The 107,787-nt window shown below is 48.5% G+C and overlaps 3 protein-coding genes across 4 annotated transcripts; all 3 read right to left on the bottom strand.

Moving 5' to 3' along the window:
- Positions 1-10,933: 10,933 nt before the first annotated feature.
- DPYSL5 (dihydropyrimidinase like 5) lies at positions 10,934-69,374 on the bottom strand. Of its 2 annotated transcripts, XM_087823412.1 has the most exons (13): positions 69,276-69,374; positions 46,528-46,792; positions 26,526-26,684; positions 25,356-25,535; positions 24,653-24,721; positions 22,755-22,799; positions 21,806-21,881; positions 20,597-20,753; positions 17,577-17,718; positions 16,239-16,381; positions 15,433-15,640; positions 11,965-12,133; positions 10,934-11,310 (listed from the first exon to the last, which is right to left on the bottom strand). In XM_087823412.1, the coding sequence occupies exons 2-13, from the start codon at positions 46,786-46,788 to the stop codon at positions 11,225-11,227; spliced, it is 1,695 nt and encodes a 564-aa protein (XP_087679538.1). In that variant the 5' UTR covers positions 46,789-46,792; positions 69,276-69,374; the 3' UTR covers positions 10,934-11,224. The 2 variants fall into 2 exon arrangements, with proteins under 2 accessions (XP_087679538.1, XP_087679539.1); XM_087823413.1 differs by lacking the exon at positions 24,653-24,721.
- Positions 69,375-71,619: 2,245 nt separating this feature from the next.
- CENPA (centromere protein A) lies at positions 71,620-74,323 on the bottom strand. The gene is made up of 4 exons (XM_016210042.2): positions 74,246-74,323; positions 73,658-73,735; positions 73,204-73,354; positions 71,620-72,827 (listed from the first exon to the last, which is right to left on the bottom strand). Exons 1-3 carry the CDS (start codon positions 74,261-74,263, stop codon positions 73,220-73,222), a joined length of 231 nt encoding a protein of 76 aa, XP_016065528.2. The 5' UTR covers positions 74,264-74,323; the 3' UTR covers positions 71,620-72,827; positions 73,204-73,219.
- A 6,881-nt stretch (positions 74,324-81,204) lies between these two features.
- Positions 81,205-95,905, bottom strand: SLC35F6 (solute carrier family 35 member F6). The gene is made up of 6 exons (XM_087823824.1): positions 95,723-95,905; positions 86,988-87,060; positions 86,074-86,245; positions 85,637-85,849; positions 84,793-84,903; positions 81,205-84,144 (listed from the first exon to the last, which is right to left on the bottom strand). Exons 1-6 carry the CDS (start codon positions 95,797-95,799, stop codon positions 83,675-83,677), a joined length of 1,116 nt encoding a protein of 371 aa, XP_087679950.1. The 5' UTR covers positions 95,800-95,905; the 3' UTR covers positions 81,205-83,674.
- Between the last annotated feature and the right edge of the window lie 11,882 nt (positions 95,906-107,787).

Genomic DNA, 107,787 nt, shown 5'->3' with positions numbered 1-107,787 from the left:
GTTTGTGCAATTGAATCAAGTGAAGACAACGATTTTCTTCAAAGATTCTTCAAAGATTTTCTTTAGCCCCAAAGAAATGGGTGAAGAGGGTCAAAAGGTAAAAAGAAAAAAAAGATTTCCATTCTTCCTCACTTTCTCTGACCTAACTGCCCCAGAGTCTCAATAAACATTTTCTTTATGATCTTTACATGTATTTAATCTTTAAGTACTACTACTATTATAGCTCTCTCACTCCCTTAGCGCTCCATCTTGGTGCTCAAACTCTAGTCATCTATTAATTGAGACTCTGGCATCCTGTTTCCTGAATCCTCACCTCTAGCTAGTCTCCCTTCTACACTTCCCCAAATGTTTCCACTAAAGTAAATTTCCTCACTGGGTACTGATCTCTTCCATGACCCCTGCCACCCTCTCTAATCAGTAAGCTCTTCACACCTCACCATTCTGTCGTCCCCTAACCCAGCCCTCTTGGTGAACCTCACTGGGTTTTGCTGGGCTTGTTGAAATGCCGGAGATGCTGCATTCTCTTTGAATGACTCAGAAGTAAAAATTCATAGGATAGCTTTCTTTTCCATGTCTCCCTGCCTAGCTCCCAGAGATTCCATCCCAGGGCTATTGGTGTCAATGGGCTCTGACTGAGCCCATTTTCTCAGGGGAGAAGAAGAAGGCAACTGATTACAAATAGAGTAAAAAAAGAGGGACACAGCATATGCTGACCCAAGACCCTCTCCTCCATCCAAGGCAACTCTCAGAAAGGAGAGAGGGTTCCTTGTAGAGAACAATTCCCAGGACAAATCAAGGGGTTAGGAGAGTGAAAACCCAGGCTACACTTCTTCTTAGCCACAGAGCTGGAGAGCTGAAGGTGTTCCTAACAGTATCTACAGGTTGTCTGGGTGCTACAAAGACATGGGAAAATTTCAGACTCAGTTTACTTTGTCCATTCTGAAGTTCCAGCTCAGCTCCATGGTTGTAGGTATAGACTTGGCATAAACTACCGTGAGGAATCCCAAGAAGAGACTACGATTCTCAGAGCCCCACCCAGTCATCACACAAATGGGATAGAGGACCATTCCATCACCTAGGTTCTCCACGTGTTAACATTTTGCCATGTGCAGGTTATCTATTGCTACAAAATAAATCACTCCAACTTAGTGGTTTATAAACAACAACCATTTCATTACCTCCGTTTCAGTGGGATGGGAATTTAGGAAAAGCTCAGCTGGGTGGTTCTGCCATCCCTTTTTATATCTTAGCTTCAGACATCCATTCTGCCATATCCTGTCAGTTGAGAAAAATCACAAAATCTGCTTAATATCAAGGGGAGGGAACATAGATCCCACCTCTCAATGGGAGGAATGTCCAGGTCACTTAATAAGAAGAGCATGTGGGTGAGAGATATTGTTGACATCATCTTTGGAAAATACGATCTGCCACATCCTACCCTCTGATGACATCAGTTCACACCCCACTCAATGTAAAATACACTCATTTCCTCCCTCAAGTCTTGTCCCATAATAACACCAACTTGAAGTCCAGGATTTCATCATCTCACTCAGGTCCCAGGGTGGATAGGGCTCCTCAGGTCCAGTTCCTTGAACTCCTTGAGTACCAGTCCTCTTGATCTGAAGACCTGTGGAGTAAAGAGACACATCATTTGTCCCATACAAACCTCACGTGTACTAGTGGCACAGACATAGGATAATTGCTACAGACATCTTCATTTCAAAAAGGAGACAAACAGAAGGCACACACAGCAGTTACTGGTTCGCAGCAATTGTAAAACCCAGCCAGACACATTGCTGCCAGGTCCTGGTTTAGAGCTTGGACTCATGGCCATTTATTTATTACAGTGTTGTTATAATCCTTCCCTATGATTATTTCGATGCTCAATTTGTCATAGATTTGGCCAGTGAAAGAGACTTCAAGCTCCTGTGACCTTTGGATTTGTCCCCATCATTCTGTAAACATTTCCGGTTTCCTGGCACAAAATGTTCCAGGCTCATCTTGTCCCTTCCCTGCCCCAGCCCTGGAATTGGCCATTCGCCAGGGAGCCACGGGTGCCCTGACCTTTCCCATTCTGTGTTCCAGTCTCCCTGGCTCCCTAAGTCTGCCCTTAGTGATGATTCCCTCTCTTTGGTCTCTACCTCTATTCATACTCCACGACTGTTCCCACGACTTCTGGATCTGGCTCTCCATCCCAATCAGTTCTTCCAACCGTCAGACCTGTACATGTAATTGCCTTCTAGATTTCTCCAACCCTATGTCCCACGGGTACTTCAAACTCAGTGAGCTAAAACTTACTTACCCTTCCCCCCCAAACCTACCTTTCCCAGATTCCTTATTGTTGTTAATGGCGTCACTATCCAAGAAAAACCCGACTGTGATCCTAACCCTTGTCTTCTCACCAACTCCATGTACCAGAACAGTTTCCCGATGTTTCAGCTTCACTTCAGTGTCTCAGGTCATTTCCCCTTTTTTATCTCCATCACCGTTACCATCTCTTGTCTGGATTACGGCAGAGCCTCCCACCCGGTCTGTCTGCCTCAAGTCTCTCCCACGTTTGGCCTATCCTCAACAGTTTTTCTAGAAGGCCCTTCCTAGAAGATAAATCTTATCACATAACTCCCCTGCTTGAATTCCGTGGCCATCCTTCTCAAAGTGGCTGAAGTGACTTCCAGGCATGGGGACGTCCATGTAAGGAAACAGAGTGGAGGAGCCATGAAATAGTTACATCTTCCTCAAGTTTAATTTTATGTAGAGATCAAAAGAACATTTTCAACATATTAATGCAGACATATGATGAAAAGCAGAATGCAAGAATCACTTGACTTCAAAGACAAGACTTTTAAACGGGATTTGAACTCAAGAACCTCCACGCCTGTACTATTTACTGCTTATTGGGGTACTTTAGGGGGAAGTTTGAGAAACACTGACTTAAAGGATAGGACTCCTTCACATGGTGGGCAAGCTCTGCTATCATCTGGCCCTTACCAACCGTTTCCACTTTGCCTTCTGTTCCTCTCGGCCCAGCCTCGTTGCCTCGGGCAGTGTGTGTCAGCCACAAAGAGCGAGCCCCTGCAGCTGGCCAGCAAGCGTGGCTTCGTGGCTGAGCCTGCCTGACGGGGCTCGCCCTGCTTGCAGTCTCTCCTTTCCCTTCATGGGCAAACTCCTACTCCTTCCCCAAAGCAGCTTTAGTGTCATCTCCTCTGTGTCACTGTCATGGACCTCCCCCAGAGAGTTGACACTCTTTACTGTGGTCCCCCTTCGCCTGTTGTTCACATCTCTGCCCACCAGAGGCCCTCACACTCAAAGACTAGAGCTCACTTACCCAAAAACAGCCAGGCAAGTTAAAAACATGGCCTCTGCACTTTTCCCAGGGTGACAGGTGAAGCTGGGTGGGGAGGGAATATAAAAAAGTGGGTGAATTCTGGCTGGTGGGGCTTTAGATTTGACATTGAGGCTCGCAGGCGGTCCTGCCTGGGTGTGAAGTGGGGCAGGGAGGAGCTGTGATGCTGGTAACTGCTACCCACAGTGTCCATTATTCATTTGAAAGCAGCTGAAAGTGGGACAGGGCACTCGAATAGGACTGATTCCCACGTATAGGAACCCTTGACATGATTTTAAAGTTTACAAGGACTCGGGTAAGCAATATGTAATTTTGCTGAGGAATGAATTTTAATCCCACGTCTTGCAGCAGACGAGTCCTTATCTAGGGAGTGACTCCAACCCTCCACCTTGCTGGAGCCACACTAGCATTGGGCCCAATACTTCCTGGCCCTGTGACCTTGGGCCTTGGTTTTCCTCATATGTTGTAATGGTTAAATGAGATAATATATGAAAGATGCCTAGCAGTGCCTGATACACAGCAAATATCCAATAAATGGTAACTGCCAATAATAACTAAAACTCTCATTAGGATCAAGAGGTTGTTTGATTTTCCTTCTCAGTTATACCCTGTTACATTATAAAGGAGCAAATATGCAAATTTAGAGTTTGGGAAGGTCTTAAGACAAGCCTGTGAAATTTCACGACCTCCTGTATCCAGGATGAGCAGCAACTCTAGACCAGTGGCTTAGATGGCAAGACGTTACCCTGCTTTTTGTGGAAGACGCCCACCATGACGAGGAGGTGGGCGGCAAAGGCTTGGATTAATTTGGATGAGTTTGAGGTGGCTTCAGGGTCCCGGGACTGTTCTCTTTCACCCCTCCCAGCTTTCGCATCAGCACCAGCTGTTCCTGCTGCTCAGTGGGCACAAATCACGCCTCTCTTCCTAGTGATCACCAGCTCAAGCGCCGAGGCGAATTCATGCAGAAGCAGCAACAGGCAGAGGTTAGGAGCATGGGCTAGGGAGCTGCAGAGACTTGAGTTGAAATGCTAAGCCTGCCACTCATTAGCTCTGTGGCATGCTATTCAACTCGGCTTCTTCACCTGTAAAATGAGGATAATAATATGAAAAACCTCATAGGTTAATATAAGGATTAAACAGAATCATTTATCAGGTGCTTAGGACAACACTTGGCATGTTGTGGGCATTCAATGAACAGTATCAGCTAGTATTTTTATTTAAAAAGTGAGGCATTACATTCTGCACATAGACCTTTCCAAAGCGGGTAAAGTTCATTGGTCCCGTGGTACTTTCAGTTGTCTCTCTCACAGTTCTCATTTATAAAGGGGAAACTAGCATTTACTCAGCTCCTACCATGGCCAGGCATGAAATGCGTACCATTTCCTATAGCCTTCCCGGTCATCTCTTGAGGCTGGAATCATTTCCATTTTCACAATAAAAAGCAGAGGCCCGAGAAGTTAATTCACTTGCCTAAGATTACACAGCTGGTGAACATCAGAAGCAGGGTTTGAACCTAAAGCCAACACCAAAATCCAAACTTCTTCCATTATCCAAAGCTTCCTACACTTTTTGTACTATAATTATTTGTCAATATGTCTTTTCCCTGAACTAATCTCTATATGCAGGAGCTGCACTTGATTCATTTTTGTGCTATCCAACACATGCCCGGCTGATATTCCACCAGCATACATTAAATGAGAGGTGACAAAATTCATACAAATAAACCTAAATTAGAGTTTCCAGATAAATACAAGATGCTGAATTAACTTTAAATTTCAGATAATCAACAAATAATTTTTTAGTATAAGTACAACACAGACACTGTTTGAGACACATGTACACTAAAAATTATGTTATATAAAATTCAAATTTAATAGAGCATCTTGTATTTTTATTTGACAAATCTGACAACCTTAACCTAAACCCTGAAATTGGCCACACCAGGGACAACTTCCCAGGGGTTTCCTGGTAGGAGAAAGGCTGCTATGGCCCCTCATTCATGCTCAAGGCTGACCCGATCTTGAGCTGCTCTTGGGGGCTGGGATTGAGGCCATGGTAACCTAGGCAGCCTGACTTTTTGGGGCCTTACCAGTTCACCTAAATTAGGTCAGCTTTGGCATCTTTAAACCAAAGAAGTAGCCACTGAGGGTTTAAAGCGCCATCTGGAGGCCTTTATGGGTAGTACTTTGGCCAGGAGCCTTCTCAGGGACCCATCATAGCTATGAATTCATTGCCAAACCCAAGGTCATGAAGATTTACCCCTATGCTTTCTTCTAAGAATTTTATAGTTTTAGCTCTTACATGTTAATCTTTGATTACTTTTGAGTTAATTTTATGGATGGTGTGGAATAAAGTTCCAATTTCACTCTTTTTAAAAAATTTTTATGTCTTTATTGATTTCAGAGAGAGGAAGAGAGAGATAAGAAACATCAATGATGAGAGAGTCATTGATCGGCTGCCTCCTGCACACCCTCCACGAGGGGTCAAGCTTACAACCCGGGCATGTGCCCTGACTGGGAATCGAACCACGATCTCTTGGATCCTAAGTTGATGCTCAACTGCTGAGCCATGCAGGCCAGGCTCCAATTTCATTCTTTTGTGTATAGATATCTAGTTGTTGAAACACTATTTATTGAAAACATTATTTTTTACCCATTAACTTATCTTTGGCTCTTGTTCAAAAATGAGTGGACCATAGACACTTCATTTTTTTTAATGGACTTTCAATCTATTCAACTGATCTGTATGTCTACCCTTATGCCAGTACTACATGGTACTGTCTTGATTACCCCTTTGTGGCAGCTTTTAAAGCCAGGAAGTGTGATCCCTCCAACTTTATCTCCCTCAACCTTGGGGGCAGTGGTGTACCATGTCTTTCCCTCTCTTGTGGATCCAAGAGTCAGTGCTGATTCTTCAGTCTGCTCAGTTTTCGCCTGTTGTTAGGATGGAGTAGAGACTTTCAAACTCCTTACATGCAGAACGGACACTGCTGTGTGCATTTTATGATCTACCTGTTACACTCAAAGGAAAGCGTTTGAATTGAGAAAAAAGATACATCTTTAGTTTTTAAAAAAATATATTTTTAATGATTTCAGAGAGAGGGGGGGAGAGAGAGAGAGAGAAACATCAATGATGAGAGTCATTGATTGACTGCCTCTGGCACAACTCCCCACTGAATATATAGATGCATATAAGGTGACCACATAATTTATTATCCAAACCAGGACGTATTTGAAAGTGAAAGGCAGCACTATTAATAATAATTCTGGCTCAACAGATTAAAACCAGGATTGTCCTGGGCAAACCAGGACAAGATTCTTCTAGGTATAAATGGGTGGTTTGTAAATACACCAGGGGAAGAAAGTGAAGGCTCAACTTCCATCATAAGACAGTAGCAAGTGTTAACAAAATGTTCGCTCTTTTGACGTTTTACTGTAAAGATACTAAGAGCTCCTCAAATGTGTGATCAGCAACACTGTCAAGTAGCCTTTTTTAAAAAAATCCTCACCCGAGGATATTTTTTTTGATTATTTTTTAGAGAGACAGGAAGAGAAACAGAGAGAGAGGGAGAGAAACATTGATCGGCTGCCTCCCGTGTGTACAGAAAGATGCTCCAGCCCATTGAGCCACACCCGCCAGGGCTCAAGTAACTTCCATTCACCTAGGACTATAAGGCCTACCCTCCCGGTGTATCATGAAGGTTCTTCTCCTGGGGTGTCAGGAGACTCTGCTTCCTTCACTAAATACAAGGCACTTCTGTTAGGTTGGGCCTGTACATAAGTCAACCTGCAGTTCTGAGTGAAGAAATTGAGAGTGATGGTTGCTTAGCTGCTGGCTGGTTCAGGTTTCCCCAAATGCAGATTCTTATCATTGATCCAGCCTTATTTCACTGTCTGTGGTCTTTTATTTCTCCACGACTACATACATGCAGAGGCATCGAGTATCTTCCTGGGTACCTTTTATTTTTCTCTATAAACCACCTGAGACCACGCACATGGCCTGCCAAATGTGTGGTCATGTCATTTTCATCCAAACACAATGGATTTTTGGCAGTTAACCAAACTCTGTTGTGCTCCCACATTATGGGAACACAGACACTTTGGCCCAGGACCATCCCAGGGACTCAGCATCCTGCAGACCAGGTAATGGTGTTTCCATCTGGCTCAGAAACCCCACAGCACTGTCACACAGCTCATTTCATTATAACTAAGTGCTTTGCCCTAACTGCAGCGCTCCGGGTAGTGCTTTTGGCCGCAGCCTGCTTTATTTGCAGGGGGGCTGCTTATTTGGCAAGAGCTGGGAAAGATCCCCTGCTGCCAACATTTCCCCACACGACCTAAAATTCCCTCATTAGAGTTTTGTCTTTGGGGGCTAAGAAATAAGTACAAATGACTCCACAGTACTGGAAGCGACATTTCACTCACTCTTTAGTGTGAAATTGAGCAGATCATTCCTCACAACATCTGGCTGAGATCTGGAGAGTAGGCAGGGAGTCTTGATGCAGGCGGATGGGGTTTGTGGGGACAGCGGGCCAATCCAGGGAGGAGGTTCTGGGAGCCTGAGGATCCTTCAGACACACTGGTCTCGGGACAGCCTTTTGTCATGTGATTTTTACGAGGCCATAGTCCCATCAGTTAGGGGTTCCACTGTGTGAAGATGGTTTCCCCATTGGTGACAGAGAATAGGTGACAAAAGGGAGGTCGGGGAAGCCTGTTTTCCCCTTCATATCTAATGATCCCCCCGATGGTCCCTGTTTCAGATAACTCAGCAACCTGCCCTGGGAACAAGACCTCGAACTTTGGTCTTGTTCCCACCAGGAGACAGACCTATTGCTAGTGTTGGGCCACTGAGGCTCCCATCTTTCTCAACTTTTTTTTTACCTGCAGGCCCTGCTCAGGCCTCCCAGTAAGTGGCCACCTGCCAATAGGAGTGAAAAACCAAAGCTGAGTCTTCTTAGCAACTTCAGCTCCACCCCCGGCTACTGTAGGAGAGGTGCTCTGCCAAACCCCCTCTCCTCTGAAGAAACACAACCGAGACCAAGTGAGAAGTAGCTACAGTTTAATACAAACCTGCACCAGAACACAAGGTGTCGGGCTGTTTTGTTTTTGCCTCAGATGGGTGGCCAAAGCACAGGACCATGTGTTGTCTTAGGGTTGACACAATCTTAGCACCATGACTTTTACAGAGGAGGGAGGAAGTCACTTGGGTGCTGGAGGCTCCATCCCGACCCCAGGCTGTGCCTGCCGCCTGGGTAGCTGGAGGGGGTTTGGGTTTCTGTGTGGTTCTGTGGTTTCTGGGTCAGTATTGGAAAAGCCCTCATCAAGGCATTGGCTTGACAGAGACCTAATGTGGACTCCTAGCACTACATACACACACACGCGCACACACAGTAGCACGATTTTCTGTAACTTAACCCCACAAACCTAGAGAGCAGCTAAGGCAAGAACAACAGTATTTATTCAGCAAGTACAAGACCAGTTTGAGAGCTGCATTCAGTGCAACCAGGAGCCAGTGGGGTTGGTGGTGGAGCTGGCTGGAGCTCTGCACACGGGCCAGGAGCAGATGGTGGGGGCTGACCATTCATTTGGTTCCTTGAACCTCCTTCTGATTTTCATCTAGAAGCTCCTGGGCAAGGGTGGGGTCTGGGTAAGGATCAGGGGGGATGAAGTGGGAGGCCGACGGTGGACCACTCAGAGATGTGGTCTCCCAGAGCCCAGGCCATGCATCTCTCAGGCGGAGGCACTCAGAGAAGGTAAAGCTTTCCTAGCCCGAGCAGGGATGCTCTGCCCACGGGCCACCACTGCTCGGCTCTTTGGCATCTGCCCAAGGCCCATGACCCAGCAAGGGCTGAAAGAGACAAAGATGATGGGCACTGCACCAAGGGGTCAGTGTCACGGTTTCCCAGGCCCAGGTCCCTACTCCTGTCCCCATGGCTGCCACTCTCTACGAGTGCCATTGCTGCCTCTGTTCCCTGGGTTACAGTCTCTGTCATCTCAGCCCCTAAGTGAGGAAGATGAGCATGAAGGGACAAGCGACGATGTGGAGGCAGCTCAAACCACATGGCAACCCCCCAGCATGTAACTAATTCTGGCTCCAACAGTGAATATGCATTAGTTTGTTTATGACAAAAATCTACCTACCTGTGCAAAACAAAGCAAAATCCCTACTAGGGGAGTAAGTCTTCTAACTGGTTAAACTCAGTGGGATCTACAAGGGACATCACCCCACTCTTCCTTTCCACAGCTAGGGTAGACAGCCAAGCTCTTAAGGGTGGTCATGGACACTTCTGGGGTCAGAGGCCTAAGCTTTCTGGGCCTCACCTTTGAAATGGAGAGAATGACACATGCTCTGTCGTAAGAAGCAGTTGAGGACTCGGTTATGGAAGTGGTTTGGAAACATGGAAAGCACGATAGAAATGTACAGGGTGTGACCACTAGCCCAAGAGTCCAGGAGCCACGCGCAGCCTGGGTGCTCAAACCGAATGTGCAATGTGAGATCACTTCCCCGAGGAGACGACAAGGCTTAACCAGGGCAGGCAGCTGGGAGGTCACCCAGCCTCTCGAGTTTCCATGGAAACCTCCTGGAGCTTTGGAGGCAGGGAGGGCCCAACTGGACGTGGAGGAAATGGAGGCCACAGCAGGTGAGGGCACAGTGCTGTCCACAGGAGACTAGAGCAACTGCGCAGCAATGCAGGCTCTATAGTCAGGTCCTGCTGGCCTGGTTTCCTTCCCTGGCACCTAGCTAGCCCTCTCCCCCTCTCTCGGCAAACATCAGGCCCCTCACCAGTCACACAGGAGGAGCAGCCAGGCCTCTGTCCAGCAGGGGGAGTTTATAGGAACCTGGGTGTTTGGGGGTGTTACTGCTGGGAGTGATCAGGGCCAGAGACTGGAAAAGGCCTTCTTGCTCCCCAAAGATCTCCAGGGCCAGCATCCTGGGCACCCTCTCAGAATGTAGGGAACTAGACCAGGAGGGGAAGGGATGGGAATAGGGCCTGGGACAGGGTGTGTGGGTGGCAGCCTGGAAGACTCCATGTGGGGAGAGGGGCCTGTGAGTCTAGCACACCCTCCCCCGCCCGCCCGTGCCCTAGGCTGTCTGGTTGGTGTCGAGTGCAGCATCTCCTAAGGTCCACATCTATTCCTGTTTCTATGCTATGCTATGACACAAAGCACCGTTAATTGTCACAGGATGCACAAACAAGTCAAACCAAACCACTGCGCAAACCAAACGTGCAAAACAAAATCATGTACACGCGCCTGGCATCAGCCTTGCGCCCAGCCCAGCTAGCCTTCTGGGCGTGACTCCCAGAGGGCAGGGTGGGGAGAAGAAGCTGGTAAAGGGCGCAGAGTGTCCCAACCACATCCACACAGGGCCGGAGCTGAGTCAGGAAAATGGGACATTCTGGGCTTGGCCGGGCAGCTAACACCTGTCTAACTTGAGAAAGGTGACCACGGAGCCTAAGGGGATGGGGAGGGGGGTCCTTTTAAAACATATCTGCTAAAGTGCTCTGGACGACTGGCGGGGCCAGGGGCAGGGCACTAAAGTCTGGGCTTTCCTGAAGCCAGCACGTGGAGGTGTGAGAGGAGGGGCTGGGCCGGGCTCTGCGTGTTGGGCTCTGTGCATAGTGTGGGCTTCCTGGGCCCCACGAGGCCAGGGCAGGAGAGGACTGCAGCAGGAGGAACGCATCTCAAAGTGCCTGTTAGGGTTGGCTCGAAGCACAGTGAATCACGTGTCAGACATGAGGAGGGCTCCCGGGACCTGGCCCCTCGCTCAGGTGGTGAGCTGCCCAGCCCAGCCTCTCCTGCCCCTGCAGCTGCGACTGGAGGGTGTGCGGGCTGGTGGCAGCGATGCATCCTCACTTGGGGGGGGTGCTGGTCGGCGCCTTTACCAAATGCCGCTTGACCTGCCTCCGGGGGGAGCGAGGATCCGAGCCGAAGCTCGCTTTGGAACATGGTCATCGATCTGAGAACCTGAAGGGAAGGAAGCAGGGGGTTAGCTGGGCTGCTCTTGTCTGGGTCACAAAGGCAGGGCCACCTCTGCCCTCACCCCATTTTACAGATAAAGAAACAGGCTCAGGGAAGTTAAGTAACTTGCCCAGTGTTACACAGTATGTAAGTGGCAGGGTCTGGATTTGAACCCAGCTCTTCCTGATTCAGAACCTCCATGATTAGCTGCCCCACTCTGCCACCCTCACTGTTCCCAGTCCTGGACATATGGTCTCTTGCCAGGAACCCGGACTATGGATTGGCCTGTTAGCAAGTGGGCCTTTGTCCATATGCCTCAGTGAGTAAGAGAGAAAGAAGGGAAGGGGCTTCATTGTTTTGGAAAAACAAAGAACACACTCTGAAGGTGCCCACATCTTGAAATCTCAAGACTTAGTTAGAAAAGGAGGCCTGGTGCTCCAGGGAGTGCACTGGGACAGTCTTCAGCCTGTCCCATCTAGAACAGACAAGGTTTGGGGCAGAGGGAAGGCTGCTTAATGTTGGCTGAGTCTGAGAGTTCTGCCCAGACTTGGCTCTGCCCTGAGACGTGGGTGGTAGTAGACGAAGCAATGGCTAGCCCTCCTCCTGCCACCCCGCTGAGGTGGAGATGCAAGTGCCAGTCCGAGTGGCCCTTGCTCTTACCAGAGAGGCTGAAGCTGGATTCATGAAGGTCCCTCATGCCCCCATGTCGGGTAACGGGCCGGGTAGGAGTGTCTGCGAGCGGTGTTCCCATCTCTTTTTTCCCAGGATGTACTACGACAGCTACATCCCCCAGGTAGGGAGTGCGATCCACTCCCTTAACTTTTAAGGTCTAGTGAAGAGCGGAGGGGGGAAAGGAAAGACACCATTAGAGCCGAGACCATCACCACCAGAGCCACCTCAGTGGCTGACAGGACTCCAGATGCTGCCGTTCTGCTCAGGACCCAAATTACAGTGACAAAGACTTCCTCTACCTTGAGCACGGGGTGGAGAATTATTTTCTCGTACCTCCTAAATAGTGCATGTGTGTGTGCGTCTGTGCACATGTATGTATACGTGCATGTGTGCTTCCGCAGAGGAAACGCCCACTGGCTCCCCTAAGTATTGGTGGAATCCTTTCCAAGGGAGGAGGTAGACTTCAGAAATATTGAACCTTATAGAGCACCCCTCCCATGGAGCAATGTTATTCCCCCCACTTGCTCGGCTACCAAGAGGCCATGCCTTTTACTGTGATCTGACAACTTCGTGGGGATAGAGGCTAAATACAGTTAATTTGTAGATGAGAGAGCCCCAGCAGCAATACTGTTTAATTTTGTACTAACAAAGGCCATAGAATTAAGAGCCTATATTCTGCAAACAGATTGCCTAGGTTCCAATCTCAGCTCTGTTACTTACAAGCTGTATGACCTTGTGCATGTTACCCAACCTCTCTGTGTCTGTTTGTAAAATTAGGCTGATAATAATACCTATTAGTACTACATATAGAGTTGTTATGAGAGCAAATGAAATAGTGTATGCAAAGCTCTTAGAACTGCTAAGGACCAGCAGCTGTTATTATGGCAGAGGCCATTTAAGGGTGCTCAATCATACGGGAAAGTGCTGTTACAGAGAGGAGGAAGTGCGTTGGAGTGTGTGCATAATCCGAAGGAGCAGCACAGGTGACTTCCACCCCAGGCACTCGTCAGGGACAGAACCTCAGTCTCCATGCTGCTCGATGCTTACTGCAAATCTTGTTGAGAGAAACAATAGATCTAGGTGATCTCCTGAAGGCCCTCTAGTCTACACATTCCTTTATATTCTCCAACAACAGACCTGTAGTTTGGCTCAGCCCCCAGGATGTCAAACTTGGCCTGAACTATTCCGGCCTTTGCCAGGCTGCAGTCTGGCTTCCACATTAGAGGCCAGGGTCGCAGTGGGGAAGGGCAGGAGCAGAGGCCCTGGGAGAATCCCAGTGAGCGCCAACAGAGTTGATCTTTTGGTGTTAATATACCTTTATGGTTTAGATGGTTGTTTTTCAAATGTCAGGTTTTTTTTTAATCAAGCGTGGAGGGAACCAAGCAATGGCAGTACCTCAAGACCCCTGCCTCCCACCCCCCACAACGAGCCTGCGAATCGCGAGCTCAGTGGTCACAGACACGCTCACGGTTCCCTCGTGTGCCTTCAGGAACTCAGGGCTCCCCGTTGCCTGCTCATTTAGAATGCTATCTGGTAATCAAAGATGGGTAATGGAGACCAGCAGTATCCGACGTGAACATTCCCCTCGCTCCACCACACACGCCCTCTCAGCCCAGGGAGCGGGACCAATCTGTGAAATCAAGTTGTGGTTCTTGTGAATGAAGCTGTGGCAGAGGGGCTCCACTGAGGGCCAGGCTCAGGCTGAAATGGAGTCCTGGTTAGGGGGCCTACACAGAGCATGAAGGCCAACCTGCCACCATCCCAGCTGATGGAAATTTCCTTCCTTCTGGCCCTTGGGTCATCCCAGGGCTGGGGCTCACAGCTAGTAGGTGCAGAGGGTGTTCAGAAAACAGGGAGGGCAAAGTCTGAGGAGCTGCCCCTGAGAGCCTTGGCTGGTTCAGGGAGAAAAGGGTGGCACAAATTGGAAAGGACCCAGGAACCGAGTACAGGGGCTTAGCTTTTTCAGAGGATCAGAGAACTAGGGTAATAAGTCTGGGTGAAGAGAGGTCGTGTGGCCACTTGATGGCAAGCATATCGAGCCAGAGACAGCTCTTAAAGGGCCTGTTCCTTAGACACTATTAGGCAGATTGCTAGAGCTCAGCAACATGGCAGATGAGTCTATTTTCAGCCAAGGTCCTTTAAATCCCTGGTCCCTTGCTGGAAGTCAGAGCCGGTCATGAGTGGAGAGCTCAGGGCCTGGGAATGGGAAGCTGATGCTGATCTGGGAGAGTGATCAGAATGTGGGGGTCAAAGGGGGTGGAGATCACCCGGGAGGGGCCCAGAAACTGTACTCCCTGAGCTGCTCCTTAGGGTCTCTGGCTAAAACACACAATTTTCCTGGGCCTCCCTCCCTGGACAGTGAAGTGGCTGACAAACGAGGCCAGACCGCACAGTTTTCCTAACTCATCCAGAAACCCTCACAGCTGCTGCCTCCAAGAGATAAACACTTGTGGTGAACAGAGGACTGGGATGTAGTGGGCAAAAGGAACAAACAAATGGGACACAGGAGAAGCTGGGTGAGAAAATTTTCAAAAATTAAAAAAAATGACTGAAATCTCTTAAGTGTGCCATGACTACACCAGTGGCATCCCAGAGCCTGGGCAGGAAAGAGCTGCTGCACCCAGTGAGACTGGGACACCTAGGCCCTCGGCCGTGATATATCTAAGAACACCCACCCTTTTAGACGACATCTGGAAATAGCTAGGCAGGGGCATTTTGAAGACAAAGTAAAATTGCTTTAGGCCAGAGAAAGGGGAGGGGAAAAGAGCAGGATGCTTCTGCTGTCAGTTCATCAGATTTGTTCTTTTCTGATGACGTGGGACCTCTACCCAGAAGCCAGGACGGTAGGTTCCAGTGCCTGGAGCTGTCAGTAAGGATTCAGGCCAGACTCTCCAGGATGTGGCTGGACATCAATCCCCAAGCAATGAGGGAACAGCCAGCCTTCTTTTTGGGGGAAGTGTCCACCCAGAGCACGGGATACACCCAGAGTGCTTATGGAATCCAAGGAATGGGTGCAACCCTTGAGAAATGAACTACTCCAGACCTGGCCTGACCACTTAAGTGTTGGGGGCCCAGACTCAGCAAAGCCCACCCAGCCTACTGCAATCACAAGGGAGGGAGAGGTTTCAGAGAAAGAGCAACTCCAGGCTAAGACAGGGATCGCTTGCCCTGTGGACGGCAAGAATCCTCCCAGACACCAGATGTCAGCACAGTCGTGAGCAGCTCACAGTATTCCCTCAGATCCAGGGGAAAGGGGGGGCCCTTCCCAATACATTTTACTTTGTTACACATGCTTCTTTCCTACTATATCTTGTTCCCAAAGTGACCACCAGGCAATAGGATTCGGTGGGAAAATAGAGTGAGAACATCTTTGAGATTTAAAACAGTCATGTGAGATGCTCCTAACAGGGGCTTCAATCTCTTCCCACACATCTTCCTCCCCCTCCTCAACCTTACCTTTTCTCTCTGGACCAGCTTCTTGTAGACAGTGTCTGGGAAGGACCTCAGGGGACAGAACTTGCCAGTGCCCTCAGCGCACATGAAGACACCGTTCTCATACACGACCCGGCCCCGGCTGATGGTGACCAGCGGCACGCCATGGCAGCGCATGTTCTCGTACAGGTTGAAGTCTCCTCCCTGCACCTGGGTGCTGGCCGAGATGGTCCTGGTGGGGGCGGAGTGGGGGGAGAGAATGCTCTGAGGAGAGGTAAAGACGCCACATCTTGGTGGGAATGGAAGATGCTCAGTGGGAAGGGGCGATGCTCAGTGGGAAGGGGTGATGCTCAGTGGGAAGGGGTGATGCTCAGTGGGAAGGGGTGATGCTCAGTGAGAAGGGGCAATGCTCAGAGGGAAGGGGCGATGCTCAGTGGGAAGGGGCGATGCTCAGAGGGAAGGGGTGATGCTCAGTGAGAAGGGGCGATGCTCAGTGGGAAGGGGCGATGCTCAGAGGGAAGGGGCGATGCTCAGTGAGAAGGGGTGATGCTCAGAGGGAAGTGGTGATGCTCAGTGGGAAGAGGTGATGCTCAGAGAGAAGGGGTGATGCTCAGTGGGAAGGGGTGATGCTCAGAGGGAAGTGGTGATGCTCAGTGGGAAGGGGTGGTGCTCAGAGGGAAGGGGTGACGCTCAGAGGGAAGGGAAGATGCTCAGGGTCACACTTCTCTATGCTAGAAGGAGTGCAAAGGTGGTATGCTTTTGGAGCTCTGTAATACAAGCTCCTTAACATCCCAAGCCCCCTCTCTCTGGAGACCAGCAGCAGGCTTTACTTTGTGGCTTCTGGGTCCCACACCACCACGTCGGCATCGGCTCCCGGGATGATGCGGCCCTTGCGGGGATACAGGTTGAGGATCTTCGCTGCATTGGAACTGGTGACGGCCACAAAACGGTTCTCATCCATCTTCCCTCCAACCTGAAACATTGCAGAATTGTAGAAGTGTCAGGTCATCCAGCCCCATGTGCCTCCAGCCCCTCGTCATCCTCGGCTCTGGCCTCTGGCCTTTAGTTGGTCAGAACCACCATTGTGCTGAGGTGGACACACCATGGGCACCATTTTAGATGAGCCAACCTGCGTGGCTTGGTAGCAGGCACTCACTTCTTTCTTCTTCATCCAGCAACAGTGAGTGGGCCCTTGTTCTGAAGAGCTGCCCACCTGGTGGGAATCTACCTGCTGATTGTAGACCCAGCTCCGCTCATGTGCCCACTGTGCATGAGTCAGGAGCCTCCCTCACCCACAGAGGGACATATATTCTGTGATCTAGAAAAGCATCTTATCACCCTACCCACCCACCCATGACAGCACCATGTACTCTCTTCAAAGAGGATTCTGAGGCACCTCGTGGGTCCTCCCTGAGCTGGTGGCTTGGTCTTGAAGACATCACACCTCCTTGGACTCATACTGTACACTGCTTCTAGCCTGTGACAGGTCAAGACCAGCAATACAAATTCTCCCCGGGCAGAACAGGTGGTATGCTAACGAATCCCAGTCCCTGTCTTTATTGAAAAGTAACCGAACAAAAGATATCAAAAGCCTTACAAATGTTCACACCCCTTGGCCCAGAAATCCACTTCTAGGAATCTGTCCCCAGGAAAAAATCAGAAATGCTGACACATACTCATGAACGAAGAGGTTCTCTGCAGTATCATTTTTAAGTGCAAGAATTTGAAACAGCCGAAAGCTCCAAACATCAGGGAAGGATTAACTGAAGTATGGTACTTCCATTGGAGAAAACATTATTTAGCCATTACAAAAGATGTTTTTAAAGAATTTTTACTGATAGAGGAAGACACTCAAGATACGTTGTATGAAAAACAAGGGATGAATCCAGTTATTAAAATAATGAATAGTACATCACAGAATTAGGAAGAAACATACTAAAATAGTAAATTTAATTTCTCGGTATGGAATTAGGAAAAAATTTTTTTGTGATACTTTTTTGTATTTTTCAAATTTCTATACTAGGCCTTATTACCTTTCTGATTGGGGAGGAAAAAAAGATCTTTTTGGTTCTGTTTTTGAGTGAAACAAGGAGTTGTGGTTGACCCAGCCCTCCTAAGGGTGAAACTCTTACTTGGACCAGGATGGGGAGGGGCTCCCAAGAACATACCACGCCTCTCTCCCAGATGACGCTCATGCGGTCCTGCACGCCACTCACTCCATGCGGGATCTTGGTGAAGTCCTCCTTGCCCATGGCCTTCTGCTTTGTGGTGAAAGGCCGATGATCTGATGCCACAATGTTCAGAGTATCACTGGGGAGAGAGAAGGACGGATGTGACCAATAAAGGGAAGGAGGCCAGGGTCCCAGAGGGTGGTGACATGCACAGGAAAAAAGTCTTTGCTTAATAACCAGGCAAAGCTGATTTCAACCTCGGCTCTGCTAGTTAGTAGCTGTATGACCTTTAATGGGTTACTTAGACTGTGAGAACCTCAGTTTGCTCATCTGCAGAATGGGAATAGGTGCTGAGTGTGGCAGACCATCAGTGCCACAGCAGACACAGAGAGTCATCGGGATGTTGACTTCAAAGAATTAAGATAGCAGGTAGAGAAAAACAGAACTTTAGAGTTTAGCTAAAGTAGAGCGTGGAGGTAGTTTCACTACCATGGAACCATATGCAAACTCCCTCTCATCTCCTTCGTCGACCCCCACCAGTCTCTGCTGGCAAGAAGAATGTGCTTTTAAAACACACAAGTTCAACGTTAAGCTTTGCAAATAACTCGAAGCCATAACCTCCCTTGGATGTGGGGGCTCTAATGGCCCAGAAGGGGAAAGGAGGAACAAGACAGAAGAAAAGTTTGCCTTAATGAGCCAGCAATGGTAGCAAGTCAACTGGCTCATGGTTACTACCATCCATGTTCATCATCCTCAGACACAAGGTGGCAGGTGGCTAAGGCATGGCCGGGCACTTGAGGGGCTCTTGAGCCAGCTAAGAACTCGGGACCCTCTGCCTAATGAGGGAGGCAGCCAGCCAGCCCACATTCAGAGGTCTCTGTAGGCCTAAGGGATGGTGAGGGGCAGAGGAGAGAGAATGCTTATGTCACCCAGGCCAGGCCAACCTCAGGAGGATGGGGAGGGGCTTGAAGGGGGCACGAGGGTCATGGGGAGAAGGGGGACAACTGCAGGGACCACACACTGGGGACCTGAGAGTCTAATTTTACTTGTAGGAGACACCACAGCTTTGTGCACATGGGCCATCTAAGACGCCTGCTTAAGAAGGGGACCCTGGAAGCAGAGGCATTATTTCCCTGGTGAAGAGGCATATTCTTAAGGCTCTCAGCCGTTCTGGGTCTGCATAGAGGGCTTTCTCCACCGGGAGCCTGGCGGGCTCATCAGCAACAGCTCTTGACAAATGACTGATATCCTTGGCCAAATCCGCAGGGAGATGACTTAGCCCTTCCTGTGGCATGGGCTGGTATCTCCCCGCACCAAAGACGCTGCTCTGGGCCCTCTCAGAGCCTGTGGGAGGGGCTCTTCCACCGAGCAGAGGGTTTTTCCTAGGGTCCTTGAGGACTCCCCACATTCCCCAGGCCTGCGAAACCCACTAGAGATGAGCAGAATCTTTGCATAACATCAGTTATCACCAAAAATGTGTCATAAAAACAATTACGGCAATCGTAAATTCCTATAAATAACTAAAATGTTAAAACTATGCTCCAAATTCTAGAAAACTGCACACATTTCCCATATGCACTGATTACAAAAGGGATTCAAATAGTTCATGTTGGGGCTGGTCACTTCCCTCAGCTCCCCCACCACCAGCCTCGCAGAGGTGTGTCATCCCCCCTCCCCAGGTCTGTAAAAGCAGAAGACAGGGAGGGAGGCTGAGGTGTTGGCAGAATGGCAAGGCCCTTCCTCTTTTCAGGGGTTGAGTGGTGTTTCCCTCCCCTCCCTTCCCCCCCACCAGTCTACCCCAAAGTCAAGGAGGGTCTATTTTTAAGAGGTTCACTGTGGAGCACAGAGGTGACAGGAGTGGGCACCGGCCTGGGAGGTGGATGGTGGGCCTGCCTCTGAGCTCCCGGGTGAGGAGATCAGTGGGGTGGGGACAGCCTGCCTCCCACCATAGGGAGTGGCAAAGGTGTGTGAGCTTCCTCTGAGCCTCAGACACTAGAAGGTGGCCAAGCCTAAACTGCAATGCCAGGGTCCTTGTTCACAGGGACACTGCTGGTTCTGGAGCTGGGAAGGTGCAGATAGAAGAGGTCAAGCTGCAATCTACCTCCTTTATCAGGGGACTGTGTGAGGGTGGCACAAGAGAGCCCACACTGGGCATGCACCCTGCACAAGGAGGGCCCCAAAGGCTGGACACTTTTAGCTTGAGGAGCAGCGACAGCTAGTGCAGGTGTGTGCTTGGGTGTGCAGAAGAATCACCCCACCCCATTTATTCCTACTCCCCCCCCATTCCTGGGCTGGCACTGGGGAGGGGAAGACACTGACTTTTAAACTGAACTAGAATTCAGTGACCAAAAGGGAAGAGAAAGCAATGGCCTCTACCCAAAATGTCACTAGAGCAAAGGAAGAAGTTTCGAGCAGTTATTGGGACAAAACAAAATCTTTTCATGTTTGGGTCCTGCCAAATTCAGACTGTTTATTAAACCATTTCCTTTAGATTAGGATCAAAGGGGAAAAAGCGGTGTTAGAAAGAGAGAAGAGAGGGAGAAAAAGCAGAGGAGAAAGGGAAAGGAGAAAGAAAGAGCGAGAAACAGGAGAGAAAACCACACAAGGAACAATGAGAAGGGGCGAGGTAAGGACAGCAGGAGAGAAAGGCCCGCATATGCTCCGGACAGGCCGGAGCCACATCCTACAGCTCCCCGCAGGCTTAGTGTAAGACATCAGCGCCCTTGGAAACTGCAAAACCACATTCGCAGTTTGATATACGCCTTTACTCTTACACCTTCGAAGCTGAGCTCTCCCTCCAAATCAGGTGGTCACAGGGGCCCAATGGGATGGCAATTACCCGACGGCTCTGGAGAAGGTCAGAAAAGCAAAATCATCCTTTGAGCTCAATGAAATCAAACTGAGTCAGACGTGGGGCCTCTACGCCATCACCTTAAGGCTCTATAGATCCCGGGAATGGCCTGCCCTGAGGCAATGACACGGTCTGGGGCTCCGACGGTCCTGCTAAGATGTCTTACTTGGCCAGCAGGCTCATGAGGTAGGTCGAGGTGTTGGTGTCTAGTCTCAGGGGAGGCACTGTGACGTAGGCGGCCGCATGGGACCAGTCCTGATGGTAGTAGTGCAAGCCTGTCAGCGTGGCATGCGCAGTGGTGGTCTCGGCCAGCACAACCTTCCCTGGAAGAAGAAGGGTCGAGCCGTAACCACGAAGCCATGAACCTGAGGGATCATTGGTCTGGGCCTCTCATTTAACGGGTGATGGAGGTGAAGTCAGAGAGGGGAAAGGACCTGCCGCAGCTCCCTCGGGTGTTTGAGAGCACAGCTGGGTGCAAGGCCAGAACGCTCCTGATCCCCACGCTGGCTCCAGGCAAGGGGAACAGAGGGGCAAAGGCGCCGAGTCGGGGCAGCACAGATAGCGCTTCAAGGAGCACATCCTGGCTGGAGCATGGGTGCTACAGGGTGCTGACTAGAGGAAGAGGGGCTGTGAGTGCCACGCTGAGGGGCAGTCCAGGCTGCTTTCTGAGCAGGCAGAGCACCTTGAGGGGAATCGCTGGGGGTGGGACCCGTGGCAGGGGCTTGAGGGCAGAGACAGAGGTAGGATCGTGAGGAGGCAGAACAGTGGGAAGGGCTAGAAGCCCTTGCTCCTGATTTATATCCCCAGGCTTATGACCATGACTTTGTTTCTCCTGTTTCCAGGACCTCACTGGCACCCTGAGCCAGGCTGGCACTATAAGCAAGTACAGAGCCTCCAGGGGTTGCCAGGTGCTTAGCATCAGGAATCATAACAGGTACCCAGGGCTCATACACAGGGTTCTAGGTGGCTATAGGGAAGTTGGGTCCACACGCTGTTATTTTTCTAGGGACATCCCAGGCGTCCCCTGAAATGTCCATTGGAATTGGTCCAGGATTGCATGTTGGTTACCAAGGCAACTACTAGTGAAACCCAAGAGGCCAAAAAATATCAATTAATGAGTCAACTGAAAACTTGAAAAGTGTTGCCAGACCCAGCAGAAGTGACAGACACTTCCCTAAAGCTGTTATGCATATAAATGTGCAGAGGAACAATCTGATTTTAATGGACTGAACAGAGGCTAGCACAGGGGGCTTCTGGGGAGACAGGTGGAGAAGAGGAAGGGCAGGTGCAGGGCCACAGAGCACATGGAGCTGGTGGACCCCATCTGGCTCCAATCCCACCACACGTGCCTGTCCATTCCAGTTCAAGGACTCACCTTGCATCTTAGCAGCTGCGATAACGTCACCGGCTGAGATGCTGGACACATTGACCAGGTAGATCGGACAGTGAGTCTAAACATGGAAACAGGGTGGAAAGGAGAGAGCACCAGCTGCATAACCCTAACAAGCACCAACATCAACCCTGGCCTTCACCCCAGCTTCTGATTCAATGGGTCTGCATGGGCCCAAGAAGCTGCATTTCTGTGTTTCTATTTCTAATAAGCGATGCTGCTGCTGGCCCAGGGACCACACTCAGAAAACCAGCGTCCTAGAGGAGGTAACTTGGATGATCTGAACAGGTCAAACCAATGATGTCAGACAGAGAAATGACCTCCGCGCAGTGCTCTGCTGTTTGTAAAGTGCTTTTCCCTCCAGGACGCCTGTGATTCTCACAACCACCCTGTGAGAAATGAGTGATATTATCATTCTAATTTTAGGTAATAAAATAGCATACCAGAGTGGTTGAGTGGCTTGCATATGATTGAGAGCTTGTATTTGGTAAAGGCCCTGCATCTCTTGCTGGGTCCCACCACCACACACAACAGTATGCCAACCCTGAGAGGGTTTTACCCCGAACCACAGCAAGGGAAAATTATGGACGGCCCAGAGGCAGCGGTTTAAAGGATGGCTCTCTAAGCACAATGTCTACCTATTCCTCCACAGGCAGCCAATTCTAGTTGCAGTGAGGCTCTGTGGTGCCCCTCCTCGCCCTGCCTCCCTGGGGAGACTTTTCCATTTAGCAGTGAGGCCAGGCTCAGAGGGGATGGCAAAGAGGACCCCTGCCAGGTCAGTGGGAATAACAACATTCATTCAGCAAACAGTGTTGGGGTTCTACACCCAGGCATAATGCTGGCACCCAGAACAGAAAGAGACTCCACTGTACAGGTTGGTTTCTGATCCCAGATTCGAGAATGGACTTAGAGTGGGTGGGTGGGGCCTACTTACCCTGTTTGCAATGGTGATAACTCGGTGAGTGGCTTCAGCTTCCAGCTGTTAGAAACAAAGGCAGGAAGAAAACAAGCTTCACCATCTCTCCCAAGCCAGCCCACATCTGCCTGAGAGCCCACCCCATAGCAAGTGTGCTGGAATGTCTGGTACAGAGCCAGAGGGGCCAACTGCACCCACAAGGCTGGCCAGGGGGCAAGCCCTGGGCAGGGGCACCAAGCTCCAACCACCTCTGCTCACCCTGAGAGAATCCTTGCTGGGTGCTACTCAGGGATTAATTAAAAGGCAACAAAACAAAAGCAAATGAAAACCTGGAGTTGCACCTCTCTCTGTTTTCTGGTCTGTTCTCTCCACAGCCACCTCAGCACTGTAGCAAAGGAGCGATACTAATTGATTTCAAGCTGGAAATTAGCGTAGGTCAGGGTTTCTGAATGTCAGTATTATTGACATTTCAGGTTGGACAATTCTTTGTGGTGGGGAGCTGTCTGGGGATGGTAAGATCTTTAGCAGCATCCCTTGCCTCTACCTACTAGATGCCAGTAGCACTCCATCCCTCAGTTGAGATAGTCAAAAATATCTCTAGACATTGCCAAAAGTATCCAGGGAGCAAAATTGCCCCTGGCATAGACCCAGGACCCTCCTCTTTAACTAACAGATGATAATGATGATAATTTTTGCTACTGCTACCACTATAATAAAAGCTTTGCTCTTGCCCGGCCGGTGTGGCTCAGCAGTTGAGCATCGACCTAAGTTCCAGGAGACTATGGTTCGATTCCCGGTCAGAGCATATGCCTGGGTTGCGGGCTTGATCTCCAGTAGGGGGTGTGCAGGAGGCAGCTGATCAATGACTCTCATCATTGATGTTTCTATCTCTCTCCCTCTCCCTTCCTCTCTCTGAAATCAATAAAGAAATATTTAAAAAAAGAAAAAGAAGAAAAAAAAGCTTTCCTCTTCCCCTACATAACTCAACCAAGTCCAGTCCTGTGCCCACCCCCACCCACTCCAGTTCTCACAGGCACAGTATTTACTTGGCTGAATCTGGTGCATCTTTCTTGACCAATTCTTAGGTGTCAAACAGGAGCTATATTCAAGAACTCTGACAGACAGGGACAGACCAGGGGAGGAGGAAGGGGGACCCCTCCCAAGCTGACCCACTATGGGCCGACTAGGTCTGTCTGATGGAAGTAGTTACACCCTGTCTCCAGCGGCTCATCTCTCGGGGCCTCCCATCAATCCCGCGTGGACATCCAACAACCACTCTTCATTAAGGCTTTGAAGAGGTGGAAAACAGCTTTCCCCTCGCAAATGGCCAGGATGTCTGAACAGGGTCACAGGGCAAGAAGGCATTATCTGCCTAATGTGGTTCCTCTAGAGCAGAATTCTTTCTCAGGGGGACCCTGAGGGATTTGTATCGATGTCCTGCAAAACTATACACGGGTAAAAGCAGAGGGCAGAAGGAGAGCAGGGCTCTTAATTACCATCTCAGCGAGTAATAAGGTCAAAAGGGAAAAAGAGTAGGGAGCTCTTGTTTCTGTGGGAAGGGTCCCAAGTCTCCCTCACATATGCAAAGGGATCTCATCCCCCAAATGCTGAGTCACTGACTTATCCGAAATTTCTTCTAACGTCGGAAGACACACACCTTTTCCTTCCCTATTCGACTTGGAGTAAAGTGACCCCTGGTGCTCACATTGTCTCCCTCAGACCCTTGAAATCAGAACCCAACGAAGCCAAGTCAGCCTTGGTCTGCAGGAAGCTGTTCCCGAGAAGCCTCCCGGTAGAACCTCACCCATGGAGGAAGTGATACAACACAACTTATATTTACTGGTGTCTCTTCTATCCCAAAGATTCTGTGAATCTCAGGAAAAAGCTGACAAAGGACACGCAGGAGTCTCTCTCACCTCTTCTGGACGGCTGATCTCAATTCCTTCCGGGCCCGTGATACCCAAATCTAGTGCCTCCTTAGCACCCTGAATAATAGCAAAAGAAAGAACACTGAGAGAATCAGAGAGATACCAAAACATACTGAACCCAAGGGACAGTAAAATATGCTATACTCAGTCCATTCTAACAGGCTTGCTACTCTCCTCACTTCTGTAATGTTCATCTTCTAAAGGGGGCAGAATAAGAACAGGGCTCCCTTTCAGGGAGGCTCTCCTGAGTCTCACTTCACAATAACTGAAAATATCTTTTCCTCTTAAAAATACAGTTCCATAGCTAGAGAGCAGGCCTGGGACACCAACGACAAACGCTACTGATCTGCAAGTCAGAATTTCCTTGCTGGAAATCTCATTAAAATATTCCTTAGAGCTGCTCCAAATTCCTTGGCTATAATGGGATTTAAATATGGCATTAGAATTAAGACGTCACCGAAGACTTAGAAACCCTCTGGACTACGAAGAGAGATTTGTTTTTTACAGACAGTAGAAAAGTTTGAATCTTCCGACAAGGATTTGTCGTCTGGGGTGTTAACATCTCATACTTTCTTTTACAATTTGTTTTGTCTGAACATCGTGGGGTAGAAATGGGTGGTCAGGGATCAACATGAGAACCGTCCCTAGTGGCCCCCGGCCCCCCTTCCCGCAGCATTCTCTGCGGCCTTGCCTCGGCCACGAGCTCTCCATTCTCGGCGTGGACTCGGGCGATCGCCCCGATGTCTTTGCAGGCGTGCAGCACTTGGTACAGCTCACTGTCCCGAAGCATATACAAGTCCTTGTAGGTCATGAACATCTGGAATGAGTTGACACCCTTCTCTCTTACCAGCGTCTCCATCTCCGCTTTCACCTGGAGAGCAAAAGGCAAAGGCAGTGCCACGTGAGGACAGCTGCTCAGGAGGCTGCCCGGCCTGCAGATGGGGCTCAGTGCGCAGCGCGTTTCCTCCCACCGCCCGGCTGCGGGGAGGTCCCATGAGGACCTGGATGAAGATGGACTTTGAAAACTGCCAAGCGTGACACAAATAGAGGAATTATATTATTTCCTTCTAGGCATGCTTCTCCTACTGCATGGGCCTGCCCTGTGCTTCCGACTCCTATTCAGCCTTACTGGTAAACGCACTAACAGCTTTTATTCCTATGGCCTAGTCCCCCGGCTCCATAATGGAAGTGGTGTTACAAAGAAGGCACAGCAGTGCTAAAAGCTCAGAGACCCTGGGGAAAGTCGAATTTAGGAACAAAACGACGTAAGGAGGTTCATTCCAACATTATTTATGTTAGGAGAACGTGGAGGCAGCACTGGTCTGACAAGAGGGAAGTAAATTGAGTTCCATCTATTGACAGACGTTAGTGGCCATTGCATTGATGCTCATGAAGACCATGCAGCCAAACAGAAAAAGCTCACACTTGAGCCAAAAGAGTTATTATGTAAAAAACATGTATGAAAAAAAGACAGGAAGGAAATGAGCTAAATAACAAATAGCGATTGTGTTGGGATGACCAGATTATGGGCTTCCTTTCTTTTCTAATTTTAAAATCTGTAGTTGGAAACCAAATTTCATCATTAGAAAAATGAATTTAAAATTCTCAATGCATGAAAGTCCCCACAACCTCTGAGGATGGCTGGCCTGGCCGCAGTGTTGTTGAGGATCTGACTGGGCCCTCTATTCCAGCCCAGCACTGGGAGAGGCAATGGAGAAAGCTTTTGGCACTTAGGGGCGTCAGGATGGCAGTGGGAGGGGTGTCCTACACCTGTGCAAGAGCTCCACACCCCAGCTGGCTCCCACCAGATGGCCCCTCTGCCTAAAAAAGCATTTGCTCTCTTTCAGGACTCCATCGTTACCTTGGGTGCCCACCAGGTGATCCCCACGTGGAGGGCGTAGTCACAGCAGACCTTGGGGTCGGCCAGACCCCGGCACTTCTCGTAGGCATCCACGAGGGAGGTGTCCTTGTCAGGCAGGACATGGCCGATGACCATGGTGGTTCCTCCAACTAGTGCTGCCTGAGGAAGATGGGAAAAGCAGTCTTGTCACTCTCTTCCCGCACCCAAGTCTCTGACACGGGGAGGCACAGGGTCCTCAGGTGGACATTCAGGACACCTACAGACCCCATCTCCCAAGAGGCTGTGAGGCCCAGATGTGGCGACATCTGGGAAGCCGTGAGCTGTCTGACGGCGCGGGGGCCAGTGTGCAGCCATCGTTACCGTGGACCCGGCACACACACCTGCATCTTCCTCATCTTGGGTTGCGGCCGGTGGTGCTTCGGAAAGAGCGCTCAGTGTGTTACCCCAGCCTCAGGCCAGCCCCTATTTCCCAATGAGAAGATCTCCTCACACAATTTTTGGCCAATCTGAATATACAGATGGCACAATCAAATATCTACAGATGATATGATATATGATATAATACAAATGGTGATCAAATGTCTATCATGTGCATGAATTTAGTTGCACGTATATATTTAAACCCTCATAAAGAAAATGTTAATTTGGATATATTGCTCTGTTTTATTCTCTCACATTTCATGAAACAATTCTATTCAAAGTTTTCATACGCATCTTCAACATCAGGGTCTTTGTTTTCAGTTTCCCAAGCCCATTATCATCATCTCCCTCTGCCTGTTTGAGAAAGAGCGCTTCTTAGGTCCCTATATAATCTGTCAGTGCAAAATTGTCCTATTTGTAATCTCCACAACATCCCACTTAAAAAAGAAATCCTAAAATGCCACACTTGCGATCAGGAAGCATACTTCCAGGAATAATTACTAAATCTGTATTAAAGACTTCCCCACTCACCCCACGACACACCTTTTTTAAAACCAAGTTTGGTCAGGTGAGTTCCACAAGCTTCCAAAACCAGTGTTGACCAAAGGCTGTTCCCAAACAAATCTTTATTACAATTAAAAGAATTGAGACAGAACCTCATAATATGAGACTTTGTGAGGGCTCTGAAGATATAAGGTTACTCTCTCTTTTTCTGGTGAGTAGAAAGTCCTTTTATTTAAGCCCTTACAGTGATTTAGAGTCACCCAAGTTCCAGTCCCCACTCTGCCACCTCCCAGCTGGACAACCTTAGCCAGGTTACTTAACCTCTCTGAGATGCAAGTTCTTTACCTACATGATGGGAACAGCTTCCTTCCTGGATAGTTGTGGAAGTCAAGTGAAACATCACTTATAAAATGGACTTTGTAAAGTCTCATCCTAATGTGTGTGTGTAAACATTCAGAACTTCGCTGTTTGTCTCCGTCTTCCACAGGGGGAAAAACCAGTGCAATGAAATAGTCTTAATGATTTCATGCTTCTCCATTCAGTTAAATCCTTGATAAAAAATCAGAAATATTGCTGGGGAATAGGACCAAAAAGAAAATTAGTTCAGTGGCCAGACAATTAAAATGAAAATTCTTGCAGCGATGATTTTCCAGGCCGACTCTGGTGGGCCCTGCTGTCGCGGGAAGCGCAGGGGTCTGACTTCTCGCATAGCTTAAAGCGCCCGACAGAGGGCGCAGTTCTGCGGGGCCGCGGGGGACCGGCGGCGGGGGCGGCGGGGAAGCGGAGAGCAGGAGAGCAGCAGATTGTAGCCTTACTAGCTGGCTTCTATTTCTGATTTGGCTGGCTTGTGCCAGGCTGATTCATCCTCCTAGCAGGTGGTTGTACTCTACGTATTGTGTCCTGAAATGCATTTCTTGCTTTTACACATGGACATGGGGGCGTCTGATGTCCTGGGATTTTACACACTAAGTTGTTCCATTTTTCTGCAGTTCCAGATTGCTTTCCTTTGCACACACGGCCCCACCCCAGTATGATGGCGGCCTTGGAAAGAAAAAAAGGGAACCTGGAAACAGGAGTGTGATAAGACTGTTCTTAAAATCTGTGGAGCAAGAGTAGAAAAGGAGGCCCACGTACCAAATCTCTAAATAGTTGTTACAGATCTAGCTAACCAACTTACGCAGAATACAGACTATCTTCCTACTAGGACGAGTATATTGTCATAACGAGCAAGAAGGCCAGGCCTGAATTTAGGATTCTCAGAGACCTTGCAGCTCTGAGCTACACCGTAGGGGACGCTGGCCTTAAGCCTCTGCGCCTGCCCGCAGCCCACACCCCCTGGCCCATGCATGACTCATCCTGCAGCCCACAGGTCTAAGCTCTGCTCAGCCCCTGCAAACCCTGCCCTTGGACCTAGGTGTGCACATGCTGGTGGTCTGGCCCCCAGGAGGACACATTCAGGCTTGTGCAGGCCCTGGAAGAGCTCAGGCCTTCCAGGGAATTCCAGAGACCCAGAGTGTGGTCTAGATGTGGAACAGTGGGCTCTGGGCAGACATGGTCCCTCTTGCATGGTCTAAGGATGGTCACTGAGAGGGTTCTAGAAGGAGTTGGGAGCATCAGATGGTGGGCCTGACTTTCCCACTTGCTTCTGTAATCCAGGGGCAACTGTGTGGCTGCTCTGCACCTCACCTCTCCTCTCAGGGGCCCGGGGATCAGATGGAATGGATGGGAGAGCATCTACAAGCTGGGGGGGGGAGCACATAAATATCTGGAATAATTATTTCCACTGTTACTCAGGCCTCAAAATAAGAGCTTAATGGAATCAGCAAATACTCCTCCAGCTGCAGGTCTGAGCACTTGTTTTTTCTCAGACAAGAGACATGCAGAGCTGGCTTTTAAAATATGTACAGCTCCTACCCCTGGGATGAATGCCGACAGCTCAGTCTTCTCGGGAATGTGATATCACAGATGTGACGGACCCTTTTACTGTCACCCCCTACAGAACAGCTGTGTAGAAATCAACAGCCGAGCACGACCCAATCCTGTTCCTCAGGTTTTCAAAAGGGTTATGTTTACGAGTATGTGACTGCTGACTGTTCACAACTGTTTTTATGCAAAAATGGTGTTGGCTAAGCAAGCTCTGGAGATCTTTGATGGAAGTCAACAGAAATGATGCTCATGGAGGCTAAGTCATACATGGAAAAGGGTGATGTCATAATGCTCGAAAAAGGTAGAATTTAATACGTGTATCCAAGAGGCTGAGAACTATTTTTAAAGACATCCCCCCCATCAGAAAAAACAAATGTAAGGAAATCTACCAAAACATTAACAATGACCGTTTTGGGGTGATTAGATTCTGAGTAATTTATTTTTTCTATTTTTTTGAAATTTATTTAATAGAATATATTACTTTTATATATTTTAAAGTAAATTTGGAGGAAGCTAAAACTATTTAAAATTTAGTTGACCATGCTCACGTGTTTAAAATACTTTTCTTTTAAAGTTATGAAATGCTTCAACTATACAGTAAAAGGATAGGAAGTGGTACACCACATACCCAGGAACCCACTAGTCAAATATAGGTTAACATTTTTGCTGTATTTACCTTACATGCTTTTTAATAAAAAAAAGAAATATAATATTTCCCATATAACTGAAGCTCTCCATCCTATTGCCATGCCTCTCCCCTGAGGTTAATAAAAGTTCCCCCATTCATGTTTTCATGCTTTTACTATATTTGTTTTACAAATTTTAAAAATGTATACAAATGATATCGTATTGTCCATATCCTTTTGTAACTTGCTTTTTTAAATTCAACCTCATTAAAATTTATTTATGTAGATTTATTTCATTCATTTTAATTCATTGTATGAACACGTCTCCAGGTATGTATTCATTTCTGAGTTCGTGACATTTACTGCTACACACAGTGCTGGAACTTCTCAAGGACGCACCGGCGGTCCCTGAATTCAGGGTATTTTGCCAGGAAGTGGAATTGCAGCTTCGTGGCATGTGCGCATCTCTGATTCTCCCAGACATGGTCATGGGACAGCTAGCTAACTCACCGGGGCCTCCTGGAGCCTGGTGGCTGCAGAGCTGCCCACTCGCCAACCCAAGGCTTTACTGCTTATTTACATAAACTGCGGTCCAGCCGAGCATCCTCATTGTGTCTGTGGCGTTCGTTTTTATTGTGAATGTGGGACTTCACATTTCTCACTTAGTTCATACGGACATTAGGACCAGTTATTTAACTAACAGACACAGCACCATTATACACATGTGGCAGGAAAGGAAACATAAGTTTAGTATTTCAAAGGGTTCCCATTATTTTGGTTTTGACATTTATGATGTACTGCTGGGTAAATCTGGATTTATTTGATTCCCAGTAATGTATTTTTTTTTTTTTTTCTCCCTAAGAAAACTTAATGTAACTTAATGGTAAACTCATTTTATGACACAGTTTCCAGGCACACACCTGGCAGGAACTTGTACTGAATGCAGCCTGAACCTGTTACACATGCCATCTTTATGCTCTGGGAGTTAGCAGACCACTGTGGGGTACATGGGGTCTCCAATTGACCAGGGACCTGCTCAGCAAGTTGGACAGAAATTTCAGGTATGATTTATTTGCTGACATCATGGTGTTGGAGAAAACAATGTACTGGCCCTTCCTGGCTTTGTAGGGACAAAGACCTTTGACGAGTCACTCTCTTACCATCCTCTACATTGACTGCTGCAGCTCTGTTTGCTGAGTTCCCAGTAGCAGCGGTTTTTCTCTTATCCCACTTTATATTTAGGAATTTGTGGCAGAGGGAAGGAAGGAAGGAAGGAAGGAAGGAAGGAAGGAAGGAAGGAAGGAAGGAAGAAGGAAGGAAGGAAGGAAGGAAGGAAGGAAGGAAGGAAGGAAGGAAGGAAGGAAGGAAGGAAGGAAGGGGTTTGGTTCTCTTGCTCCAAGGACAAGAACCAATAGGTAAAGGCGCAAACTTTGTGTCCTGCTGTTGAGAGGGCACTTGGACCAGAGCTAATCCATGGGATTTTTCTTTGGGATGGGGAGGGATTTCCTAGAGTTCATTTTCATACCTGTGCACAGAAAAGGGGCGTGTTTTGGGAAAGGGGAGTAACTGGAATTAAGAGAAGCAGCATCTGCTACCATCTAGATGTACCGTTAAGGGCAACTCAGTCTCTAAAGAGGGCGCACTAGTGCACTGCGAAGAGACTAACAAATACATGGATGTGCTTTGCAAACTAAGTGCAATGCAAACATTTCTGAGTTTCTGAATGCAGTTGGGAAAGCTGTCATTTGTTCAGACGGATCTGCTTTCCGTGGAATTGCTGAATCACTTCCTTTTCTTTTCACATTAAAATTATCTCCCATCTTTTACTCACACACTCCCAAAGTACAAGAGAAAAAAAACCCAGCTCAGTGGTTTCTCTCTTGCTCTTTACCTTCGGGGATCTGCCAGCTACTTACTGACCCTCTGGAAAGCCAGCTTATTAGCAGCATGACACGTTGGGACATGGAAAACTCCCCCAAAGAAGGACTGGAACATTTCACCAAGTGAGAAGATACATGCGTGGTACTTAGAACCATAGCTGGCACTCAGTAAACAGCTCCGCTCCCCTGACAGCCCACCCCCTTCTGAAACACAAGCCCATCAGCAGGGCCAGATCATGGGCTTGTGGCTTGTGCAGTCCCACAGGGCCCTGCATTTAGAAGGGCTCCATGCTCTGCTGTTGTTTAGTGCTCTGCTGTTGCTGTCTTCAAATTCTTAGTAATAATTTTTTAATGAGGAGTCCCACATTTTTATCAGCCACACTGGCCTGATCCGGGGAGATCGGGCGCTTAACAGGCTTACTTACATTGGACTTCGTTGCCAAATCAGGTGCAGGCCCTCCCTAGAAACCCAAGGCCCCTGTCTATGGGTGAATAATCCAGGGCAGCTTTCGGGTCTCAGGGACAGTGAGGACAAGTGCTCAGAAAGCCCCAATTTAAGCCTGCCTGGCCCCTGCCCAACAGGTAGACCCTGAGCGACACCACACTAGCAGCAGCAGCAGCAGCAGCGGCGGCGCACTGAGCAGTGAGGAAGGTCTGAGATTCATGCAAAATCCCCATTTCCCCTCCTCCCTTCAGCCTCATCAATAAAGAACAGGCCAGACCACCTCGCTGCAGGGAGCAGCTGGGTCATGCAGGGGTCACAAGAAGGGGTCACAAGACCTCCTGCCCCCCTTCCCTCTGCCACAAATTCCTAAATATAAAGGGGAGCTGGCTCTCTCCAGGCTGCTTATGTAGCACTACTGCTGGCAGAACCACCGGCCTAGCCTGGAAAGGCTAATTTCAGAGGACCCCCAGGGGAAGGTGGTTCCTGGGACCCAAGATGCTCACCCGGGAGGGGCCAAGGCAGCAGGGGAGTCACCCCCACTATAGAAACTTTTGGATGAAACCAGACCCTCAGGGAATCTCCTGGAGAGCTGCAAACCAGCCCAAGGGCCTCTCCCTTTCTCCCTCAGAGCCCCGAGGTGCTCAGGAGAGGGTCACCTGCACAGCAGAGCACTTCCCTCATCTAATAGTCACAAACACTGTATGAGACACATGTCCTTCATCCCAGTTTTTCAGAGATGAGCTGAGACTGGATCTAGGTATTTTTACTCCAAATCCCATACTTTTCTGAGATACTGAGATCTGATACTGCTGACACAGTAACTAAGCACAGAACCTCACAGCCTGGGGGGATCCCAGCCTAGCTTCGGGGTCTCCCAGAGGGTGTACTTAAAATAGACAACTGTTGAAGAAGTCTATGCATCAGCCCTAACATTTCTCATTTTGGAGCTAAGAATACGTGAACACCAACTGGTAGGAGAAATGTAAAGACATGCATGGTTTTTATTGTGAGACTTAATGCTCATTTCTGGGCTTATGACACTCCCTTTCAACTCTGGAATAAACTGTGTTCATTCCCAGACGTGGCAGACTGGCATGCCCCAGGGATACAGAAGAAGCCCGATAGCACCAGCCTCACTGCAGCCTCGGACCACTGTGGCAGGTAGCTCCCACGCTGAACACACTTTCAGGAGAGAAACACATTTACTTATGGTCTACTATGTGCAATGTCCTTAACATTGATTAATTAATTGATTCTCAGAGTGACTTTGTAATTGAAAGCAAGCACTTGGATATTTGCATGTTCATAGCAGCATTATTCAAAGTAGTCAAAAGGTGGAAGCAACCCAAGTGCCCATCAATGGATAAACAAAATGTGGTATATCCATACAATGGAATATTATCCAGCCTTAAAAGGGGAGGAAATCCTGACACATGCTACAACATGGATGAACCTTGAGGACATTATGCTGAGTGAAATAAGCCATTCAGAAATGGACAAATACTATATGATTCCACCTACATGAGGAACCTAGAGCCATTAATTCATAGGGACAGAAAGCGGAGTGGCCGTTGCCAGGTGCTGGGGGGAGGTAGGAGTGGGAAGTTAGTATTTAATAGGTAAGGCGTTTCAGTTGGGGAAATGAAAAAGTTCTGGAGAGAGATTATTGTGGTGACAACACTGTGAATGTATCTAATGCCACCAGGAACTGTACACTTAAAAATGGTAAATTTTATGTGTATTTTATAATTAAAAAAATTTTAAAAGTATGATTCTGTAGGGTGCAGGTTACTCCTCTCATTTTACAGATAAGAAAACCGAGGCCGAGAGGGAGCCAGTCAGCCAGACTGAACGAGGGTCCCTCGGACTCTAGAGCCCCCCGGTTTCCTTCGTGTTATGCTCCCCTTCTAGAGCTCACAGCCCTGGCCTGACTGAGGGGCTCCTGGCTCCAAGATGCCCTTGTCAAAGATGGAGAAAAACCCAAGTGAAATTGGGCCTCACTGCAGTTCAGGAACAGAGGGGTAGGTGTGGCTTGGGCTCGAATTACAGGCTAAAACTGAGAATTGTGCCAACATGGAAAATTATGAAATGAGGAGCTCCAGGCTTCTCTCTAATCCAGAATGATTATCCTCACTGCCGAGCATCCAATTTAAATTCATTGTGTTTAGTACAAAGCCCGCAGTATAGAGCCGGCTGCCTCCCGACATGCAGTTGCCATGGAGACTGGAGATGATCCTCAAAGGGAGTTATGTGGCAGAGAATGTGGCAGCCAGCTTCTGGGAAGCCAGGGGAACCATTCTACACTAGAGCCCCACAGAGGGGTCCTTTGTCCCCTCCTCCTTAGCAAAGCCCCTTGGAATTCCAAAGTGGGAAAGTGTATAGGCGAGCAGGCCACCACCTTTATGGAAAGTCAGGCTGCCCACACATGCCCGAGGGGAGGGATTTATCAACAATTCAGAAATAAACCATGTGTAACCCCACTTGCTCTTCTTCGAGAGTCCTCACTTTGATCCCAAAGCTAAGTGACAACAGTGCCATCAAACCGCTGATGGAGGCTGCCCTGAGGCCTGCCTGGATACTGGCCTGGAGGAATGGGGGCTGCAGCGAAAGGGGGCAGACCTGTCCCTGTACTTATTCGCTGGGCAAGTTATTTCACTTCCCTGAGACTCAGCTTCCCTGGTCCCCTGGGAAGGAAGGAAAATAAGACCTGCCTGAGGGGGGCTGTAAAGATCAAAGTAAGTGTATAAAGGATGAGGAAATGGGCCTGAGGTCCAGGCCGGCAGGGCAGGGGATGGAAGCTCAAGGGCAGGTCCCCTGGAGAGCAGTGCATGGCCAGGTGCCACCTGGGGTCTGGGATCCTAGGGCCCCTCAGGAGCTCAGCAAGCTCCATTTTCCACACAGCAGGAAAAATATCCTCTTTGATGGGCCACTGACTCTAGGGCTTAGAGATTGGAAGCCAGAGCCTGCTCCCAAACCTGAGTCCTAGAGCGTCACAAGCCTGGCAGGAGAGAGTCAGGGTGCCAGACCCGAAAAGAGAAGCCACAGCCCAAGCGTGCAGGTAACAGAGGGTGCGAGAAGAATGGACACCTGACAGATGGAGGAGGAGGGGGTGGCGACGGCTCAGGGCTTAGAATTTCAGTCCACAAAAGTTTTATCCTAATCTAGTCGGCTCAGAATTCCCCGGTGTACCGCTGGTTCTCCACTGACTAAATGGAAGGCAAAGAGGGAGCAGAATGAACTCTCCCCTGTGATGTCATCACAACTTGCTGTCTACTAAGATATGCATCACGTGAAGACAAACATACCTACATCAACATGTGGCCCAGCGTCATGGAGGACGACATCCTCGTGGACCTCATCTGAAGCCCAGCACCTAATAAAGCTCCTTTTTACCAAGTGCTCCAGTTTACAGTTCTCTTAAGTTTTTGGTTTATAGCTTGCACTAAAAAAGTTTGCTTGCAAGGGCACAGAATGGCCAAAACAGCTTTGAAAAAGACGAACAAAGTTGCAGAACTTACACTACCTGCTTTCAAGTCTTGCTGTAAAGCTAGGATAATCAAGACAGCGTGGGGTTGGTGTCAAGACAGACAAACAGATCAAAAGAACAGAAAAGAGTCCAGAAAGAGACTCACGTGTATACGGTCAACTGATTTTTGACAAGGGATAACCTTCTCAACAAATGGTACTAGAACAGTTGGATAGCCATTTGCAAAAAACAAAATAAAACAAATCTTACCATATACTACGGATAAATACTAGCTTAAAATGAATCATAGACCTAAATGTAAAAGCTAAGATTATAAAAGTTCTAAAAGAAAACAGGAAAAATCTTAGTGACCTTAGATTTCACAAAAATTTCTTGATTACAGCACAAAAAAGGAAGTATAAAAAAAATCAGTAAGTTGCACTTGAAAATCAAAAACTTTTGCTCTTCAAGACACTGTTAAGAAAACAGAGGCGCGTCATAGACTGGGAGAAAATATTTGCAAAACATATACCCAACAAATGACTTGTAACTAGAATAAACAACTCTGACAACCCAATAAAAACAAGGCTAACAACTCACTTAAAATCTCAGCAAAGAAAAAAATTTAAAAATGTGAACACTTCGCCACAGATACATAGAGAGCACATATAAAGACATTCGACATTAGCCATTAGGGAAATGTAGGTTAAAACCACAACGAGGCACCACTACACACACCCGTTAGCATGGCTAAAATGGAAGACTGACCATAACAAGTGTTGGCAAAGATGTGGAGCCTGGAAGGAATATAAAATGTTACAACCGCTTTAGAAACCAGTTTGGCAATGACCTAAAAAGCTAAACATACACATACCATGTGCCCTAGGCATTCTACTTCGAGGTAATTATGCAAAGGAGATATAAGCATAAATACACACAGACCCTTGTACACAGATGTTCACAGCAGCTTTATCTGTCATAGCCAGAAACTTAAAACGCTGAGTGAAAGGAACCAGATCAAACAAGGAATACATACTGTATTATTTCTTTTCCATAAAAATGTGAGAAAAGGCAAATTAATCCAGTGATGGAAAACAGATCAGTGGTTACCTGGGGTGGACAAGGGACACAAAGAAACTTTTTGGGGTGGCTGGTATGTTTATTATATTAATGGTGATGCTTCCCAGTGTATGTGTATGTCAAAACATATCGAACTATACACTTTAAAAATGAGTGGCTTATTGTATGTCAATTATACCTTAATCAAGTTGCTGGGGGAAAAAGTAACAGAGATTTTTTAAAAAGCTGGCTTCCTAGGGTTACTTAATCATAACAGTCTTCATTCTATACATACTCTTCCCGAGAATAGAATTCCCCAACATATATCAAGTTTAATTTTATTTTTAAATACTAATTAAGAATACCTTGGAGAGTGTAAATCTAAGTAGGAAAGTTAGTTGTGGATTAGGGGTTGGATTTATTAATCTCGAATGGTACTTCCAGCTCTAAAATTCTGTGTATTAGTGAGGGTGAGTGTGCGAACATGTGAGTGGAAGGATGTGAAAGTGTGTAAGTGGGTGAATGTGTGTGCACAGTATTAGAGATAAATATTGGCGAATGAGAAAGTTCTCACTGTAGTTGGTCCATAGTTTTATCTTCATATAGTCCCTAATTAAGGATCCTATAGCTCCTTATTTTTATTTTTTTATTATTATTTTAAAAAATATATCTTTATTGATTTCAGAGAGAGGAAGGGAGAGAGAGAGCGAGAGAGATAGAAACATCAATGATGAGAGAGTCATTGATGGGTTGCAGCCCGCAACCAGGGCATGTGCCCTGATCGGGAATTGAACCCCGATCGCCTGGATCCTAGGTCAATGCTCAACCGCTGAGCCACGCCCAACTGGGCAACTCTTTATTTTTAATGAACAAGGAAGAAACAGAAAAGGACCAGAAAGAGAAAAAAACGTGGTTGGCTGCCCTGACAACCTGAGGGTACAAGGAGGCAGGAACTACCAGGGAAAAGACACAGTGTCCACCCTCATGTCTACCAGTTCATGAACCATTCCAAGGCCCTTATGTTAACACAGGAACATGGCAAACCTCAGTGAGGTCTGGGAGAAGAGATATTTCCAATGGAGTCTTTTGATGCTTTCCATAAGGCCATATTCAAATATTTCTTGAAATATTAAGAAAATATGCAAACTTTAAGAAAAAGAAAAAAATGGGAGAAAATATATATCATTCATGTACTACCATATGCATCACTGAAGCATACATATAGTATGTAATGTGTTTTCCTTCTTGTCTTTTTCTTTTTTGAAACCCAAAGGATAAGAGCATTAAAGGAGAACTTGTATGAACTATGAAAGGTTTCCAAGGTGCTTGGGATCTATCACAGAGGGTGCATGTATTTCTATTCTTGATCCAACTGTTTTAGATTGCAACAATCTCTCTGTAGATAAATTCTTTGCAAACACTCTTTATTGTAAGAACTGAGGAGCTGCATGAACACCATAGGAGATTTTTTTCCAATACTAGGTGTGAAAATGTATAAGAAATGATAGGTTGCCTTTCTTCCATTTGTTCTAGGAAGGGTCGGCCTGGCCTACATTTTGGCCAGCCAATTACTGTAGATGTAGAATGAAAGTTGCCAGCAAGGTCTTGTTAAGCAGATAACTGATTTGAAGCAGGACATCTTTAAATAGCCCCTGATGCCTACAGAATTTATGATGGGCTATTTCTGTTTTTAAGGGAAATTGAGAGAAAATTAACTAGAATTCACCATCATTACTATTGCATTCCATTTGAAACCTAAAACACACACAGTCAACCCTAAGAATTGAAATGGAATCTATTTTTTTTTAAGTTTCTACTTGATGCTTAACAGTTTAATACATATAATATACTCATGAGGAAACTGTACAAATGAATTTTCCAGGAGTTAGTCCTCGATCAGCACGATCTATTTATTTATTTATTTATTTATTTATTTATTTATTTATTTATTTATTTAACAAACACTCATATTGTGCCTAGTCAGCACCCAAGACTATTTTAAGTTCTTTACAAATAGTCCCTCATATTCATAAAATACTAGTATAATCTCCATTTTTCAGAGAAGGAAATTGAGGGACAGAGAAATGAACTTATCCAAATCACACAGCTAATAAATGTGGAGCTGAAATTCAAACTCCGGTAGTCTCCTCCCTCTGTGTTCATGACTCCCCTGCTAGGCTAACGTTCATCTATTCCTCGAATGTCTACTGTATGTTTACAGTGATGTGAATTCTGTGGTGAGTCATGAGTTATATAAATTGTGGTCTTTGCCCTTCAAAGAGTCTTCAGTTTAGCTGAGGTTGACTTTATAATTTGAAAACTCCAGGATGACTAAGTATTTCAGTTGGTGAGAAGAAAGGAGGATTCTGGGTTTGAATGAGCTGGAGGAGGAATGTGGCAGGAGTGGAGTGGGCCTTGAAGGAAGGGTTCTGTGGGTGGGTGCACATGCTGGGGAGCAGCTGGGAATGAGGCTTAGATGGGAACACAGGTCAGATGGGGAGCTGCCCAGGGTGGAGACCCAGAAATCCTGGGGCATGACATGATGCATAGAAAGCTGGGAAGTAAAGGATGGCCAAGGTGATTTTTGATGGAAAAAAAAAGTAAATGTGGAATCTTTTAAAAGGTTTAAGTAGTTTAAATGAAACTGATGAAATGGAGATGTACCAGGGCAAAATGTCTCTAGGATAGCCATGTTTTTGCATGTGACCACCATATGGCAGACAGATGACTCCCAGGGACCAGGGACCCACAGTCTGTATAATCCCCCCGCACCGAGAGTGGGAAGGACCCTGTGAATAGATGGAACACCACACCCATGATTAGGCTGTGTTATATGGCACAGTTGACTTAAAGAAAGGGAGATTATCTCAGTGATAATCAGGTGAGCTCTTAAAGGGAAGGGTTCTTCCTGGTAAAAGAGTCAAAGTCAGAGAGATTTGAAGCATGGAAGGGATTCTAAGGGAAAGAGTCTGTGTTGCTGGCTTTGAGGATGGAGGGGCCACATGGCAGGCAATGCTGACAGCCTCTAGGAGCTGAGATGGGCTCTTAGCTGACATTCAGCAAGGAATCAGGGACTAGAGTCCTCGAACTGCAAGAAACTGAATTCTTCTACAACCACGTGAACCTTGCAGAGGACCCTGAACTCCAGATGAGAACACAGCCCAGCTGACACCTTGATTGTATCCTTGTGAGACCCTTAGCTGAGAACTCAGTCACACCGTGACCAGACTTTGAACCTACAGAACTGTGAGCTCATAAATGGGTATTATTTTAAATTGCCAAATTTGTGGTAATTTGTTATAAAATAGTAGAAAATAGAGCCCCTGTGAGGGTATGAGGTGCCACCTGAAGAGGTAGGAGCAGGATGTCCTCCAGGTGGCTGGGAAGGGAAAGTCACCGCATGAAGCACTCAGAGTTCAAGGGAGACTGCGATGACTCAGAAAAGACAGAGGACAGGGGAGCCCAGCTTTGCTGATCCCAACTAGCACAGCCCAGCCAGAAGGGCGGCAGGTCAGCAGGAAGAATGGGCACAGAGTGGCAGCAGCTGGCCCGGGGACACAGGCAACACGGGCACTGGATGGACAGCAGAATAATTTTGCTGCAGAGTCGAAGTGGGTGGATCAAGTAACCTGAGAGACTGGAAGACAGACAGGCAAGGCCTGGGTGGAGGCAGGTGGTCCCAGCCTGGGGACCAACATTTATCGCATGCACACACTGTGCCAGGCACTGTGGGAAGTGCTTTTCATGCATCACCTTGTTACTCCTCACAATAACCATTTGTAAATGGTAAAAACTGTCAGCTCTAAGGCACTGATACCAATGCCATTCCTCCAGGGACAAGAGGTGTTTTATAAAGCGCTGTCTCGGGAGGCAGAGAGCTCAGGGCACTGTCTGCCTGCCTGATGCATGTCAGTTCTGTGATGCCTTCCTCCGGTCCCTGCAAGTTCAGAGCCACAGTGTCAAGAAAACTATTTGCATGAAGTCCTTGAGCGGCGTGATGAAAAGGGCCTCAGACTGAGATGCTTGCATTCTGGTCCAACTGCCTCTGGGATTTGGGGCCACTCATTCATCATCTTCCTATCAATGAGAGGGTAGGACTAGATTTCTAGGGTCACTTCCAGCTTTTTACAGACGTGAGTGATCTTGGGAACATTAATTAATGAGCAAGACCATAGGAGTCTGGATCCCAATAAGCAGGAAATGTTATTACAGAGCCTTATAATAGGTTAAAAACACATTTTTAGACAGAATTAAACAGAAATGGACAGAATATTGGAGTCAAGCTAAAAGAAAGGAAGTGAGAAGCATTTAAAGGTTTAATTCCAAGAGAGCAAATTTTAAAGGCAAATAACACAGTCTGCCAAATGGATACATGAGAGCCTTGGTAAGAATGTTGGCAGGCAGGGCACCAAAGGGAATTCATTTATGTCCTGGCCTGTCATAACTCAGGGCTCTGCCAGGTAGGGTCTAGGCCTCTGTAGTGGGAGGAGGAAGAGTGTCAGGATCCTCCATGGGCTGGGACGTCGTGGGCCATCCTAACTTACTTAGGCCACTGAACATTCCCTGGGCAGATCCCATGCTGGCTAAGCACCCTTCTGGTTAGAATTTGGCTTCCATTGTATGTTGACTACAAGTACGGATGTCCTGCTGCTAGTGATTTTGAGTTAGTGGGAGGCTGTCACTGTGACCAGATGGCTCTGGCACACACATGAGGGAATCTCTGGGCCATCAAAAAAGAGGGACAGACCCAGCTGGACTTCCATTTGATGACACCTCTACCATGGCTAACTTCCCTCACTTATGGTTTCTATGGGGTACAGACAGGAGGGCAGAACACAGGGCCAGGGAAACTTAGCAAGAATCGGGTGGGGTCTGAGAGCCCGATGATGAGACCCTGGAATGTAAGTAGGAGAGAAGCAAATAAATAACACTGGTAAGGGCAAGGCAGGCCCAAGCTTTCAAAAGGGATGCGGATGTCAGCACTGGCATGTAAGGTGAGGGTCAGTCGGGCGACAGAAGTAATAGCCAGGACAACATGCCATTCAAAAGAACTGAGAAAGTTCCTTAACGATGTGCCTGCCAGTGTTAAAATCATCGAAGATGCTTTAAAAAAAATACTGATGGGGGAGAGGCAGACCTAGAGACATTGATTTCATTGGTCTGGGGCAGGGCCTAGACACAAGTATCATTTAAATTAAAATCCCTTAAGTAGTTCTAATGTAATTTGCTGCCAAGGGTTGAAAAGCATTGGCCTAGACATTGGCTATTAATACATTTTTTGAGGAGCAGGAGGCAGAAAAGGCATCTAGAAAGCTTTCTTCCATTGTCCATGCCTGCCCTCCCTCTAGCAACGTCTCAGCGAAGGGGCTGTGCCTGTAGTTTAAAAAGCCTGATACGATATTCCCACCTGGCCACAGAAATGCATTGGTGGGGTGCATTAACTTTCTTTATTGTGTAATATTAGATATACACTGAAGAATAAAGATCACTTATAAGTCAAGCAGAATAATAATAAAAGACCCCATGGCCCACCTGGAACCCTAGACCTTTATTAACCTAGTTGGCGTTACCAGTCCTCTCCCCTCCCCTCATTCCCTTACCCCCCCCCACAGGAGGTAACCTCTGTCTTCAGTGGAGTCTGCACTATTAACAAGCAGGTGGTCCTGGCACCTCTGGAGACCCAGGAACAGGCCTTGGGGAGGGCAGGGTCTAAAGGTTGGGAGGGAGCGGTGTGTGGGAGGGGGATCAGGTGACCAGCTGTGAGCCTGAGACTCAGAGCCAGGGGAGCCAGCGAGCCAGACAGCGCTTGTCACAGCCTCTGACAGAGGCAAAGGCAGGCGAAGTGTTTGTTAAAGTGCTAGAGAAACTCCTTTAGGCCAGTACAATGGAGACCCAGATGCTTTCAGAAGAGCCAGGCTTTCAACGGCCTTGTTTTCCCAGCCCTGGCTGCTGCTGCCAAACTGACAAGCCCGCAAGAGCTTAGGGGGGGCAGAGTTCAAGGCCCCACGGATCTGTCGAACAAGAACAAAAGCTGCAACTTGATCTCTTTTTTTTCTAGGCTAATCACTTGTGTGAGCTTCTCCTTGGGATTATTATTCCATTATAAACCCTGATGCTTACAGTGAATCCACTACTACCTTTCTTAGGAGGTACTAAGTAGGTCAGTGTCAACGTACCAGGGTGCAGACTCTGTGCGAGAGCCACAGGCCGTGTGAATAATTAAACCCGCACTTCTCAGGGAGCAGCTTGCAACAGGAGAGCATTTTCTCTCTCTGGGAGATTGTCAGGAACTAGAGGAAAGAGGAAGCCCCAATGTCCAGTGGTAGGAGCACCAATGTGGAGGGGAAATCCTGGAAGGAAGGGGAAATCCTGGAAGGGAGGGGGTCCCGGGACAGGAAGCCAGTTCTTGGGAGGGTGGGAGGCTACAGGCAGGACTCTGGGCAGGTCATCTGCAGGGATTCGGGGAGGACTGGGTCATGACTGTGTTATGAAACAGAGCTCAATATGAACTTGGGGGCAAGGGCAAGGTGTAATCTTGCTTAGGGGATGGATATAACCAAAAGGTCTGTTTAGGTGACACCACCAAGGTGGCTTGGAGTCTATGGGCTCTTAAATTCCCCACAACTAGGGCCTGGCATGGAGGAGGTGCTTGAGGTAGCCTAAGCCTGCAGGAACTGGGAAGGCTGGGGCCTTGAATCATGCAGGGGCTTTTATGTGTTTTCCAGAGGCAGCTGCTCCCGTGGATGAGAGGCCTGGAAAAGATCAAGAGTTACCCACCACCTTGCACAGAGATGCGTGTGCAGAGGTCTTCGCCGGCTCTAAAGAGCTAAAGGCTCTCAGGGGAAAAGCTGTCACTCCCGGCTAATGAGGCCCTGGCAGATGACAGTGTGGAAAATAAGACAAAGAAGCCAGCCTGCCTCCAAGAGACTGGGAGACAGAGTAGTGACAGTGTGGCATCCGGTCCTGGGCTAAAGGCCTCCTAAGAGGGGAAAGTAACCAGAAAGCTACAATTTTTGGTGCAAGGCCTCAGCATACAACAGAATGAACCCCAACACGGACTGGTATGGTTATCAGCATTATGTTGATGGTAAATACTATGACCTCTCTTACATGACTGCTGGGAGTAACACTGTTACAACCAGTTTGGAAAACGATTTGGCAGTAGTATCTCCTGAAGCTGAACATGTTGCCCTATGACCCAGCAATCCCACTCCTAGGAATATGCCCAGCAGAAATGTGTGGGTACATGTCTGCCAAAAACATGGATGGGAATGCTCATAGTAACAGTGTTTGTAATCGCCTCAACTAGCAACTACCCAGATGCCCACTGACAGCAGAATGGGTACCTGCGATATGTGGTATATCATACAGTGGAATACTAGAAAGCAATGAAAGTCAGTGATACATAACGACATGGGTGAATTTCACAAAAATAATGTTGAGCAAAAAGCCAACACAAGGCTGGCTGGGTGTGGCTCAGCGGTTAAGCATCGACCTAGGATCCAGGAGATGGCAGTTAGATTCCTGGTCAGGGCACATGCCCAGGTTGCGGGCGCGATCCCCAGGTGGGGGCATGAAGGAGGCAGTGATCAATGACGACTCTCTCATCATTGATGTTTCCACCTCTCTCTCTGAAATCAATAAAGATAGTTAAAAAAAAAAAAAAAGCCAACACAAGGGTACATACCACCTGATTTCATTTATATAAATAGTCAAAAATCAATTTATGGCAAATATATTAAAAACCATTGACTTTTACATTTTAAGTAGTGAATTGTATGGTATGTGAATTATTTTTCAATTAAGCTGTTGTGGTTTTTTTTGAAACTATGGTACGAGAAGTCAGGATGGTGGTTATCTTTGATGAGGAGTGGTGACCAGGAGGGGTCACAAGAAGCTTCTGGTGCTGGCATTGTTTGGTTTCTTGATTTGGGTGTTGGTTACATGGGTGCTCGGTTGTGACAATTCTGTATATTTAATAGTTGTGCACTTCTCAGTATGTATGTTATACTTCAATAAAAATAACAACAATAGCCACAAACACAGGCCTGGCCTGGCCCAAGTGCATGGGATGGTGAACTGGATACGCTCACTCACTTCAGAAAGGGCCTGACTGCAAAAGGACCCTGAAAGCTTATGAGGATGGGCTCCCCATTTCACCAGTGAAGCATCACCTATGGGGCCTGGGGCATTCTCAGAGGAGAAAGTAGGGAGGGTCTGCCTACTATCTCTCTTCCCTGGGCTCAGCCAGAGGGGGCAAGTGTGGCCCCAGATGCCATAATATTAGGCTTGTGAGCATCCCTGCCTCAGCACAGCCTTTCAGGTCTGTCACTCCTGGGGTGGGAAAGAGGCATATCCTCAGGGAGACTTGAAGGGCCATCTGCCTGAGGTGGACTGGCCCATAGAGCTGTGACCCCAAGACCAGCCCCTGTCTGTCCCGGCAGCCCCAGCCAGGCTCTTCAGGGGCGGGTTTCGGGAGCCTTGTCAGTGGTTGCCTAGCAGCAGGAGCACTTGAGCCCCCAAGAAGATGGATCCCAGGGGGAGAGCCCTAAGCATGGGAGAGGGATCTCTGAGAACTGCAGGCAGAACAGAGGTGGGATTTTAGGGTGCAGGCCATTGGGGATTTGAGGCTATGGGCCAAAATAAGACATGGGACTGCAGCCACGGAACTAGGAAGTACTACAGGCCAAGTCCCTTGTAAATCAGACAGGACAAGATGCTGCTGCCAGGGTCAGGGGCTGTGGCCCTTGAAATTCTGATTCAATTCTGTATTTTGAAAATCTTCATAGGTGACTCTGGTGCACAGCTGGTGTAGAAGCCCGCATGGGTAAGCATCATTCACTCATCCATTCAACAAACACTTACTGGGAACCTACTCTAGTTCCAGGTCATTACCAGGCTCTGGGAAAGCAGAAGAATATGCCCTTAAGAAGCCCATCACCTGGTGTCCAGGGATAGGCTGGTATGTGACAGATAATTACGATGAGGAGAGGTGACAGCAATGACAGAGGTTCTGAAGCAGTGGAAAGGTAAAAGCACCCACTTGTGGCTTCTTCTGCAAAATGTAATTTCCTCCTAATTAATTTGCTTCACAGGTCTGAATTTCTGTACTTTGTATTCAGGTACATACAATAGCTGAGGCTCAGCTCAATAACTCAAATATTGTCCATGATAGCTCCCTCTGAAACAGGACCATCTACCAGTAATTTTCAAGCTGCTTTTAAAAATAATGAACAAGCTAGGAGAGGTAATAGAAGATAGCTAGCTATGTCTGTTTCATAATTTCTGCCATTAGAATCATCCAGAAGAAGCATACCAATTTTTCACAATCTTTAGGGAATTGATTTAGCTTTTCATAAAGGAGCCCATCAGATCAACCCCCAGCCTCCCACCACATACATTCACAATAAAAAACACTGGCTAATTCTCTTCTTCCTCTATGTCAGTTCCCAACCTGGGTGCATAGATGAGCAATGCGATCAGCAAAATAGGCCTAAATACACCCTTTTCTGCAATCATGGAAATCTATGACATCTAGCTTGGAAGTTCCAATTTTAGTTGTCAGAGTGGCCCCCTTGAGAGCACCCTTCTTTTAGCAATACAGTGGGAGCACCTTGCTCACGTGGGTCTAGTCAGAGCAGCCCCAGAAACAGAAGAAGCCAAAGAAGAGCATTACCTTGGTCCCGTGGTAGAAGTCATCCACGCACGTGGCATTCATGAAGGTCTGGTGGAAGTGGGTGCTGGTGTCGATGCCTCCAGGGATTACCAGTTTCCCAGTGGCATCGATCACCTTGGCCCCTCCGGGGATCATGAGCTCACGGCCCACCTGCTGGATGATGCCGTTCTCGATGTAGACATCAGCCTCATGGGTGCAGTCATCGTTCACCACCTTGCCTCCCTTGATGAGAATCCGCACGCTGGCTGAATTGGCAAGCATGTTCCTATGGAAGATGAGAGGAGGACATTGGTCAAGGTCAGAGTCCCTTTCACTGTCACCAAGGTCCCACCCCTTCCCATCAGAGCCCAAACTATATGGGCAAAGTGAGTAGGAATGAGGAGGAAGTTTCTCCAGCCTGAGGACACTGGTCCTACAGCCAGCTGGGGTCACTGACCTCACAGTGCGACTTGCTGGGAATCACGACACAGTGGCCAGTCAGGGTGAAGTTGGGGCCCAAAGATGTTTACCTTCCTGAAATGCCATGTGGGTTCTAAAGCCTCTTCATATCTGCTATTTCATTTTATTCCAGAGAAAACCTGAGGACTGGCATTTTACAGGTGAGAGGGCTAAAACTGCTAAGGAAGGAATTTATAGCTACTAAGTAACTGAGTCAAACCCAGATGTCTTGTATGACCAACATCCCCACCATACCACGTGGTCCTGAAGATATCAGAGGCTCCTGGGGAGTGTCTCGGAGCCAGATCTGCCAAGCCTCACAGGTATTTAATTCACATCATTCTTTAGATGGATTCTGCTTCAGTTCACCCTCCTGTCTTTGCCTCAAAAAGTCCACCACTTCGGTGGGTTGCACATGAATAAGCTTATCTAAGGAGCTTTTGAAAAGTACCTATGCTCAAGCCCCACTTCCAGAGATTCAGATTTATGGTCCAGATTGGGTCCCCAGAATCCGTATTTTTAAAAGCTAGAGAACTTCCTCAAAGTCACACACCTAGTTTGTAACAGAGTAGGAATTGAAAGCCAGTTGTCTTCAGAGCTGTTGTGGACTGAATGTTTGTGTCCTCCCAAATTTCCAGTGTAGCTGTATTTGGAGCTGGGGCTCTAAGGAACTTTTTAAGGTTAAATGAGGTCATAAGGGTGGGACCCTGATCCAATAGGATTAGTGTCTTCATAAGGAGAGACACCAAGAGTGCTCTCTCTCCCTTCCTCTTCCCACCCCTACGCACCATACAAATGCATAGAAGGCCACGTGAGGACACGGAGAGGACAAGGAGGCCACCTACCAGCCAGGAAGAGTCCTGACTAGAAATGGACCATACTGGCACCCTGACCCAGCCTTTAGAACTGTGAGAAAATAAATTTCTGTTGTTTAAGTCCCCTTGCTGCTGACTGTTGACATTCATTATGCTTCTCACCTCCCCCAGTAACCTCATTAGCACTTCATTCCTACAGCTTTCTCTGCTAGTCTTTTCTAAACTAAAGAAAAATGTTACTGGCATCTTTTTCCACAACCTGCTGTCTGTCTGTGTCCAAGTGTGTGAACATAACAGAGTGAGGTGGGTGGGGAAATACCTCGGGCCTCTTAGGAGAGTCCCCACAAAGGGAAAGAACTTGAGCACACTTGTTAAAATACATGCTATTAAGCACCACACAAGCCACTGGCTATGACTGTCTTTCCCTCTGCTCTCGTTGGGACAGTATATTCAGAGAATATTCTAGTCAGTGGTCATGTTCTAGAGAGGGTCGGTATTAGTTTTACTAATTTATGATGCTTAAAGTCACCCATTTTATTCTAAAATGCGAGTTAGCCAGTGGGCCAATATCTGACTCACTGGCTAACTTCATATCATGGACTAAATGTTTATGTCCCCCTCACATCATGTGTTGAAGCCCTAAACCCAGTGGGATGATATTTGGAGACAGGAATCTTAGGTAAGTAGAATTATAAGAAGGGACGAGATCTCTCTCTCTCCACCATATGAGGACACAGAGAGATGACTGCAAGGGAGCAAGACAGTTCTCACCAGGAACTAAACTGGCTGGCGCCTTGACCTTGGACTGCCCAGCCTTCAGAACTGTGAGGACTGAGTTTCTGTTGTTGAAGCCATGCAGCCTACTGTATTATTACAGCAGTTCAAGCTGACTAAGATACCACATTAAACAGAAATGAACATTATAATCAAATCGTCATGAAGTAACAACTGGACCCTAAAATAAATGTCATCTCCTTTAAAGACTTCTGGCTGTGCTGCACATTCCTATTTGTTTAACCAAAAACTTTGATCATCCAGTTATTCTGTCTATGCAAATGAAAGAATTCAAACCACATGTCTGTCTTCCCAGGCAGAAATGGAAAATATGCCAGATAGTTAAAAGCTATTAGAGAAAAATAAGTCAGAGATACAGAATTCTAGAGCCACATAGCTTCATCAAGTCTACCCTTCAGTCTGTCGGACTTTACCGTCAGTGCCCTTGAATCGAAGGGAACCAATCTAGGACTAACGGGGGGGTGTCATGCAGCAAATAGAGGGATCTTAAAAATTGTATAATTTATTCAGGGAAACAATGACACCTTTCATAGCAAGATGGTGGATACATTTGATATGCCAAGGTTTATCCAACTGTACACATCTTGTATCCCGATTTCCTGATTCGGTGGCATGGGTTCCTTATGTTCCTGAATCAGTGAGAAGTGAGGTGATGTCCAAGCTGGGAAAACAGGGACTTCTGGGTGGGGGTGGGGGGATAACACTATAACCTGGGAGTGCAGTCTGTCACGAGAAAGTCTCTTCATGTTTAAAGTAGTGACAGTCATTGCTATCTGCTATCCAAGAACTGTCTTGCTGGGTAACAGGAAAGTTCCCGCATGGCCCACCCTCCTGCCTTCCCTACTGCTGCTGCGAGGCTCCAGCGCAGAATGGCACCGGGGGCATCCTGCCTGAGGGTGTCAAGGCTACGGCCGCTGCTGCTTCTCATTCATGAAATGCACACACCTCACGCTCCTAGAAGGCGCACAGTGTCAGCCCTGCCAAGGAAATGACAACCCCAACACTGTGTTTGGGAATGGCCTTCGTCTGTCATCACCTTCCACAGCTCCCCTGCGCCTGCAGGGAGGTGCGAGACAAGGGGAGCCTGCACGGTCTGTCCCGCCAGCAGCTCAGCTGCGGGGCGTGGGGGGAATCGGGGCTCAGCACAGACACATGGGGCCAGAATGGTGCAAAGATGACACTTCTTGCATAAATACCTTAAAACGAATCTGATAGGGTTGGTTTAAGACATACATTTCCTCTTCTAACAGGCATTGGTTTGAGACTCACATTTCATCTTTTGGTAGAATCCACAGAAAAATGTGTAATTTTACAAATGATCACTGTGATATCAAGGAACATGGGAGATGAGAGCTACACAGCTGCCCTGTGACATGAAGGACCTGTGGCATTTAAGTCAATCCTAATGGCAGCCCGGGGTAGTAACTGCAGGGGTGGTGGCTAGCTTAGGTCACTGGGGACACACTGAATGGCATGGTTTTTCTCTTGCTCCAAGCAGATAACATTTGCTACAGGACCAAAGGGCAACGTGTGACAATGATTTGGCAAGAAAATGAAAACACGCAGCTCTCTTTCCTCTTTCCATCAGCACCTAGGAAAGAAGGGTGGTCCAGCCATCCCCTACGGGGGCTGCGTGGTGCTGGCACCCACAGTGTCCTGGGCTGATTCCGAAAAGGGAACCTCTTTGAGTTGAAAAATGAGAATGAATCAAAGGTTCAACAGGACACGAAAGTCAAAAAGGGAAGTTTGAGGTGAGTGGGATATGGCCAAGGGTTTAAGTTAATAAATTTAATTTAAAAAATAATAAATTAGTTTCTTAATAGTACTACTCTAGACAATCTTAACTAATATTAAGGTACAGTATAATTTTATAATTAATTCTAACAGGCTTTATTACCTCGAGTAGATTTACTGATATTTATAATACACATGTGAGATATGACACAAACACCTATGAACTCACCATTGTCATTACTGTTGAAGTCCTGGCACTTCACTCAGCCCATTCCACACACCCCTCCCCAGAGGTAACTACATCCCTAGTCAATTTGTATGGACTAGTGACTAATAATAGGTGACAAGTTAAGAAAAACAACAAGATCATGGCTGTCACTGCCCCATGACCACTAGTCATGACTCTTTACCTGCCCTCTCGCTGATTTCTTCACCACCTAATCCTCTGTCTTCCAAAGTAAGCAGGCACCTGAGAACCTAATCTCACAACGCTCATAGTGAGGGAATGCGGGCACTCCACCATTATCCAAGTGCCCACTGGACCCTCCTTCCTCTGGGATGGTCCACAGGCAGCAGGCCCAGCCTGTCCAAACCAACCACACACCCCCAATCGCCCACCCAGACACCTGGGCCTCTTCTGCATTCCTCTCCGACTCAGGCCCGTGTCAGCATCCGGCAGGGCTGGTGGAGTGGTGGGCCTGCTTTTGGTCACCTGGGAGTTTTGTGCAAAACGCTTTGAGGTATTCTGTAAGTAGAACCCAGCCCGCTGTGGGGAGGGAAACTGCGAAGTTTCCTCTCTCATCTGGGGCTCAGGTATCTCCATGGACTAGTGGGGACCTGGAGAGCAGGGGCCTGGACTGGAAGAAGGGCCGATCAGGCTGAGGGGTAGCACAGGGAGGGCAGAGAGGATGTGGTTGATGTTATACCCACCCTGAGACATACTGGATCCTTCCTCAGTAGCCATAGCCTATTTCTGCATCTAACTGGCTAGCTGGAGGCCTCCAACGTCCCACAGGCCCTGTTTCCATTCACCCGGGCTGGGCAGGATGAAGCCCATGGGTGCCAGGCGAGGGCTGGCCCAAGGTGCTTGAGTCTGGAACACTGCTGCCACCTTTATCACCACACAGTGGAGAAGGCAGAATGAGACCACATAGGTCAGGAGAGGGCAAGACTACAGGTGGGAGTCCAGCCCCAGGGCCTCCTCTTCAACACAGAGGATGGGAGGCAAACATGCCCCAGTCTGGCCGTGTGATGGGCGTCAACATGGTGAACCAGGGCTTGTTCCTAAGGAAGCGTGAAAACAAGCTTGGGACAAAGGAACTGCCAAGGGTGAAGCCCAGAGGTGGGCAGGCGCATCTAAGTCCAGCAGGAGTGAGTCCTTAGCAGGCTGATACCAAGTAAGAGGTTTTAATCCCGGGGCTTCTCCTGACCCAGCCTGGCCCAGTGTGGCTGGGCTTAATGAGCAACCACCAGTGTGCGGGGGGCAAAAGTGAAATTCCAAAGGATTAGCCAGGAGAGGGTGGCAAGAAGTGGAGCTGCAGACCACTTGTTCAAGCAGATTAGCGATGAGAGAAACAGGGCAGTTGTCAGAAGACAGAGCCCAGAGTGTGTGCGAGTGTGCGGACAGGCTTCTCTGTGTGTTGACACAAACCCCCACACAGTCTTCGGCATTTGCGCAGCAACCTAGCTCCTTTGAGGTGCCCACTCACTCACTGAGGTCAGGAGTCTGTTCACTCGGGGCTCAGGGAGGCCGAGCACCAGCAGATAGCAGTAAGTGCGAGCTCCATCCTCCTGCAAGCCCAGCTGCTCCAGGGCCCGGGAAGCAGGGCAGGGGGAGGTGTGCGCACACTGGAGACGAGAATTCCTGACTCCTGACTGAAGCTTGAGCCAGACAACACCAGGCCTTTCGTGACCAGTAGAGTCACCATCACCCACCCCTCCCCCAGCTGACCCTCTGGCAGATTCCTCAGTGTGCTGTGCCTTCTGCGCTCCCACCAGCTGTCCCCAGGCCCCGAAGGAATTCCATCGCCTCCCCTGTAAGGGCGGCAGCTGCGGCTCCAGGGCCTCCAGCGGCCCAGAGAGGCCGTTTCCTAGAACAACAGCCAAAGGGCCGAGGGGGCCGGCACCCACTGCCCCAGGGGGCGGGCAAGGGCTCTTCTCAGCCTGAGACCTGCATCCGCAGGTGCGGAGCGGGGAGAGTCACAGCAGGGGGAAAGGATGAGTTTTCCTAACTATGGAAGTCTCACAAACCTGGGCTACCCGATAAAGTCTAGATTTGGGAAAGAAACTGAGCGGGAAAAGAAAACTTTTTTCCTTTTAAACTGAAAGTGAGTATGAATTATAACCATATACAACAACTTGCAAACAACTGAGGGAAAGAAGCAAGACACAAAATAGTGAATATGGTCTGATTCCATTCACATAACGTTCAAAAGCAGGCAAAAGTGAATCACAGTGCTTAGGCAGAGTAGTAGAACAATGAAGAAAAACCAAGGAATGGTTATCGGAGCAGTCAGGCTATGGTTATCTCTGGGGTGTGTGGGGGGCTGGGTTTGGAGAGGGGTGCCTGTGGAGGAAGTTTCTTGAAGGCTGCATATACTTTAGTCTTCTATCTGGGGGACAGGGAGTTAACAGGTGTTTGCTTTAAATTATTCTTTAAGATCTACATATATATTTTCTGCACTTTTCTGTATGTATCTCATAAAACATTTAAGAAAAAACAGAGCTGAATTCCTTGAGAGCAAAGCCTAGGCCTTATTTCATCATTCTAAGGACTTGGCCCTCAGAGGGGACCCTTTGATTGCTGGTTGACGGAAGGAAGGGGGGTTGATGGTGTGAAAGCACTGTGTGTGTGTCAGCCACAGTAATGGGCTATTAGTGATGGGAAGGAAGGCTTCTCAAGGGTTCTGCGCTGGTCGGGTGTTTGGTGCAAAGCCTGGGCAGAGGAACAAAACAGGCATTCTCTGGGAGGAAAAGAAGACAAGAGGCAGAAGTAAGCGAGTATGGGTGGGGGATGGCAAGAAGGCTAATTATACACACACACACACACACACACACACACACACACACACACACACACACATATATATATCTGAATGCCCTTGGGCCTGAGAGGGTAGACTGAGATGAGGAAGCAGCCTGGAGAGCCAGGATGTGAGTCAAGGAAGGCAGAACAAGAGGCTCAGACTTCTGAATGAGACCTGGGGGGCATGGTGCAGCCTGGGGCATTCAGAGCATGAGATGTAAGTGTGGCCTGGGGATGAAACATGCTTTGGGGGTTGGTCTTCCACTTCTTTGCCAGGCCCCGGTTGAAGGCAGGCCGGGAAAGAAGTGACTGCGGTAACCCAGGTATGAGGATGCAGGGTGTTAATCATAAGGTGCCACAGAATAGGAAAGGCAGGAGCAGAGCTCAGAAAGGACTGAATCGGGAGCTTTTCTGGAGGAAAAGGAAAACAGACTGGGGACGGCAGTAAGAACGGCAGCGTGGGCAAGGGGGCAGAGTGGAGACTGGTATGGACGGGTAGAGACGGGCTGTCAGGGGTGCCTGTGGTCTGTGGAAACCCAGTAATAGAACTGATTCCAGCTTCTCTCTCCAGGAAGACTTTTGATCAGTCAGAAGATGGTAACTGACTCAATCACCCAAGGCAAGGAGGTAACCAGAGAACACTCACCGAGCCCTACTATGTGTTAGGGGCCATGAAGGCTCTTAACACAGGGCATTTAATTGAAACCACCGCACAATTGCCGTTGGAGGTGATGCTATTTTCACTTGACAGATGGAGGTGATGACATACAGCTTTATGAAAAGAAACAGAAGTAGGGGTAATTCTAAACATCAGAATCAGAAGGTCTGGGCCATGCTAACCGGCCAACATTTTGACTTATGTGTTGGACATTTAGGAGACATTTCAAGTAAAATACTCAGGCACTGTCCATTCTACTTACTACATCTGTTTCTTTCTTTTTTTTAAAAAAAACACAACTTTATTGATTTCAGAGAGAGGAAGGGAGAGGGAGAGAGAGAGATAGAAACATCAGTGATGAGAGTCATCGATCAGCTGCTTCCTGCACGCCCCTGACCGGGGATCGAGCCCACAATCCGGGCATGTGCCCTGACCGGGAATTGAACTGTGATCTCCTGGATCCTAGGTCGATGCTGAGCCACGCCCGGCCGGGCTACATCTGTTTCTTATCAAAACCTCGGTCCAGGCCCTCATCATCTACCTGAACTATGACATCACTATTACCTGGGCACTTCTAATTGGTCTCCAAGCCTCCACACTGTTGGCATATTGAGCTTGCTAAGATGCAAATCAGATCACAGAGGCAGGCTTGGCACCTACTACACGGTACTACACTAAGTGCCAGAAGCTGCATCATCCCCCCAGTTTCAACCACAAGGTGGGGGAGAGACCAAGTGAGGGCATTCTAGACAGAAGCTAGCAGTGTGACCCAGCCTGAGCATTCAGGAGGACTGGTGTATTTGATGTCTGAGGGTGGAAAGCCCGGGGGACATGCTGAGGGTGTGGACTAGATGCCGAGTGCGGCTGGAAGGCTCGCTGGCATGGCAAGCAAAGAAATGACCTCATTAGATTTGCCTTTTAGAGGAAAAATAAAAGTTTAAAGTACTAAAAGGAAACATAGAAAGATATGTTCATAAATGTTGGATGGGGTAAGCTTTACTTAGCATAATCCAAAGCCAGAAATCATAAAAGATATGATTGATTTAGATAGGACTATATAACACTGAAAAACTGCGATATAACAAAAGATACTGCAAACTGCTTTTAATAAAAACAAGTGAAAATGGGTATGACATGTTTGCAACATGTAATTGAGGATTAATATCTGTAATATGCAAGAGCACTTATAAATCTTATGAGAAAGACAAATAAATATTTCAATAGAAAAAATAGGCAAAGGATGCAAATAGGCAACCCACAGAGTTGGGGTGGGGGGGTATATAAATAGCCAATACGCAAATGAAAAGAGGTCCATTTTTATTAATGATTGAAGACATCTGAGTGAATACACTGAGATGGCATTTTTCACCTATCATAATGGCACAGAGAAAGGAGACAATGCCCAGAGCAAGTGAGAAGAGCACACACACACTCTCGTACACCGCTAGCAGGAGCTGAAACTGGTTCAACCTTCCCAGAAGGAAATCTGAAAATTGATATGAAAACTTAAAATGTGCATTCACATCTAAGAGTTCCTCCTAAGAAAATAATTGGACCATTGCACAAAAAATATATTATGTGGGTATTTTGTTACAGTGTTGTTTATAATAGCAAATATTTTAGGACAAGCTTAAGGTTTGACAAGATGAGAACTACTTAAATAAATAATGGGACAGTCACATACCACAATGCCCTGCAGCCACATAGAAGGATGGTGTAGGTCTCTAAGTATCGACATGGGAGGTTAACCGTGACACGGCAGAAAGCAAAGAAGTAGACTACAGAATAGGACCCATGGCACGCGTATCTACTTGTGTATTTATGTATATTCATATATATCTATGAAAACTCACTGAAATATAAATGAGCTTTTTGCATAAGACACTAGGAAGGTTATTCACTAAACTATTAACTGCAGTTGTCTCAAAAAGAATCACTAAAGATTCAATCGCTCTGTACTATTTTTTTTTTAATACTTTTTTTTTTTTAAATATATATTTATTGATTTCAGACAGAGGAAAGGAGAGGGGGAGAGAGAGGTAGAAACATCAATGATGAGAGAGTCAATGATCGAGCCCACAACCTGGGCATGTGCCCTGACCGGCAATCGAACCCTGATCGCCTGGATCCCAGGTCGACGCTCAACCGCTGAGCCACGCCCGGACGGGCCGCTCTGTACTATTTAACTGTGAAAATATTTTTATAATAAACCAGCTGTGAAATCCACAATAGCCCTGGTCAGGGGGGCAGTAGCAGTGGAGTAGACTCATAGAAAGTCTGTGCCAGGGCAGGCAATTTACTAGCAAGTTAACATCTCTACCATTAATCTGTACGTCTAACTACCTACTGGATCTCTCTACTTTGTCTCGCTGGCTCTTCCAACTCATTGCATCTAAAACTAAGCTCATCATGCCCTGTCTCCACCTGGCTCCTCTCCCAGTGTCCCTGGAAGCAAGCCAGCACCAGGGACATCATCTTCAGTGAGGAGAACAAATGACAGGGCCACCTCCACAGGCAATAGTGATGGGCCCTTCCTCCATTCTGTTCACCTCAGACAGGCAGCATCTTCTCAAATGGCTGAAAAATAAGAGCAGAACACCCCCTTTAACTTGGCCCATCTGGCTGCTGCTTTCCTTGAATGAACAGTTGGAGAGATGGAGCAATTGATTGTTTGGGGTTCAAAGGCTTTCTGGCAGTTAAGTCTGAAAAAATGGAGATACCTTCATTTACTTAAATAAAAAGAAGTAATGAGCCTTTCCTTGGAGCCCTTGCTGGGCTGTGGAGCACCTGCTGAGTAACTGCCAACAAAAGAGATGAATAAGTCTCCATCTCTTGAAAACAAGTAAAGAGGAGTATTGGGAAGTCTGATTAGCTGCCCAACTAATTCATCCTGAATGCCAGCATTTCCTTTTCACCTGCTCCTGCTAGGTGGAGTTGGAACTGATGACAGACACCTAATTACTTTTATAAATACAATTTACTCCCTTCTATATCCCAGAAGGGCTGGCAAGATTCCCTTGGTTCTGAATCCCTAGCAGCCTCCTCCCCACCCCCAGCCCAGGCCAAAGACAAATCCCTGAAGGCAAGTTAAAGACTAGAGTCCAACGTGCTGAGACTCCAGGTCAGGACACCTGGCCCTGGACAAGCCCTAACTGTGCTCCAATTCTTCTGCTGCTGAGGGTCAGACCCCAGGTTCCACATCAGTACCTGACGCCCTGTGCCCAAGCCCCAGCTGGTAAAGGGCCTGCTCGCTATCTCATTCCCAGGAGGCTGGCACACCCTTCCCTGTTGCTGCCTATCGCCTTCCCCAGGGCGTCGAGGCTTGCCCATCTGTTCGCACACTCTCCTGGTATCGCTGCCTCCTCTTACCATTTGTGCCCATACTCCTGTCCCTGTGCTCTACCTGCCTGTTTTCTGCTAAACACCTGCCTGGGTTGCCTGCCAGCTTTGGCCTCTGCTGTCATGGGTTGTTTTGCCCAGTGAAAACAATGCCTCCAATATGTGTGACTAGTTGTCCCCTTTCCTCACCCGTTCCAGTCCTGGCCCTTCCCAATCTGCCTGATTCTGTTGCATTTCATCGTGACCCATTGCTTTTCTGAGAATTGGCAGAATGAGGCAGCTTACAATATTAAAACACCTTTAGCATCAAAAACATGATGAATGTAACAAAATATGTGCAAAACCTGTACAATGAAAACTACATGACATTGTTGAAAGACATTAGAGAGAGAAAACAAAATATACTGAATTGGAGGACTCAACATTAAGATGTCAATTCTCCTTAATCTGATCTAGAGATTAACACAACCTCACTCAAAATCCTAATAGACTTTTTTGTAGATACTGATAAGCTGATTCTCAATTTATACAAAAATGCATAGGACCTATATAGGCAAACCAATTCTGAAAAAGAACAAAATTGGAAGACTTACACTACCTGATTGCAAGGCTTACTGTAAAACTGCAGTAATCAAGACAGTGTAGTATTGATTTAAGAACAGACAAATACATGGATGGTACAATAGAGTCCAGAAATAGAACTGTATGGTCAATTGATTTTTGACAAAGGTGCCAAAGTAGTTCAATGAAAGAAAGGGTAATCTTTGCAGGAAATGGATATCCATGTGGGGGGAAAATGAACTCAAAATAGATAACAGACCTAATCATAAAAACTAAACCATAAACTTCTAGAAGAAAACATAGGAGGAAGTCTTTAGGACCTTGGGTCAGAACAAAAAAAAGCATTAACCCTAAAAGATAAAATTGATAAAAGGAACTTTACCAAAATTTAACACTTTTGCTCTTCAAAAGATACTATTAAGGAAATAAAAAGTCAAACCATAGACTGGGACAAACTATTTGCAAAATATATCTGCAAGATGAAGAACTTCCATCCAGAGTATAAAGAGAGCTCTTATAACTCTGTAAGAAGACAGATAATGCGATAAGAAATGAGCAAAAGATCTGAAGAGACACTTCACAAAGAAGATGGAAATGTCAAGTAAGCACATGAAAAGGAACTGAGCATCACTGTTATCAGGAAAATAAATTAAAACCAGAATACAATATCATTGCTATTAGAAATATGAAATATGACCATCGGAATGGCTATACTTGCCCTGGCTAGTGTGGCTCAGGGGGTTGGGTGTCATCCCATGACCAAAAAGTTGCCAGTTAGATTTCTGGTCAGGAAACATGCATGTAGGGGCACACAGGAGGCAGCAGATGGATGTTTCTCTCTCACCCATGTTTCTCTCTCTCTCCCTCTCCCATCCTCTCTCTCTCAAACCAATAAAAACATTTTTTAAAAAAGGTCCAGAAAAGGCAAATCTAAATATAAAGTGTTTTCTATATTTTGGTCTTCTTTGTTCAGTGGCTGCCCAGGGCTGGGAGTGGGAATGGGAGCAACAACTGCAAGTGGGCTTGAGTGTTCTTTTTGAGTGATAAAAATTTTATAAAATTAAACTGTATGGTGATTGCACAACTCTACATATACTAATAATCAGTGAATTGTATACTTAAAATGAGTGAATTTTACTGTATGTAAATTACACCTCCATACAGCTTCACATACACATGTGCACACACACACATAAACTAAGAAAGGCACAGATTCCTCCAGAACTTCTCAAAGTTCATAAAATAGTATCTAAACAAAATGAAACAAATATAGTCTTAGATGGGAAAAGCTAATATTAGGAAATGTTAATTCTCCCAAAATAATATGTAAATGTAATGCAATTCTTATTAGAATTATTAATGGATTTATTTTGAAATGGTTAATAATGAAACTGAGTCAAGAAAATTATGAAAAGGAATGCTGTAGAGTAGGTAAAGGACTTCCTTAGGAATATTAAAAGATGCTACGTGAGATTACTGTAATTAAAACTGTGCGGTGTCAGCATATGATTAGACAAATAGAAGATTGGAGCAGAATCAGGTGCTTGGTAGATTTTAACTAAATCCAACAAAAGCACTATTTTAATTCAACAGGGGAAACATAGATGGGGCTGGCATCACTGGGCATTTGTCCGGAAGAAAATTAAGTTGGCCCTCTACCTTACAGTATATACCAAAATCTGTAATCCATCTGGAATTTATTTAAATGTAAAACATAAAACAATAAAAATATTGGAAGAAAGCCCAGGATACTACACGTACAACCTGAGAGTAGGGGAGACCTTTAACTCAGCCTGGAAACCTAGAAGCCATAACGGAAAAGTCACATTTCTGACTTTATAAAAAATTTTAGAAGTTGGTAAAGTAAATGATATAATAGAAATAAGTCAATAAACAATAAATATAGCCTGGGAAAACATATGGATATGCCAACTATAAACTCTTACAAATTGATAAGGAAAGTATAACCATGAGAAAGGCGGGCACAGGATCCCAATGGGTGATACACAGGAGAGCAAATGTAATGACTAACAACATATAAAAAGAGGTTCAATCCCGGCCGGGCGTGGCTCAGTGGTTGAGCGTCGACCTAGGATCCAGGCGATCGGGATTCGATTCCCGGTCAGGGCACATGCCCGGGTTTTGGGCTCGATCCCCAGTTGGGGGCGTGCAGGAGGCAGCGGATCAATGACTCTCATCATTGGTGCTTCTCTCTCTCTCCCTCTCCTTTCCTCTCTCTAAAATCAATAAAGATATATTAAAAAAAAAGAAAAAAGACGTCCAAGCTATCCAGCAATCAAGGAGATGAAAATGAAAGGCACAGGAGGTACCACTTCACATCCATCAGGGTGGCAAAAATTCCAGGGTGATACTTGACATGGACAGGACTTGGGGGAGGCAGGGTGCAGGCTGGGAGGTGTTGTGGGGTGATGCTGATGGAAATGAGAATTACATTCTTTTGGAAAACAGCCTGAAAAGACTTCTATTAAAATTTTTAGAAGATCTCTGGGTCGACAATCTCACCTCTAGGACTTCATCCATAGAAATAAAAGCACGTAAGAGGATGTGGGCAGAGAGGGCCACTGCAGCACTGTTAAGGCAGAACCCCGAGCACTGGAAACAAACTGAATATCCATCAAAGGGGACTGGTTGGGGACCTGTGGTACTATCTAAGGGAAACTGTTTAACTGCTCACAATGCTCCTGCCACTGAATACCTTGAGTTAGGACAGATCTTCCCAGGCTAAAGGCTCAGTCCCACAAGACAGCTCTCACTCCAGGTGCCAGTCACATGCCCTAGGTTGTCACCGGTACTTCCTACCAATTATCTATAAATCAGAGGCTCCCATGATCCCTTCCTTGAGTTTGACAATTTGCTAGAATGGCTTACAAAGCTCAGAGAAACACTTTACTTGCTATTACTGGATAAAACTCAGGAACAGCCAAATGGAAGAGATGCACAGGGCAAGGGGAAAGGAGTGGACCTGTACCTTCTCCGAGCGCACCACCCTCCCAGCACCTTGATGTGATCACCAACCTGGAAGCTCTCCAAACTCCCTAGGGTTTTTACGGAGGCTCCATTACATGGGCATGATTGACTGAATCATTGGCCATTGGTGATTAATTCGATCTCCAGAGCCTTCCCCCTCCCCAGAGGTGGGGTCAGGGGTGGGAAATGGGGCTGAAAGTTCCAACTCTCTAATTATCAAGTTGGTTCCCTTGGCAACCAGCTCCCATCCTTTGAGAGTCACCTTATTAGCATAAACTCAGGTATGGTTGAAAGGGGCTTATTATAAAGAAGAAAAGGCACTCCTCTCACCCCAATCACTCAGGAAATTACAAGAATTTTAGGAGCTCTATGCCAGGAACTGGGGATGAAGACCAAACATATGTTACGATACATTTTTATACAATAAAATACACTCCTGTTACTCCAAGCTCATGATAAACTTAAAAACAACACCCAAGCCTATCTACACATCTTAACTGAGAACAGAGGATTCTACAATTAGGAGGAAATACTGCATTTTCTGTGCTATTTATTGGCTATTTGGAGCACGAGGAACATGAGCAAAGGTTCTCAGAGAAAGGAGGAATGGAAGTCATTATTTTAATACAAGCTTAAAAAAAGAAAAAGCACATTGCATTTATGCACAGGATTTTCTTAAACACACACACACTAAACTAAATTTATTTTGGCAGCTAATTATTATATTGTCATTGATTTTCACCAGGAATTGCCGAGGGTGGTCTGGAGGCCCAGGGGAACTAGTGAGTGTGTAAACTCCTGCAGATAAGACAAGGTCTCCTCATCTCCCACCCTCTCAGGCCCGTCCTTGTTACTCTCCTGAGCATGCAGACCCCCCAAGGGGAGAAGCCAGCAAGAGATGGAAGCATGGGGGTGGCCATGTGCTCAGTTGCTCCTCCCCACCTTCAGTCCGCCCCTCTCCCCCTGCTGCCCAAGCCTTGCTAGTCTGACATCAGCCAAGCTCATCCTTGGCCCACCCTGCAGTTTTACACCCATCCCCCTGCCTGAATGCCTTCTTCCCCCAATCTGGTCAGGCACAGCTTAAAGTTCTGTTTTTTGTTGAAAAATAAGAGTTTGAAACCAATCTCTGATCAAGCCACACATTCTACCAGCCTTTAGGGTTTCTAAAAATAGTTCAGTCACAGCATTGCACACCTCAGAGAATGATCTTTTAAAAAAAATATCACCGTTAATCTTACTATTTAGCACAGTCTATTAAAACACAACATATGGGTGCCCTTGGCCCAGCCATTCCATTTCTAAGTACGTCCCCAACAGAAACACATGCGCGTTCACCAAAAGACATGCATTGGAATGTTCACAACAGCACTATTCATGATAACCCCCAACTGGAAACTACCCAAATGCCCATTAACAACATAATGGGAAAGTAAATCGGGGTACATTTACATAATGAAATGCTATATAGCAATGAAAACGGGCAAGTTAAATGCAACAGATGTAACATTGAGCAAAAAAAAGCCACTTATGAAAGAGCACTCCCACTCTATGATTCTATCTGTAAAAAGTTCAAAAATAGGCAAAGCTGGTAAGAAGCCAGGATAGTGGTGAGTGACCTTGGAGGAAGAGTAGTGACTGGGAGGGGATTTAAGGGGGCTTTTGGGTACTGGTAATCTGTTTTTTGATCTGGTGCAGATCACATAGATAAGTTTACATTTATGATCTTGTATACTTTTCTGTATATGTTATACTTCACTAGAAAGTTTTTTTCAATTGTTTTTAACACACACCCTCACCCTCTACCCCCTCCCAAAAGTTACTATTTTATGTATGTCTATTGTTCACATATTGGTAATATGGCAAATTTAAAACAATCCAAGTGACTGCATTAAAGTTGCATTCCACATGTGTTGGAAACAGGAGCAAAAGGACATTAAATGGAAAAACTGGGGGCTATGTTTGAATTTTTGTAACAGAATGAACATATTGATCCACAACAACAGAACTGGTTGAAGCGGTGAAAATAAGAAAGGAGGCGACTCCTCCGTGAATAGTGGATCATGCTCTGCAGAAGGACAAAGGGCAGGACAGGCCCAGACAAAAGCTGGGAGAATAAAGACCCAAGGCCTGAGAAACCAGAGCGAGCCCGGGCGGGCTAGAAATCAACAAAGGAGCTGTCTGTGAATGGACACTGAAGTGACACAGCGATGGTGTGACTGAGTGCTGGGCACTGCTCAAGTGTGGGAGACACATTCACAGGGAGTTGAGGCAGTGACAGACCCAAAAAACTTTGTTGAGCCAATGAAAGTGGACAGATGTTGGGGGGTGGGGAGTGACACAATGCTCAATTCAAAATGCAGATATTCACATTTTTCAAAAATATCCAGTCATTCATAAAACCTGCACTTCACTTGGGCAAAACAATTTTGAATTTAAATGGGGAGCCAGAGGTCTCAATGGCTGGAAAATCTTGTAAAATATCACCTAAATCATTCAGTTGCTCCTTCTTTCAATATTATCTATTGAACACTTACTTGGAGCAATATTTTGTGCTAGAAGTTACATGCATGGAAAAAGAAGGTCAAATTCAAAGTAGGTAAGAAGCACCACTTTGTAATGGGACAGCCCACTGCTGAATTATCTTTAGTTTATTGTAAATCTTATAACCAACGTGTAAGATTCTTAGCTTGGGGTGGTGCTTCAAAACATGGACCCTGTGATGGTTAGTTTTCTGCATCAACTTGTTGCTGTGAGTGTATTTTGTAGATAGTTAACATCTACAATCAGTTGACTTTAAGTAAAGGAGATTTTTCTTGATAATGGATGGGCCTCGTACAATCGGTTGAAAGGCCTTCAGAGAAAAACTGAGGTTTCCCTGGAGAAGAAATTCTGTCTTAAGACCTCAGCATCACCTCCTGCCTGAGTATCTCCAGCCTGCCTGCCTGCCCTACACATATTGGACTTGCCAGCCCCGCAATCACGTACGCCAGTCCTTACTGGTTCAGTTTCTCTGGGGAATCCCAACTTATAAAGACTCTAAGCAGACTCCTGAGTTTGAGGCTTGGCTCTGTCACTTCTTTAGCTGGGTAATTTCTGTACCTCTGTTGCTTCATCTGTAAAATGGGGATAATACTAGTACCTAACTCATAGGAACTAGAACAACCCCAGCACAGAGTAAGTACTCTGAAAGTGTTTGTTAAATAAGTAATTCTGTGGTGCTGAGTTTACTTCTCAGCTGGAAAACCTGAGATGTTTTTATTCCCAAATATTTGCCATGAACCAAATGTGATCGCTTTTTCCCACACTCAGAACAGCCTCTGAACAAACAGCACCTCACCAGCCACAGGTGCCTGTTCCTTTAGACGGTGCAGGAGCAGGGTGAGACACCAGGCCAACTCTACACATGGGGATAATTCATCAGAGCTGGGGTCAGAACACTTCTGAAACATTCTGAACTCTGCAAGTTCTCAGCTGCTGTAAACAGCTGTGTTTAAAGAGGCTCAGCCTCAGCACGGAGCTATTCCTACTATTTGCAAAAGTGGGAGCTTGGGAAAGGGGTCCTCATCATTTTCTGTTCCCACTGCTGATACCCACAGCAGCCTGCCGGGGCCCTTGGGATGAAAGACTAAATGGGAATCCAAACGTTGTATTTGTGAGCACACATTCTGGGGGAAGAGTATGAAGATGCTGCTGATGGTGGTAACAAGCATTCACTGAGCACTTACTAAGTACCAGGCACTGCTATACATATACAGGCAGTGCTATACATATATTAGTTCATATAATCTCCATTGTATGGACAAAGAAACTGAGTTTCTGAAAGAAAAGTAACTCACCTAAGGACAGGCAGACAGAAAGTGGCAGAGTTGGCATTTGACCCCAGGATTTCTGGCTCAGACACTTTCTCCCTCCTGTGCACATCGCTTCTGAGCCTGGATTGTGAGGAGGGGATCCAGATGGGAGGAGGCACAGAAACAAGCACCTAACTGAGCTGTGATTGATGGAAGGGCGTGAGGGGCTCAGGAAATGCTACGGTTAAGTGAACTTATTTTAAATTAATGAGTTTTAAAAACTGAAATAGAACAAATCATAAATAATATTCCACGATGAATTTCTTTTGTTAAAGCATGTGATGTGTCTGCTTTTACACATAAACATTAAAGTTCATTAAAGATTCATACCATCACATTTGAACCTTTGATCTTCACATAAAAAATTTAAGGCAAAGCAATCTTGAGATGATTTCTTATTTATTCACTAGCAGTACAATAAAATCAAACACCTTCTTATGTGTTTATTCTCATTTGATTTCGTGACACCAACTTCTTCCTACAGGTTTTCACATTGACAAAGGTTTTCTGTATTATCGTTTGCCTACAGGAAATGTGAACTAGCCTTAGAAGACTATTCTGAAATATTTTCTTAAAGTTCAGAAAACAAAAATGCATGTACGGGATCAGATTCTACCAGAATTTGGTTAATTTTTACACCAGAAAGACAGGCTGGGTCTTGGATACTCTTTTCTAATAATACCGACTTCTCTGGCTCTCAATATGCATCTAAGTCCTGATTTACCCCAGAGGTTTGTCCACAGGTGTGATGGCCTTTGGCCTACAGGTCCCAGGAGCTAATGCAGGATATCATGCTGAATCCTGAGTTGAACGAGTTGTTAAGGAGGGGAAACTCTCTGATGTCCATGGCAGAAGGGGGAACAGAGAGAAGTGGGGGTACCACAGATGGAGCTTACACCAAGTCTCTAACCAAATTTCGGCCAGGTGTGTAAACTTGTCTTGCTGTATAGCTGTTTCTAGAGGTGAAAGCATTCAGTGCACCGAGAATACTGAAACTACCCTGGTTACACCTGCCCCTGGAGAGGCTATGCTGAAAATGGCCAGCTCTTCATGTCCCATGAATATCTTCTGTATACCTAGCCAAGGTCGCCAGGCTCCTGGAGATGGGACTTAGGAATGGCACTCCAGAATTCTGGGAACATACAGTCCTTTCTAGGGCCACCTGCCTCTCCCCTCTGGGCCCTATCTCCCAGGCATCATCACAGGAGGTGGGAGGGGAAGGCTGCTTTCTCTCCATCTTCCCTGTAGAAATGGGTTGGTCATACTGGCATTCCTTATCTATGAGCTCCCCACCATGAGGAAAACATTGGGTTGGATGTTCACACAGTGCCTTAACAGGATTACACTTTAAAAAAATTCTTTTTTTTTTTAGAGAGGAGAGGGAGAGAGGGAGATGGAGAGGGAGAGATCAGTTTGCTGTTCCACTTATTTATGCATAATTGGTTGATTCTTGTATGTGCCCTGACCTGGGATCAAACCCAAAACCTTGGTGTATCAGGACAACGCTCTAACCAACTGAGCTACCCGGCCAGGGCAGGATTACAGCCTTAAACAAACTCAAAAAATTCTTTCAAAAAGAATAAAACAAGAAAACATCCCCTCCTAAAACTTTCTTCCTTGGGTAATGACATGAAAACACTTGCCACTGGTGCTTTTCCACAAGAAAAACCTTCAGCCTCAGATTACTGGTTTTCTAATATTAGGATGCCTGGTTTTCACTTACTCTGGGGATAGGTAGATCTATTAATTTAGTTAAAAACATACAATGTGCAACATTCCAGCTAATCCTTTCACTAGTTTTGTAAATTCTGAAAGCCACCTTCTCAAAGCACCATCCTTTTATATTTTAATTTAAAGAAATATGTTTCCATTCATTTTAGAGAGACAGAAAGGGAGAGGGAGAGAAAGAAACATCGACGAGAGGGAGAAACACGGATTGGCTGCCTCCCGCACGCCCCGCCACCGGGGATTGAGCCTGAACCCTGCACAGATCGAACTGGCCACCTCTCCGTGCATGGGACAGAACTCAACCAGCTGAGCCACGCTGGCCAGGGCAAAGCACCATCCTTTTAAACCAGCAAAGACAGTCTACTGCTGCTGTACCGTGGCCACTTGGTACAAACCAGGCAAGAGATCTCCATGTTGCCAACTACCATACAGTGTGGGCAAGGACCAACGGTCCCATCACAGCCCCTCACCTTACGCATCAACCTGGTTAAGAAAGAACGTTTTGAGGTTTCAAGGCTAGGTGAAGACGACGGGAAGACGCATCAGATAGCTTAATGGCAAATATAAGTCACATTGATTCATCCTACGATGCTGTCATTTAGCCAAGCGTCCTCCACTCTGATATCACAATGCTTTTGCCTTGCTCTATTTTAATGAATGGCAATTTAAAATGATAAACCTTATGATAAAGAGTCGCCTTTAATATCAGCTAAAACGGAATTCTGGTTCGGGGCTGGCATTTCACACCTCAAGAGGCCGCAGCTTAGCCAGAGGGCAAGGCTATGAGTGCAGGGAAGCTCTGTTGGATCCTTGTTTTGTGTTTCCACTGCTGTTCATCGGCTTTCCCACGGGCAAGCAGCCACCTCCCATCACAGAGTGGTCCCTGTCTGAGGTCAGCAGACAATATGGGCGAAATCTGCGAAGGATGGAGGTACCGGCTTGGGCGTGGTCACTGGCAAAGGGAAGCGCTGGTCCCCTGGTGCAGGCTCTGAGCCCTGGAGCCGCACCCATGGCGGGTCATCTCCACGCCGCTTCATATTTACCACAATCCCCACCAGCCCCGACTGCTCCCTGCGATGTGGCCGCCTCCCCAGACAAAGCCAGATGCTCAGGGAGCCCGCTCGGCACCAAGGCGACCTCCGGATCGCCGCCCCGTCGCCAGGCCACGTCTGGGCTGCTGGTCAGCAGCGAGGGGCAGGCGGCGGCGCCGCAACCAGGAGGCAGGGGCGCCAGGAGCCGCGGCTGTCTGCCCTCCCCACAGCCTGGAGGGGCGGGGGGGGGGGCGGACCCCCACCCGGGCGCTAACGGCGGGGCTTGGTGCCCCAACGCAAACCCCAGGATGAGCATGTGCCCTGAGATTGCTCCGGGAGCATTTTCTGCACCGGAAAACTGCGCAGGAGTTCTGGGGGGGCCCTGGTTCGCCGTCGGGCTATTGTTCTCCTGGTCGCCCCGGCGGGAGACGGCTCCCATCCCGCCTGCCCGGCAGCATCTGCCACTGGACCAAGCCTTTCAGCTCCCCGAAGAAAAGGGTGTGCCTGCGGCGCTGCGGCTGATCACAAAACCCTAGGAGTCCCCACGGGCTTGTATCAAGAAGAGAGACAAAGCTCCTTGCGGGGACAGGCCAGTCCGGTCCCAGCCCCGCGTCTGTGGCCGGGTCCAGGAGCCACGCCCAGCCGGCCACCTGGACCTCCAGGCCGCGCGCAAGGAGCTGCGGGTCCTCGGCCGAGACGCGCCTCCCGGCTGCCCGCCCTCCCTCCCCCTTCCCCGGAGACCGCCCTTCCCCACGCGCACCAGCCTCCTCCCCCGGGCCCAGCCTCCCACCCAGACGGTCTCCGCCCTCCAGCATCCCCCTCGCCGACTATTCTTCAGCAGCGCCGGCTCTCGCCACTCGCAGCAAGCTCCCTCCCTTCCTCCCCAGACCCGCCCTCCGCCCCCCTCTTTCCCCCTCAAACCCCGGTCTCCGCTTCTCCCTCCTCCCAGACGCAGGCACCTGTCCCCACCCAGCCTCCCCATCGCCCCATCTTTTCTCACACGGCGGCCTCGCCTCCGCCCCTCCCCACCCCAGCTTCGCCCCACTCGGACTCCTGCCCCCTACCCAGGCCCGGGGAGTCGCTGTCTCGCCCGCCGGGCTCGGCGCTGTGGGCAGGGCTCCCGCGCTGGGCTCGAGCGAAGGGATCCAGCTCGGCGCCCTCTCGGGCCCGGCGGAGGCACAGGCGGCGGCGGCGGCCTTTGTGGTCCAGGCAGGTGCCTCGGAGGCAGCAGGCGAGTCGTCCGCAGGCGTCCGCTCCGTTAGCCAGGCGGGTGGAACCGACCGCCGGGCCCGGCTCGAAGGCGAGACGGACGAAGGGTGCGCGTGTATGGGCGGGGCGGGGCGGGGGCAGCGGCGAGCTGGGGACTCGGGCAGGACGGGCCCGCAGCCCGAGCAGCCCCGGCCCAGCCCCCTGCCTTCCACCGCGCCCGGGCGAGCGGGCTGGGCGCCTACTGCGTCCCGGGAGTGAGCCCCTTTCAACCATGCCGCCGCCTCACCCCAGTTCCTCGCAATCCCACGAGCACACATTAAACGCCTCCTGAGAACAAGGCACCGCACGGCGTCCTGTGGGCGCAGGGCGTACAAAGAGGACCCGATTCGGGCCGCGGTTTGGCCGCGATCGCCGCCCACACCCCCAAATCATCCTCTCCCGGAGTTCCCTGCAGCCGGGCCCCCAGGGGCACACCACTCCCCGCCCTTTTGTGCGCCTCTCAGAGATACAGAGGTCGTGAGATCGGCGCCCCAGGCCGGGGAGAATGAGCCCACCGCCCGCCCCGCCATCACCCACTCTTCCAGGATGCTGCGGCTGCGAGGGTCCGCGGGTCCGCCGGTCTCTCGCGGGTCTCGCCGCGGCGCCGGAGCTGCGGCTGCTCGGGGCGGCGGCGGCTGCACGCGCGCTCGCTCAGTGGCCGCCTTGGCGCGCCGCGCGCTGGAGTCCCGAGCCGCCGGCGGGGGAGGGGCGTGGGTGGGGGCTGGAGGCGACCTCGGCCAATCGCGGCTCCCGCCGCTCCGCCCCTGTGCCCCCCACCTCGCTCTAGCAGGTTAGGGGGAGGCGGCGGCGGGCGGCGCCCTGCATCTTCCGCGCGGCTCTCGGCAGCCGCCTTGGGACTACAACTCCCGACAGGCCCTACTGCGGGGTCGGGGTCCCGGAGGGGACCGAGGGCGCGGCCGGGGAACCCGCCGACTCCCATGGAGACCTGCTCCGCGTTCCGTGGGGTTTGCGTGGTGACTCCCGACCGTTCACAAAGCACGGGCGCTCAGACTTGCAGATGCACCTGTCCCCCCGGAGGGCTACGCGGCGGGTCCCGAGGGCAGACCGCCTCCCCTCCCCCTGCAGGACCCCACCCGAGGGGCTGAAACAATGCCCGGCGGCCTCTCCCCGGCGGCTGCGGGGCCTGCCCTTCCCTGCAGGCCGGGCTAGAGCCTCCTGGTTCCTGCCAAGACCCCGACCGACGCCTCCGAAGTGGGCGCTGGGCGGGATTCCAGGATGGAGAGGGCGGGGAGGTCAGCTGTTCTCACGTACCAGGTGGACAGCCACTCTGGGTCACCTGCGCTCGCTTCTCCCCTCTGTTGTGGCTCCAGCCGAGTTCACTCTCGGTGGCGCTGAATAGGGCTTCTCCATCCGGAGCTCTCCGGCCCAGCTGCCGGTCCTATATAATTCAATTTACGTTTGCTTCACCTTTTTTCTTCACGTTTTAAATGCGCACATAATTTAGCAAAAACAAATCTAAAAAAAAGAGAGGGAGGGTCATCACGCCCTCGTACCACTTCCCCGATCCCCTCTCAAGCCTTTATCGTGCTGTTTTATGTAGTTGCAGTAATAGCTTAGATACTGTTTAGTCATTTGCCTCTTTTGACTTAATGTCACTCCGAAGGCAAAGCTATTGATATGGTGTTAAAAATACAGCGTTGAATCCTTACTTCCAATTCCATCCCGGGGTTCCCGGGGGAACCCAGTGTGCTGCTGAAGCCCCTCCCCTGCCGGGCCCAGGAAGGGGTGAAGGTGAGGGAGTTCCCGGGCTGCAGCTGCGCAGCCCTGAGAGGTGATCCCTCTGCGGGATATTTTCAAACAAAACGGTGTTTCACAACTCTGGAGGGTGCCCCCTCCCCTCAGCAAAATCTACATGGGGCGCTGGCCGCAGAGCCCGTCGAAGTGAGGTGGCCGTGGACCACTTTCCTTGTGGTCCTTTGCGGTGGGCCCAGGACCTGGACCAGGCCAGGCTGGCATTTGGGGGATGCACGTCTGGATTACCTCCATTGAGGTTCCACATCTCTTGGGAGGTTTACTTTTCTGCTCCCCCCACCCCCAATCACGAGTTTATGTTGGGAGCCCCGAAACGAGCCTAGGGCCCACCCCACAGCAGCCCCAACTCAAGGGAGACTGGGATGTGGCTGTGAAAATTTAGAAGTAGCTCTTCCTTTCCCCACTGCCTCAGGTTGGGGCACTGCCCTGTGGATTCCTCCAGGCGCTGGCCAAGCTCTGCGCTGATCCCGGGATTTAGGAAAGATGGATTAAAGCTCCAGGAGGGAGGCGCCGCGGGGCCCAGCTCCGCCTCACGGCAGCAGCAGTATATTTTCCGTGCTACACTTTTTGCCTAAGGGGAGGGAGCCCTCTAGTGGCAGGAAGGGTCCTCTGCACCATTTAGTGGCCCTCACTTGGACTCTGCTTTCTTGGGCCCACCTCCTCTGGTCAGAAAAGAGCTGCTCAGAAATCATCTGTCGACCTGGGACATTGATGAAAGTCGCACCCAAACCTGAGGTTGTAAATGTCTTCAGTAGTTGATTTTAGCTTTATTTATTTATATTTATTTATAATCTAGGCTCTTGCTCCTGGAAAATCGGAAGAACACAGGGCTTGGTGTCATACATCCCTAGGTTGGAGCACTTGTGCCACTTTCTAGATACTTGACCTTGGAGAGTTAATCCATCTGAGCTTTAGCTCCCCCACAGAATGTGGGGATCATAATACGTTCTTTTACCCTCGCTGTGATAATTACATGAGGAAATGCCTATAAAGGGCATGTGACATGTGGACGTGTTGGTTGTAGTGGTGTCTCGGTTGGTACAATTTGAAGCTAGAGGAAGACAATAATCTTCTAACTAATATTGCTCTGACAAGAACTTTAAATATATTCATAGGTAGGTAAGCTTTATTTGAATGCCAGCATAAATATGAGTTGAGGTCAAACAAGATTTTCCAAAGGGTTAAAATGTATTAAACAATAGAACTTGGTCCTTCTCTTTAGTTTGTCTCTGAATTCCGCTGACGAGTCTGCCCTCACTAATCATTTTTACCAGACAAAAAATCTAAACTCTTCTGGTGGCATTTCCCATTGTCTGGAAATCTCTTAAAATGCTTTCAGCTACGAGAGAAGGGCAAGGTTTTTATCTGCTTGTACACTACTCCACTGGAGGCAAAAACACATCCCTCAATTCTCTTGTTTAAATTTTAGCTGTTTGCAAAAGTGTATAAATGAAGAACTTAATGTTAACACACAAAATATATATGTATGCTGTAACAGTAACTTTGGTTTAAACTTTTCTCATTCAAGAATTATTATTTTTATTATCTCTCCACAAAGCAGTTATAAAAATACCTGTCAATACATTGAAAAGACCTTTAAAATCCTGGAATGAAAAATTCTAAAATATAAACTATGTTACATCTTCTGTGATTTACAAATAATAAAGTTCTATTAAGTTAGCATTTCTGAATGATTTTGACAGAAATTTACTAAGAAGAACCAGAACATTAAACCTTAAAAGGTTTTCAATCCCCACCCCAACTGAGTCTTTGAGAAGCTACATTTGTTGACAGGCACCGTCCAAATCAGCACTTGCTGCCATCACCCATGAAGTTAATCTGAAGGACAGAGATTTGTATGCTAGAAGTGCCGGGCTCTCCCATACAACTGACTGAAGTGTTCTTCTCTTATTTTTCCCCTTATGTGCTAAATAGAAGTAAATATACATATGGTAAAAAATTTAAATGGAGGGGCAAGGGGAGGAATTTAAATGGTTCAGTAAGATCCAAAATTATAAGCAAATATCAGCAAATCTGATGTCTTCAAAATCACTAAGCAGTCATATGAATAATTTACAAACTGAAGTCAACCATTGAGACTCTTTATCTGAAAATAATTCTCAGGCCTCTGGAACTATGTTGATTTTCCTGTATATTACCTCTGTCGCGGAGGACAGCCATGCAGTCTGCTCCTTCATTAAAAAAAACAATTACAAGAGCAACATACACACTCTACTCAGAGACAGCCAAGTCCAGGCAGCACCTCAGACTCCATGGATCTGGTCCCAGCTCCAGAAAGAGTCCCTGGTATCATCCCTGAAATTAAGGAATCACATTTACTAACAAGGCATTTTCAAAAGTAAGAAAACCTTCTCTTAATCAAAATGAGGTCATCTGGTCCTTATAAGATGAAGAGGCTTAACTCTGTCAGAAATCCGGGTTGTCTGGTCATCACTTAATAGAAAAATGTCTTTATTTAACATTGTACAAAAGGGCATGAGCCATAGAGTCCCAAATATTAAAGGTAAAACCAGGTCAAACTTTTTCTCAAGAACAAAGGGAAGGCAAGACAGCCAGGGACTAAGGATGGAGAAGAGAAGTTCCTTCAGAGAAACTCCCACCTCCCCACTGATGGGAAGTGGGGTGCTCCTCCCTGCCCCAGCCCCCCTCTCTGGGAGCAGGAAAGGCTTACAGGGGCAGGCGGCAGCTCAGCCCAGCCCTTCCTCGATGCCTCGGATCCTCCTGGCCAGCTGCACATCCTTCGGGAAGAGAGTAACACGGCCGGCATGGAGGGAGAGGAGATAGGCGTCCTCAAAGAGATGTACTAGAAATGCTTCTGCCGCCTGGGGACAGAAACAGTAGACTGACCTAGGCAAGGGGGCACAGGCTGCTTTTTCCTTGGGGACCTGCTACACTTAGTAGGGCTCAAAGGACTATAGGAAAGACTGTTCACAGAATGAGACTGAACTGCCTGGGAATTCTGCTACTGCCAGACCAGGTCCAGCCTCCAAACCCTGGGTGTCCTTGTGGCTCTTTGCAAGGAGGCATGAGTGAGCGTGACACTCCACAGCCAGCCCCGTGGAGCTCCACAACACCTTTCTCCCATACTCAGCCCTCACCCAACTGTACCACGGCCCCCTCCTTACCTCTTGTATGGCCAACAGGGCCTGGGCTTGCCAATTGAAGTCCACACCACGAGTGAATTTAACACATATTTCTCTTACCTGTGAAGGAGTGGAGATGGGAGGCAAAGGAGAAGGGAAGTGGGGAGGAGCAGAGAGTAAAAGAGAGACTCGAGAGAAGATAAGACTCTCTTTGTGAGTCTCTGTCAATCTTCATTTCCATTACTCCTTCCTGGTCCTTAACTTTAGGACCTAACTAGTAGCAGGTACCAACTCCTGGGAGCTTAGGAATTGGCATGTCTCTTACTGGTGGCGGAGAGAGGAGGCAATCTCCCAGGGGAGGGCAGGGATGAAAGGATGGATGGATGGGAGGGTTTCCATTTACATAATCAAACAACACAGTTTCAAAGGTGGTGGGGGTTGGAAATTAATTCCATAAAGAATTGGAAGGTACTCTTGGCAGGCTCATGTTTCCAGAAGATGAAGAGTCCTCTACTAGTTAGAGAAGAGGTCTCTTGGCCACTTGGGCAAGGGATGATAGGGGCCCCAATACTGGGTAAATTGAAAGAAAGGAGGCAGCGTGGGGTTGGCTGGAAGCCCCCTGGAGCTCACCAGGCGGCAGAAGGGCATCTTCCTTAGCAGTAGGTGTGTGCTCTTCTGAAGGTTTCGGATCTCCCTCAGAACCAGATGTCTCCGGCGAGCGGATGGACGGGAGGGGCGCCCTAAGCAAAAGAGCGGAGTCACACGGGTGAGGTGCAGTAGGAAACAGGTGGCGCCTCCAGTCTTGGCTGTCAACCCGTCAAATTGCTAGACCGTAATATCCACAAAAGCAGACACTTTTGTCTATTTTATTCACTGCAGCTATCTTCAGCAACTAGAAAACAGCAGAGAGGTGCTGAATAAATATTTGTTAAATGAATGAATGACCCTTTGATGGTATAATCTTAAATGTCAACTCTCGCATGCAGCGTTTCCTGACTCTCAATCCTTTCTAAACTGGTGGGTCACCTCCCTTGTCTGGGCCCCACGGTACTTTGTACATCTCTTCTATTTTTCCCACCTAGATTGGGAACCCAGTTATTTTGTTTTTACGTCTTTTTTCTTGGTGTGTGTGTGTGCGGGGTGGGAGGTCAGCTGGAAGGAATCTGAGAGAGTATCCAGTACAGTTCCCTTGCCTTGGTTATCCTTAGGCCCAGAGAGGTGAAGACATTTCGCCAGAGCTCACCAGTGGCCAAGGTGGGGCCTCAGAAGTACCATAACTCAGTACCAATGTTAGGCTGTTGGGCTATGGAGTCAAAGTGTGTGGCTCAAATCCTAATTCCAACAGCAATAAAAAGAAAGAAATCTTAAAAACATTCCCCAAAGTAGAAATTAAAAAAGTCAAACTCTCTGATCAGAAATTTAAAACGCAGGAATACAAAAACTAAAAAATTTTCCTAACTCTTGTATTGAAGAGGAAATTTAATTGAAATGAGACTACTTAGAAATGAGTAAAAATAAAATTTACATCTGAAAACTTATGAGATAGAGCCAATAGTACTAGAGGAAAATGTACAGCCTCAAGATCTATCTATTAGAAACCAAGAACATTAAAAGATAGCTGACCGAAACAAAAGTGTGAGAGCTGTCGATATATGAGTGGTATTAAGAGTCACGGGAAGGGATGAGACCACCTGGGGAAGGGAAAGAGACACTAAGGAAGTCCAACATCAAGATACTGAAGAGAGGTGGCCCAGGGAGTAAGAAACACTAAGCAGGAACTGCAGTGTGTGGTATTGGGGAAGCCAAGGGGACAGAGTATTTCAAAGAGAAAGTGGTCCACTGTGTCCAATGCTTCTGAGGCAGAGTAAGAAAAAAGCACAGGCATGTCTATTGGGTTTGGTAACACGAAAGTAGCCGGTGACCTTGACAAGAGTGGTTCAAGTGCACTAGAGGGAGCGGTAGTGGTGTGGAGAGTCGGGCTGAAATGAGCTGAAGGATGACCGGGAAGACAGGCAACAGACACGTGTGTAGACTTAAGTCCTGCTAGTTTAAAAAGAGTAGCTATGAAGGACAGTAGAGAAATGGGGAGTATGGGGGAGACGGGGCTGTGGGCACAAGGAACCACCCCCGCCCTTCATTTTTAGGTCGAAACAGCGGAGCACACTTGCAGAATGCCAATGTAAGGAGTTCAAATTTAATGCCAAGTGCAGGTGGAGAAGGTAACAGCTCCTGGGAAGATAGGAGAATGTGGCCAAGACCCGGTAGGAGGAGGAGGAGCTTTTGACAGGAAAGGGGACACCTAGGTTCTCTGTTGTGAGAAGATGAGGGGAATCCAGTCTGGAGGCTTCTATTTCCTCAGTGAAGCCTGAAGCAGGGCCATCATCAGCTGAGAGTGAGGTGGGGGTCTGGAGTTGTAGGAATTCAGGGGAAGGAAAAGGTACGGAGTCATCCTTGGGCAAAGGAAAAGCAAGACTGCCAGACCAGTGCAGTTAGACTGCCAGGAAACGCTGGGCGTCCATTTGTGATAAAACATTTAATTTAACCAGCAGTAGAGCGATGTTTCTACGTAGGAAAGCAACACTTAACAAATGTTCCCGTGAAAATCACGAGTGAGACAAAGATGGCCAAAACACTGCCCTTATTTCAATACTAGTCTCAGGGCCTCACTAACACAATACAATAAGAAAGAAAATGCATACAAGTGAGAAAGATTCAAAAGTCATTATTTGTGGACAATGTAATAGCCTAGTTAAAAATTTCAATTAAGCAACTAAAAGACTGCTAGGATTAACAAGAGAATCCAGCAAGTTGACTGGATGCAAAGGTTATTTTTTTTAGGAAAGGAAAAAAAGCCACTCCCATTGGCAGTGGTAACATCTATAAATAATCTATAAGGTACTTCTTTCCACCCTGCTCTTAGCTCTGTAGCAGTAGACAAGTGAAGCGCTGATCGCAGTGTGGGTGAGTCCAGACACCGAGGCCCACAGGCCAGTCCTCTTTCTGGGCGCACACCTCCCAAAGGGAACAGGGTGGGAGCTCTGCCTGAGTTAAGGGCACAGATTAGGGTTCAGCACAGCCGCTCATGGATGGGAAAACCAACCAAACAAGCCTAGACCGGCACCTTCTAATAGAATCATTGAAATACAAAAAGCAGCCAATAAGTTTGCAATTTAAAAAAGCACGAACACCGACTTGTAGGAAACCCGTGTTCGCCAGAATAAGCTGTGTGACCTTCTTCAAGTTACTTAGCCTGTCAAGCGCCTCGGTTCTCATCTGTCCAATGGTCACAGTATAAAGTTGAGATAATTCAGGTAAAGAGTTGAACACAGTGCCTAGTGAGGGGTAAGCACGCCATAAACGCTAGTAGGATCAAGAAGAATTAGCAGTAGGAGCAGGCTGTCTGGGCCAGTGCCCTCTCCCCCTCGGAACTGCCTTCCCCAGTCCCTCGCCCGCCGCGGAGCTAGGGACCTGCCCCGAGCAGACGCTGCGAGGCCTGCGGGCCAGGAGCCGGGAGATCGGGCTGGATGCCAGGCTCAGCAAGCGAGCCTCGGTCTTCCCGTCTGGGAAGTGGGCACGCGGGGCCGGCCGTGCCCGCCTACGGACAGGCTGCAGGGAGGCGGGCTCGGAGGGGAAGGGGCTGCGCCGGGTTACCTGAGGGGGCGCCCCGCCGGGGAGGGGTCCGGGCGGGGGCCGGGCTCGCGGCGCGCCTTCTTGGGGTCACGGCCTTTCGGCCCGGGCGGCGCGGGCCCATGGCTGGCGCGGAGGTCTCGGCCCCGCGGCTCCTTCTCCGTCTGCTGGGTCCGGGGGGAAAGGGGGTCTCGGGGAGGCGGAGGAGCGCCCGGGTCACGTGGCCTGGGGACGCGTCCCTAGCCCAGAGCGCTGCGCCGGATTCAAAGGGCCCGCTCCGCCGATTCCTGCCGGCGTTTTTTAAAACCCGAATCCTGCGACTCTCAGTGGCCGCCGCTGGAGCAGAGCGACTACGGGGGGGACCAATGAGAGCACAGGCCGAGAGGCTAAGGGCGGCGGTGATAGGGAGAGGAAGCGGGGACATGGCGGATCGACGGTGGGATCAGCCAATGGACACTTGGGGAAGTGAAAGGAGGCGGGAACTTCTCCCGCCCTCTACTGGTTTGTGGCTGTGCTGTCAGACTTACGTCCTCGGGTGCCCTCTGGTGGAAAAATGAGAGCTCGACTCTGGAGACGTAGATGCGTTTGTAGACCGGGTTTCTCGCTAATCACTTTGCTCAAACATTTTATGTTTTGCCTATCTACTCAGGGATAGCGTTTAACGATGAAGAGACAGACCTACAGAGAATGTGACAACCCCATGTCCCGCCTGTGACCCTCCCGGGAACACCCCGTCGATATGACTCAGAAGCCAGTTTAACTGCATGTACGATATTGATGATTAGGGTGGTGGGATAGCAGGGTCCGGGATCCGTCGATAGGGTCAGGCAGGGCAGGCCTCAGCACCATTTTGGGGCCACATTCTCCAGCATTACAATATAATTGTCCCAGGGAATCGTCACCTTCCTTTCCCGCTGTGGATAATCCGCATACAAGTCAAGTATAGAACTGGGCAGTGAGAATAAAGGGGATTTAACTTTCTAGGCTTTGCTTTCTTGCATTTTCTAATTGTTCTACGGTTGACATATACTATATTAGGAAAAATGTCATTACAAAATTAGAGATTTCACGGAACACTTGTTCACTGCTGCTGGTGGGAATATAAAATGGTGCATCCACAGAGGAAAACAGTATGGCAGTTGGTCTAAAAATTAAACATAGAATTAGCATATGATCCAGCAATTCCACTTCTGGGAATATACTCAAAAGAATTAAAAGCAGGGACCTGAACAGTATTTGTACACTAATACTCATAGCAGTGTTATTCACAATAGCCAAAAATGCCCAAATGGATGAGTAAACACATTGTGGTATATTTATACAACGGACTATTATTCAGCCCGAAAAAGAAAGTAAATCCTGACACAGGTTACAACATGGATGAATCTTGAAGACATTACGATAAGCAAAATAAACCAGACACAAAAGTACAAATATTGTAGGATTCCACTTATCTGAGGTGCCCAGAGCAGTCAAAACATAGACAGAAAGTAGGGTGGTGGTTGCCAGGAGCTGGGGGAGAAGGAATGGGGAGCTCGTGTTTAAGGGGCACAGAGTTTCCGTTTGGGAAGATGAAAAAGTCCTGGAGATGGATGGTGATGGTTGTGAACATATTTAATGCCACTGAGTACACTTAATAATAGTCAAAATAGTAAGTTTTATGTTGTGTATATTTTACCACTAGAAAGAAATAAAGAGAAGGGAAGAAAAGGAAGGAATGTTTAATTGAATTCTTTGAGGTGCAGTCAAATCACAGAAATATGATTGGTTTTCAGTAATCCAGGTCGGCACAGAGGCTACCCCAGCCCTCAGCACCCATTAATCAAAGCAAATCTTCACTCATTAATTCTGCTTTAGATGTATAGCTCCGACTTTGCTCTACTGAAGTAGAAAACAAGGTAGAAAGGGTTTTTTTTTTTTTTTTAAAAAAAAGATTCCACATAGAAGAGAGATCATACTGTATTTGTTTTTCTCTAACTGAATATATTTCACTTAGCATAATGTCCTTACACCAGCAATTTTCAGCCTCTTTCATCTCCTGGCATACATAAACTAATTACTAAAATTCTGTGACACACCAAAAAATATATTTTTTGGCAATATGACAAAAAAAATAGGTATCATGTTGACTCATCCACTCTGGATGGCTATTGTGTTGGCTGTTGTCATTTTTTTTGACAGTCTAAGGGAAAAGAGGTCAGTGCCCTGACTAAATAACTATTGCATGTTTTAAAAATTCTTGTGGTACACTGTTTGAAAATCACTGCCTCCCACAACAGAAGATCCTACAACCAGGGCTCTAAAAGGCCAGTCTGCTTCTTGAATGGCTCTTGTATTCATCCTCGCACCATTCCCACAGCCCAGACCCTAACTAACCAAAGGTGGTCTTACTGGCCTTTAGCACTTCCTTACCCTAATCTAATCTATTTCCATGCAACAACCAGGCGATCATCCCAGACAGTTTGGATCATGTCCCTCCCTTGCCTGAAACTCTCCAGGGCGCCCTAGTCTAGAGTCCTAACACCTCAGCAAAGCCTAAAAGGCACAGCATTACCTGGGCACCTGCCCCACCCTGGGCTTGTCTCTGGCCCCCTCCTGTGTAGCATGCTTACTGCCAGGTGTACCAGTCTGCTTACCCGCAGTTCTCGAATACATCACCTTGTAACAGACACGCTTACGTCCCTGTGCTTTTTACAAGCTGTTCCTTCCTCTTGGAATACTTCATCTCTCCCTTCCCCCAGGCCGCCAAACCTGGGAGACTCCTGCGCACCCCTCAACACCCAGCTCAAGTGGAGCTCTGAGTTCCAGGCAGAGTTAGCTGATCCCTCCTGTGCTGCACCCCGCTGCCCCCCACAGGGCCTCCTGCTGCACCACCCACTGCGCTGGAATTCTTGCTTTACACATCCGTCTCTCCCGTCTTCCTCGGTGGAGCCACATCAAAGAGCACACTGGTTCTGAATCACGTTTGCTGAATTCTGGGACAAAAATCCCTCATTAAAATTTTTTTGGAGGAGTTTTTGATGAAGGGCGATTTATACACTTTCACAACTACATAGGGAACTCCCTGCTAACTGCGGGCTTTGAAAGGATGTAGTCAACAAAAGGCCAGAGGGGCTCTAAACCAAGGCAACTATGACAGCGATCTGCAGGTAGGTCAGGAAGGGGAACACATCTGGGGATGCTGAGAACCTCGCCTCCTATAGGTACTGAGGTCATCCAGTGAAGGGAGAGGCGGGGCTGACACAGCTCTCACTCCTGATCCTGCTTCTTTCCCCACCAGGCGATCTTTTGCTCCAGTCCTCTGCATGCTCACCAGGGGTCAGAGCTTTGACCTCCTGGAGTGTTGTTTACTTAAACCATGCAGAGACCTTTGGACAAAGTGAAAGCACAGACTCACTCGGCAGGGTCTCAAATGTCTGCCTTGTGGGCAGATGCCTGGTGAGAGGAGCCTGAGGGGTACTCAGGGCCTAGATGGCAATCCTGAAGGAAGTCCCAGCCCCAGGACCACTCGGTGATGGGCAGGGACGACTGGGTTCACTACAATATAAGTGGTTTAAATTACATTGTATTTGAACTGCTGTTTATAGAAGTCCGTAAGTCAATTCTGATTTGAGGGTTCAGGGCCTCCATGCCATTCAGGGTATCCTTACTCCACTCAAAATGGTAGGGCCACATCCCCTACAACCCTTGACTCAGGAGGAGAGGGGAGATCCTTACCCTCCTGCCACAACCAGCTCGACGCAGCAAAGCTCCTCAAACCCACCCTCCAACGCACTCCTGCCAAAAGGAGTGAACATGTCTCCAGGGGATGAGAGGGCACTTACTGCCAGCATACAATTTCCTCTATTTCATTTTATAATTGGTGTGAATTTTATATTCTACTCCGCGATGGTGTGTACAAGGAAATGTTTCTTCCCCTCTGAGCAAAGCTGATGCTCCACGGGTGACAGGCGCACGAGCAGTGTGCAGATTATGTTTTATTGAGTTGTACACTTGAAACCTGTATGGTTTCGTGAACCTATGTCAACCCAATAAATTCAATAACATGAAAAAAAAAAGCTGATGCTCCAGTGTGCTCAGCAGGGACTTCGGTGCCGCTGACAGACCACCTCGGTGCATAGTGCAGGCTTACGCGACACCCCGCTGTGCACTGACCTTTACAGGTCCCCGCGATTTATTATCTTCTGTAATTTTCATGCTCATCTTGACAGATGGAGGCTGGCTTCCCCGTTTAGGAGATGTGAAGACCCAAAGCTCCAGGAGGTAAAGTGATTTGCCTGAGCTGGTGGCAGGCCTGATGGGGTGTTTCCCCTCCCCATGCTCTGCCACCCCTCAAGTCCCATCTAATCCTCCCCAACCCTTCAAAGTTAAAACCCACACAGTCCCCCATGACAGCGCTCAAATAAAGGCCAAGTGCTTCCCTAATACCCTCTTCAGCGGCTTGCACAGTCGAGCGTACAGGCTGGGCAGCCCACTGCAGGGAGCAGTCTTGGTTCCCAGGTACAGGCTCCTGGCTGTGCTCTGTGGCAGAAAGGGATGGGCAAGAACTGAACCAGGCACTCCGGCTTTGCCTGTCACTGGCTGTGTGACCCTGGGAAATTCCTGCCTCTCTCTGAGCTTCGGTTTCTTCATCGGAACAATGTATGATGGGCTGGGCGATTTCTATGCTTTGGTACATTAGAGCTTTTCCACCCAACATTTTAAATGCCAAGCCCAGGAAAATCCCAACCCTGGCACTCCCTCATTAAAAAGAAAGCCCATATTACCAATTTCCCTTTTCTTGTTTAACATAAAGCCTAAAATAACATCCTAAGGTAGTTTTTTTGACAAGGCAGCTGTAGTCCCCACCACCCTCTCTCCATTTCCTTCTTCCTGTGACATACACTGTGTCCCAGAGATGCTCAGGGGCTCCTGGGACTCAGGGCTGGTGGGATGGAAAGAGCCTCTTCTCCCAACACACTTTCATAACCTGCTGGATTCCCACATAGCCTGAGGGTTTTGTTTGTCAAAGATCCCTTGCCCCAGAATCTACTTTAAGGAAGGCATTTGGTGTTTTATGCTGGAGCTGCCCAGGAAAATGGTCTGAGGCTCCAGAAACTGCCATGGAGTGAGGAATGCTGGAATGGAGGCCACTCAGCTCCCTGGGATCCCTAATGCCACTTCCCTCTCTTTGCGGGGGGGGGGGGGGGGAGTTACTAGGAAGACACCAGCTCAGGACATTTCTATCCCAGCCACAGGAAATTCCCCCAAAGACCTCAGAGAGAGACCAGTATGGTAGGTAGGGCTACAGGTTTGGAAGCAGGCCAACCTTGCTTAAACACCTGTTTCCCGAGTAAGTCACTTAACCTTCTCTGGGCCACAGTTGCCTCATCTGCACCCACCTGTGCAGATTGTTATGCGAGAGAATGGAAGTTAAATACTCCATATAATGCCTGGGATGCCAGAATTACTCTGAATGGGTAGAATCCTGGTCAGTCCGTCACCCTGGGGTGTGCCCTATGGGGTCTGGTTGCTGGGGGTGGGGCTGAGGGTCAACTGTGTTCTAGATCCCAGCCTGTGGCAGGATCATGTGGCCACATGGCCAGAGCCCATGGCAGGACACCACTCTTGCCAAACAACTTATACTTCTGAGCCTCAGTTTCCTCACCTTGGAAATGGAAGGTGCACAGTCCATAAAAGCTGTTATCAAGGGCTGCCTGGAATTCCCATGATCTCTCTCAAGAAGGGAAGCTCTGAGGGTGTGTGAGCAAGGACACCGGACACCAAAACAGGCCGGGGAGGAGGCACTGTGGGCAGAAGGGAATTCCGAATAAATAGGTTGTTACTCCTTTCCCAGGGTGGTCAAAATTATAGGCCCACAGAATGGGCCAGCTGGGTTTGGAAGACGCTGAAGCCACAGCGCTGACACCATCTGCTTTGCAGAGCAGGACACCAAGGCCCAGAGCTACTAGGTAATGGGCTGGGGAGCATACACTGCGTCAGTGAAACCTAAGGCTCCAGACAGCGTTAGGGAATATCTTTCAAGTTTTAAAAAATATGGTACTGAATTCTCCTTTGAATTTGCTCATTGACCTCTCTTCTTTGGAGAATCGATTTTAGCTTGATTTAGAAAATTCTAGGGTTGTTAGTTCCTGCAATTCCACTTCATGATTTCCCTCTAGTGCTGCTGCAGGGGTTTGGGGTTCTGGGGGGAGCTTGGCGGGGTCGGTCACTGCTTTCAGGTCCCTGAGGGCTGGGTAACCCCTTTCTGCAGGAGGTGGTGACAAAGGAGGACCTGGGTGTCCTGTCATCTTCTGTGGTAGTAGAGGTCCTGGGGGTCTGTGGGAGGGTCAGGGCGAGGCCTTGGGGAACTTGAGGCTCACTAGTCTGTGTGGCCTCAGCCTTAGGGTGAACAAGGTGCATCCAGGTGGCAGCAGAGGCCCCGCAGGAGGCTCAGCTGGCATCATTAATGGCAGTCCGAGAGGTATCCAGCAGTCTCTCTCGCTCGCCCTCCTCTGCCAGGGGCTGGCCCCGGGACAGCCGGGTCAGCAGTGGGCGGTGCAGCCCATTGTAGAGGGCAGTGCCCATCAGGAGGATGATGAAGCCGAGGATCTGCAGCGGGTGGAAGGTCTCCCAGCCCAGCGCCAGGCTCAGTGCCCAGATGACGACGGTCCGCAGGCTGTCCAGCACCATGCGGGTGGTGGCACTCATCTCCTTGGTGACGCTGATGCCCGCAAAGTTGAAGAAGGCGATGCTACTGATGTTGCCCAGCAGTGCCAGGGCGATGAGGGGCTGCCGGCCCACCTGGCAGAATGCATCTAGTGCATCCTCCAGCATCCCTCGAGGGTTTCCGCTAAAGGAGCCGGCAGGGATGTAGTACATGGGCACCAGCAGCAGGGACAGGATCACAAAGCCAAAGAGGCCTGTGGGAGAGGAGGGAGCACGTCAAACTCTCTGCTTGGCCCCAACTCCCAGCACATCGGGGTCAGCAAGGCCTCCCCAGATCTCCTGCCACCCCTTCCTAGTGGCCCTCTCACGAGTGCCTTCCTTTCAGGTCCTTGATGTTGGGGAAATGGTCAGGTCAAGATCATAGTTTGCATCTCACCCAAACTATTCCTTACTGGTTTCCAAACTCATGCTCCCCATGTCTTCACTCTGTCTGGGGTTCCCTCCTTCCCACTCTGCCTGTTGAAACTGCAGCTCAAATGCCACCTTCCCTGGCCCAAGACACTCAGATATGGTTGGCAGATGAAACATCACTTGAGCACAAGTGGTCTGAGCTCAAACACACTGCTTGGTCATTTCTTGCTGGTCGGCTCTTCTAGGGTGAGGCTCACAATTAATTCATCGTCAGCCTCATCGTCCCTGAGCTCCTGGCCACATGCACAGCAGGCGTCAGAGTATTTGTCAACACATATGTGGTGAAGGGAGGAAGGATGGGGGCAGCATGCTCACCCCCTCCCAGTGGTCCCCGAGACCTGGACTGTGCTCCTACGCGTGCCTTCACTCCACGCGCCACCCTCTAGTGCACCCCCCGACCAGCGCCCTCCCCCCAGCCCACGCTCACACACCCTCAGTGCCAACTGCCCGCAGGGGGTGCACATTGTGCTTGTAGACGAACTTCTCCTCTAGCACCATCTGGATGGAGACGACGACCTGGGCCATGATGATCAACAGGTCTCCTGTGGGAAAGGATCAACAGGGCCCAGGGTGAGGGAGGCAGGGTGAGCAAAGCCACGGGGCTGTTGGCAGGGTTGTGAGCCCAAAGCTGAGGGAAGACAGCTCCCCTGGGGGCATAACAGCCCCTGACTACTGCAGGGACCATATAGTTCATGAGGCAGTCATGACTGCCCCCATGCCCGATCTCCTGGCTCCTGAGGGGTGGGGCAGGCACTGTCTCCCCTCTGAGCTGAGGTCCCAGAAGGTCCAGAGGCTGCACAATGGGGTAAGCAGGTCTTCTGAACACAGGTTTGGAGATAGACATTTCTGGTTTAATCCTATCTCTGAGTGACCAGGGTGGTCATTTCATTGTAGAATGGGCTGCACTGCTTTATTTGCTCGGCACGAAGTTGGTCACTTAGTAAGTGCTCAATAAACGCTTGTTTCTCTCCTCTCCCAAATCCAGCAGTTTGTGTGCATACAGGTACATCACAGCACAAGCCCTCTGCCTCCTCTGCCCTCCGGCTCCTTATCTACCCACTTCTCATGCTGCTTGGGCCTCTGGCCTTCCCTACACTCTGCCAACTTGAGAGCAGGTGCATGTCCACAGCAGCTGGTCCCCACATGCCCACCCAGGGCTTGGCAGGCAGCAGAGCTTATAAAAGTTTGTTGAATGACTCTGTGCTGGGCTCCCAGAAGAGGACAGGAAAGGAAAGGACAGGAAGGGCAGCCCCTGGGTCCCTGACCCGTCCACACCTGTGATCACTTCACTGAGCTTGTGCTGGTCGTCATGCTTGCTCAGAAGGTCAGCCAGGCCCACGACCACCAGGCCCGCGATGGTGGCGAGGATGCCCAGCCACTGGCTCAACACCAGCCTCCGGCCCAGGAAGGCCACTGAGAACAGGCCTGTGAAAATGATTACTGCTCCACGCAACATCTGGAAGCTGGAGGCGCTGGTCATGCTCAGGGCTAGGAGAGGACAGACACATGACATTAGCTCCCGAGGGCCAAGCCTGTCTGTTCACTGAGGTGTTCTTAGGGCTGAGGATGTGCCTCTCACGTGGTATGTGCTCAGTAAATCTTGGGGGAGTATGTGTTTGTGGAAGTCTGTAGGAGAGGGGCAGGGGTGAGGTGAAGATGAGCTGGGGTAGGGGTGGCTGCTTCGTCAATGGCCCCCTGGCCTGGCTACTCACCCACATACATGATGCTGGTCCCGGTCATGTCACAAAGGGCTGGGGGCAGGAAAAGAAGGGGGTTGAAGGGCTGCTCGGGATCCACGCTGGCATCTGGGTGCCTCGCAGCTCTGCACCGAAGCAAGTAGAAGGCAGCCAGGCAGGAGAACTCCCCCAGGAACATGCCCACTGCCTGCAGGGACAGAATCCTAGTTGCTTAGAGCTGGAAGGAGGATCACCTTTAACAAATTTCTTTTTTAACACAACCTTTCTTCAAACAAGAGCTTACCTATAACCTCAACACATGGAACAGGCAAAAGCAAAGCTGCTGTGTTGGGGAGGCCAGAGACTGCCTCCTGTGTCACTTCTAAGCCCCTTGAACATCTTGACACAAACCCTAAGGCTGTATAGAGCCCCGTCTGAAAACCACTGATGTAGGCCAACCCCTAATCAAGTTCCAGATGGAGAAACGGAGGCCCAGAGAGGCTCAGGAACTTATTTAAGGTCACAGAGCAAGCTGCTGGCAGAGCTGGGCTGAAATTTGGGTCTCCTACTTCCCAGTTGAGCAATAAGGTGCCTCCTATTTATGGTGTCTGCTCTGTTTCAGTGGGGTCTGGGCTCCTGGTAGATGGAGAGCAGGCTTTGCTAAGAGGGTAGATGTTTTCCAAAGTGTCCTGACTTAGATGTGGGGAGGGCCAGCTCACAGTGCCCAGGGCATGACTGCTTGCTCAGGCCTCTCACAGAGGACTGTGCCCTCTGCTCCCTTCCAGGGGCACTCACACTCTGGCCTCTGTTCTGGGGAGGGAGACAGAGAAACAGGTAGCTCTTCTGGGAGCCAAGGAGGACTCCACCCCTAGGTCAGGAAACAGCAGGGCCTCTGCGGCCCCTGGCCTGAGGCCTGGGAGACAGGAGGTGGGGAGGGACAGGGCAGATACCTGCAGGAAGGGATGCTGGAAGCTGTGTTCCTTGCTTCCTCCGCAGCCCTGGGCTACGAAGTTGTCCGCCCACCTGCAGCAAAGAGAGAGAGAAGGTCAAACCCTGTACTGCAGAGGGTGCCTACTCAATGCCAAGAAGCCATACTTAGGGGACTCAACCCAGAGTGGGGCTCCCTCTCAAAGGGGCCAGTCTCCGGGGCAAGGAGTCTTCACCAAGGATCATGGACAGAATGTGGGGGCCTGGGAACCTTTAGCTGAAATGTCGTAAACCTCTAACTGAAATGAAGCATTTCCTCAAATTATGAATGCAGCATTTTAGTACCTGTCACTTTGTCAAACAGAAACCACCGCTATTCTCATGATCACATTAGGGTCATTGTAGATATTATGAAGGATCATTTACACTCATCACTGCTCCAAAGTTAGAGTAATTAGACCCACTGCTTATAATTTTATGTGCTAAGAAGCGTATACAGTCACATATTACTATATCATAAATTTGTCTTTTTAATGTTTTGATAACTTTATTTCAGCCTAGTTGGCTCTTTCTGTAATCCTCAGTCTTTTCTTTGCACATTTTATTTTTTTAATCCTTACCGGAGGATACTTTTTCCATTGCTTTTCAGAGACACTGAAAAGGGGAGGGGGGTGGAGAGAGACATCAATGTGAAAGAGACACATTGATTGGTTGCCTCCCACATGCACCTCGACAGAGGCTGGGGATCGAGCCTGCAATCCGCGTACATGCCCTTGGCCAGAATCGAACTGGGACCCTTCAGTCCTCAGTCCACTCTAACTACTGAGCAAAACCAGCCAAGGCTTCTTGGCACATTTTAAAACATTACTTTAGGATTCACCAGATTATTAAAGGGACCCATGGCACAAAAATATCAAGAGCCACTGTCTACAGGGCACTTGGGCCCTGGGAAATGACTGCCTGACACAGACCACCTGGCCACCTTCATATGACCTGAAGGGCTTGGAGGGTCTTTCTAGCACAGACTCTAAAGCAGGTGGCAAGTATCTGGTGCCAGTGGAGTGGCCTCCCTGCCAGCACCCTGGCAGACGGCATAACAGATTATGGCTCACTTCCCCAAAGAGCCCACACACAGGCCCAGAATCCTTCGCGGCACAGGGCGCTGGGCAGCCACCACCAACATTCTGCACTGGTCCACCGTCTGTGCGCTAGAGCTCCCGCCCTTGAATTTCATTTTTGCTGTGCTTAGTTGTGTCCCTGTGGTCTAGTCTGATCTCTCTTTCATTTGAAAGCCCTTCAGATTTTTGGAGACTTTTCCACCTGCTGAATCTTCTCATGTCCTGGCCAAACAGCCCGGCCCTTCCTAACCTTTCACTTCCCTGGTTGCCAACTTTTGGAAGCGCTCTGATGGGCCCAGGCCCAGAGCCAAGGCCATGTGATCTGGCCCAGACTGAGCCTGGCAAGACAGTGGCTCCTCCCTCGTGTGGGCTGTCCTGGTTAGTTGACACGACTTTGTCCACTTTGACTCTGTTCGCTGACTCAAGTTAGTTGACACAACTTTGACTGTGTCACACTGCTGACTCAAGTCAATGCACTGGCCTGCCCCCTTTGCAGCCCCCCACACAAAGGCATGGCTGTCTCTAAACAGAAAGATTCAGGACTTTTTAAATGTCTTTCCTTGCAATGTCAGTCAAGAGCAGCCACACTCCAGAGTCATCTTCGCTCAAGCCTGAGCTCCTAAAGGGCAGAGGAGCCTTCTGCCTCCTGTGCCCTCAGCAGAGCCACTGGTTGTGCCAGGCAGTTAGTGCCTGGGTTTGACAAACATCGTGTCCAGCCCTGGCTTCTCTGTGCCCCGAGTGTGGGGAGGGGAACAGGAAACTCTTCCCCACAGCCCAGGGCAAGGGCATGATGCCCAGATGCTGGCAGTGGGAAGGGGGCTGAGTGGCGGTGGAGCTCCTGGTCAACCGTGAGGGCAGCACAGACCTGTGAGGGAGGGACCACGTCTGCTCAGATATCTGAACACATCCCAGGGCGAGTGAACACACAGGGCTAAGGCAAACTTATCCCACAGAGGGAGGCCCCGATCCACTCCGAGATGCGGAGTAAGAGGGGCAGTTAGGAGGGCTTGTGGTCCTTCGGAATGACGAGGCCCAAAGGAGAGCTGCAGGGCGGGGAGAGTTCTGATGTGGCTGGCTGGGAAGGCAGAGAGAAGTCTGGGTCAGGGGGCCAGGCTATAACCAGTGCCGGTACCGATGGAGAAAGGAAGCACTCACTGTAGAATAAAATGCCTGCTCTCTGGGGTCTGATTTCTGCGTGATCTGCTACAGGTTCTGGCTCTGGGATCCCCAGGGAGGACAGGACATGGGATGTGCGTGCGGGCCACAGGCAAACTGCGGCTCAGGGCAGGCCTGCTTTACAACCAGGCTAGCTTTTTCAGGAAGAGCCCCATGGGAGGGCCTGGGTAGCGGGGCAACTGAGTGAAACGGAGGGGAAGGAGTGAAGAGGTCAACTTTACCAAAGGCACCGAGCCAACTTCCCTGGGGAAACTGAGCAGGTTGGGGAGATGGGAATTCCCGGGGCTGGAGCCAGGGCTCCTCTAGGAGGGGTAAGGGAGGTCCTGACAAATCCATGAGGTCAACCAGAAGCCTAGGACAAGGGCAGGTATGGAAGCCCCTTCCTCATCTTAGGGTCACATCCAGAGCAGAGATAGGCAGGCTCAAGAGGACCCCCAGATCTAGTGGTAGAGCCACCTGCCAGACCCCACTACCTCCTACACAACTTACAGCAATGAAACCCACATCTGTTTCACTTTCTGGTTCCACACTGTCATTTCAGAGTGTACGTTCAGCATCCAGCAGCTTCCCCATCTTTCAGTCTCCTGCTCCCGGCACATTATTATAGAGAAGCTCAAACACTGTCTGGTTGAATGAATGAGACTTCCAGACCCCTCCAAGCAAAGAGGCAGGTACATACAGTCCAGAGGCAGTGCCTCATGAGTCCTAATTTCCCACCTGGTCTGAGGTGCCCACTGCTGGTGGGACAAGCTGGGCCTGTCTTTTCCCAGGGCGGGGCACTGTGTGGGGAACTGGATGCAGGGTTGGTGCTGAGCTCCCTTTCCCCCACCCCAAAGAGCTGTCTTTGCTTTCTCCAAGGGGTGGGTCTGTCTGAACAGGTTGGGGCTGGCAGCATTTCCAGCTTGGGAAAAGGAGTCGTTTTGTATCTGAGGGCCTGGGGATGGCTCACAGCCCAAGGGATTAGGTATCATTAGGACAGCTTGCCTTGCCCAGCCTCTCTTCAGGCCAGGGAGATCGGGCAGGGAGGAGATCAGTCCAGGGAGGTGATCAGGCCAGGGAATAGATAAAGCTGGGGAACAGATCAGGCCAGGAGATCACGCCAGGGAAGAGATGAGGCCAGGGAGCAGATCAGGCCAGGGAGGAGATCAGGCCAGGGAGGTGATCAGGCCAGGGAGGAGATCAGGCCAGCAGACACTTTGGGAGGAGTTAGGCTTCCCGTCCTGGCCCCGAGACAGACTTCAATTCATTGCACAGGCACAGAAGGACCTCAGGTAGGACAGAACAAGAGCCAAAATTCAGTCCCAGGTCATCTGGGGATGACAGCAATGACCCCTAGAGGCGGGTAGCACTTGGCTATTTGCAAAACATGTCACTAAAATGTTTTTATAAATATAGGGTTCAATGAGCACTAACTTTGTGCCAGGCCTATGCTGAGCACTTCCCATGGGTTGTCTGGTTTAAGTCTCACATTAAGGATCCTCATTTTACAGACATGGACTTCAAGGAGTAGGGTGGGGCAGTGGCGAGAGGCATGTTCAGGCTCATACAGTTAATAACAGGCAGATCTAGGCCCAAACCCATGTGCTCGAATCAACATTCAGAAAAGGCAGCAGGCTACATGGGAAGCTGATTTTGAGCCTTACAGGCTAGATAGTCTTCTTATCTATAAAATGGGGGTAATACTGATAAATTGTGAAAATAAATAAAATAAGATAATATAAGACTTGGTGCATGGCAGATGGTCGACCAAAGTTCTCTTCTGCCCCTCTCCCTTTCCCTCTCTATTGAGCAGGAGCCACGGCCCCTTGTGTTAACATCAGGCTCAGCTCCAGCATGGAAGCTTCTGGGAGGGCATCCATTCTCTGGACCTACCCAGCTGGCTGAGACACAGGCTGCTGGAAGGGCCTCAGGCTACTGCTCCAGCAGTTCTACAGAGCCACATACACAGACGAGGAACCCAGGGACCAGAGAGGAACACAGGCCCGTGAGATGCCCAGAAGGGCTGGTACTCAGGAGTTTCTGCCTCCAGTTCTGAACCCTCTCCTCACACTTGAGGTTCTCCTATTGCCTTCTTACTCCAGTTTCTTCCCACTCCCCTGGCTGGGGTGGGGAGAGGGTGAACTGCAGATGGGCCCTTCATTTTCTGTAGATACTGTTTCCAGGGGAAAGCCATGGTCTCCAGCATAGGAGGCCAGTAGGGACCCACCAGGGTCAGGCTGAGGCCACATGAGGAGCTGCCTCTGCCAGCACAGGCTGGTTTCTCTTAGAGTTCCCTGGGCCTCGGCAGGCGGGGGTGGGCTCCCGCTGATGGGGGTGAGTCACTATACACAGCCTTGCCCAGTCAAACTCAAAGCTCAGCGTTCTGACAGGCGAGCATGTCTGTGTGTGGGCCAGGGTGGTGGCCTGAGATGGAGGAAGTGGCTGCTGTGGCTGCCTCAGGCGGATTGGCTGTGTGTCCACTCCCTGCAGAATCTCTGCCATTTCCTCTCAAGTTCCCGGCTCGTCCAGCCCAGTGAGTCAGCTCCTTTCTCCCACAGTGGGATCTACAGAAGGGCCCCAGGGCTTCTCCACTCTCTAGGGTATACCTGGCTCACATGGTAACAAATGAGGATGAGCCCTCTCATCTCTAAGTACAATTTGGAAACCTTCCTCAGTAGATCTTACCTGTGTCTGGGAAAAAGGTGGGAAGTTACACCCATTTTACAGATGAAACTGAGGCCTGGAGAGGCTCAGCAACTCATCCAATCCCACAGCTTCCAGGTCTCACGCTCTTTCCACTCTACTGCCTTCCTGATTTGAGCCCCTCTCTAGCTGGCCCAGGAACCCTTTAGAAGCAATTACCACATGCCAGCTCACGGAACTCAAAGGTGAGCGCAAAAGCCAAGGCAAAACTTAGAGCTGGCAGAGAAAGGACAATGAGAGTCCTACCAAAATAGAGGCCCACGGTCTTAGGCCTCTCGTCACTTTTCTGGCAGGGTCCCTGGACCCAGCAGGCCTGGCTGGTGGAGGGAGAGTCACTCCCATAGCCCCTCTCTAGCTGGGTGAGCTTCACAACCTGTAGACGTTTAGGAGGGGATCTGGGCCTCTCTTAGTGAATGTCCACTTGACTCTGCTCTTTACATGCAGAACCCCAGCTGGATTCAGGAAAACGGGGCTCTGAAATGGGCACCACCCCATAGAGGCACTAGTATAGGCAGAGAGCCCTGAGTAGTGCAGAGGAAGGCTAAATGTGTGGTCTCCAGGGGACATATCAGCAGAAGGTCCTCGTGAGGGCGTGAAAGCAGCCACAGAAAGGAGAAGGAGCCACAGGAAGTGACCCTCTGCCAAGACCCAGGGACAGGGCTAAAGAGACAGCCTGCCTGGTAGCTTTCCCTCCTGTGGGCACATGACTCCCGCTCCCTTCCCAGCCAGGACAGGCCCATCTCCCTGCAGCGCACCCAAACCGCTGAGCAGGCAGAGGGGCCTCTCCAGTGGTGAGCTGACCTGTGGTCCCCGCAGCAGGCAGCGCGTGCTCACGCTCACTCCCTCATTCACTACCTGGGGCTCCCAGGACCCGGGAGGGAAACACGCTCACCTTCCAGGCCGAGAAACTGCAAGAGGCTACTAGAGACTCTAAACCTGAACCTTGCGTGGTCTCTGGCTCCAAGGGGAAAACAAGCAGGGTGACAACAGGGCCCCCTGGGTTGGGACAGAGGCTTGTTGCCCAGCCCCAGAGGTAGGGTGCTCTGAAGGCAGGGAGGGGAGATGGCACTTAGAGGATCACACCTCCCATGGGCAGACGTTTGTCTGTTCTTGTCTGGGGAGATGTGAGAGGAAATCCCAAGGAAGAGGGACTCCTGGTACTGCAGTTGTAAAGTAACAGGACTGGACTACAATGCTGAGACCTAGATTCTGGTCTCTGCTCTGACACCAACCAGCTGAGTCACAAAAAGAAACTTCTCTTAAGACCTCGACTGTAAGTTGTGGGGGTTAGAATGGATGATTTCTATGTTTCTAACAACTCCAGCCTCACCCCATGGTGATTAAGAGCATGGATTCTAGGACTGACTACTTAGGCTCAAATACAAACTCTACAATAGCTGAGTTGAACTTGGGCAAGCAAGTCCATCTTTCCATACCAGTTTCCAGATCCAGGGGCAATGAGTTTATCTACCTCAGAGGGTGGCTATAAGAATTCATTAAATTAACACACTAAAGGCGGCCAGAGAAGGACCTGGCACATGGTGTCCTCTGTGTATTAGCTGGTTAGCATTTGCTATAACATTCTTGCCTGTCTGTCCCCACCAAACACTGCAGGTCACAGTGTGATTTCAAATTGAGAATTAATTCCCATCAGGATGTACACAGCCACTTTCTCAAGTTCTTTCTCTCTGAGAGCATCTTTCTTACAGTCTGGCCTTAAAGCACTGTTTAGAGTCCAATTCTGGGGCCTGTCTCAGGTAGGGAGGCTCCTGAGAGGCCCCACATCAGGCTACAGGGCAGGGGACAGGATCAAAGGTTGGGTTCCCACCTGGGGGCCTCTTTCCTTCCTCTCAAGGCAAGGCCTCCGGGGGCTGAGGATCCTCTGGCTTATGACTTGATGACCGGTTTGGAGCTTTTTAAGGAAGGAGCCCAGTCAGCACCATTTACCCCAGTAGTAACATGAAATCTCAATTCTCCTTGGAAACAGCAGCCCTGGAAGACCTACAGCCACTCTCCAAGCACTTGACTGAGGTCTTGGCTAGTGCTATAGATGGATGGATGGTGACTTGTTCTGCTGAGATCAGAGCCTAACTTGAGTTAGGGGTCCTCAGGTTGAATCTCCTTTATAGCTAAGGGCTCACATAAAGAGTGACCTTCAGGGGGCCTCAGGGCTCAGGAGACCAGCACAAGACAGACACAGACACAGCTGATACAGATAGAAGGTGGGTCCCACCCAGAACTCCGCTTCCTTTGGAGAAGGGAGGACATTGTGATTGCCAAGTGTGTATACATCTGTCTCTACCTCAGATTCTAAGCATCTCAAAGACAGGGACCTTCTCTGAGTCATTTCTGTCTGCTTCCGAGTCCAGACAGTGCCTCACACACTGCAGGTATCTTATAAATGTCTGATGAATTGAATAGGTGATACTTCTCTCACATAGGTGAGAGAATAGGTGAAGACCTCTCTTCTGGGGCATTTCTCACATCACTAATGGAATATGCTAGAAACAAAAGCCTCACAAATGAGTAAGACATGACCAGCCCCCTCCTCCCTGGGAGCGTAGGCCAGAAGGCGACTAGGGTGACACTCTCTTGCTCTGGAGCCTGGAAGGGCCCAGGTGGAAGTGAGGTCTGGCTGGGAGACCACTGTCCACTGTCCTTCATGTGTACTTTGAAATGGATTCAGAGAAAGGCCAGGCTCTGGGTCCTGGGGCTCTAAGACGGTGAACAGAGGGAAGGAAGGAAGGGCCTGCTCTGAGGTGGGGCAGAGAAAGAGGCAAAGAACTGCCAAGAGAAGGGGCTGCCTCTTGGGCCCTGTCCTCTTTGCACATTACAGAGAGGAGACTATGTTTGGTCCCTCAGTCTCATGACAGCCCTGGGTCCTCAATCCCTAACCTCCTAAGGACTGTCCTCACTGTCCCACCAGCACCACACCCTCATACATCACAGCTGAACTGCCCACCTGTCCTCCCTGTCTGGATTAATGGCACTTCTGTCCTCCAGGCAGAAATCCTGGAGTGATCATTGTCTCTTGATCCTGTGGGTCAGGCCTTGTGGCTTCATTCTGCACCTGGTCTCCCCCACCCGTCCCTTCCTTTCTCACCTCACTGTCCCCTCCTAGTTCCCCTCACCTGCTATGTAGCAGCCTCAGGGTGGTTTTCCCTGCACCAAACTACTCTTCACCTTGACCACCAGGTTCATCATCACTCTTAGCATGTCACTCCCCTGCTCAAAAGCCCCCCTTTGATTATGGGATAAAATCCACATTAGGTGGTAGTTACAATCTACTTTCACCCGGCCTTGCTGGTTCCTGCCTCGATGTCCCCGCCACACGTAAAATTCCAGCTGTGACCCTTCCCCCATGAGGGGCTGGCAGGACAGCTCCTCCTGTGCCTCGGCAGCGCTCTACCCTCACCGGCCCCTCGGCTGCCTGGCCCCTCTGGCGGCTCTCGCGCACGAGCCTGGGGCCTCCCCCACCCCCCAGCTCCAGGAGGGCCGGGCCTCCCACGCCAGCGCTGGAAGGGGTCCGGGAGAGGGGCTGGTCCAACCCTCCCGTTTAAAGGCGCCGGGTCACTAGCCGGCTCCGCATTTCCCCGGGCCTCGCATCTCCTGGGTGGTCCATAAACCAAGGGAACCGACGGGAGAAACCAGACGAGAGGGTGAAGCCGGGAGGGGACCGCCGAGCGGGGTGGGGCGGGGGCGGCGCGCGGGGCTCGCGGGCGCCCCCTGGGCCGCGGCGGACCCGGCGGAGCCCCCTCCCTCCCGGCCGGGCCCGGACTCACTTTGCTGAGAGCGTGTTGATGGAGCCGGTGACGAGCATGAGCCCGGCCAGGAACAGCTGGTACTTGGTCCAGGCCATGGCGGCGGCGGAGGGGAGCGCGACCCTGCAGGGACCCCCGCGACCTCCACGATCCCTGGAAACCGGCGCCCCTGACCCGGTCACCCTGGGGTCCCGGGCGCTAGCGCTTCCGGGCCGGGCGTCACGTGACTCGCGCCGGTCCCGCCCCCGCCCGCAGGCTCCGCCCCCCGGGGCTGGGCGCGCTGGTTCCCACTGGGCGACAGGGACGAGTCACCCGCCCAGGTCCCCCCATTTATGAAAGGAACTGATGGGACGATGCAACGAGGATGCATCCGGGATGTCGGAGCGTTTTGTAAACCGTTTCGGGAGGCTGATCTGAATGATGTCCGAGGCAGACTGCAGAGTGTTCATGTCCCGCGTGGGAACCACCTCTCCGCATGGAACCAGGGAGCTCCCAGGAGGCCTGGGACGAGTCCTTAGGGATCCCAGCCGGGGTGTTGCTCACGTCTTCCAGAAAAGTGGTGTAGGAGGCTAGTTTCTGCTCCCTGGGAGACCATTTTATAGCTAAAAAACAAAATTGAGAGCAGCCAAGTGATTTGCTCCTGATCATGCTAGCGAATGACAGGGTGGGATTTGCAGGCAGATTCTTCAGTCTCCCCCAAATCCATGCCTTCAGCCCTCCATGAAGATAACCTCACTGCTCCTTCGTGGATTCCCCAGTGCTGCTAGGAGGCAATCACCACAGAAAGACCTAGGCCTGTTTGCAGAGGCTTTCTGGCTTTTATCATCCTACTCCTTGTCTTCAGCCCCCGGCCGCTCTCTGTCCTCATGTCCAGGTTTCTAGTCTGCACCCCATGCCCTGTCACACTGCAGGTTGGAGCTCAAGGCCTTCCAGGAACTGCTTCAGGCCCAGGGGGCACCTCTCCCCCATTACCGCAGATTTTGTTAATAAAGTTGCCAAGATAGGGCCTGCCTGCCAACTCTTCCAGCTTACCCTAAGACTGCCTTGAACTTGTGAAAATGACCAATATTGAATAAGAAAAACTCTCAGGGACTGCACCAGATCCTCTTATTGCAGGGAGACCTGATGTAGAAGGTCACCTGATAGACAGGGAAAGGGGTTTCCCAGAGGAGGGAACTGCACAGAGGTATGAGCGAGCATGGAGTGTGTCCAGCTCACAGACCATCTGGGAACTTTCCTTCTCTGGAGCCTCTTTTCCTAAGTCAGTGGGGGCGATGGGAGACTCAGAAGGAGGTTTCTGCCGAGCTTCTTGTCCCTAACAATATCACTAGTTTCATGTGATTTAAAAGGAATGAATTCAGTTATCCAAAAATATTTACTGAGATTCTGGGGCCTGTAGAGAAAAATGAAGCATGGCTTCTGTCCCAAGGGGCAGGCTGGTGCAGTCCGCACCAGCTGGGCAGCCCCATCACTATCAGAGGCAGTTCCTACAGGCCACAGTGACAAACTCAGTGGGACTCTGACCATTTTCCCACATGTCTAAGCCAAGGGCACTGTCCTGAAGTAAACATTACTGATGATCAATGGTGCCACCAGCCCGACATGATGTCACTAGTAGCACAGTCTTTGTCTGTCTCTATAGCCACATTATAAAGTGAATTTTAATTTATTACCTTGTTCTGACCATTCATCAAACTTCTGTCCCTGGAACCTAGGAGACAGGAGGGTTTATTTGGAAATATACATGGAGCCCACTAAGTGCCAGGCCCAGAGTCAGACATGAGACCCCAAAGACAAGTGAGACAGGTCCCTAACCTCAAGGAGTTTGGGATTTTATGGAGGAGAGGGGTGAGCACACAGGTAACCATGTAGCAACATGTAAGAGGCAGAGGGAGCTGGGAAAGGCACGGGGGTCCTCAAGAGGGATGGGAGTAAGGGCATGACAGTGACAATCAGAGCTCTGCTGGATCAAGCATCCTATCTGGGTCCGCTTGCGCTGGGAGCTTGGCCACTATGGCCTCAGTTCTCACAGTCACTCCATGTACTGGAATTCAGGGGAGATTTGAGCAGGGGCTTGACGGAGGAGCAGGATTGCTCCAGGTGGAGAAAGAGATCATGTGGGGCAAACACCACCATGTGGACATCACGGAATGGCCAGCCAGCCCTCACAATGGGGAGTGACCTACAGTGAGGCTCCAGGTCTCTGCCAGCATGGCTAGACTGGGCTTTACAGGTGAAAACCAGAGCTGACATTAGTGTCCCCAGGTAGCAGGGATCCTGGGGTTAAGGGAACACGGCTTCAGGATACAGGGATTCTGAGAAAAGTAGAGAAGAATCAGGGTGGGTGTGTTCATACACAGGCTTTGCGAAATCCTTTGGGTTATTATTTGATTAAATTCAGAGATAGAACTTAATGTATATGTTGGCCTCAGATTTGCCTCATAATTTTAGAAGCTGTGATTTCCTGGATTAAGTAACATGCCCACAAAACAAAACTGAGACCTTTCTGAGCCTTTTAGAAGGTCAAAGTGGGCCAGCTCCTTTGTGTGGTGATCTTGGCCATCAGAAGAGTGATTGTTTCCTAATTGCTCAGATGTAATCATCCTGATTAAAAACTACAGTTTGCCTGAAGATCATGAAGTTGGAGTTACATGAAAGGGAGCAAATTTTCAGCAAAGGGAGGGAATTTACTGAGCATTAGGGGTGCCCCTTCCACAGAATCGGCTTGTGTGGGTGGGGTGGTGGAAGCAGATGGAAATTTCTTCATGTACCCCTAAGAGTACAGAATCTTCAGGAGTGGAAATGACACCTGTGCAAGTTGTCCAGACTAGGGGGGAGAGAGAGGGCTACTTCAGGCTGGAAGGGATCTGTCACTTAGAGCAAAGTGTCCATGGCTCAGTCACTTCATCACTGAGAGTCCCACTTTCCTATCTGTAAAATGGGACCAATACTATTCACAGCTTGTGCAGAGGAAAGGACAGAAGTGGAAATGCCATGGGAGGGCCATGGGAGAATTAGAACAGCTGCTATGAGGTCAGGGCCAATCTAGCAGATAGGTATAGAAAAGACCTCAGGCTGGGCATTACAGAGCACTTCTCATGAGTTGCATAAGTGCAAGATCCAGTCTTTGGGCCTTTTCTTCCAAAGTCAGGGACATTTTGAACAAATTTGCATGCTACCTTCAAAAAGCCTCTAATTTCCAGAGTCAAAACATGCCAGTGCAAAACCCTGTATTTGCATTCAAACCTGACTGCCAGCCAGAGGCATGTCTGGAAGGTTGAATATTTCCCCAATCAATTGAATCACATTGTGGATTAGGAGAGAGTTCTTTTATCCTGGGAAGGACAGGGACAGTCCACATCAGACCTGTTTTGTTTAGAACAGTTTTTGCCGTATGTCCTTGGCTATTTGCTTCGTGTGTCGCCTGTTCCCCTGGTAGAATGTGACCTGATGGGCAGGTGACAAAGATTCTTTGCTTGACCAAACTTTAGTCAAGCTCATGAACCTTCTCCTGGGCCCATCTTGAGTACTTTTGTATAAAATCCTGTTTTAGCAAGAACCTGCAAAGTTAATTTAGCCAGACCCCCCACCCCCCTCATCTGATCACCTTCACTGTCTCCTTCCCCCCACCTCCCCCAGGGGATGTCTGGTACCCTGGCCTGCCCTCAGCAGGAATCCTGTTGGATCAGTTTAGCCAGAATCCCCCTTACATCTAATGTTTCCTCTTAGTAATTTTCCATCCATGGGCCCTGCCCTGCTATTTGGCTGTAAATGACCACTTGCCCAGGCTCTATTTGGAATTGAGCTCTGTGTAGCCCTGCGTAAGCTGAGGTCTCTTTCCCCTATCGCAATATTGTGGAGTTTTTTAAATCACTTTAACTACTGTCTGGTTCTGGTTTTTCTCTGACACAGGGCTGGGTATCCAGTTGCCTGCCTCCCCCTATAAGGTGGGCACTGCAGGGCAGCCACCTGAGGCTGTGGCTGGGAAGAGGAACCAGGGTCTGGGGTCACTCCTGGCTGTCGCCTGGGGGAGACATTGGGACACTGAAACCAGGCCTGACCGGACCTCACCAGGGAAGGGAATGTGGATGGTCTGTCTGAGATGAGTCGGTAGATATTGTTTCCCAGCTCTTTCTCCTGGACTTTATGGCTTGTTTCTATGGTGACTGAAGATGATTAGATCGGGAGTCACCTGCTCTTTCTAGCTTCAGGCCCTCATAAGGTCATTCTCAAAACTTCCCTCTTTGCCTTTCTTTCTGAACATCAGCGCTGATCACTAGCCTTATGGGGGGCCCCTGGATCCCGAAAGCTGGTGTCGGGCTCAGTCCTCTGGGCGCAGGATCAAGTCAGATCCAGATAAAGCTCGGACTCCTGCTTAAATTTGATTTCAGATAGGCAACGAACAATTGTTTTAGTATAAGTATATCCTCAACATCGTTTGGGAATATACCTATACTAAAAAAGATGGATTGTTTATCTGAAACTCAGATTTCAGTGGGCATCCTGTATTTCATTTGCTCAGGCTGACAGCCCTGCTGGCCTGGCACCCAGCTCAGTGCCCTCGCTCAGAGAAGGTGAACCATGACGTCAGCTGCACTGAACTGCTGTGTCTCAGGCAAACCTCTTCCTTTCAATATGCTGCTCAGTAAGCTCACGGTATCTTTTCCCTCTGATTCTGTTAAGTCTCTAAATTGATACCAGTCCTTGGAGGTGGGTCTCACACTGGGGAACCCCCAAGCTCCTGTGTTTGACACCCTTCTGATTAGAGGCGAGGGCGGGGGCACCTGTAGGGGGTTCTGAGGCAGGCGGGGTTGAGAGCATCTCCTTCTTGCACACACTTTTAGGGTATTTCAGCTCCCATGCAGCCCAGACATGGTTACCCCAAGGAACATGATCTAATCCAACCCTCTTGCTTTTCAGATTACAAAGCCTCGTCTCAGAAAGGAGGCCACTTGCCCAGGTCAGTAGTGACTGACTTGTGAACAGTATTATTTATTTGGATTCAGTTTTTATTAATTTAGCTTACTCTGGATAGTAATTAAAGAATCGACTGACCCTACACATGCTTAATTACATTAGAAATATTGCAACCTGCAAACAAACTACCAAAAAAAAAAAAGTATTTTGAAATATTTGGGAGACACTGAACATGGTCTGGAAAGTGAGTTATTGGTAATTTTATTAGTTGTATTTGTTTTCTATTGCTGCTATAACAAAATACCACAAGCATAAAAGAACACACATTTATTATCTTACTGTTTTGGCGGGCAGAAGTGAAATGTAGTCACCAGACTAAAATGAAGAACTGTGTTTTTTCTGGAGGCTCTAGGGGGGAATCTGTTTCCTTGCCTTTTCCAGCTTCTAGAGGCTGACTATATTCCTTAGCTGCTGACCCCATATCACTCAGACCTTTGTTTCTCTAGTCTCAGGTTCTCTGACTCTGACCCTCTGGCCTCCATTTGTAAAGACAAAATCCTTGTGATTACACCAACCCCATCTGGGTAACCCAGAAAAATCCCCCATCTCAAGATCCTTGGTTTAATCACATCTGCAAAGTCCCTTTTGTCATGTAAGGTAACACATTAGCATGTTTTGGGAATTAGGACATCAACATCATTACTCTGTCTGCCACAGTTGTGATAGAGGTTTCTTGATTACATCAAATAAATCCTTAGCTATAGAGAGTGAAGTAATTACAAGTGAAATGATTTGCTTTAAAATGTTTGTTATGGGCTGAATGTGATGTCTCCTCAGAGTTCATTTATTAAAGCCCTAATCCCCTGTGATGGTATTTGGAGGGGGGGCCTTTGGGAGATAATTGGGGTTCTATTAGCTTAGCGGATGGAGCCCTCATGATGGGATTAGTGGCCTAATAAGAAGAGGGAGAGAGTGATCTCTCCACGTGCACACACTGAGAAGGGCTACATGAGGGCAGGGCCAGAAGAGGGTGCCTGCAATGGAAATGACAGTCCCCTCCAGCAACCAAATTGGCCAGCACACTGATCCTGGACTTCCCAGCCTTCAGGACTGTTTTTAAACTACTCAATCTATAGTAGTTTGTTATGGCAGCTTAAGCAGACGAAGACAATTCCAGAAAAAGAAAAACCCAAAAGCAACAACAGGAGAGAAGAATGGTAGAAACATGGTGGCTGTCGAAGCTGAGTTTTGGGTACGCGGAGGCTCACTGTACTATTTTCTCTTATTTTCTGCACGTTTGAAATTTTCCAGAATAAAAAGTTAAACGTGCAGTCTTTATGATACTGATACATGGATAGATGTACAAGTAAATGGAAAAGAACAGGAAGTCCACAAATACTCCCAAATACAGTAGGAATTTAGTAAATAAAAGCATGGCATTTCAAGTGAGTGGGGATTATTGAAACAGTATTGGGACAATGGAGATCCAAAAAAAAAGAAATTTGGATTCCTACCTCTCACCTTACACCAAAATAAATTCAGTTTAAGGAAATATTTGACTGGAAAAAAATTAAAGCATAAAATTTCTACAAGAAAATATGGAAAGCCATTTAAAAAATTATAATAGTTCTGCAGTGGGGAAGGTCTTCCTGACTATGATACAAAGCCTAGCATGGGAGAAAAACATAGATAAAATCAGAGATATATGACAGTCTGTGAAAAATATTTGCAACTCACATTACAGCCAAAGGGCTAATTTCCTTGACATATAAAGAGGTCTTAAAAAATCAACATGATAGGCATTTCTCCAAAGAGGGTATACAAATGGCTAATAAGCACGTGAAAAGGTGCTCAACCACACTCAGCGGGAAATTGCAAATCAAAGCACAGCTACCACTTGGCTATAATGGAAAAAAACAACACACCAAACACAAAATAACAAGTGTTAGGATATGGAGAAATTGGAACTCTCATGCACTGTTGGTGGGAATATAAAATGCTGCAGCTGCTTTGGAAAACAGTTTGGCAGTTCCTCAAAAGGTTAAATGTAGACTTACCATATGACCCAGCAATTTCACTCTGAGTATCTACCAAAAAGAAATGAAAACATATGTCCACCTAAAAATTTGTACATAAACATTTATAGCAGTATTATTCATGATAGTCAAAAAGTAGAAACAACTCAAGCATCCATCAGCTGGTGAATGGATAAACAAAATGGGGTCTATCCACGCAATGGGGTATCAATCAACCACAGAAAGGAATGAAGCACTGATACATGCTCCAACCTGGGTGAAACATGGAAACGTGATGCTAAATGAAAGAGGCCAGTCACAAGAACCACATTTCATATGATTCCATCTATATGAACTGTCCAGAATATGCTAAACTAGGGAGAAAGTAGATTCGTGGTTGCTTAATTGTGGGAGTTGTTGAGGATGAGGGTTGTGTGGGGAGTGACTAATAATGAAGACTGTGTTTCTTTTCGTGGTGGAGAAAAAATGTTCTAAAATTAATCAGTGGTGATGGCTGTACAACCCAGTGAATCCATTAAAACCACTGAACTGTATGTACACTGGATAAATTTCATCATATGTGAATTATATCTTAATAAAAGTATCAACAAAAATTCAACACAAATAAGACCAGAAATGCAAAAGAAAAATGCGCGATGAATATAACCTGGCAATCCATAGAAAAAACAATACTCAACTTTACTCAGAAGGAAAACAAAAGTTAAAAGTACAATGAATACCATTTTTACCTACTCAGTTGGGAAATTTTAAACCAAGTATGATGCTGTGGTGTTGGCCAGGCTGGAGGGAAACATTTTATGTGCCAAAGGTGGAAGTCCAGTGAGTACAACCTCTGAGGAGGGCAATTTAGCAGCATCTATCAAAATTACACATGCAAAAAAAAAAATTACATGTGCACACCCTTTGGCCCAGCATGGAGCTGCCCTGCACCTCTGGACTGTTTGCCTCTAGATTTGTTTTACATGAGAAGTAGATAAACTGCTTATGTTGGGTTTTCTGGTATATGAGACCCAAATGAATCATAACTGATAACCCCAGCAGTTCTACTTCCTAGTCTATAGGTTTCCCATGTGTGTTTGTTATAGCATTATTATGTCCATCAAAAGGAAAGGAGTTTAAATGATGGTACCTCCACATACCCCACATGGGAATACTGTGTGGCCTTATAAAGGATACTGTTTATGTGCTACTGTACAGGGACCTCCAAGATAACTTAAATGTCCTGTGTAGAAAATGTTACCATTTATGTAAAAATTAAAAAAACACTTTAAAATATAGCGGCAGTATCTGGAAAGACATGCAGAAACTGATGATAACCCTGGTTGCTTCTGTAGCTGGCATCTGGGTGGTGGAAGGCTGGGGTGAGAGTCTTACTTTTCACAGCATACTCTTTTTGTACCTTTTGGACCATGTGTACCTTTACCTCTTAAAAAAGGGCAAACAGAATAAACGATGCTGTGCCAGTGAGATGGTGCACCCTGCAAATGGGACCCTTCCTTTACTCTCACTACTGGAATTGAGAGACATGTAGCTTCCGCAGAACACCAGGGACGTTTGGGAAGCACGGTTTTGCTGTCCAAGCTGTGTCATGGTCCTGGCGACTGGACACTAACTTGCTGTGTGTGTTTAGGTTGGTCACTTTCTCTCTCTGAACCTCAGCTGGACCACCTGACAATCTAAGAGCCTTCGGGATCCCAGGCTCTGCGCCCGCAGGCCCACCAATATGACATTTACTTCACGGCCGCTAGATGGCGTGCTACCCCTGTTGCTAAAGGAGAGGTGCTGGCTGGGGCTGGGGCCCATCCAGCTTTTAAAAATTTTTTTAAATTAATTTTATTTATTGATTTTTAGAGAAGGAGAGAGAGAGAAACATCAACTTGTTGTTCCACTTATTTAACTATTCATTGATTGCTTCTTGTATGTGCCATGACTGGAGATTGAACCCTCAACCTTTAGGGCAATGCTTTAACCAACTGAGCTACCCAGCCAGGGTCCCATCTAACTTTTAAAATTGAGTCACCTGGTGTGAGGAGCACCACGGTGGTTGCCAAGAACAAGCGCCTTGCAAAAGAGGGAGCCAAGAAGAAAGTGGAAAGATCCATTTTCTAAGAAAGGTTGGTGTAATGTGGAAGCACCAGCTATGTTCAATATAAGAAGAAGTGGGAAAGCACTAGTCATGGGAACTCAAAGAACAAAACGGCCTCTGATGGTCTCAAGGGTCGTGTGTTTGGAGTGAGTCTAGCTGACCTGCAGACTCATGAAATTGCATTTAGAAAATTCAAACTAATGACTGAGCAAAACCTGCCTGACTCATTTCCATGGCATGGATCTTACTCGTGTGCTCCTCGGTAAAGAAATGGCAGAGCACGATCGAAGCTCGTGTGGATGCCCAGACTACCAGTGGTGATTTGCTTCGTCTTTTCTGTGTTGGTTTTACTAAAAAGTACAACAAACACATTCAGAAGACCTCTTATGAGCAGCATCAGCTGGTCTGCCAAATCCAGAAGAAGATGATGGAAATCATGACTCGAGAGGTGCAGACAAATGACCTGAAAGAAGTGGTCAATAAATTGATTCTAGACAGCATTGGAGACACACAGAAAAGGCTCGCCAATCTATTATCTGCTCTATGATGTCTTTGTTACAAAAATAAAAATGCTGGAGAAGCCCAAGTTTGAATTGGGAAAACTCCTGAAGCTTCGTAGTGAAGGTCACAATTCTGGAAAAGCTCCTGGGGATGAGACAGGGGCTAAAGGTAAGATGATGGATATGAGCCCCCAGTCCAAGAACCTGTTTAAAATTCAGACTTTTTGTGGTGACAAATAAAAAATCCTATCTGTGCAAAATATCCTTGAGTCACCTGAGGGAATTTTAACATAAAAAAAGCAAACCCACAGCAGTATCTTGGCCATTGTAGGGTAAGTGATTCAAAGAAGTAAATGACAAAAAAAGAGGGCCAAGGGCTCAGATGGTGGAGGGTGCAGTCAAGTGTCCTCAGGCAGGGTGGCAGGGTGGCAGGGTGGCAGGGTGGCAGGGTGGCAGGGTGGCAGGGTGGATTGGCCTAAGAGGTTGGCGGGCCCCCAGACCTGGTGCGAGCTTTCAGACCCTATCAGTTTGGGGATGCCTCGGCTGGATAGAGAGACTTGAAAGACATGGGCTGTGGAATCAGGGTGGGTTGCTCTGCTGACCTCTCTGAACCTTTGTTTCCCACCTGTGAAATGGGTATAACAGTCATAGCTGCCATGTAGGGTTGACCTGACAAATAAATTATATGTAGTTCTCTTAGTCTGTGCCCTTGAGACACATCCGTAAATGTAGCTGCTGTGTGTATAAAGAGTGGAGAAGCTTCCTCTTCAGTGGACACCTCCCCCTGGGGGTTGATATCCCTGGCCCAGAGCCCAGGTGGGAAGCTTGAGGGCTTCTCGGAGGAAGCAGTCCCCTGGTTCAAGGCAGCAGTATTCCAAACTATTTTGGAGACGGAGCTAATCACTGCTGGGCTCAGAAGGCATTCCCTAGCCATCCAATGTAGACGGTTCCCAGATTTTACTTTTTATGGGGACATGCGAGGAAAGTACTGCGTATCTTTGCTTAAAAGTGGTTCTGTTTAAATATTATAAAATGTAAACTCTATGGAATAAGAAGGGAGGATAGCCTTTTTAAGAAGTTTTGGCCAAAGCCAGCATTTGAAACTGCTGGAAATCAGCAGGGCTGTTAATGTGCAATTTTTAGTGACTCTGGGCAAAATGACCTTTTCTCCACAGCAGAGATGGGTTTCAGCGGGGAGGGGCAGGCAGGGTAACTGCGTCCCTCCAGGAGGACAGTCTTTTCCTGAGTGAAAAATGGCCTTGTGGAGGGGCATCAGGCACCTCCTTGCTCTCTTTCCCAGCTGAGCATCTCCCCAAGCTATGAGCCTGGAGCAAGGGGCACCCTCTTTTTTTCCACACAAAGGGGCTGCTTGCTTACATGAGGCTGTGCCTTCCAGAAGGGGCTCCTTTTCAATTGCTCCCAGGGGGCACCCCAGCTTGCTCTAGCCTTGGGAGAGTGGAGTGGAAGTTGGTTTTCCCTTCTCCCAAGTAGAGGCCCTGCAACCTTTGCTTGATGTCTGTCTGGCTTGTGCAGCAACACCCCACGGGGCCTCGTGTTTGCTTGTTACATCCATACACCTAGAGACATCTCTGGCTTCATGTGACACTGATGACACCATGCTTACAACCTTTCTGGGTTGGGGTGGGCAGAAGTTGACCAGAAGCACTGACGGCCTCCCCACTGACCCTCCAGTCAGGAGGTGTAGGGAGGCTGGGCCACTGAAGCGTGTGCTTGGCTCACCTGGATGGGCCATGTTCAATGCCCCTGCATCTTGTGTTTTATAAACATCTTTTTTTGAGATAACACTCACATATAATAAACTACACATATTTAAAATGTAGAATTTGATAAATTTCGATATATGTGTATACCTGTGAAACTGTCAGCGCAGTCAAGATAGTGAAAGTCCCTGTCACCTCAAACCTTCCCTGTGCCCTTTCTAACATCCCTCCTGCCACCACACCCCTTCTCCCCTTTAACCATGGACTGCTTTCTGTCCCTCTAGATCAGTTTACACTTTCCCCAGCTTTATATGAATGGACCCCTACAGCACATACTCTCTTGCATCTGACTTCTTCCACTCAGCACTATGATTTGGGACTTGTCTGAGCTGCACAGATCACTGGTTCGTTCCTTTGTGTTGCTGAGTAGGAGGTCGTCTTGGCATGGACACACTCAGCTGGTTTATCCATTTACCTGCTGGCGGATGTCTGGGTTGTTTTCAGTGTTTGGCTGTTACAGCTCTGCAACTTGTGTTGATGTGGAAGGAACACTAATCAGGGAGCCTGGAGCCCCTGGCTTTGTCACCACTCACTGCATACACGTCCCCTCTTCTCTCTGAGACTCAGTGTTTCTTCTGAAACAAAGCACTGGACTCATGGTTCCTCAAGTCCCTCCAGCTCTGACTGTTGATGCCTATGTTTTTGTGTTGTTCTGGCACCTCATGTCCCATCCCGCCCTGATGTGCTCATGGTGACAGTGGGGCCCATGGCGGAGGCTGGGCCTGGTCAGGACCTGGGTATTTGGGCGCTGCACTGCTCAGGCCTC

Source organism: Miniopterus natalensis, chromosome 13 (genome assembly GCF_054644295.1).
Source record: "Miniopterus natalensis isolate mMinNat1 chromosome 13, mMinNat1.hap1, whole genome shotgun sequence".
Taxonomy (NCBI): domain Eukaryota; kingdom Metazoa; phylum Chordata; class Mammalia; order Chiroptera; family Miniopteridae; genus Miniopterus; species Miniopterus natalensis.
Note: the sequence above shows the minus strand (reverse complement) of the source record. Positions and strands in the feature narration are given on the sequence as shown.

Coding starts and splice junctions, on each gene's coding strand:
- DPYSL5 (XM_087823412.1), bottom strand. CDS start 46,788: ATGCTTGCCAATTCAGCCAGCGTGCGGATTCTCATCAAGGGAGGCAAG. Junction 25,536..26,525: donor TCACCTGGTGGGCACCCAAG/GTAACGATGGAG, acceptor TTTGCTCTCCAG/GTGAAAGCGGAGATGGAGAC. Junction 16,382..17,576: donor TCATCTGGGAGAGAGGCGTG/GTATGTTCTTGG, acceptor GCAATGTTTCAG/GTTGGAGGGAAGATGGATGA.
- CENPA (XM_016210042.2), bottom strand. Junction 73,355..73,657: donor CCCTGTTGGCCATACAAGAG/GTAAGGAGGGGG, acceptor TTCTGTCCCCAG/GCGGCAGAAGCATTTCTAGT.
- SLC35F6 (XM_087823824.1), bottom strand. CDS start 95,799: ATGGCCTGGACCAAGTACCAGCTGTTCCTGGCCGGGCTCATGCTCGTC. Junction 86,246..86,987: donor TCCAGCATCCCTTCCTGCAG/GTATCTGCCCTG, acceptor CTGTCCCTGCAG/GCAGTGGGCATGTTCCTGGG. Junction 84,904..85,636: donor GCTCAGTGAAGTGATCACAG/GTGTGGACGGGT, acceptor CCTTTCCCACAG/GAGACCTGTTGATCATCATG.